Source organism: Hippopotamus amphibius, chromosome 1, assembly GCF_030028045.1.
Source record: "Hippopotamus amphibius kiboko isolate mHipAmp2 chromosome 1, mHipAmp2.hap2, whole genome shotgun sequence".
NCBI classification, from domain to species: domain Eukaryota; kingdom Metazoa; phylum Chordata; class Mammalia; order Artiodactyla; family Hippopotamidae; genus Hippopotamus; species Hippopotamus amphibius.
In genome coordinates this window covers 194,442,362-194,573,992 of record NC_080186.1, presented here as the reverse complement: position 1 = coordinate 194,573,992, position 131,631 = coordinate 194,442,362, and the positions used below count along the sequence as shown (strand labels likewise).

The following is a 131,631-nucleotide window of genomic DNA, read 5'->3' as shown; positions in this document are numbered from 1 at the left end:
ACTATCAAAATCAAAGCAGCATGATTTTCATGCACTTAAATCCATACTATCTAAGGAGAAATCTCCACTCTTGCAATGAGGAAGAGTAGAATTTTGTTGAAGGTTAGCAAAAGCACTATTGCTTTATCTTAAGTACTTCTTGCCCTTCATGAAAGTGTTCTCAACACCACTTTCCTGTTCCCTTACATCCTTTATGCTGCAATTTTAAAAGGAAGGTGGTTCAGGTTTGCAACAAAGATGAAACAAAACAATTTCATAGATTTTTTTCTCTGATAATTCTGTGGAAAATTATCATTTTAAAATTCTTTGGCCAATCTAAGGTAAATCTAGTGGGCATAGTCAAAATATCATCTTAAGTTTCAGGAAGTAATTAATAAATTGCCATTTTTTAGCAATTTTTTTTTTTTGCTATATTTTTAAACTGTGGATAGTAGGAGAAAGAACAGTATCCAGATTTTGAAGTAGAACTCCATCAGTGTACACAGGAGCAGATGTCCCTGCCTATGGGTTCCATTTTATGGTATGTGCAGTAGGTCTTCCCTATCAGGAAGTGGATGAACCTAGGTAAAGTGGCTTAATGACAGAAGCTTTCAAGATTATCCCACCAACTCCCCTTGCTCTGATTCCGCGCTTAAAAGCAAGCTAATGATTATATTTTTGCCTTCCATGTGGATATGCCTATAGGGTGAAAATGTACTTATATGCCTATCTTGAGCATTTATCATATTCCTTTCTGTTTGCTTTTAATACTTTATTAGTTTCCTTCCAATTTCAGACTGGACATGAAATCTTATAACACTATGAGGCTCATAGAATATTAAAATTGGAGGGATCTTGAGGAAGCGTCAATAGAAAGATGATCCAATGCAGATATTTTTGAGATAATTTAAAATCCCAGCATTCGTAAACACACTACTATGTATAAAATGGATAACTAATAAAGACCTACTGTGTAGCACAGGGAACTATTCTCAATAGTCTGTAATGACCTATATGGGAAAAGAGTGGATATATGTATATGTATAACTGATTCACTTTGCTGTACAGCAGAAATTAACACAACATTGTAAATCAACTATACTCCAATAAAAATTTTTTAAAAATAAAAACAAAACACACAAAAAAGAATGAAGCAACACCAGAAAAATTTTAAAAAATAAAAAATAAAATCCCAGCATTAAGGATAGATTAACACCACTAGATATTATATTAACTACATAAAAACAGAAAAGCAATGAAGTAATCTAAGTGATCCTCCTAGTATTCTTCACTTTAAATGCCCTACAAAATGTATAATTAAAAATAACAAATTATAGCTAAGAAGAAATTTAACCCTGACTAGTTTTTTAATACTGCTTTGAATTGCAGTTTCATCAAAAAATATATTTATATTAAGAAGAAATGCAGACTTAGCCTCGGTGAGATGGGAACCCTGAGTGCCATCTGACACGAGTCTATCCCTCTCTCTTCTCCTATAGCCCCTGGGGCCACGCGAGGCCACACCAAGGCCAGTCAGGCTCCGATGAAGCAGACCCGCAAGGCGAAGGAGCCCCAGGCCCAGAAACTGTGCAACTCGGCCAAGGGGAAGGTGCTAAAGTCAGCGCTGGGGGAAACGGGTTCTATCCCTGGTCTGGGAAGGTCCCACATGCTGAGGAACAGCTTAGCCCGTGTGCCACAACTACTGAGCCTGTGCTCTAAAGCCCGTGAGCCATAACTATTGAGCCACGTGCCACAACTACTGAAGCCCGAGCACCTAGAGCCTGTGCTCCGCAACAAGAGAAGCCACTATATTGAGAAGCCCAAGCACTACAATGAAGAGTAGCCCCCACTCACCACAACTAGAGAAAGCCCGCACAGCAACAAAGACCCAGTGCAGCCAGTAAATAAATAAGTAAATAAATTTATTTTAAAAATAAATTTTAAAAAAGTAAAAAAAAATAAAAAGAAGAAATGCGGCTATATTCTTCTTTTAGTAAATCATTTAGAGATATACCTATAAACATGACTGATCATAATTTTTAAAAAGAAAACATGTAAACGTTTAATACAATAATCCCATAAGAAAACTCAGTAGGAAGTGAAAAATGAACTACTAGTGTAAAATTTGCTATATAGTATCAAGTTAAGCTTTTCACTGATAAGTGATTGTTATTATAATTCACTCAAAACACTGTAAACTCTATAAAAGCATAGTTACAATCAAATATCACAACATTAGACATAGTGAAGAAAGCATAATTGGATTATATACCAAGAAATGCTTTAAAATAAAAAAAATTAATCTTTTCTACTCAAGGTCTGATTTTGATGCCTGGAAACAGTCTTCAACATGCTGTGATTCTATAGGATATATGCAATCACAATGTCATAATCATAACAAAATGCCATCTTTACTGAATAGAGAAATAGCCATCTTGATAATCCTATCACACCCACAATTTAACCACTACCCATTTCTTAACAAAGGAAAAGAGATAATGAAGGTTATTAAAATTTAGATTTATAAAACTATACAAGACATAGAGATTTCATTTGTTCCAGCAGACTGCTTCTAGCAATTAACATCAAATACACCCAAAAACTTAATGCAGTCAGAAACATAAAATAGGCCAATAACAGATAAAGCAATAGTGGTGAGTGAAGAATTTTTGTATATTCTTTCACAATAATCTTTTCACAATTTACTGGGAGTTGGGAGAAGTCTAGTGTGAGGTTGAGGGAGCTAGCAGGGCTACTATTAATTAGCAAAATAATTTACTTGTAAATAAAGTAAGAGCTTTAATGAACAAAGTTCAAGGCAGCAGATATAGGTAAAACAAAACAAAGCAAAACCTTTACATTTCTACTTTACAACTTGTGAAAGCTCTCAGAGCATGCTCCAATAGGACAAGAACAAAGATTTTGTGCTCTACAAAAGAGATATGAAAATAGAGAAACTGCTTAAGCGAGTATCAGAGAAAATTCACAGAATCAATGGTCTACTCTTTGAAGAGGAGGTACAAGGATCTCCATACTCCAGCTTATCAGCAGAGATGAAACTTTGCTAGACTAGAAAAAGAAAATAATACTGAAAAGCTATAAGAAGTAAAAACTTCTGAGGCAGTGGTGAAACAAAGACAATTTAAAAAAAAATGAAAAATGGAATACAAAAAACTGGTATTAAAAGAACAGTCAGTGAAGGGACTTTCAGTTCTAGGCAGGATGGAGTAACAGAGACTGGATTTAACCTCGACTTGAAACACCAAAATGAAAAAGAAAAAAATATATGAAGAAAAAAAATGTTTTCAAGACACTGGATATCAGATAATGAAGGACAATCATCTCAAAGAGATGGGAAACAAACTAGGTGAGCAGTTTAGCCCTTGAGAGAGTTTTCAAGTGATAATGTGGGTAGGGTGGGGCAGGATGTGAGATCCATAGAAAACCCATCAGACTCTCTTGAGTTGAGGAGACAAAGCTGAAAGTCCAAGACAGCTAGAATGTGCAAAACAGAGTACTCGAGAGGAGAAAGCTGGATACAGTTGATGTGCAGAGTGTCCTGTCTAGTATTCAGCAGAGTACAGAAAGCACACGTATGTGAAGAAACTATCCTACTCCAGGGAAAGAACCAGCTGAAGGGATTAGAGGGACAGTGGCCCGTAAGGCAACATGAAGGTGAAATAAAGAACTTTTCAGACATTTAAAAAAAAAAAAAACAGAAACAATTCATTACCCAGAGCACCTGCACACATGTTATGGAAGTCCTCCAGGCTAAAGGAAAATGATAACAAGTGAAAATAATGATTTATGCAAAGCAATAAAGAGCGCCAGAAATGAGGAGATGGAGCTCAGGACCCATGGAGAAATATGTGTGATTTTTTAAATTTTCTCAGTCTCTTTAAAAGATAATTCACTGTTTAAACAAAAATAAAGAAGTATTGTGGGATTTATAAGTTGTGTAGAGACAAAATGTATGCCAACAATAATGCAAAGACCAGGTAAAGAGAAATGGAAGTATGCTATTGTAAATGTCTTATATGTGAAGTAATATCATGTCGAAGGTAGAATATGATCATCACCTATACCATGAGCCCTAGAGCAGCCTCTAGAATAGCAACAACAATAAAAAAGCCAAGGGAAAAAAAAATAAAGTGGAATCATAAAAAATATTCAATTAATCTAAAAGAAGGCAGAAAAAAAGATCAAAGGGATAAGACAAAAGGAAAACAAGGCAATGATTTACATCTAACTATATGAATAATCACACTAAATATAAATAGGGTAAACATTACAATTAAAAGGAAAAGATGATCAGGTCTGATACAAAAAGCAAACACCAATTAAATAAAAAACACACTTTAAATATAAATGCTAATAGGCTAAAAGTAGAATGCGGAAAATGATATATTATGCCTATACTAATTAGAAGAAAACTGGAATGGATACATGAGGAATAGTAGTCCAAATAGACTTCACAGCAAAGAATATTATCTAAGATAAAGAAGGTTATTTCTTAGTGATAAAGAGGTAAATTCATCAACAGAACTTAAGAATTTCAAATTATTATGCACTTAAAAATAGAGTATCAAAATGCATGAAATAAAAACCGAAAGAATTACGAGGAAAAAATACACAAATCCACAACTATGCTCAGAATAATTAATATGCTCTCAATAATTAATAGAATAGATAGAAAATCAAGAGTATAGCATACACAACACTATCAACAATTTTGACCTAATTGACATTTATAGAACTTCTCGCCAATTATAGTAGGCTACACATTCTTTCAAAGTTCACATGGATCATTAATCAAAATAGACCAGATCCTGAGCCATGAAAGTCTCAATAATTTTTAAAAGATTCAAGTTATACAAAATATGTTCTCTGATCACAATAGAATTAAATCAGAAATCAGTAACAAAAGATACCTGGAAGATCTTCAAATGTGTGAAAACCAAATAACACAGCTCAAATAACCCATAGGTCAAAAACAAAACCAAAAGGAAAATTAGAAAAACTTTTGAACTGAATGAAAAACAAAACATTAGAATTTGTAGGATGCTACTAAATCAGTGCTTATAATGCGCCTGTATTAAAAAGAAGAAACGTCGCAAGTCAGTGACTTCAAATTCTACCGTAAGGAACTGAAAAATAAAGAACAAATTAAACGCAAAGCAAATCAATAAAGGAAATTATAAAGACCACAGAGAAAATTAATGAAATAGATAATAGGAAAACAATAGAGAAATTAATAAGACCAAAACTGATTTTTGTTTTGAAGATAAAGAAAATTGATGAATCTCTAGCCAGACTGACCAGAAGAAAGGCACAAATCACCAATATTTGGAACAAGAGCAGTGATATCATTACATATTCTACAGATATTAAAAGAATGTAGTTATAAATAACCTTATGCCTACAAATTTGACAGTTTGGATGAAATGAACAAAATCCCTATAAGAAAAAGTATAAAGGAACTCTTAAGAGAAAATAGATCATCTAAACAAGCCTAGGTCTATTAAAGAAATTGAATTTGTGGTTAAAAAATCTTCCCACAAAGAGAAACTCAGGCCCATTGACTTCCATAGTGAATTCTACTGAGCATTTAAGGGAGAACTAATACCAATTCTACATAAACCCTTTCAGAAAATCAAAGATAAGGGAATATATCCCAACTTATTTTATGATGCCAACATCACTCATCTAAATTTCACACTAGCATCTACCAAAAATTATCTTATATTCATGTTGATGTGATAGATAAGTGTGGGGTAAGTGACAATACAGTTAGTACTCTTGGTCTTGAGGTATTACAGTCCTTTTGATTGAATGACTATGGCAAAACAGTGATTGAATAACAGACTGATGTCAACCATAGAGAATTTTAATAGAAGCTGGGAATATATATTAGGATAGGCTATCAAACAAGTCCATGAGCTGAAAGCAATAGATAGCAGTTTCTTTCTGACTCACAAAAGGCTCAATGTGAATTTTCCTCTTTAGGAGGCTTCCTGGAACGTTCTCCTTCAAATGGTGAACTCAGGGGTCCAGGTTCCACCCACTTTCTAGTTCTCTCTGAGACGTTTTCTTACAGCATGTCAGTTGGAGAGAGAGTGCACCTTTGTACTGCATATTTCTGACCAGCACTGAAACAGATCACAGGGCACTTCTGCCTATACCCCACTGGCCAAAACTCAGTCCTGTGTCTAGATGCAAGGGAGGGGCTCAGGCTGTAGTTATGCTATACGCCCAGGAAGAAAATAAAACAATTTTGTGAACACAGCACATTGTATCTGCCATAAATATTATGAATACTTTGTATAACAGCATCAGGATCCACAAACTAAAACAATGATCCATAGCTAACAACATGACATAGGTTTAAAAAATTCTGTAAATCAACTTAAAACTGCAAAATAAAGATTTGATTAGGGAAGTACCAAAGTTTTTTTTTTTTCTCCACGACATGTGGGATTTTATTTCCCCGACCAGGGACCGAACCTGCCCCCTTGCATTGAGAGTGTGGAGTCTTAACTACTGGACCACCAGGGAAGTCCCAAGCAGAGACGTGGATGGACCTATAGACTGTCGTACAGAGTGAAGTAAGTCAGAAAGAGAAAAACAAATACCGTATATTAACACATATATGTGGAATCTAAAAAATATGATATAGATGATCTTATTTGCAAAGCAGAAATAGAGACACAGACAAGAACAAATGTATGGATACCAAGGGGGAAGGAGGGATGGGATGAATTGGGAGATGGGGATTGACATATATACACTATTGATACTATGTATAAAACAGATAACTAATGAGAACCTACAGTAAAGCACAGGGAACTCTACTCAGTGCTCTGTGGTAACCTAAATGGGAAGGAAATACAAAAAATAGGGTATATATGTATATGTATAGCTGATTCACTTTCCTCTACGGTGGAAACTAACACAACATTGTAATGCAACTATACTCCAATAAAAATTAAAAAAAAAAAGACTTGACTAAACATCAGCTAATTAAAATATGGATCAAATGTGTATTAATTTAAAACATTAATTGAAGTATGAAATCCAGGTTAAGATTTTCTCTCCACATCATTCAGACTATGCTGAAATATTGTATTCAACCCTAATTGATGCACCAAGAGAACAACTGACTAATGGGAGCAGGCCCAAGGATAATATAACCAAGATGGAAAGAAAAATTTAAAAATTTCACATGATAATTAGTTGAAAGAACTACGAAAGTTTATCCTGAAGGAAAGATACAGGAATAACAAGATAGCTGCCATAAAATACTTGAGTGAGGGCGTCATTTGAAACAGAGATCACACATTCTTTATGGTCCTTGAGATTAGTACAAGAACCTTTCAAGTATAAGGAAAACTATGAGTTCAAAATAAAGAAAACCCTTTATAAATAATCAGAGCAATTGTTCTCAAAATGTGATCCAGGAACCTCGGGACAATCTGAGACTTTTCCAGGGGGTCTGCAAGTTCAAAACTATATTTAAATAATACTAGGATGCTATCTGTCTTTTTAGATTCCCATTTTCTTACAAGAGAACAGTGAAGTTTTCCAGAGGCTACTTGACATGTAATATCACAAAAGAGAAGATATAAGAACCCCTTATGAAGCTAGACATTGAAGAGATTTGAAAAGAGATAAAACAATTTCATTCTTCTCACTATAATTTTTTAAATATTATTTTTTCAACTTTATTGAGGTATGATTGACAAATAAAAATGGGATGTATTTAAGGACAGCATACTTAATATATGTATACATTGTGAAATGATTACCGCAATCAAGCTAACATACCCATCACCTTATATAGTTACCTTAGTGTGTGTGTGTGTGTGTGTGTGTGTGTGTTGTGTGTGAGAACACTTTAAATCTATTCTCTTAGCAAATTTCAAGTATACAATGCATTATTATTAGCTGTAGTCACTATGCTATACATTAGGTTTCCAGAATTTATTCATCTTATTACTAAAAGTTTGTACTCTGCGGCCAACATCTCCTCTTTTCCCCCACCTCTTCCAATCTCCAGTCCCATTCTACTCTCTGTCTCCATGAATTCAGCTTTTTAAAAAGTTCCACATATAAGTAGATCATGCAGTAGTTGTCTTTCTGTGTCTAGCTCATAATTATTAAAATTTTAAAACATTTATGCTAATATTTAATGCACTTGCTCTTTTAAATGAACTAATTATTTAAATGCCTCATTTTAATTTCTAGTATGATAACTATCAATAGATATATCCCTTATAAACAAAAAGCTCTTGAGATCTTCAATAAGTTCTAACAAGTATAAATGGGTCCTGAGACAAAAAAGTTTACGACTCATTGAATTAGAGCTATATAAAATGGAATAGATTGCCTCAGTAGGTAATAAATTCTCTTTCACTGAAGGAGCTAGCTGGTCAGTTGTTAGGGATATTGTGGGAGGCATTCATACTCGAGAGATTTGCGTTAGACAACCACTGAACCCCTTTCCAAATCTGAAATTTAAAATTCAATAATCCAGTAATTTCATGAAATACTGATAAGAATATAAACTGAATCAAAATTTGTTTCATCTAACATCTATTTAGTGTCAGAGCCATAATTAGAATTCTATTGTCTTTCTGCTAGGCCACTTTTATTCCTTCCCCTGATCCTGTTCCCACAGCTAGCAACCTTATGTTTATTTCTAGACCTTGGCCAGGAAAATAAATGGACTGTGTTCTGTTCTAACTGGAACCATTCATGAGCTCACCAGCTAAGATATTTGTTGGTTGTGACCAGCTTCCTTTCTTAGCACTCCTTGACTGAATAGACAATAGATTTCTTGGACTTGTGGAGTACTGTTTACCATGACTCTTGTTTTCTATTTTTGTCTAAGGCATTCAAAGTACATGTTAGCAAGAAAGAAAGATTCAGTTCTGAGATGTGGGTGGGAAGAAAACAAGAAAGAAGCCAGATGAAATACTACCTGGTTTTGAGGTCATCCATGGAGTGGGATGAGTCATGAGACAGTAAAGCACATACAATTGTACACCAACAAATACTTTCCCAAATAATGAACCTGAACATAAAAGATATATTGAATGAATGCCATGCAACACTTTCTAAAGTAAGTGTAAAAATATCAGTATGTATGGCAGGCTATAAGCATGGAGATACTATAGGCACAAATGTTAATTAGGTACTGTCATGTATGTGTCATAATAGTCAAGCATTGTTGGTGCTGTCAAAGTTTTAGATCAATTACACATTCCTTTAAAATGTCCATGGTTCAGAAAATTGTACCTATATTTCCTTGCCAAAAAAGAAAAAATTGTGAAGAGTAAAGGCAAAAATCCTAAGGTGAAATTCTAGCAGTAAAATAAAATTGTCCACGGGATACTTGTAATGACACCAGACTGATCTGAAAAATAGTTTCCTACCAGTCAATAGGTGTCATTTTATGGCTGTCCCAAACTTAAACACTAGAGGTAATTTCAATATTCCCCAAACATTTTTGCATTTATTATTTGAATATTTAAAGAGAAAGTGACCTAATTATAATGATTCTTGGTCCTTGTACGGTAGGTATAGAAATGTTGTCTTTGAATTCTAGAAAAGTGAAGGCCATTTTAGATGTTTTGAAGACAATATATTCAATCAGAGAGAGCTGGCATTGTTATAATTTTCACCTCACATATACAGAACTTCGTTATACTATTCTTGCAAGTTTTCTATAATTTGTAGAAATATAAATTTAGACTAAAATCTTTTTAAAATAAGATCTTATCATTACCCTTCATAAAACACTCCAATCCTTTCCGTCATACTCAGAATAAAATAACACCCTTCCCACAGCCTACGGGGTCCTATACACTTTAGCCCCTGTCTACCTCACCAACATTATAACACTTTACCCCTTGCTCCATATACTTTAGTCATAAGGTTCTCCTATATCCTTCATGTGACAAACTCTTCTCTACTTCATTGTCCTTAAACTTGCTAATCTCTCTGCCTACAATATCACTTTCCAGAATGTTGTAAAGCTGATATTTTTTCAACATTCAATCTCAGCATAAGTATCATATCAGGTAGGCTCTCTCTGTCTTAATTGAAACAATCACACACACACACACACACACACACACACACACAATCATCTTGTCCTGATTGCTTTCCCTATATCATTCATCAAAATTCACAAATATTTCCTTTACCTGTTTATTATTATCTCTCCCCTAAACCAGAATAGTTTTGTATTTCCAGTTCTTGCATAAGGGCTCAATAAACATTTGTCAAATGAATCAACTTGAAAGAGAGACACAAAATAGTTATAATAATTATCATTATGATAGCTATCGTTTATTTTGACAGTAATATGCTAAGTCCTTTATGTGCATTATTGTATCCTTACCTTACCTATTATACCCTTACCTTACTTACCACTGTATCCTTACCTGACCTTTCTTTTTTATTATTATTTTTTAATTTTTATTTTATATTTGAGTATAGTTGCTTAACAATGATGTATTAGTAACAGGTGTACAGCAAAGTGATTCAGTTATACTCATACAAGTATCCATTCTTTTTCAAATTCTTTTACCATTTAAGTTATTACAGAATACTGAGCTGAGTTCCCTGTGCTATACGGTAGGTCCTTGTTTGTTATCTATTTTAAGTATAGTAGTGGATAGAGAAAAGATGGCGGCGAAGTAGAGAGATGTGGAGTGCATCCCTCTCCACAGATGCATTGGGAATGCACGGAAGGACGCAGTAATTCCCACAGAGAACCAGCTGAACACCAGCAGACGGCCTCGGACACCAGAAAGGGCTGCAGGGAGCCCGACATAGCTGGTAGGGAGGCATCTACGAGGGCTCAAAGAGGGTGAAGCGGCGGAGCTGTGGCAGACGGGAGGGAGTGAGAAACATACGGAGGGTCCGCCGCGCAGCTCAGCGTTCCCGGACCGAGACATCAATCCGCGGCTGAACGGAGGGTCCGGGAGCGGGAGCGTGGGAACCGGAGAGCTAGTTCAGGGTGAGAAACATTGTTGCCGGTAGGGTGACGGACCGAGAGGACAGGAGGGAGGAGGTCCGCGGAGAGGAGTGCCCGTCCCTGAGAGCTGCCCGGCCATGATGGCGGCTGGAGGCTGCAGGCTCACAGGCGGCAGGGAGGAGCTGCGCAAGTAGCCTCTCCCTCTCTTTCGGCACCTCTGCAACAGGCAGTGGAGAGACGCCCTGCGGGCCACCTAAGGCGCTCAGGGATAACAAGCACCCTCAGGCACTCAGGCGGGGCTAGATTAAAACCTCTTGCAACGCCAGCAGCAGGGAGGCTGCCGAGAGAAAAAAACAAACAAACAAACAAACAAACAACAGCATCAAAAAGAAAAAAAACCCTGAGAGAGGCCCAACTCTAAGACTTTCTGTTTACGCCTGAGCCACCAGCACCCTCTGCAACAGGCACCTCCAAGCCTGACTGAAACAACAGTGCGCCACTGCTCACTCACTCCCAGGAGAAGGAGCCACTATTGTACCCTCTCCCTCCCCACACACCGACGCTTACAAACGAACAATAAAGGAACCTCTGCTGGTCACAGAATAATGCAAAAAAAAAACCCAAGGCAAGGAGAAGGACAATTACAGCTGAGACACTAAGGAAACAGAAATAGTAGTATCAATACCTATTGAACTGGTCCATTCTGGGATCAGTTCTGGATTTTTTTTTTTTTCTTTCTCTCTCTCTCTCTTTTTTTTTTTTTTTTTTTTTTGATTTATTAAATACGATGTTAGCCCTAAGGGATCTACAAGTTTTATAACATAATTTTTTAATGATATTTTTTATTCTTTTTTTTTTTTTTGCCTTTTTATATACTTCTATATCTAGCTAAGTTTTTGGTAGTACAGACAAAATATCTCTCATACTTTCCTTTCATCCCTATCTTTTATACATTTCTATTCCTTTCTTTTTATTTGCATATTTCCAACCACATTATGCTCTTCTGTTCCCCTTTCTTCCAGCCTTTTTAAGTTTATTTTATCTTAACATACTTATAAGCAACACTAGCGGTCTGCTCAGACTCCTTGCTCTATTCTCCAGATGACACACTGTCTTGGTATTTAATATTAGGCTTTTGTCTTTATCTTAGTTCTTAGTACAGTTGTCTAATTACATTCTGAGAATCTCCATTCTCTCTGGTGGTACTCCAGCTCTTTTCTATATTTGATCCTAGCTTACAAAATCTCCCTGGATTGATGTTTGTATGTGTACGGTGTTATTTGTTGTTTGTTTGCTTTTGCTTTTGTCTCTGATTTGTTCTGTTTCAGTTGTCAATTTCTGCTGGGTTTCTCTTTGAATATCTGATAGCACACTAGGGATCTGTCAGGTCTTTCTAGAGCCTTATGTCCTAACAGATTCAGTAATTGTGTGTCTTATACATGTATGTGTTTCCTAGACTTAATATTCGTTTAATCCAATACTTGGACATTAGTCTGAGGCTTGGACAGTCTTCTATAAACACCTCTATCGTCAGGACAAGCAACCCCAAAAGTTTGGACAACCATGAGGAAACAAAGAAACACCATGCAGGCAAAGGAGCAGGAAAAAAACCCACAAGACCAAATAAATGAGGAGGAAATAGGAAAAATGCCTGAAAAAGAATTTAGAGTCATGATAGTAAAAATGATACAAAATCTCGATAACAAAATAGAGAAAGTACAAGAAACAGTTCATAAGAACTCAGAAAAACAAACAGCAATGGATAACAAAATAACTGAAATTAAAAATACTCTAGATGCTAGAACCAGCAGAATGACTGAGGCAGAAGAACGAATAAGTGAGTTGGAAGATCGAATGAGAGAAATAACTGCCACAGAGCAGGAAAAAGAAAAAAGAATAAAAAGATTAGAAGACAGTCTCAGAGACCTCAGTGATAACCTTAAACCTACCAACATTCGAATTATAGGCATCCCAGAAGAAGAAGAAAACAAGAAAGGGTCTGAGAAAATATTTGAAGAGGTTCTAGTGGAAAACTTCCCCAACATGGGAAAGGAAATAATTCACCAAGTTCAAGAAGCACAGAGAGTCCCATACAGAATAAACCCAAGGAGAAATATACCAACACACATATTAATCAAACTAACGACAATTAAACACAAAGAAAAAATATTAAAAGCAGCAAGAGAAAAGCAACAAACAACATACAAGGGAAAACCCATCAGGATAACAGCTGACCTTTCTACAGAAACTGTGCAGGCCAGAAGGGAATGGCAGGATATACTGAAAGTCCTGAAAGAGAGAAACCTACAGCCAAGAATACTTTACCCAGCAAGAATCTCATTCAGATTTGAGGGAGAAATCAAAAGCTTTCCAGACAAGCAAAAGTTCAGAGAATTCAGCACCACCAAACCAGCCTTACAACAAGTGCTAAAGGAACTTCTCTAAGTAGGAAACACAAGAAAAGGAAAACACCTACAAATACAAACCCAAAACAATTCAGAAAATGGTCATTGGAACACACATGTCAATAATCACTTGAAATGTAAATGGATTAAATGCTCCAACCAAAAGACACAGACTGGCTGAATGGATACAAAAACAAGACCCTTCTATATGCTGCCTACAAGAAACCCACTTCAGACCAAGGGATACATATAGACTGAAAGTAAAGGGATGGAAAAAGATATTCCATGCAAATGGAAGTCAAAAGAAAGCTGGAGTAGCAATACTCATATCAGACAAATTAGACTTGAAAGTAAAGACTATTACAAGAGACAAGGAAGGACACTACATAATGATCAAGGGATCCATTCAAGAAGAACATATCACAATGGTAAATATCTATGCCCCCAATATAGGAGCACCTCAATACATAAGGCAAATGCTAACAGCTATAAAAGGGGACATTGACAGTAACACAATAATAGTAGGAGACTTTAACACCCCACTTACATCAATGGACAGATCATCCAAACAGAAAATAAATAAAGACACACAAGCTTTAAATGACACATTAGACCATCTCGACCTCATTGATATTTATAGGACATTCCATCCAAAAACGACAGAATACACTTTCTTCTCAAGTGCACACGGAACATTTTCCAGGATAGATCACATCTTGGGTCACAAATCAAACCTCAGCAAATTCAAGAAAATTGAAATCATATCAAGCATCTTCTCAGACCACAACGCCATAAGACTAGATATCAATTACAGGAAAAAAAACTGCAAAAAATACAAACACATGGAGGCTAAACAATTCACTCTTAAACAACCAAGGAATCACTAAAGAAATCAAAGAGGAAATCAAAAAATATCTAGAAACAAATGACAACGAAGACACAACAACCCAAAACCTATGGGATGCAGCAAAAGCAGTTCTAAGAGGGAAGTTTATAGCAATACAGTCCTACCTTAAGAAACAAGAAAATGATCAAATAAACAACCTAACCTTACACCTAAAACAACTAGAGAAAGAAGAACAAAGAAACCCCAAAGGGAGCAGAAGGAAAGAAATCATAAAGATCAGAGCAGAAATAAATGAAAAAGAAAGGAAAGAAACCATAAGAAAAATAAATAAAACTAAAAGCTGGTTCTTTGAGAAGATTAACAAAATGGATAAACCATTAGCCAGCCTCATCAAGAAAAAAAGGGAGAAGATGCAAATCAACAGAATTAGAAATGAAAAAGGAGAAGTCACAATGGACACCTCAGAAATACAAAACATCATGAGAGACTACTACAAGCAACTATATGCCAATAAGTTGGATAACCTGGAAGAAATGGATACATTCTTAGAAAAATACAATCTTCCAAGACTGAACCAGGAAGAAATAGAAACCATGAACAGACCAATCACAAGTACGGAAATTGAGGCAGTGATTAAAAATCTCCCAACACACAAAAGCCCAGGACAAGATGGGTTCACGGGCGAATTCTATCAAATATTTCGAGAAGAGTTAACACCTATCCTTCTCAAACTCTTCCAAAATATTGCAGAAGGCGGAGCACTTCCAAACTCATTCTACGAGGGCCACCATCACCCTGATACCAAAACCAGGCAAAGATGCCACAAAAAAAGAAAACTACAGACCAATATCACTGATGAATATAGATGCAAAAATCCTCAACAAAATACTAGCTAACAGACTGCAACAGCACATTAAAAAAATCATACACCACGATCAAGTGGGGTTTATCCCTGGGATGCAAGGATTCTTCAATATACGCAAATCAATCAACGTGATACATCATATCAACAAATCGAAGGATAAAAACCATATGATCATCTCAATAGATGCAGAAAAAGCTTTTGACAAAGTTCAACATCCATTTATGATAAAAGCTCTCCAGAAAATGGGCATAGAAGGAAATTACCTCAACATAATAAAAGCCATATATGAAAAACCGAAAGCCAACATCGTTCTCAATGGGGAAAAACTGGAAGAATTCCCTCTAAGAACAGGAACAAGACAAGGGTGTCCATTCTCACCACTATTATTCAACATAGTTTTGGAAGTTTTAGCCACAGCAATCAGAGAAGAAAAAGAAATCAAAGGAATCCAAATTGGAAAAGAAGAAGTAAAATTGTCACTCTTTGCAGATGACATGATATTATATATAGAAAACCCTAAAGACTCTACCAGAAAACTGCTAGCACTCATTGATGAGTTTAGTAAAGTATCAGGATACAAAATTAATGCACAGAAATCTCTTGCATTTCTATACACTAACAACAGAAGAGCAGAAAGAGAAATTAAGGAAACTCTCCCATTCACCATTGCAACCAAAAGAATAAAATACCTAGGAATAAACCTGCCTAAGGAGGCAAAAGATCTGTATGCAGAAAACTTTAAGACATTGATGAAAGAAATCAAAGACGACATAAACAGATGGAGGGACACACCATGTTCCTGGATTGGAAGAATCAAGATCGTGAAAATGTCTGTACTACCCAAAGCGATTTACAGATTCAATGCAATCCCGATCAAATTACCAATAGCATTTTTCACAGCAAGAAATCTTACGATTTGTATGGAAACGCAAAAGACCCCGAATAGCCAAAGCAATCTTGAGAAGGAAAAATGGAGTTGGTGGAATCAGGCTTCCTGACTTCAAACTATACTACAAGGCCATAGTGATCAAGACAGTATGGTACTGGCACAAAAATAGAAAGGACGATCAATGGAATAGAATAGAGAACTCAGAAGTAAGCCCAAACACATGTGGGCACCTTATCTTTGACAAAGGAGGCACGAGTATACAATGGAAAAAAGACAGCCTCTTCAATAAGTGGTGCTGGGAAAATTGGACAGCAACATGTAAAAGAATGAAATTAGAACACTTCCTAACACCATACACAAAAAGAAACTCAAAATGGATGAAAGACCTACATGGAAGGCCAGACACTATAAAACTCCTAGAGGAAAACATAGGCAGAACACTCTATGACATACATCAAAGCAACATCCTTTTTGACCCACCTCCTAGAATCAGGGAAATAAAATCAAGAATAAATGAATGGGATCTCATGAAACTTAAAAGCTTTTGCACAGCAAAAGAAACCATAAACAAGACTATAAGGCAACCCTCAGAATGGGAAAAAATAATTGCCTATGAAACAACGGACAAAGGATTAACCTCCAAAATATACAAGCAGCTCATGAAGCTTAATACCAAAAAAGCAAATAACCCAATCCACAAATGGGCGGAAGACCTAAATAGACATTTCTCCAAAGAAGACATACAGATGGCCAACAAACACATGAAAAGATGCTCAACATCACTAATCATCAGAGAAATGCAAGTCAAAGCCACAATGAGGTATCACCTCACACCAATCAGAATGGCCATCATCACAAAGTCTGGAAACCACAAATGTTGGAGAGGGTGTGGAGAAAAGGGAACTCTCCTGCACTGTTGGTGGGACTGTAAGTTGGTACAGCCACTATGGAAAACAATTTGGAGGTTCCTTAAAAAACTACACATAGAACTACCATATGATCCAGTAATCCCACTGCTGGGCATATACCCAAAGAAAACCATAATCCCAAAAGAAACTTGTACCATAATGTTTATTGCAGCACTCTTTACAATAGCCAGGACATGGAAGCAACCTAAATGCCCATCAACAAATGAATGGATACAGAAGATGTGGCATATATATACAATGGAATATTACTCAGCTATAAAAAGGGATGAGATGGAGCTATATGTAATGAGGTGGATAGAACTACAATCTGTCATACATAGTGAAGTAAGTCAGAAAGAGAAGGACAAATATTGTATGCTAACTCACATATACGGAATCTGAAAATGGTACTGGTGAACTCAGTGACAAGAATAAGGATGCAGATACAGAGAATGGACTGGAGAACTCGAGGTATGGGAGGTGGCGGGGGGTGAAGGGGAAACTGAGGTGAAGCGAGAGAGTAGCACAGACATATATATACTACCAACTGTAAAATAGTCAGTGGGAAGTTGTATAACAAAGGGAGTCCAACTCGAGGATGGAAGATGCCTTAGAGGACTGGGGCAGAGAGGGTGGGAGGGACTCGAGGGGGGGGAGTCAAGGAAGGGAGGGAATACGGGGATATGTGTATAAAAACAGATGATTGAACCTGGTGTACCCCCAAAAAATAAAAAATAAAAAAAATAAAACAGATGATTGAACCTGGTGTACCCCCCAAAAAATAAAAAAATAAAAAAAAAAGAAAGAAAGAAATAGAATAAAAGCATAAAAATAAATAAATAAATAAATAAATAAATAAATAAATAAATAAATAAATAAATATAGTAGTGTATACATGTCAATGCCCAAATCCCAATCTATCCCTCCCCACCCTGCCACCCTTCCAGGTAGTAACCATAAGTTCCTTCTCTAAGTCTGTGTTTCTGTTTTGTAAATAAGTTCATTTGTATCATTTTTTTTTAGATTCTGCATATAAGTGATATCATGTGATATTTGTCTTTGTCTGACTTACCTCACTTAGTATGATAATCTCCAGGTCCATTCATGTTGCTGCAAATGGCATTATTTGATTCTTTTTAATGGCCGAGTAATATTCCACTCAATGGAAAGGGAAAATCCCTTTTGTGTTATCCTTCTAATAATGCAAAATCTCAACAAAATCATAAGAAAATATCAACAAATCCAAATTGAGGGGCAGTCCTACAAAATAACTAGAAGTGCTTAAATATATCAAGATCATGAAACACAAGAAAAGACTGGGGAATGATTACAGATCAAAGAGACTAAGGAGACATGACAATCCTGAACTTAATCCTGGTTGGAAAAATTGTTGAAATCTGAGTAAAGTTGTAGCTTATTTGTGTTTTTTTTTGTTTGTTTTAAAGTGATGAGCTGTCAATCCTGAGACTATGCTATGGAAGACTGTGACTTGCACCTGACTTGTACTTCCTCTCGGGTTCTTCTTGCTCGCTGATCTGATGAGGCAAGTTTCATGATATGAGCCACATGGAGAGACCCACATGGCAAAGAACTTCCTGCCAAAAGCCAGTGGAGTTGCTGAGGGCCTTGGTCCAGCATACCTTTAGAAGCTGAATCCTACCAACAACATATGATTACCATACGACTAAGCTTGGAAGACGATCCTTCTCTATGTAAAACTTGAGATGACTGCAGCCACAGCTGACACACTGATTCCAGCCCTGTGAGACCCTGAGCCACAGAACCCAGGAACTGCACCCAGATTCCTGACCTCAAGAAACTGGATGCTAAATGTTTTAAGCCACTAAATTTTAGATTAGTTTATTACACAGTAATAGGTAGCTAAGACTCATGGTTCTATACAATTATTATTCCTCTTTTTGCAATGAGAAAAGTTGCTTAAAGAAGTTAGGTAATTTGCCCAAATTTACATAATTATAAATGACAAAAGTGGAATTCAAACTCTGGTCTATCAGAGACAAAGACTGTGGTCTTAATCACTGCATTATAATGTGCTCACAATGTCCCTTACAGTAGCAGTTATATTTCTGTTAATGAAATTGGTCAAAAACAAAATAAAGTTTTAAAAAGCATCTGAACCTGTTGCCAAATAAATTTAAGAAAAAAATAGGCTCTAACATCTAGCAATGTCAAAGTAAAACCACAAGTTTTTGAGAGTGATGACTCACCATAATCCAAAAGGAGAATATTAAGTAATCCCACTTAACTAGTGAATTCTCACAGCTACTTGGAGGTATTTTTGGCAATTAACATTTAGTGGGCCCAGCAATGATAGACAAAATCAGACATCCTATAAGATTCTGTAGTGAGTTTGAGGGATTTCAGGGCTGAACAAGCGAAAAGATATGACCATGAGGTGGCAGTACATATGAGCCTTATTAGCAACACTTTGACAGGTTTGCATGTGGGGGAAGTCCCTCACAGCATGATAGTATTTGGAGCCTAAAGCACTAGGGAAGGGGTGAGAAGACTATCTAGAAGGGAAGTGGGGGGGGACAAGTGAACTCCCAGCGGAGAAGAGGCTTACATGGCTAGGTGATGTCACCCAGAAGCCCATCAGGGAGTCTGGGTCAGAGAGCTCCAAAGGGCAGCAGCAGCTCTGTTTTTGTAGCTATTGGGTTTATTTTATCCATGGCTAGCAGATGTTGGGCATAGCCTCGCAAGATATGCAAAGCAGTCAGACTCAAAATGATTAAATTCTGTTTATATGGGCTATGTTAAAAACAATGCATAAAAATTTTAGTTTGGCACCAGTGACCTTTTGAGCTAACAGGACCCACGTTGCCGTGAAGAAATAAACAACCTGGGGGACATCTTTGGTTCATTTATAAAACAGATTCACACTAAAGTTCTTCGGTAATTAACTGGGTCAAATGGCAAAAACTTGCTTTTAAAAACCTCTAGGCTAAGGTAAAACCATAACTTTAGTTCTTAGGTAACTCTGAACTGTCACAGAAGTATTATTCAGGCATATGAGAGGCTCAAAATTCTTTGAGAAAAATATCGTCTCCTCTCCAGGCATTACTGTAGACTCTGTCCCAGGTACCTCCATGATGAGGTGGGACTACCTCTGAACAAAAATAAAACAACCACTTTAATTTGTATAACTGCATCTTATTCTGCATTTGACCATCATCCCTAAAGAACATATGACTCTTTTCAATAAGGTACACAGTCTTCATTCCAGTCACTAGCCAGAGAGCACAATTTAGAATTGGAAACCTTGTGCGCTAAAAGTGTAGGTGAGATGTTACAGTCTAAGGCCAATGTTAGCCATGAAGTCTTCTAAATTCTGTAAGTGCTATCTTTAAGCTAGAACTCTAGCAATTAGAGAAACTTAGTTCCTGACAGGAATATTTTTACTAAGTTATATTTAGTATCTGTATTTTTTTTAGGATAAACTATGTCAAACAGCAGTAACAAATTACCACTCCAACTGTGGTGGCTTAACATAATAAAAAAATTTATTTCTAGCTCCAGTGCATGTTCAAAGAGGATTTGAGAGTGTTTTCTGTGCTATACATAGGCACTCAGAGGCTCTGGTTGACTGAAAAACTGCCATCTTATAGTTGTACCATCTAAACCATACAGACATGGCAGTAGACAAGAAGCTGATCTGAAAGTGATCCATTTCACTTCTGCTTACATTTCATTGGCCAGAACATCTAACTTCAAGGGGATTGGAAAATGTAAGTGAGGGGTGGGAATAGAATATTTGATGAATATTATCTCTGTGACAGTATCATTCCTATAAGTTTTTGAGGACTAACATGATAGATAGACTTGTTTGCTACTGCTGCTTTAACAAATTACCACAAACTAGTGACTTAAAACAACAAAAAGGTATTACCTTAGTCTTTGAAGGTCAGAAATCCAAAATGGGTCTCACTGGATTAAAAGCAAAGTGCTGGCATTCCTTAGCTCCTGGTCCCCTTCCTTCTTCTGTCTTCAAAGCAGGCAGTGGGCAATTGTGTTCTCACATCACATCATTCTGACACAGACTCTTCTGCTTCCCTCTTTCACATTTCAGGGTTCTCATGACTACATTTAACCTGAATAATCCAGGATAATCTCTCTATTTTAAGGTCAGCTGATTAGCACCTTAACTCTATCTGCAACCTTAACTCTCCTTTGCCACATACTGTAACATACTGCCAGGCCCAAGAGATAAGGACATGAACATTTTTGAGGGGCTATCATTCTGCTTATCAAAGTAGGATATGAAAAACATATGTGCTTTGGCATACCTGCTTATTATGCTAAGCAATGGCTTTTATATAAAATTTACATTTAAAAAACTATAAAAACTTCCTTTTTATCAATTCATAGGAATGGTAACACAGCATGCTTTCCTTTTATCTTAGAGACGAAAAATGAATTCAGTAAAACATTGCCATACGCATTTCAGTATCACTTTCTGAAGCAAGTAAATCCTGTTTTCCCTAGGTAGTCTTATAATTTATTTCTCCTTAAAATAAATGCTCCCTGTTGCTCCCAATGCTTTTAGAACAAAAAATATTAAGTACATTAATCAAAAAATAGAATAACAAAGTCAGCATTGCTGAATGAAAGAAAAATTATAGAATATTGGATGCAAAGTGAAAGGAAAATACATTTTGAACATTTTCTACAGAATAAAATTGTTCTTATATTTTATTTTCAACCATGTAGACAGCAAGGCATGCATGTACTCAGAAGAGATATTAAGAGTAATGAAGAAAAATCCCATCCCTCAAGGATCATAACATTTATCTGGAGTGATAAAATTGTACACATAAAGATATAACTAGCTACACCTAGCATGAAATAAGCAGAAAAATGTCTTATAGTTAAATGCTATGAGAGTTATATCAGAAGGAAAAGAAGGATGGTAATTATGTGAGAAAAAAAGTCTGATTGGACAAGAATAAGTTTTTTTTTTTTATAATAGACTTTATTTTTTAGAGCTGTGTTTTAGGTTTATAGCAAAAATAACAGGATGTACAGAGATTTCCCCTATAAACGCTGTCCTCAGTCCTACACATGCAGAGGCTCCTCTGTTATCAACAACCCCCACCAGAGTCGTAGATTGGTTACAATTGATGAAACTATCAAAACACTGATAAATTATTACCACTTAAAGTCCATAATTTACTTTAGGTTTAACTTTTGATGTTGCATATCCTATGGGTTTGGACCAACTTATAATGACATATATCCACCATTATGGTATCTCATACAGAGTAATTTCACTGTCCTAAGAATTATCCATGCTCTGCCTATGCATCCTCCCCTCCCCTGACAACTACTGATCTTTTTTTACTTTCTCCATAGTTTTGCCTTTTCCAAAATGTTATGTAGTTGGAAACATATAGTATGTAGCCTTTTCAGGTTTTCTTTCACTTAATAACAGGAATTTAAGTTTCCTCCAGTCTTTTCATGGCTCGATAGCTCATTTCTTTTTTGTCTGGATGTGCCACAGTTTGTTTATCCACTTGCCTACTGAGGGACATCTTATTTACTTCCAGGCTTTAGCAATTATGAATAAATCTGCTATAAATATCCATGTGCAGGTTTTTGTGTGGATATGTTTTCAACTCTGGGTAAATACCAAGAAGTGTGATTGCTGGATCTCATGGTAAGGATATGATTAGTTTTGTAAGAAACCGCCAAACTGTCTTCCAAAGTGGCTGTGCCATTCAGAATTCCCGTCAGCAATGAATGAGAGTTCCATTGTTCAACATTCTCTGCAGGACTTTGCATTGTCAATATTCTAGATTTTGGCCATTCTAATAGGGTGTAGTGGTATCTCACTGGTTTGTGTTATTGTTGTTGTTTTAGTTTATTTTGCTGAGTTAATTTCTGCAAAGTGGTTCAGTTATACATATATATTCTTTTTCATATTCTTTTCCATTATGGTTTATTACAGGATACTGAATGTACGAGGGTGAGCTAAAAATTATCCGCACTTTTTGCTGCAGAATTTATAGAAGTTTTAATATAACCAGAGTGCAGATAATTTTGACTCACCCTCATAGTTTCCTGTGCCATACAGTAGGACCTTGTTGTTTATCCATTCTCAATATAATAGATTGCATCTGCTAATCCCAGACTCCCAATCCATCCCTCCTCTACCACCTCCTTCCCCTGGCAACCTCAAAAGTCTGTTCTCTATATCTGTGAGTCTGTTTCATTGTTTTCATTTGCATTTTCTTGATGACGTATGATGTTGAACATCTTTTCATATGCTTATTCGTCAATTGTATATCTTCTTTGGTTAGATATAGGCTCATTTTTGGCTCATTTTTAAATCAGGTTGTTTTCTTATTGAGTTTTAAGAATTATATTTTGGATAGCAGTCGTTTATCAGATATGTCTTTTTCATATATGTTCTTCCAGTCTGTGGCTTGTCTTTTCATTGTCTTTTGCACAGCAGAAGTTTTTGATTTTAATAAATCCAGCTTATAAGCTTCATCTTTCATGGATCATGGCTTTGATGATTAATCTAAAGAGTCATCACCATACTTAATTATCTAGGTTTTCTTCTATGTTATCGTCTGTGAGTTTTGTAACCTTGTATTTTACATTTAGGTTTGTGATATTTTGAGTTAATTTTTGTGAAGGGTATAAAGTCTGTGTCTAGATTCATTTTTTTACATGTGGATGTCCAGCTGAAGAGATTATCTTTGCTCCATTGTATTGCATTTGCTCCTTTATAAAAGATCAGTTGAATATATACACATAAATCTATTTCTGGGCTCTCTATTCTGTTCTCTCATTGCTGAGAAAGCCCCAGAAAAGGGGCTCCTGCCATTTTGTGGATCCAGGGGTTTGGGGGGAGGGAGAAACAGCTGGAAGTGGGAAAGTACTGAATACTGAGTTAGAATGAAGAAAAATATCTTCAAGGCCTTCCAATAATGTGGTCTCAGCAAAGGCACCTGTGGGAGACCTTGGCTGAAGTCTCCTTATAAAGAGATCTCCAAATTGAGGTGTTTGGGCTAGGAATACAGATACGCATAAAAGCATGCTGGCCAAAGGAGGGACTGAATCCTTGAAAGTAACTCCCTCTAGACTGGTACCAAGTCTGGTGTGGAGAGGGCAGATTTGTCCCTGAGACCTTCCAGGTAAAGCCTTTGTAATTACAAACGGTTGGGCCTAAAACATCACATGTAGGATTTTGGCGTGGTGCTGGACTCCTTAATTACATATTATCGATATTTCCTTTGCCTTTTTTTTTTTTGACCTTTTCTTTATCCCTTAACATAAATAAGAAAAAATGAACTTGACCAATCCAATAATTATTAAAGATCATATGATGTATTTAAAAATCCAAATGTATTGAAGTGATTGAATAATGAGTTCCATTGTCAACTCCACTCTAGCCTTCTCTGTTCCTTCAATAAACCCAATTCATCTCCTTGTGTCCTTTGTGTAAATTGTCTAAGACACTCTGCTCAGATAGTCCTGCACCTCATATCTCACTTTATTTAGATCTCTGCTTAAATGCCACTTTATATCAATACGAATTTAATTTCAGTAAAATATGGAAACTTTATTTCAAAATAGTCCTGTTCCATCCCCCCTCATTTGTGCTTATAATATGTGTGTTATAAACCCAGCAACATAGTATTAAAATTGTTTTATAAAATCTTATATTATAGAAATTAGGAGAACAAAGGAGAAAAAAATTTAGGAAGTTTTTCTTTTTTCTTTTCTTTTTTTAAAATTAGTTCTTTTTTATATTAATCAATTTATTTATTGGCTGCATTGGGTCTTCGTTGCTGCACACGGGCTTTCTCTGGTTGGGGCAAGCGGGAACTACTCTTCTTTGCAGTGCACAGGCTTCTCATTGTAGTGGCTTCTCTTGTTGCAGAACACAGGCTCTAGGTGCATGGGCTTCAGCAGTTGTGGTACGTGGGCTCTGTAGTTGTGGCTCACAGGTTCTAGAGTGCAGGATCAGTAGTTGTGGCACATGGGCTTAGTTGCTCTGTGGTATGTGGGATCTTCACAGCCCAGGGCTTGAACCCATGTCCCCTGCATTGGCAGGTAGATTCTTAACCACTGCACCACCAGGGAAGTCCCAAAGTTTTTCTTTTTTATTAACCTACACATATACTGTTTCCTATATTCTTCATTTCTTCCAATGGATTCAAGCTACTGTCTGGTGTTATTTCTTTGTTCCAATATAGCTCCATTATCTGCCCCTTTTTTTGTGCTATATTGTCACATAGATTACATCCATATAGAACTCATTTTATTTGTTCTACTACATATTAGTTATTAAATATTTCCACAGACGACATTTCTAAATGAGAAAACGCTATTGTAATTAATTAAAAACATACATTTTGTAAATTCAGTGTAACAAGCAATATTGTGTAGTTTTAAATTTTGTTAAATATTTCCTTCTTCTCTATGGAACTCCTTCTCAGTTACTAAATAACCAACTTGTTAATTGTCTACTTGGTGCCTAGTTATGTAAGCAAGTTGTTTAATCTATAATTATAAAAAGAGTCAAAGCTTACTCATTCCTGTCACTATGTAGGTCATTTTTTTAAATTTATTTATTTATTTATTTATTTATTTATTTTATTGGCTGTGTTGGGTCTTTTTTGCTGTGCGCAGGGTTTCTTTTAGTTGCAGTGAGTAGGGGCTACTCTTCGTTGTGGTGCGCCGGCTCCTCATTGCCGTGGCTTCTCTTGTTGCGGAGCACCAGCTCTAGGTGCTCTGGGCTTCAGTAGTTGCAGCACATGGGCTCAATAGTTGTGGCTCACGGACTGTAAAGCACAAGCTCAATAGTTGTGGTGCACGGGCTTAGTTGCTCCGTGGCATGTGGGATCTTCCTGGAGCAGGGATCGAACCCATGTCCCTTGCGTTGGCAGGCGGATTCTCAACCACTGCGCCACCTAGGAAGCCCCAGGACATTTTTATGTTGTCATAAAGCCAACAGTATTCTTCAGTTCCACAACTCTCAGTATGCCACAGGATACAAGAAGTGTCTGTTGCTAGACCAAAAATAAATGGTCCAGGAATAGTACCTATGAAAAATATATTTATATGTTAATAGCCAGTTTGTTGTCTACAAATTGGGATAATATTTTGTTAATTCAATTTAAATTTAGTCATGTGTTTTCAGTTTCATTCCACTAAATGTGTCATTTTAAAACATCATGCACTAGAACATGAGCATGATAATGGCAGGGATTTTATCTATTTTGTTCACTGATATAATCCCACTATTTGGAACAATATTTGACATATATGATTAAATAAAATTTATATTTTAAGGCAGGATATGAAAACTTAAACATAAAATTCTCTCTGTGCCCATTTGGGCCTCCCCCTTCCCTAATGTGCAAAGTGCATCTGCATTACACATTAACCACACCTTCTCAAAGATGGACGTGCCTACTGAACCACTGATAGTGCACCCTGAGGGGAATTCAGGATGGAGAAAAAGTACAGAAATCATTCTGTGCTTTGGATATGCAGGCCCTAGACAGTTAAGTTACAAATCTAAGGAAAAATTTCAATGAACCCCAGATTCTTGTATCTTCTCATACGTAGAAAAGGACTAAAATCATTAACTTGAGATGTCTATTCTTTGTGATTAGTAGTAATAGTTTGATGTTTGCCAACATGTTCTTCCTAGCAAAAAATTCATATATATCCTGGATCCTCCCTTACCTCTTTGGAGCAGTTCCTCAGAGCTATCTGAGAGGCTGTTTCCCTGGCTATAGTCCTCAGTAAGGTCCCTGAATAAAACATAACTCACAATTTTTATATTGTGCTTTTTTTCCTTCAGTGGACAGATATGTCATATGGTAAAGTATGTCAACAAAATTTAGGCTAGTTCTATCATCCTTCTAATTTAAAAAAAAAAACCTCAACATAATACATTATACATGTAAATTATAAATCTGACATTTTTAGCTTGTGCTTTATAAGGTAGATAATAGTTCAAACTCTGAAGGGGTGACATATTTCCACAATATGAATCACCAATCAATGAGAATTAGAGGAAGATCTCAGGTATGCCCACAATAATTGATACAAACTAATCGCAAAATGTTCTAATGTAAATGTCAATGTTCATTGTAGTATCTGACTATAGCATCTCCAGACATTAACTCTGCTTTTTTAGCTCTGTTTTTGTTTTTGATACTGATGGCCACAAAAGAATAGGAATGAAAATCCAAAAATATTTCAGAAGAATAGATAAGAATATTTAATTAGTGGCCAAATTCTTAAGCTATATAATAAAAGTGTATTTACCCTTAGTCCATCTGAATTATAAGAAATAATAGGATTCATGTATGTAAGAAAAGGCACATTTATATATTTACAGGGTGGGGGGAAGGTAATTGTTTAGGGCAGTAGTGCCCCATCTTGGAATTTCATAAGCAATAATGGAGACACCAAAGCTATTTATGGTATTTTAGAAAAACTAATCTGGAGACATCACACTTCCTGATTTCAAACTACAATACAAAGCTATAGCAATCAAAACAGTATGATACTGGCATAAAAATTGTTACATAGATCAGTGGTACAGAATCAAGAGCCCCCAAATAAACCCATAAATATGTGGTAAACTAATATTTGACAGGGGAGCCAAGAATACTCAGTGGAGAAAAGACAGTCTCCTCAATAAATGGTGTAGGTAAAACTAGATAGTCACATACAAGAGAATGAAATGGAATCCCTATCTTACATTGCTCACAAAAATTAAATCAAAATGGATTACAGTCAAATATAAAACCAGAAACCATAACACTCCAGAAGAAAACGCAGGGAAAAATCTCCTTGACATTGAAATTGGCAATGATTTTATGGATATTACACCAATAGCACAAGGAATAAGAGCAAAAATAAGTACAGCTACATCAAACTAAAACGTTTGTATACAGCAGAAGAAGCAATCAACAAAATGAAAAGACAACCTACAAAATGAAAGAAAATGTATGCAAACCTTACATTTCTTAAGAGCTTAATATACAAAATATATAAGAAAGTCATACAACTCAAGGGAAATAACTCAAACACTCCAATTAAAAATAGGCAAAGACCAGAATAGACATTTTTCCAAGAAGATATTTAAATGGTCAACAGTTATATCAAAAGGTGCTCAACATCACTAATTATCAGGGAAATGCAAATGAAAACCACAATGAAACATCACCTCACACCTGTCAGAATGACTTTTATCAAAAAGACAAGAGATAGCAAGTGTCGATGAGGATGTGAAGAAAAGGAAACCCTTGTGCACTGCTGGTGGGAATATAAATTAGTGCAGCCACCATGAAAAACAGTATAGAGGTTCCTCAAAAAATTTAAAATAGAATTACCAAGTGATCAGCATTTCTGCTTCTGGGTATGTACCAAAGGAAATGAAATCACTATCTCCAAGAGATACCTGCGTCTCCATGTTCATAGCATCATCATTTACAACAGCCAAGACACGGAAACAACCCAAATGTGCATTAACAGATAAGTGGATAAAGAAATGTCACACACACACACATACATATATTTGATTTTATATGTATTTTATACATATTAATTTATATACATAACAGAATACTATTCAACTACAAAAAGAAGGAAATCCTGCCATTTGTGCATTTGTGACAACATGGATGAATCTTGAGGAGAGTATACTAAGTGAAAAAAGTCAAACACAGAAAGACAAACATTGTATAATCTCACTTATACAAAGTAGAATCTAAAATAGTCAAATTCATAAAAGCAGAGAGTAGACTGGTGGCTGCTAGGGGTGGGGATAGGAAGGAAGGGAAATGGATAAAAGTGATCAAAAGGTAGAAACTTATTCCAGATGAATAAGTTCTAGAGATGTAATTTACAACATGGTGATCATTAACATTACCTTATTGTATATTTGAAAGTTGCTAACAGAGTATATCTTAAAAGTTCTCACCATATATTCAATACATACACAGCTGTAACTATGTGAGGTGATGGATATGTTAACAAGTTACTGTGGTAACCGTTTTGCAATATATACATATATCAAGTCATTATGTGGTACACCTCAAACTTACACAATGTTGTATGTTAATTATATATCAATAAAGGTGGACAAAAAAGACTAGTGAAAACAGCATATTTACCCCCAAAAAACTGCATAAGATTTTTTAAGATAAATGCAGTCTGTTTGTTGGATAAGGGAAAGTCTTCCAAAATGACAGAACAGAAGGGCAGAAAAAGAAAAATGTAAAACAGGTTGCTGGTAAAATGGTTTGAAACTGCCATTCTGGGTTAGTACTTGAAGGTTCAAGAAAGAGGACTGTTGAAAGCCCTGCTCATATAAGAAGTTAAATAAGCACAGTCTCTCATCAAATATACTGCTGGTCCATACTTGTGCATTTATAGATTATTTTAGGATGGATTTTCATTACAATGTAGGAAAACTTTACATTATATCTTTTCTTCAAAGAGTGAAAACTCTTTTCTAAATTTTAAAAAGCTATTTCCTAAGCACACATATTTTTGAATTTACATCTTATTATTTCTTTCAAATATGTTTCTTAGTACATATAGAGTTACATCAAAATGTTAAAAAAAACAAACAACAACCAAAAAAACTAGTTGTCAAGCAATCATACTAATAATCAAATAAACAAAAATTTTATATCCAGGTCTAAAGAATGCTGTTTGTCAGCTACACATCAAGCAAAGAACAAGGATATAACCAGCACATTAGTAACAGGGAAACAGTCCTACCCATTGTCTTTCCTGATGGCAAATGACTGACAACTTGGACCACACATATTTAAGGGCATAACCCTGGTCTTTACTCTTCTGTCCTACCCATTACTTACCAATAAACAAAATTTCCTCTGGTTTATGCTGGGAGAGAAATACAAGCCAGAAATGGCTCCCACAGCCTCCTGCTTTTGTACAAGAAATGAACCACTAGCATTCACACCTAGCTCTTTATCTCCCTCCTTCTCCCTGAGCTAAAATAAATAAAAAATTTTTTTCCTAAATATACTAGCAATCCCTGGGTCTGGACTTGCCTACACAAAGCAGAATTACATATTAAAAATAGTACGCAACAATAACCACTTTAGATAATTCATCATCATGTAATAAGTCTGTCAAATAAAAAGAAATTAACTTGTAATATTTTATAAGTGAAAAACAGAAACTATATCTCATATTAATTTTTATTATCCTCAGTTGCCTCGGTTCATATTATATGACTAATTGTGTTATAATGATGACTAATTATGACTAAATGGTAGTTTCACCTGTCAACTCATGAAGCCGAAGTTCAATCTATATACACCCTTTTGAAACACTTTCGCATAAATTGAGATAAAACTACTCATTGCATTTAATTTAAAAATTATTATTTGTTTGCTCCAGAACCATCCTAAATGTTTACTACAAACAAAGGATCACATTTTTACTGACTTTGGTGAGAAATATGTTTAAAGAAATGCTAATTTACCTTATTATTGCCTCCAGGTTCAATAAAGAGTAAAAGAGATGTAACTTTGTATTTTGAAAATAAACTCCCAGGTAAGTTTATTTTTTGTTAATAAGCAAGGCAGTTTTCGAGTTGGAACATTTCAGAGTTTTCAGGGTGTTTATTTGTTTTGTGATCTTGAAATCATTTAGCATGGAGACTTTTCTCCTGTGACATTTCTTATGTGAAGTCAAATGACTGGTGGCAAAACTTTCCTACCACCTACTTAGTCATTGTTGTTGACTAAGTGTTATTCATAGCAACTTAAACAGATTAATGTCATTCCGAATTTTTCTTCTTAGACAACAGCATTGAGGTGAAAAAGAAAACAAAAAGTCATAAAGGAAGGAGGAAATAAAAAAGAAGACAAAGGCACTTTTCTCTTCCAAAGATAGTAAAGTTAGGGTAGGATTATTCTCTGAATTGTACATGGTTACCAGAAAAAGTAGCTTCCTGGTTGAGTGAGAGTGAAAAACTTTTATTAAAGAAATGAGAATATTTATCTACTTGGAAGTTTCATAAGATTCTCAAAATAAATCCAAGCAGGGAAAAAAATATATATCAATATACATAAAGAGAGAGAGAAAGAGTTCATTTTCTAGGGCTGGCATAACAAAGTACCACAAACTGGGGGGCTTAAAACAACATAAATATATTCTCTTAAAGTTTCTGGAAGCTAGAAGTCCAAAATCAGGATATCAGCAGGGCCATGCTTCCTCCAAAGTCTATAGGAAAGAACTCTTCCTTTCCTCTTCCCAGCTACAATCCTTGGCATACCTTGGTTTACAGATGAATCACTCCAGTCTCTGGCTTATTCTTCACATGGTGTTCTCCCCTGGTGTTTTGTGTTCAAATTTCCTCTTCTTATAAGGATGCCAGTCATCAGATTAAGGTCCACCCTAATCCAGTATGACCTCATGTTAACTTGATTCCATCTTCAAAGATCCTATTTCCAAATAATGTCACATTTACAGGGACTAGGAGTTAAGACTTTAGCATATCTTTTGGGGTGGGACAGACTTCAAAGCACAATTGAACAAACTTTGCTGAAATGGGGTTTTTAATAGGAGACATGCAAGTGAGGGGAGCTGGAGCAAGTTGGGAAGCTGCTTTGAAAAATATCCTTACAATCTTAATTATGAATTCTTGAAGTCCCACGGAAGATTTTATATTTGCATTTAGCAATCTGTCACCTGATAATCTCTGTTAAAAACAAAGACTTTGGTGCCAATGGCATTAAAGTCATTAGCTATTCATTTGTACAATTAATATTTTCTGAATGTTTATTACATAGAAAAGAGTGGGGACAGAGTAATGAACAACACAACATTTCCTTTCAAAGCTCATAATCTAAAAAAGAGCCAGGGAAGTAAACAATTACAACTCATTGTGTAACACAATCATATTTTAGAAAGATTCCTTCCAGAGCAGGGAGGAGAATGGGTTGGGAGAAAAAAAAAGCCAAGAGACCAGTTAGAGAGGTATCATGCTGATTATGTAACAGAACATACCTTGCAAAGATTAGGTCATGAAGACATGACTGTAAGAACAAAGAGATACATTCAGAAGATCATGTGATTTGAGGAATTATTTCAAGTTCCAGCCACCAAACCTACAAAATTACCTGAAGTTGCACCTGATAGGGATTGAGCAGGATAATCAGTCATCTTAGAAACTCCATTAGGGGATTGTAGATAGAGAGGGAACTTTAGGGGACTTTGGGAGACCACAGTAAGATTAATGACCACTCAAGAAAGTAATGGGAAAATCCTGAAACAACGCAGGCTTGCTTGACTCATAAAGCATAACAAGTTGCTTAGCATCAACGCCAGACTGGCTTGATTAACAACAAAATCAAACTAACCTGATTTACAACAAAATCATGCAACAGAAGCACGAGAAGCACGAGACATGCCCCAAAACAATAAAACAATGGTAGCATGAGACCTACCTCCTGCCCAGTGAGTTCAGTACGTTAATGGCCCCCAAAACATGCTCTTTGATCCCTAGGACATGCTCTTTGCACAATGCCCTAAAAACAATAAAACAATAGTAGAGAATAAGTCCTACAACCTGCCCAGTGGTGTCATCAAGTTAACGACTCCCAGCACATGCTCTGTGCGCACACACACACACACACACACACTAATCGTTTATGGACATGCGACGTCTACGCAGGAAAAGACCTACAAAGAAGGTCTCCTTCCCCTCCCCTGTCTTCGACTATAAAAACGTAACCCACTAAGCACTCGGGGCAGCATATTGCTTGCCTGCCTGCTTGTAAACCTCACAAGTGTCCTATTCTAATAAATCACTTCTTACCTATCACTTTGCCTCTCGCTGAATTCTTTCTGTGCTGAGACATAAAGGACCAGGCTCCTCAGGGCCCCAAAACCACATGTACTTGTTTCACACCCATCCGTTTCTTTGTGGCCTCTTTTGCAAAAGAAGTCTTTTCTTTTTTACCATAGCTAATCTTTCTTCCTTGTGTTTAGGAATTCATTCTAGCCCCTCCTGAGTAATCTAGTTCCATTACTTATATTCTTCCTCTTAGACCACATTTTCTTTCTACTCGTTCCTTCTCACCAGCCTTTGAACATACTCAAGCCACCATCACAACACTAACAGCAACAACTACATCTTCTATCACCCTTGACAAACCTCGTTACTGCAGCCAACAACTGGCTTATATCTTCCATTCACATCTATACTCATAGAAGTTGTTTCCATTTGATGTGTCCTATTACTCATCTCTAACACATTCATTAATCTATTGCCATTTTACTTCTGCTCCCACAATTCCTTTAAAATTTCTCTCATTTCGGTTTCCAACAAACTCTCTGTTGCTAAATCCAGCAGACATTTTCATTGCTTACTTCCTCTCAGCAACACGTGACAATTTGGACTGTTCTCATCATCTTCACCTATTCTCTTAACCTTGCATTTTATTGTGTTGACTTCAAGCCCTGGGTTTTCTTCTTCTCCTCAGTCTCTTGCTCTTGCCATTTCTTATGCAGTATGTTCTTCAAAATTCCTCAGTTTGTAGTAGGCTTTTTTTCCTCGGGCAAATTTATCTTTTTTACCCAAATCCAATAATCGTTCTTATACTGATGATCCCCAATTATGACTTCAACAGAGATCTATCTCCTTGGCTTCAGATCGGTATTTTCAACTGCCAAATGGCACTTAGCTGCCTCAGTGTTATCTCAAGGAACTCATCTCCTCTTCTAACGCCTCTATTCCTCCTATGTTTTACATACTAATAAATGGTAACACTCTGTATCAAAATACATAAGCCAGCTACAAGGGTACCAATCAATTTCTTTCTCATTTTCTCTTTCTCCCACCTCTCTCCCTCTCTCACCCCTCACTATTCACATTCTACCCTTAATCTCACTGTTCCTACTGTAGTCCTGGCCACTATATCACTTTAACTCCTACCAAAGTTCTTTTTCAGTAAAAAATTCCACTTTGTTCATGATATATGCCTCTCCCAACTGCCCACGGGACCTAGGGTAAACTAATCCCATCTTCAGCTCCAGGGTTAGGACCAGATTAAACCATCCAGTTATAGCAATTCTGTTCCCCTTGGCAGCGATTAATTTAGGAGCTCAAATTTAAGTCGATCTGGCTGTTATTACCTTTACAACTGTTATTATTCCAAGGCTGGGGAGTAACCAAAATTTGTCCAATCAGACTGAAACCTGGGAGTGTTTTCCCTTTTCAAATTCGAGGAGTTTATTTTTCCCCCAATGGGTGTAAGCAATGCAGTATGGTAGCTTCAATGCTACAACTGATGTTTTATCATTCCCTTAAACTTCTTTATAATTCTATTACAGATGTATACACCCATAAATAATGAAACACTGCATGTTATAAACATTTACATCTATAACTTGAAATTTGGCATTCTTGTTCCAAATTTTATTTTTAAGACATTCATTTTGACAGCTACATCTCAATTTCATTCACTTTAATAGTAGTTTGGTTTCCATTATAAAAATATCACATAATGCATTTGTTATCTTATTGATTACAATTTATATTGTTTCCCTTATTTCCTAATACAAACCATTGCTTCTACAAACATTTCTGAGCATGCCACTTTCTGAACATATATAAGAATTTTCTAAGATATATGTATTCCTAGGAATGGAATTTCTGGGTTACAGGTTACATAATTTCAACTTAGACAATAAAGCTAAATGGCTTGTACCATTTTACACTTCCACCAGCAGTCTAAGAGAGCTCTATTTGGCCAAATCCTCAACAAGAGATTTTGTCATGCCTTTTTAATTTTTGTAATTCTGATGAGTACCAAATGGCATTTTTATGGTATTTTTCAATTTGTGTTTTCATGATTACTTATTAGGTCAAACATATTCATATGATTATTGAGCAGTCATATTTCCTCTTCTATGAAATACCTAGGTTTTTTCCTATTAGAGGTTTGTCTTTTGCTTTTTGAATTTTAGAAGTTTTAATATTTATGTGCATAAATATATTCAGCATTGCCCTAAACGCAGGGAAGACTTTGTCTTGGGGTTTGTGCTTTATAAGGTCCTACCCACTCCGGCTCTACTCCAGCTTTTCCCTTTCCCACTGGGTGAGGAGTCCATGAGGGAAAGGGGATATGCCAGGAGCTCCAAGAACACAGCCAACTTCCTCAACCCACGCTGGCCTCTTCCTCATCCCTAAGTTCATCAGCTGGAGGTCATACCACTCACTAGTGTGCACATTCTTAGGCCCAAGGGGTGGCAAGGGTAACTCTTTGCAGGCAGGTGGGAGCTATCCTCAGAGCTTTGAGCACGATGACCAATGTGTTCATACACTATACACAGTGCTAGTAAAACCTCAGTCAATGTTTTGCTTTAAAATAAAAAAAGAACAGGGACTTCCTAGGTGGCACAGTGGTTAAGAATCTGCCTGCCAATGCAGGGGACACAGGTTCGATCCCTGCTCCAGAAAGATCCTATATGCCACAGAGCAACCAACCCTGTGAACTACAAGTACTGAGCCTGTGCTCTAGAGCCTGTGAGCCACAACTATTGAGCCCATGTGCCACAGCTACTGAAGCCCATGCACCTAGAGCCTGTGCTCCACAACAAGAGAAGCCACCACTATGAGGAGCCCGCACACCACAATGAAGAGTAGCCCCACTCACCGCCACTAGAGAAAGCCCATGTGCAGCAACAAAGACCCAATGCAGCCAATAAATTAATAACTAATTAATTAATTTTAAAAAAAGAACAGAAATTTAGGAAAAATAAAAACCAAAAGCAAGGTAGTAAAACATTAAAAATATATCAATAATTATGTTTATAGAATATATGACTTAAATTTGCCATTTACAATACAGATATTACCACATTGGATAGAAAAAATGCAATCAAAATATAAAGACATGAGAAAGATTAAAATTAAAATATGGGAAAAGTTACACCAGGCAAATTTTAAAAACTAGTAAAGCTGTATTATTAAAAGATATTATAAGACAATAAGATAATTTAAAGCAAAGAATACTATGTGTGATACAAAAAGGTATCTTGAATTTTTATTAAAATTATTTATTATTTATACTTTTATTAATATTACTACTACTACTACAAGTACTACTACTTTTTTAATCAGTCAAGTTTGCTCAGATTGAGCCAAGTTTTCCTTTGTTCACAATTCCTTCTTGCCTCTTATACTGTCCTTCTGGAATCATTCTGTAATGGAGGAGATATAAAATGTTTGGGTTCTCTATACTTTTATATTATAATAACATTTTAATACTTTTATATATCCAGTATAAAACACTTGGGTTCCTTAAGCATGGAGTTCTTATTTTGTAATATAACTCACTCCACAAGCAGGCATGAATGAAGTACATCAGTGCTATACTTTAAGAAACATATTTCAATTAAAAAGATTCAAAAAATTAAAAAAAAAAGACTAGGCATAAATATACAAGAAAAAGCAAAAGAGGGAAAGGGTAACAATCTTAATATTTGACAAAAGAAAATTCAGAGCAAAAGGCATCAAAAGAAGGACTACTGAGTTATTAATATTCACACGACCAAAACATAGTAATTGGTTCTGTAAAGCAGAAATTACAGGAGGTTGAAGAAGAAACAGACAAACACTAAAAATATAAGACTATCATACTTCTCTGAGGCTGTATGCTCCCTGAAACACAACCTGGGACAAGGATTTGAGTGCAAGTGGCTTATTTGGGAAATGATCACTAGGGGCACCAGAGGAGGAATGAGAAGTAAGAAAGGGAATGATGCAAAGAAGCCAATGGGTGGTGCATTCATGCACAGATTATTATGAAAGTATGAGGAACCCAATCATTCTGGGGCATTCTGGGAGGCCACATGGAACATGCCTCAGACTCGTCTCACACGAAAAGCAAGGAATATTTCATGTTTACTCCCTTACAGCTGAGGGCAAAGCCTAGAGGCCTTAATTCTTTGAAATTTCTGGCCTTTTCTTACTCACAGGCTAAAAGAAACCTCTAATGTGGGGAGTCACAGGAGGTGATGGTAGGATACCCTTGGCAATTACTAGAACAGTGAACACTGAGGAAATTCGGATAGTGCAAAGACGCATGTGGTGAAGTTAACCCCATGCACAGCTCAGATTCCCTGTACTCTATGTTAAGATCAATCATTCCACTTATCACCTGGCCTCCACGTATAGGTGGACAAACAATTGATTAGGGGTTCTGACACCAAGAAATTAGGGATTGTGTAAAAGGTTATTGAGTAGGCAATCAGCAGTATCTGGCACTGACTCACAGCAGTCACTCACAAACTTCTCCTTACATATACACCTTCAAAAGCCAAAATTACATTAAGAAAAAAACTTTATGTCCTGTACATATGGAGACAATCCCAAAGTCTCATCAAATTACTCCATCCAGCTCCCAGTCCAGAACTTCTGTGATGTGTTTTGTCACTACCATTACATATATACATACACACACACATATACCTATACATATACATATACACACAGTATATGGTTTGCTGTGTTGGCATGTTACTAGATAGAATATGAATAATCCCTACATAAATAATTCAGGAAACTTTAAAAAAATTCCATTTTGAAAAATTTATGGAATAGAAGTACAGATAAGATTTCCATATTCTCCTTCTCCTCCAAATACCAAAGGTCCATCCCCTTCACCCTGGTGAGGAGGTGGGCCAAGAGAGACTGATAATCTGAAACATAATTATGATGGTGACATAAGAGGCTCCTGAACTCATATCCTCCCATAGGACACACCAAATATATAGCTACACATGGAGTAATTCCCTGTGAACTAGGGAGGAATTTCTGAGAAACTTCTATACATCATGAGGGCAGGAAAAATACATCAAAGCTGGTTGTGGCACACCCTAATACTGGGAGCCATTAAAAACAAAAAAGGTAGCTTTGGACAATCACAAATATTTGAGAGAAAACCAAGAGACTGGACTGAGCTAAAAGTTACATTACCTACACAAGACCACTCTGTCAAGAATGAGAGGTAGTTGTTTGTCTAATGCACAGAAATCACACACACACAGAGAAAAGGAAAATGAAGAAAGAGATAAATATGTTCAAAAAAAAAAAAAAGATAAAACTCCAGAAATAGATCTTAATGAAATGGAGATGAGTGATTTACCTGATAAAAAGTTCAAAATAATGGTCAAAGAAATGCACACAGAAGTCAGGAGAACCATCCATGAAAAAAGCAAGGATTTCAAAACAGAGATAGAAAATATAAGAAAGTATCAAATAGAAATAAATCATAGAGCTGAAGAATACAACAACTGAACTGAAAAAATTCAATAAAAAGGTTCAACATCAGACTAGATTCCATTTAGAGTAGCATCAAAAATAATAAAATATTTATGAATAAAAACCAAAAAGGTAAAAGATCTCTACACAGAAAACCATAAGACACTGATTAAAAGAATCAAATAAGACATAAATAAATGGAAATGTTCGTGGATTGGAAGAATTCATATGGTTAAAATGTCCATAGTACCCAGGGACTTCCCTGGTGGTGCAGTGGTTAAGAATCTGCCTGCCAATGCAGGGGACATGGGTTCGATCACTGCTCCAGGAAGATCCCACATGCTGTGGAGCAACTAAGCCTGTGTGCCACAACTACTGAAGGCCGTGTGCCTAGAGCCCATGCTCTGCCACAAGAGAAGTTACTGCAACAAGACACCTGCACACCACAATGAAGAGCAGACCTCCTCACCACAACTAGCCCGTGCTCAGCAATGAACACCCAACACAGCCAATAAATAAATAAATTAATAATAATAATAATAATAATAAAAGTATACAACTTAATCGTTTAAAAAAATGTCCATAGCGCCCAAAACCACCTATAGATTCTATGGAATCCCTATAAATATTCCAATGATATGTTTTACAGAAGCAGAAAAACAATCCTAAAATTTATATGGAATCACAAAATATCCTGAATAGCCAAAGCAATCCTGAGAAAGAAGAACAAGGCAGGAGGCATCACACTTCCTGATTTCAAGCTGTATTATAAAGCTGTAGTAATCAAAAACAGGTGCAGGTTTAAAACATAGACTAAGGGAGCAAAATCAAGAGCTCAGAAATAGAAGTAATGTCAGCAACATGTGTGAGATGCTCCAATTGTCTCTCCCCTTCAGTCTACAACTAGTAAAACATCCACAACTCAACAACGGTTCCTCTTCCCAGCATACCAGGATGCCAGAGAGTTCCATACATATGTTTATCTAAAGAGACTCAGTTCAGAAATAGAGACACACATACAGACTTAAGATGAGAGGATGAAAAAAAATATTTCATATAAATGGAAATGACAAGAAAGCTAGGGTAGCAATGCTCATATCAGATAAAATAGACTTTAAAACAAAGCCTATAACAAAAGACAAAGAAGGACACTGCATAATATTAAAGGGATCAATACAAGAAGAGAAAATAATACTCATTAACATATATGCACCTAATACAGGAGCACTTAAATACATAAAGCAAATATTAACAGGTAGAAGGGAAGAAATTGATAATTACAGAGTAATAGTAGGGGACTTTAACATCCTACCTACATCAATGGACAGATTCTCAGACAGAAAATCAATAAGGAAACAGTGGTCTTAAATGACACATTAGACCAGTTAGACCTAATAGAAATGTACAGGGAATTCCATCCAAAAGCAGGAGAATACACATTCTTTTCAAGTGCTCATGGAACATTCTCCAAGATAGATTACATGCTAGGCTACAAAATAAGTCTCAGCAAATTTAAGAGAACAGAAATATATCAAGCATTTTTCCCAACCACAATGGTATAAAACTAGAAATAAGTTACAGGAAGAAAAATGGAAAAACACAAACATGTGGCGGCTAAACAGTATGCTACTAAAAAAAGAATAGGCCAATGAAGAAATCAAAGAGGAACTCAGAAAACACTTTGAGAAAAATAAAAATGGAAACACAACTTTGCAGCAAAAGCAGTTCTAAGAGCAAAGTTTATAACAATACAATCCTACCTCTAGAAACAAGAAAAATTTCAAATAAATAACCTAACCTATCATCTAAAGGAATTATAAAAAGAAGAGCAAACAAAGCCCAAAGTCAGCAAAAAGAAGGACTTAATAAAGATCAGAAAGGAAATAAGTAAAATTGAGAAAATACAATAGAAAAGATCAGTGAAACCAAGAGCTAGTTTTTTTGAAATGATAAACACAATGGATAGCCTTTTAGCTAGGCTCATCAAGAAAAAAAAGAAAGTGAGTCCAAATAAACCAAATAAGAAATGAAAGAGGGGAAGTAACAACCAATATCACAGAGATTCAAAAAATCATGAGAGAATACTACAAGAAGTTATATGCAAATATACTGGACAACCTAGAAGAAACTGAAAATTTTCTAGAAATATATGAACTTCCAAGACTGAATCAGGAAGAAATAGACAATCTGAACTGACCAAACATTAGTAGTGAAATTGAGTTTTTAATTAAAATAAAAACTCCCAGTAACAATACTCCAGGACTGGATGGCTTTACAGGGGCATTCTACCAGACATATAAAGAAGAGCTAATGCCCATCTTTGCCAAACTATTCAAAAAAACTGAAGAGCTGGGAATACTCCTGAATTCATTCTATAAGACCATCATTACCTTGATACCAAGGCCAGACAAAGACTCTGTGAAGAAGAAGAAGGAGGAGGAGGAGGGGGAGAGGGAGGGAGAGAGGGAAGGAGAGGAGGTGGAGGAGGAGGAAGAGGAGGAGGAGGAGAGGAAAAGAAGAGGAGGAAGAGGAAGGAGGAGGAGGAGGAGGAGGAGGGGAAGGGGAAGAGGAAGAGGAAGAAGAAGGAAATTAAAGGCCAATATCTCTGATGAATATAGATGCAAAAATCCTCAACAAAATATCAGCAAATTGAATTCAACAATATATAAAGAGGATCATACACCATGATCAAGTGTGATTCATTCCAGGGATGCTAGGATAGTTCAATATCTGCAAATCAAAATTTAAAAAAGGATGAAATCACATGATCATCTCTATAGACATAAGGTAAACATTTGAAAAACTTCAACATCCATTCATGACATAAACTTTCATAAAAGTTGGTATAAAGGAAACATATCTCAACATTATAAAGTCCATTTTCGACAAACCCACAGCTAACATCAGACTTACTGGAGAAAAGCAGAAAGTTTTCTTTTACAATCAGAAACAAGACAAGGAAGCTTACTTTCACTGCTTCTATTTAACATCATATTGGAAATCCTAGTCACAGCAATCAGATAAGAAAAAGAAATAAAAGGCATTCAAATTGGAAGTGAAAAAGTAAAACTGTCACTATTTATATATGGCATGATACTACACATAGAAAACCCTAAAGTCTGCATCAAGAAACTATTAGAACTAATCAATGCAATCAGTAAAGTTGCAGAATACAAGATTAATATACAGAAATCTGTTGCTTTTTTATACACTATTAATGAACTATCAAAAAGAGAAAGCGAGAAAACAATCCCATTTAAAATGGTATCAAAAGGACAAAAATGCCCAGGAATAAACTTAACCAAAGAGATGGAAGACCTATACTCTGAAAACTATAAAACACTGATTAGGTAAACTGAAGACGACACAAAGAAACAGAAAAATATCCTGTGTTCCTGGATTGGGGAAATTAATATTGTTAAAATGCCCATACTACCCAAAGCAATCTAGAAATTTAATGCAATCCCTATCAAAGTATGCATCACATTTTTCTTAAACCTAGAACAAATTATCCTAAAATTTATATGGAACCAAAATAGACCCAGAGTAGCCAAAACAATCTTGAAAACAAAATAACAAAGCTGGAGGTATCATGATCCCTGACTTCAGGCTATATCACAAAGATACAATAGCCAAACCCCCATGGTACTGACACAAAACAGACACATAAAACAATGGAACAGAATACAGAGTCCAGAAATAAGCCCAAACACTTATGATCAATTAATCTATGACAAAGGAGGCACATATATACAATGGATAAAAGATAATCTCTTCAATGGGTGGTGCTAGGAAAACTTGACAGCTACACATAAAACAATGAAATTAGAACATTCACACCATATATGAAAGTAAATTCACATGGATTAAAGACCATGGTTCTGTCTCCTGAGGCAAAAGAAACAGAAGTAAAAATAAGCTATTTGGACCTAATTAAACATAAAAGGTTTCACACAGCAAAGAAAACCATAAACAACCTACTGAATGGGAGAAAATATTTGCAAATGATATGGCCAATAAGGGGTTAATATCCAAAATACAACTCAATATTAAAAAACCAAACAACCCGATTAAAAAATGGACAGAAGAAGTGAATACACATTTTTTTCAAAAAAGACATACAGATGGCCAACAGGCACATGAAAAGATGCTCAATATCACTGATCACCAGAGAAATGCAAATCAAAACCACAATGAGATATCACCTTGCACCGGTCAGAATGGCTACCATCAAAAAGTCTACAAATAACAAATGTTGGTAAGGATGTGGATAAATAGGAACTCTAATACGCTGTTGGTGAGAATGTAAATTGGAGCAGCCCCTGGGAAAACAGTATGGAGGTTTCTCAAAAAACTAAAAATAGAACTATCATACAATCCAGTAATTCCACTTCTTAGTATATATCCGAAGAAAACAAAAACACTAATTCAAAAAGATACCTGCATCCATTGTTCACAGCAGTACTATTTACAATAGCCAAGATATGGAAGCAAACTAGGTTTGCATCAACAGATAAACGGATAAAGATGTGATTTTAAGACTTTGGAGAAAATGCAATTTGAAGGGCACAAATAAACTCTCATCAATTCTAAAACGTTAAGCATTTCTGCTGTAATACTAGGTATGCTTTGCTTTAAAATGTCCCTTCAGGCAAAATCAAGCACCAGAAATAACTAGCTGATAGAGAAAATATTGTAGAGGTGAACCATTCAAAAACCTATGCAACTCTGTAACCATAATGCTTATAAAAACAATCACAATCTTAATAAATCTTAGCACAGCTAAATCTCCATAGCATTTTCAACCAGCATCAGTCACTCAATCCTTTGTAGGTTTAAATGCTGGGGCTCACCTCCCTCTGAGATGTAGTTCCTTGAGGGCATGAATTCTCAATAGAGAGCAGTTTCATTAAAAATTTAAAATCTGATATTTAAAAATGTCTTTGCAGCTTTTTCATCTGCATTTGAAGCTTCACTGGATATATTAATGTTGTGGAAAGCATAGTGATCCTTGGTAGCTTCAAAACATTCAAAATTGACTCCAAAGGAATGTATTTCAATAGGGTTTTTAGGTTTTTTTTTCTTAAGATTTCTTCAAAAGCTGCTAAATTGGTGTTAACCAGTGACTTCTGGGTTATATTTTCTCTATTTATCAATCCTCTATGAACTATAATAGTTTGTGACATAGAAATACATGGTCTATTGTAGCAGAAAGTTATATAAAAATTTAAGTCTCAATGCTATTGTCCAAATTGCTATAATCTTTTTTATACCTTTGCTGGTTTTTTTTTCTCCAAAAAATATGTATATAGATATTTACACATACACACACAGACATACTATAAGAACCTTCAAAATGCATCTGAATATTATTGTCTTACCTTATTTCCTAGTTACATAAATTCTCAAATAACATTTTTAGACAATAGACTACTAAGAATATAAATAACCTAAAATTATTAATCTTTAATTCTAGAAAAATCTATATTGTACATTGATGTTTAAAATCCTACATACATTAAAAACATATGAGAAATGCTTTATAAGAATGTACTTTATTATGAAAATACAAATCACCACAGATACATTTCTACTACTTCAGTAAACATCACATGTGATTTTCCTTTTCTGAATGGAGGGTACAGCAACAGATCTTGTAGAATCTTTAAAGGAAAAACTCCATTTTCACACTCTGATCCTCAGATATTCTGCCATCCTGTTGGTTCAAACAGAGAAGAGTCAAACAGTCAAGCAGAGTTTCACTGGTTTACAGTTTTTCACAAATGCATGTTAAAGTTTGGTAAGAAAAACATAGAGTAAGATATGAATACTCCCTACTTCCACTTCCTTCTGCCAGCCAAGACTGTAAACAGGGCAATGTCTGCCCTTACACACAGGGTCATTGACTAATGCGAATAACAAAGGAGAAATTTTGTCAGTTGTTCATTCTCCCAACAGAACAAAAGATACACTGTAGAGAAGCTTTTGTTTCAGAACAATTTGATTTTTATTTCAATATTTGGAAAATTGCTATATAATTTGGATAGATGTAAAATCATGTATGAAATAATTATTCAAAATTTTTCCATAGAAACACATTTAAGCTTAAGAAAAATTCTACAAACGGTTGACACATTTTCTGCAATCAAATTTGAACATTTCTTTATGTGAAATAATTATAATTAATCATAAAATTAAATATAAAGACACAAAAATGGGTATCAACTTAGGTACCAGTAGTCTTTACCAACAAAATTCAAGTCAAGGTAAAACTAGAGAGGTATGTGATCATATTGAATTTTATGTCTATTAAAATTAAAGAAGCAGGAAAATATATATTGCAAACTGGCCAACTGACCAGAGAAATTTTCTGAAGAAACCTCTCCATTATCAAAGATAAATGTTAATTTTTAAATGGTTTAAAATGTCTTTGTTTGGAGAATAAATATGACCATCTAAATTTTTATTATATGAACTGGATTGGCACATCTAATATTATTTTGAAAAATTACTGACAAATAAATATCCACAGCCCAAATGAACAGTAATAAGAATAAACTATATGAAACCTATGTAAGCCTACATAAACAAAGACCAATAACTAATATATAAGATATCACTGCAGTCAGAATTAACTTATGTATATTTTCACACTTCCACTTCATCCTTTTCTTTCAAAGTATTACCTTTCTATTGAAAGTATTAAATATGTATCTTATAGTATCTTTTAAAAGTGCAAAACACAGAGACTAATTATATTTATACTCAAAATATAATAAAGCTTATAATATCACATGAATCACATTCACTTATTAAACATGTAGTTATATTAAATCATTTTAAATTTTATTAATGTTTCATAATATCCCACTGATAGCTTGACAATGTGTAATTCTTACATAATGATGATCCAGTATTTGCCTTTTTTTTAACTTTTAGATTCTTCACAACTGTAGGCAGGACATCACTGTTCTCCTGTGGCAAATATTTATATAGGCCAAATGCAATAGCAGTGAAGAAGATAGTAACTACTTTGCAAATAAAACCTGAATTTGAAAAACACATAGCCATCAGATGCGTCAATTTATTTAGAGCAAAAATGTTTGTGGAAAGAGCCATTTACCAAAGAAAAGGTAAGCATATTTCATCTCTAAAGGTACCAATTTCCAATTGTAGAATACAATTAATGTCATGTTACTTAAAGGAAATATTTTTTAAATGTTTATAAAATCTTTTAGATTTCTTAAACAAACAGCCCAAGAAAAATTCAGTGTATTACTATTTCACAGAATGTATTAATTTTAAAACATAAAAATACATTTCTACTTTCAAAACTTAATTATCAGTAGAAACTGGAACCTTTTAATGTCATTTCATGCAGCTTTATGCTTTTTGAAATATTCATCATTTTCCAGATACCAACAGAAATATTTTAGAAAAATTAATTGACTGTAAGTTTTTAAATTTATTTTCATTTTTCAAGTTTCAGAAAGTTAATATATTACAGGCATTATATAAAAGTATCTGAACTTTGGATGCAAATAACCCTGGTCATTAAAGTAAAAGATATTTTACAGCAACAATACCAATTATCTGACAATATCAATTATAGTGGTTTCAAAGATAAAATAGAAAACATTAATGAGTCTATGTTATTTGTAATTTTACAATACTTCAAACATTTATTTATAACAGCTGAACACTGCAAACAACCCAAATGTCCATTAATAAGAGCACGAATAAACTACAGCATATTCATAAAATGAAACAATACCCAGAAATTTTAAAAAGCCCAAGCTACTGCTATAGAATAACATGGATGAATCTTCCAAAAGTATAACATTAAGCAAGACTGGTGAAAAACTCCATTAGCATATGTTATATTCTATTTGTATAACTTCTAGAACAGGCAAACCAACATATTGTAATAGAAATATGAAAGGGGTTTATCTGTGGAGGAGAGAAATTGACTAGAAAGGGGCATAGGAGAAATTTCTATAGCTTGTTTTGAGTGCTGGTTCTACAGGTGCACTCAATTATCAAAAGCCAGCACACGGAACACCTAACACTGATGTTAATCATAGGTTAATCGCATCTCATTTTTTAAAAAAAAGTACTGCTTGATACATTTTTCACAAACTAAATACAGTGTGACCAGCATCTGGATGAAGAAGAAAACATTGTCAAAACCCTAGAAGCCATCCTCACATTTCTTCATATTCATTGACCATAAAAGTTTTTGTTTTTGAAGAATAATTATAGCAGGTCAAAATTATGTAAGTGGAATTGTACAGTGAACACTCATTTTTGTCTGTTTTCTTTCCTGCAATGTTATGTTTATGTGAGTCATCCATATTTTATGAAGTTGTGTACTTTTCATTTTCATTGTTGCATAGTATTCCACTGTTGATTTTATCACAATTTATTTATCCATTCCACTGATTTTTGTTGGCTATTTATCTACTTTTATGAAGAGTTTTTTCAAGTGTTTTGCCCACTTTTTTATTAAGTTACATATCCTTTACTTATTGTTGGTTTGTGGGAGGTTTTTTTTTAACATATATTTTGGACATTAGTTCTTTTTCACCTTTTTACCTTTTTCACTGTCTTCTAACACAATGCTTGTCTTTTCTGTCTCTCAATTTTTATTTCTTTGATAAAAATTTATTAATTTTAATGTAGTCTGATTTTTCTTTTATAGCTGGTGCTTTTTGTATCCTGTTTATGCAATCTTTTCCTACTTCAAGGTTGTGAAGATACTCTACTGTTTATCTTTCACATTCATAGCTGCAATACATCAGAATTGATATTTGTATATAATGTGAGGTAGAGATCAAGATACGTTTTTTAGATATACATATATAAAATAACCCTTTATTTAGAAGATGATCTTTTTTACCACTGCAGGGTCTCCTTTGTCATAAATCAATTGAGTGTGCATGTGTGGGCTTGTTTCCAGATTCTCTATTCTGTTCCATTGGTTAATGTGCTGACACTTGCACCAATATCCTTTTGTATTGATTATTACAACTTGATAATAGGTTTTGATAACTGGTAGCATATACCTTTCAATTTTGTTTCTTCAAGATTTTTTGGGTAATTCTTAGCCCTTTGGCTTTCCATATGAATTACAATTCCCTTGTCAATAAAAAAAAATACCTTCTGGGATTTTGTGACCACAATGATGCTATAAATTAATTTGGGAGAAGTGGTATTTTAAATCTTCCTGTCTATAAACATGATTTTTTTTTCATTTATTTAGGCTTTGGTTTCCCTCAAATAAATTTTGTAGTTATCAGTGTAGAGGTTTTATATAACTTTCAATACATTTTTTCTTGGTACTTGATTTTTTAATATTATTGTATTTATTAGATTATTTTTGTATTTGGTTGTGCCTGGTATATAGAAACACAATTTTTGTGTATTAATTGTATATTAAACAACTTTACTAAATTCACTTAATTCTAATATATTGTATTTCTTGATATAATAGCTAATTATAAGTGTGTTCACTTCATAAAAATATGTTGAGCTATACATTAATAATATGTGGCCTTTATTTATATTTTTATTTTGATTAAAATTCTACCAAGAAACTCAAACCTGATGAAGCAGTAAACATGGCAAGTTAAAATAAGAGATATGTGCAAGAGACATAAATTAAATCCCTATTGCAAATAAACTAGAGCTGATGGAATCCTCATTTGAGATAAAAGGCACTTAATGAGTAATCCCAATGAAAACCTAAGATTTGAGAAAGAAAGATTAGAACTTCCTTGCTACCAAAGGGAACTGATGGACTGATAAAACACTTTTTTTACTGACTTTTTTGAGTGATAAAATTTTTGAGAATCTGATGAATGCCACAGCCTTCCTTTATAGCAAACATATAATTGTACAAATAGAATTTTAGGATTTCAAAAATATACTAAAGGTTAATGTGGCCTCCTAGGGTTCATGGATCCCTCATGAATAAGCCTTACTCTAGAGTAGTGGTGTGCATGGAACTTTCTATGCACACCACAGAAAGTGTGTGCATAGAACACTAGTCAAACGTGACCATTAAGCCAGTGAAATTTGGCTATTGTTACTGAAGGACTGAATGTTTAATTGCATTAAATTAAATTAAATTAAAATAGTTATGGGTGGTTAATGTCTCCTATATTGGACAGTGCAGCTCCAGGATCTCTCACATAGCTGTCTTCAAAGTTTACTGTGATAAAAATCATCTGAGGTGCTTTATTAAAAATACACATTCCTACCACTAATTCCTGGTATTCTAAATAAAGACCTCAGAACTTATATTTTAGCAAGCATTCCAAGTGATTCTGATTCAAATGACTCATGGAATAAAATTTAAATACTGGTTTACACTAAATTGCTGCAAATGCATGTTCCTATTGCAGTTTCCTGTATTTGCCCTCTCTGACTGTAATTCCCTGTGTTCTGTATTATCATTATCTCCCTTTAGTAGCTCCTAGTAGGCTCTCTAATAGTTCATCAATTTTCTCAATTATATGCTGTTTGAAAACAGTTAAGCATATTACATTTATATTTAAAATAAAAACTAAAAGGTTCAACAGTATTTTAAGAGGACTTTCTTAAAAATAATGCCTAGTTTTGTTGAATTATCTCTGAGAAATTAATTTTGACTTCTTAAATGCCAATTTTGACTTTTTAAATTTTTTTTAAAAATTTATTTAGTGTTCAGTATTGACTAATAAGCTCACTGGACAATTGACTTCTGAATTAGAAGGCATTGCTAAATACTGTTTATCCAACAGATATTTGTTACTCTTAAATATTAGACTCTATCATTAGGTGGTTCTTTGAATTACTAAACCCACTTAGTAAAATCACAAAACATATAAACACTCAAATATTTAGCACACCAACAGTATCTATCCAATAAAATGTTAACGCTCATTAAGGCTTCAGAAATTATGTAGTCCAACATCTTCATTTTGCAGATGAATAATCTGAGAGCCAAGAACATCTAGTGAATTTCCCAAAGTAATAAAAGCATATCTAGACTTTCCCCAACACTTTGACCATATCACTATAGCATCCCAGTTTTCTATATCTTTTATTTATTCAACAAATACTGAATGTTTGCTATGTGTCTGGCCCTGTTTTATCACTGAGCAAAAGAGACGATGTGAAATCTATATTTAAGTGGGGTAAAAGTATTTTAATACTTTTCAGTGGTGTAAAATTTCTTTTTTAAATTATCAAATCTTTTACTGCAGAAATGGAAAGGACCATAAGGTCAAGCAACTTAGCTGTATATGTATACAGGCAAAACTGCTTCCCAAATTGAAACTCTGCTAATTATCACCCTTTATTCAGGAATAACATAAAACAACTGTGTAGGTAATGCAGTATCTCAAATATTTACATGAATTCTATAGTAATTTAGTTTCTAAAATATTTTGTATATAATAATATATGCTTCTTTAATAATCAAAGTATCCATTTGTTCTTCATTTATGACTATACCTTACTCTAAACAACCCTAAGTTTTTAAAACAATTTCACTTCTCGACATTCTTCAATAGATATCACTTACATACTCCTACCAATAGGTAGGCCATTTTTGTCTTGTTATAGATCCAACAACTTCCAATGCTTCCACAGCGCTCAGTATCCCGAAGGATGCAAGAAGTTTCTCCTACTATTTTAAAAATTACTGGTCCAGGTATAGTCCCTATGAAAAATGCAATGATTGTAAATTCTCCATGAAAACACTGTAGGTTGGGATCAGAATGATTTTTAAACTTAAACTTATATATTTATCCATAATCACTGTAAACATCATTTAAAATTATCTAAGAATTTGCTTATCAATAGGATTATTAAAAATTGGAAATTGTGTGCTTTCAAAAATGCTTATCCCTGTAGATACAAAAAAAAGCTAGCAGGTTTTCATCTTCTTAGAATGATATGCATGTTGTTATTTAGCTGAATCTCAATATTTTTGTTAATTTCTGAAAGAAAAATTTAGGAGAAATTTTTTAGAGATACTAAATACTGATTTTGTGAACTCGGTGTATCTCCAAAGATTTCAAATTGTGAAATTTTCAACGACTGAAAAATTAGTTTTGAAATGCAACGTATATCTGTTATGTATCAAGATACTGAAATAACTGAAAATGTAAATGCTTTGGTATGTTTGTAGCAGCCCTAGCTTCAGAAGACCTCATATCCAGAGGAAGAGTAGTGTGCTGCCTGAGGCAAATCTCTATATACTCACAGGGACATCTCCTCAGCAACAATGTCACTTTTCAGGTAAAAGTGAATGAAGTCTTAAAATTAAATAAAATAATACATATATACATACACACATAAATAAATGCTACTCGAAAGACATTAGAACTGGGTTCTCAGAACTAACATATCTAATGATTGACCATCTTCCTTAGGAAATTATGAGTGCTCATGCCTCATGACTTTCTGATTCCTGTCAAAGACCACTACCATCACCGGATTTCCCAGTCTCAGAGAGTGCTGGTACTCTATTTATAACTGCTCAAAGTGAAAAACCTAGGTCTGCTACTTATTTTTTTTTCCTTTGAGGGTGAGTCAAAAATTAGCCTCATTCCAGTTATATTAAAACTTCTATAAATTCTACAGCCTGAGTGCAGATAATTTTTGACTCACCCTCGTATTTCCCACCATATTTTTTTAATCCATGATAAATCTTTGCAACACTAACTCCAAATACATCTTGGATAAGTTGATTTCTCTTTTTTTATTACAACCCTCAGAATCCAATTTAATATAACTCTGACTTAGAGTTCAACAAAAGCCTCCTTTTTCTTCTCCTCCACGTTTACCTTTGATAAATATTTCTCCCTCCAGCAGCAGATTTATCTTTTAAATGTAAGCCAGATAATATCTATCCTCTGCTTAAATTCTTTGATGGCAAAACCCTGAAAGATCTAGAGACAGTCGTATCTAAAATATCATCACCTTATTCCACCCTCTCCCATTCAAAAATGCATCAGCCTCACTGAATTCCTTTCTGGGGGAGGAAACTGTGCACTTGCTATTTCTTATGCTCCCTCCTCCATTAAGAATCTATCCCTATCCACTGGATCACCGTCCACCGTAAAAACGCGCTCTAATTTTTCTCAATTAAAAAAGCTAATTTAAACCATGCATGGTGATCTAGCTGTAGAACAATTTCTCTGATCCCCATTAAAGTCACACAAATTTTTCTACATTCTTGATTCCATTTATTATGTCTTTCAGTCTTCAATCCAGTCTAATTTTGTTTCCTTACCCCACCAATATTTTTAGTCAACTTCTTGAATCAGAGGTCCTAATATAGTTATAATGTGGATTTGAAAGCTAGTTTTTGCATTTTAAGAAAGCCTGAAGTACAGAGTGCATCACCCTCAGCAAAACCAATTTGTTCTTTGCATATAAATCTTTTAAAACAACAGATTCTGTGTCTTTGGTAATGAAAAAATTTTAAAGCACTAGTCTAGGTTAATGACTTCTCAAGCATGCAAGCAATATAAAATATAGTTTCTGTGCTTATATGTGCTTTGTTTCAGCTTACCAAACTGCTTGTATAAGCTTAAAGAATATACTTCTGATCAAAAAGATTCTCTTCTAATTGAATATATTAATGCATATTTTATATGACAGGATGGGCTTTACATTAAGTATTATCTTTTTACACTAAGTATTATCTCCTAAATTCTGTAAAGCAGCTCCCCCATTCACTTCTTTTATGTCATTTATCATTATTATTCATTTGAAATTGTAAATATACGTTGACACATGTATAAATAAAAAAAAAACAATTAATTCAGTGTAATAATAGATTGCCAGAAGTCCATACCAAATATTCTCAAAATCACAAAGGTCACACCCATGGCCAGAAAACGTTGTTTGTCAGATATAATCCTGCAAGCAAATAGCAATATCAGCAAAACATCATTATTATTAACTGTAGAGAATGTTTGTAGGTTCAGAGGTAATTTTTTTTCCTATGCACCCATTAGACTAAGGATCTTTAGCAAGCTGACAGAGTTCAATCTGGTTGAATTAACTACAACTCTTCCCACTTCTCCATATTCTGCCCCTTGCCAACCAATTCCAAAGCTATGTGTGCTTTACAAGGAGGAAGAATTTATGGCCCAAACTCTCTGTCCCAGCCTTGGCTGAAAAAACTTACTACTTTTCATACTTCTCATTCTTCATTCTGTGGTGCACATCCATTGTTTCAGATTTCTTTCTTTTGTCCCTGTGAAATTTACTCTCTACCTTTCCCTACCTTGCTCTCTGCCTTGGGAGGCTGACCTAAATGGACTACATCAATAGGCTCTCTTGCCTCTGGCTACTGATTGTTCTGCCAATAGGGTGCTCCAGAGTAAGAAAGGAAATTGAAGTCAAGGTCTTCATTCCCAGCCTCCTTCCCTGCAGAGTTACCCAAGTTGACTGGGTCCCAAGGCAAAGCAGGCCCCTCTACAGGTCTCTCTTCTTCCTACCCTTGTTTCCCTTTGGGTGTGGGGTGGTAAAAGATCAGGTCTTGCACTATACTTTGGGATTCCCTACTCACACTTTAAATAGCCACTTTATTCAACCTTACTTGAATTGTTCTAATTTGAGGGTGCCATCTCTTTTTTGTTGGACCTCTGACTTTTATCCTCACCATTCAAAAGTTAAAATAAATTAAAAAATAACTTTCTCAAGTAAAAAGAATGTATATCTCTGTATTTTATATTGGTCAAACCAAGTACTTGTTTTAAAAAGAAAAATAATGCATAACATCACATAATAGTTTGGAAAATAAAATACAATAAAAAATGATAAACCCTTGAACATTTTAGAAAGTAAGGAAATAAAAGCTACATTTTAAATAAAGTCTATGCTTACCCTTTATTTCCTTGTTCTGGAACTTGAATAATAAATAAGTATGACCAATACTGTCATCCAAAAGGACTCAATTTATTAAAATGTAGCATATGTATAGTATTTTTTGACTATTTTGTAAAAAGTGAGATAATTCCACCTGTATCAACCTGGTAAAAATATATATTCTTTCCTCAAATATTTACTACTAGGAAAATGAAAACAAATTTATCAATTCTTAAAAGATGATGTTTATAAAGAAAAAATAATTTAACTTTTATTATGAACAGAGTCATTAAAGACACATAAGGGAAGTAAAGTGCCACATTTCAGAACCACACTTCAGGATAAAGATTTTGGTATAAAGTAGAAATGTGGGTCATATGCCTAACTACAATTGAGTATTCTGCTTCATTTAGCACAAGCAGTTTTCTTATATGTAATATGATAATGGTGTTCTCTGAAGTATATAAAGAGCTAACAATAACTCATAAGTATAATGATTAAGAAATATTTATGTATGTTCAGTTTGATTATAACCTTTCTAACTGATATACAAAAGAAGATGAAAAGATGAATGATTCTCATAATTTTCCAAAATCACTTAAATGAACAGCAAAACAATAAATAATAGATTTTCATAAAACACAAATTCTTAGTGAAAAACATTAGTATCTTTTAAGAATAAAGTGAATTTTTTTGGTATTTTGTCTGAGTAAGACTATGATGGGATGGTTTAAGAATCTCATGGAATAAACAAAATATTTGTTAGTACTCTTCCACAATGTAAAAGGCAGCTTCCAATATCTCCTATGACTTCTAAATTTACATTTTCAGTCCATATCTTTCTTGAGTTCTAGACTTAAGTTCCTATCTTGCACAAAAGTTGCTCTTCCCCAGTGTTCCCTGTCACAAGAATCATCATCCATGCAATTTTCAAGCCCAAAACCTAGTAAGAGGCAAGCCTAAGAGTATCCTTTTCCTCATTCACCACAGACAATCAATAATAAAATACTGTGACTTATAAAAATAACTTTTTTTCATATCTCTTTCTCTGATTTTCTTCATCTCTAATTCCACTGGCCTACTCCAAGTATGTATCTTTTGCCTAAAGAAAATAAAACAATTTCTTAACTTATCTGCCAACAACCACTTTTATCCTTTCAGTCCACTCTCCACATAGAGCCACAGTGATTTTTTAAGATAAAATTCTGATTATTTCACTGCCCCACTAGTATTCTTCAATGGCACATCAGTCTCATTGCATGCCACCTCACAACTTTTACCTTTATCACCCTCTTTGCTTACTACATTCTATCATACAACACTCTTATCTAAAGCTATTTCTTGCACTCAGAGGCAGGGTCTTTGCATATATTTTTCCCAGTGTGAAATTCTCAATCCCCATCTTTTAGGGTTTAGCTTAAATGTGATTTCTTTAAGGATACCCTCTCTGAATCCCTAGACTAATTTAGATTGTCCCATAATATTCTCTTGGCATTCTTCTACATTTTCTCCACAGTATTTTTTTTTAAGCTTTTTATTGGAATATAATTGCTTTACACTCTTGTACCAGATTTGAGGTACACCAAAGTGAATCAGCTGTATTTATACATATAACCCCATATTCCCTCCCTCCCATGACTCCCTCCCACCTTCCCTGTCCTGGCCCTCTAAGCCATCACCCATCGTCGAGTTGATCTCCCTTTGTTATACAGCAACTTCCCACTAGCTACCTATTTTATAGTTGGTAGTGTATCTATGTCTACGCTACTCTCTCACTTTGTCCCAGCTTCCCCTTCAACCCCCATCCCCCCAACCCCGTGTCCTCCAGTCCATTCTCTGCATCTGCATCCTTATTCTTGCCCTGTCACTGGGTTCATCAGTACCATATTTTTAGATTCTGTATATATGAGTTAGCATATAGTATTCGTTTTTCTCTTTCTGGCTTACTTCACTCTGTATGACAGTCTCTAGGTCTATCCACCTCATTACATATAGTTCAATTTCATTCTTTTTTATGGCTAATATTCCACTGTATATATGTGCCACATCTTCTCTATCCATTCATCTGTTGATGGGCATTTAGGCTGCTTCCATGTCCTGGCTATTGTAAATAGTGCTGCAATGAACATTATGGTACATGTTTCTTTTTCGATTATGGTTTTCTCTGGGTATATGCCCAGTAGTGGGATTACCAGATCATATGGTAGTTCTATTTTTAGTTTCTTAAGGACCCTCCAAACTGTTTTCCATAGTGGCTATACTAACTTACATTCCGACCAACAGTGCAGGAGGGTTCCCTTTTCTCCACACCCTCTCCAACATGTGTTGTTTCTAGATTTTTTTGATGGTGGCCATTCTGACCAGTGTGAGGTGATACCTCATGGTGGCTTTGCCTTGCATTTCTCTGATGATTAGTGATGCTGAACATCTTTTCATGTGTTTGTTGGCCGTCTCTATGTCTTCTTTGGAGAAATGTCTATTTAGGTTTTCCGCCCATTTGTGGATTGGGTTATTTGCTTTTTTGGTATTAAGCTGCATGAGCTGCTTATGTATTTTGGAGATTAATCCTTTGTCCCTTGCTTCATTGGCAACTATTTTCTCCCATTCTGAGGGTTGCCTTCTTGTCTTTTTTATGGTTTCTTTTGCTGTGCAAAAGCTTTTCAGTATCATTAGGTTCCATTTGTTTACTTTTGATTTTATTTCCATCATTCCAGGAGGTGGGTCAAAAAGGATCTTGCTTTGATTTATGTCAGAGTCTTCTTCCTATGTTTGCCTCTAGGAGTTTTATAGTGTCTGGCCCTGCATGTAGGTCTTTAATCCATTTTGAGATTCTTTTTGTATATGGTGTTAGGAAGTGTTCTAATTTCATTCTTTTACATGTCGCTGCCCAATTTTCCCAGCACCACTTATTGAAGAGGTTGTCTTTTTTCCATTGTATATTCTTGCCTCCTTTGTCAAAGAAAAGGTGCCCATATGTGCGTGGGTTTACCTCTGGGTTCTCTATTCTGTTCCATTGATCTACTTTTCTATTTTTGTGCCAGTACCATACTGTCTTGATCACTATGGCCTTGTAGTATAGTTTGAAGTCAGGAAGGCTAATTCCACCAACTCCGTCTTTCCTTCTCAAGATTGCTTTGGCTATTCGGGGTCTTTTGCGTTTCCATACAAATCGTAAAATTTCTTGTTCTAGTTCTGTGAAAAATGCCATTGGTAATTTGACAGGGATTGTGTTGAATCTGTAAATTGCTTTGGGTAGTATAGTCATTTTCACAGTGTTGATTCTTCCAATCTAAGAACATGGTATGTCCCTCCATCTGTTTGTATCGTCTTTGATTTCTTTCATTAGTGTCTTATAGTTTTCTGCATACAGATCTTTTGCCTCCTTAGGCAGGTGTATTCCTAGGTATGTTATTCCTTTTGTTGCGATGGTAAATGGCAGAGTTTCTTTAATTTCTCTTTCTGATCTTTTGTTGTTAGTGTATAGGAATGCAAGAGATTTCTGTGCATTAATTTTGTATCCTGCTACTTTACTAAATTCATTGATTAGTACTAGCAGTTTTCTGGGTTTATCGTTAGGGTTTTGTATGTATAATATTATGTCATCTGCAAAGAGTGACCATTTTACTTCTTTTTTTCCAATTTTGGATTCCTTTTATTTCATTTTCTTCTCTGATTGCTGTGGCTAAAACTTCCAAAACTATGTTGAATAATAATGATGAGAGTGGGCACCCTTGTCTTGTTCCTGTTGTTAGAGGGAGTTCTTTCAGTTTTTCCCCATTTAGAATGATGTTGGCCTTTGGTTTCCCATATATGGCTTTTATTATGTTGAGGTGATTTCCTTCTATGCTCATTTTCTGGAGAGCTTTTATCATAAATGGATGCTGAATTTTGTCAAAAGCTTTTTCTGCGTCTATTGAGATTATCATATGGTTTTTATCCTTCAATTTGTTGATATGATGTATCACATTGATTGATTTGCATATATTGAAGAATCCTTGCATTCCAGGGGTAAATCCCATTTGATCATGGTGTATGGTGTTTTTAATGTGCTGTTGGATTCTGTTAGTTAGTATTTTGTTGAGGATATTTGCATCTATATTCATCAGTGATACTGGCCTATAATTTTCTTTTTTTGTGACATCTTTGCCTGGTGTTGGTATTAGGATGATGGTGGCCTTGTAGAATGAGTTTGGGAGTGTTCCTCCTTCTTCTATATTTTGGAAGACTCCATAGTATGTTTTAATATTACAATTGAATATTTATTAGTGAAACTACTTTTTTTTTTTCACTATCTTGCCACCCTCCAAAATCCATCAGAGAAGCAGGAATGTGGTCACTTCTGTTCCTCTTGTATTTCACCTTTTCCCCTTAAAGTGCTCATCCACCTTCTTGTTTAAATCCATGGTGACTATCACAGGTGAGAATACACAGCCATGTTAAAATAATGAGGGATGGAAGGGAAAGAATTGACAACTAATTTTTCTTAATGAGCACCCTGATGGAGAGAGAACTGACAAATCACGATACTGATATTTTTCTGTTTAGACTTAAGCCTCACAGAGCTTCAGATATCATCAGATTTCTCCAGAGGAAAAAGAATGCTGTCATTCTTAGCCCCATTTGATCACCAGAAGCTCTGCCAGTTTGCCTGCCCCCTAGAGTGACACTCTACTCAGACCTAGTCCATGTTGTCAGCATCTGCCCCTCATCAAGAATTGGCAAGAATGTCAGGGATAACCCACCTCCTAGAGTAATGGAAATAAAAACAAAAATAAATAAGTGGGACCTAAGGAAACTTACAAGTTTTTGCACAGCAAAGGACACTATAAGCAAGACAAAAAGACACCCCTCAGAATGAGAGAAAAATATTTGCAAATGAATCAACAGACAAAGGATTAATCTCCAAAATATATAAACAGTTCATGCAGCTCAATATTAAAAAAAGAAACAACTCAACTAAAAAATGGGCAGAAGACCTAAACAGGCATTTCTCCAAAGAAGACATACAGATGGCCAAGAGGCACATGAAAAGCTGCTCAACATCACTAATTATTAGAGAAATGCAAATCAAAACGACAATGAGGTATTACTTCACACCAGTTAGAATGGGCATCATCAGAAAATCTACAAACAGTAAATGCTGGAGAGGGTATGGAGAAAAGGGAACCCTCTTGCACTGCTGGTGGGAATGTAAATTGATACAGCCACTATGGAGGTTCCTTGAAAAACTAAAAACAGAATTACCATATGACCCAGCAATCCCACTACTGGGCATATACCCAGAGAAAACCATAATTCAAAAAGACATATGCATCCCAGTGTTCATTGCAGGACTGTTTACAATAGCCTGGTCATGGAAGCAACCTAAATGTCCATCAACAGATGAATGGATATAGAAGATGTGGTACATATATACAATGGAATATTACTCAGCCATAAAAAGGAACAAAATTGGGACATTTGTAGAGACATGGATAGACCTAGAGACTGTCATACTGAGTGAAGTAAGTCAGAAAGAGAAAAACAAATATCGTATATTAATGCATATATGTGGAATATAGAAAAATTGTATAGATCAACTGGTTTGCAAGGCAGAAATAGAGATACAGATGTAGAGAACAAACATATGGACATCAAGTGGGGAAAGCCAGCGGGGGGGAGGGTTGGGGTGAGATGAATTGGGAGATTGGGATTGCCATATATACATTACTAATAAGAAAAAGAATATCAAATTGTACACTTTAAATATATGCAGTTTACTGTATGTTAATTACATCTCAAAAAAAGTTCTTGAAGAAAAAAAAAAAGAACGTCAGGGACAGCTTTAGATCCCTATTTCATCTCTAAAAGCTTCTGCTCTCTCTGGAATTTTAATCCCTCTAGTCCTCTGCCACTTTGTGCCTTTAAATATATGATTTTTTACATTTAACCCAGCCTTTCTAGTTATTCTCTGTAGAAACTGGCCTGCTGCAAACTATTCCATCTTACACGACATCCATGACATTAATTGATAATTTCACAATTTATGTATTTTGCTTTGACTTTTATTGTACTTTTTAAAAAATTAAACTTTGTTGAATGTGTAGTATAATTATATGCTTTGGAAAGCTATACATGCTGGAGAGACTTGCTTGCTTATACCCCTGCTCTCATCTACTCCCATTTCTACCCACCTCTTTTGGTTATCACTTTCATTACTTTCTGGTTTATACCTCCAGTGTTTCTTTATGAAAATACAAACGACTATAAATGCATACCTCTATACTCTCTTCTTTTGTCAGAGGAAGTAGCAAACTATATTGACTGCTCTTTACCTGATTTTTTTATGTTACAATATATTCTTGAGATTTCCTCCTATATGGACATAGAGCTCCTCCCTATTTTTTTTCACTTGCATTATGTTACATTGTGCAAAAATGCAATCATCTATTCAAACAGTCTGTTGCTCCTTCACAGTTTTTTCCAGTGTTTTCTGTTTGATGTATATATTACATACACGATATGTGGTTGTGTGTAATACAGATAGCCTTACAGATGTAAATATATCTTTTTGCAGGATATCTGCAATAAGGATTTCAAGAAGTACAAGTGCTGGCATAAAGGGTAAACATATCTGCAATTTTTTTAGGTATTAAAGATACCCTTTTCATCAGAGTTGCCTATTTTGTGCTCTTTCAAGCGATAGATGAGAGTACTTGTTTCTACACAGCCACATAAACAGATCTATTAATATTTTATTCCTGTAAATTAGGTACATAAGAACTAATATCACATAAAAGTTTTAAATTCTATGACCCTTACTATAGATACAGCTGTACATCCTTTCATATTTGTTATTTGTATTTTGTTTTCTTAGATCCTTTTCCACTTTTCCATTGGGCTGTTAATCTTCGGAGAGCTTTACTTATTAGAGGAATTAATTTATAGGATACGGGTTGCACAAATTCATTGTTGCTTGGCTTTTGACTTTGCTTATTATTTTTAATTTTATGGAGTAAAATTTATCAGTCTCTCCCTTATGACTTGTAGATTTTGAGTCATAGTTACAAATCCCTTGCTCTTTCAAAAATAATAATGAAATCAGCTGATTTTTTTAGTACTTGCATTATTTAATTTTTTTACATTTAAATATTTGTCCCATTTGAGTTTTTCCTCGTGTTTCATATGGGCTCTGGATATACTTTTTTCCCCAAAGTCTATCCCCATTATACCCAAACAGCTTTCTTAAAAGTCCATGTCTCATGCACTTATTTAGAACTTTACTTTCTCTGTATTAAATTCCTATATGAGTTGAGATCTATTTCTAGACTTTATTTCAGTCTATTCATAAATCAGTATACTGTATTGCTTCAGTGTTGAGACTTTGTGGTGCATTTTAGCTTACAGGGCTAAGCCTCTGTTATTCTGCTTCTTTGTTTCAGATTCCTAAGCTACTCTTATTTGTTATTTTTCCACAAAAACTTTAGAATTGGGTTTTATAATTCAATAATTCTATTGGTATTTTCATTATCACATTAAAATTATGAATTAAGGAGAACTGATTTATTGGTGGTGTTAGGTCTTCCTATTTAATGAGACATATCCCTCCAAATTGTTCAAGTGTGTTTCATTTTATTTTGAAATTATTTCTATTTTGAAAGTAGTATTTATTTTGAAACTCAATGTGGTTGTATGAACAGTATAAAACATACTGTGTATCTTCACTCAACATCCCTGAATGGTGAAATCTTATATAACTGTAAGATAATGTTAAAACCAGGAAGCTGACATTGGCTCATTGTTAACCATACTACAGTCCTTAATTTGTTTTCATTTTTCAGTTAATGTAGGTTAAAAATTTTTAACTGAATTTGTGTGTAAGTATGTGTGTATGTGTAGCTCAATGTATCTGTTATTTTTTTATATGCTGTTATCTTACCAAATACTTAGCTAAATGTACTGGCTATTATTTCTAATATAATGTAAAAAGAACTGGTAATATTGCTCTTGGAAATTTTATTGTGACTGGGTGGAGAAATACTGGAGTTCAAATCTCACCAAAAGGGGAGGATCCTATGTTTAATATATGTTCCTTTCAATCTTGAAAGACTATACTCTAGGATAAAAGGCAATCTGAAAACTGCTAAGGTCTTTTAAAAACTTAAACCTACCCTCAAATCAGCTAAATTCCTGTTTGGTTTACAGGGAACTCTTCCTATTCTACCTTCCTTAATAGAGCTATTGTAAAATATTTTTGGAGTTATTAATGTTCAGAGTCTCTATTATTTTTGGTACACAAAATCTCACATATGATTAAAAATAATTATAGGAGCTATAAGAGACAGAGTCAAGAAAAAAAAATGAAATTTAAATAGTCCTACAGAATATTCAGATATAGATATCTGACACACTTTTAAATTTAGGGGATTAATATGTCCAAGAAAACAGATGACAAGATAGAGAATACTATCAGTGAAACAGAATCTATTAAAAATAAATAAAATTCTATAACAGAAAAGTATAGTAATTCTAATGAACTCGTAGATGAATTTAATAGCTAATTAGACACAGAGGAAGGTAGAATTAGTAAAATAGGGTACAGGTAACTGGAAAAGCAGGTGGAAATATGATTAATACATTAGAGATCAGTGAAAAAACTTTAGTCTGAAGCACAGAGCACAAAAACAAATGAACACAGAAAGTAAAACAAAGTAAAAGTTACATGTATATAGTGAAAGGTTTACAATTATGCTCCGTTTAGTATTTGTCTTAGTTCTAGCATAAATTACTTACATTTAGTTAAATATATTAGCTAAGTATAAGTATTTAAATCTAAGTAGTTAAATCTAAGTAGTTTAACATAAGTAGTTTAACATACTTGATGCTTGCCACATTTCTTTCACTATAATTACTTGGTATGTAGGCAGAATATTTTCCTTTTCTACTTAATTATATTTGAATGAGATGCATTTTCTTAAACCAGAGACGCTTGCTTATACCCCTGCTCTCATCTACTCCCATTTCTACCCCACTCCTTTAGGTTATCATTTTCACTACTTTCTAGTTTATACCTCCAGTGTTTCTTTAGGAAAATACAAATGACTATAAATGCATACCTCTATACTCTTTTCTTTCTTCAGTGGAAGTAGCAAACATTAAAAAATGAATAGGGAGGAGCTCTATGCTCATATAGAAGGGGATCTTAAGAATATATTGTAACATGAAAAAATCAGGTAAAGAGCAGTCAATATAGTTTCCTGTTATTATTTGTAACATCTTTGTGAATCTACAAGCTGGTTCCCTGTTCTTCTTCAATTTTGGCAATATTTATATGCAATTACAACTCTGTCATTTTTTATTGATCTCATAATTGAACTGAAACAACAGTATTTGTGTGCGTGTGTACTCATGTGCGTGTGCATGCATGTGTGTTTTATTCTTCCTACTGCTCTGTATAGTTATCAGGAGAAGTGAGAAGATTCAGAACTAGATTTCTAGAAAATTACTATCATCTTTCTCATCTCACTGCTGAGAACAGTTGCTCGGAAATTTCACATGAACTCTAAATAAGGCATGTTCAACATTGTACTGATTATCTTCAGTCTGAGCTTTCTCTTCTTCTTGAGTTTCTTATATCAGTGACTGCATTATCATTCATTTATTTGCCAGACTGGATATCTGGACATAATCCTAGATTTTTCCATAATTTATACCAGGAACATCAAATTAATAACCTTCTCTTTTATCCAAACTAAATATTTCTCAATTATGTTCTATTCTCTCTATCTCTAAATAGAGATAAATTCTAAAAGTCTCCTAAGCACTTCCCTTTGTTTCCAGTTTTCCCCCATAAGCTTCATCATCCACACTATCCTCAAAGTAATCTATCTAAAACACATATTTGATAACTTTTACTTCTGAGGTTTACTCTTTTCAATGGCTTCCAGTTTTATACAGGATAACATCACTCATGTTAACATGGCAAAGAAAGCCTCCCATGACCAGGCCCTTACCGAGCTCAAATCTGCCTGTTCAATTTACAATCATGCTATTCTTGTCATAACAAACTCCTTGCCAAAACATTTCACACATTTTTGCCTCTACTTTTCCTACTCATTTTTCCTGTTAAGAACTTGTCCCCAGCTTGCTTGCATTATGAGAAATTATTGTACTTATCTTCATGACTCAATTCAAGTGCCATACTGTCTATAAGCATTTACAAATCATCCTAAATAAAAATGACCATTTTCTCCACTTTGTTCCCAGGTCAATCTGTACAAGCTTTGATCAAGGCATTTGTAAGTACTCACTGGACTCCTTTTTATGTGTTTTTCTCCCCGTATTAAACTCTAAGCAACTTGAAGGCAAGGTCCATACTTTACTGGTTTTTGTGGTTTCAGTGCCAGATACAGGTGAATAAATAAAAACCTGCTTCACTGTATTGATATGTTCAAGTTTTGTCTTCCATCTAAACTGCAAGTTCACTGAAGGAATATGTGCCCAATTCAGATTTTTTTTTTTTGCATATATTTATCCATGTTTTCTAGTCTCTTCTCCTAGGGGATAACAAGTTGCTCCTCATGACCTAAAGGTTTATGTTAGCCTTCTGAAAAAAAACAATTTGAAAATAACGACCAATTATTCTGCTGCTATGATAAAACAAATATTAAACATATTTCATATACTCAGGAAGAACAAATGAATAACAAATGTTGGTTTAATTTAGAATAGTAATAAACTTATGTACTGAAATTCCAAAATTCTAGAAGTTATTATGTTCCTTTGTTGATGACGTTGATGTTTTCTCATAGTCAATCTGGCTAACATAGAAGGAAATAGTCAATAAATATCTATAACTAATGAATCAACATTGTAATCACATGTGTTATAATTAAGATTTGTCCTATATTTATGAATTTTCTAGGTGTGTTAAATTAAGTAAACAAATTTAGTTTAAAGGTAAACTAAATGTTATCTACATACTTTATGCAAATAAATTAGTTAAAATAGAGAATTAAGCATATACATGAATTTTGAAAATACAAGTTTTCCCCTCTAGTAGTTGCTACCTTGAAACAAATGCATAAATCATTTACTATAATATTATAAAATCTTCCTAAAATTGTCTTTCATATTTATTAAATGAACAATGATTATGCATAACATATACACACCGAAGGATGGTCAGGATGCTTGGTACACCAGCAAAAGCAGAAAATACAATCGTAGAAAAGATAAAAGCAATGAACAAAGGTAATTTATAGCACTTCGAATCACATGTCCCACGTCTAGCGTCAATAAAATCACCTTGATTATCTGCAGTTGTTAATCCTTCTTTAATGCAAGAACAATTGTAATATGTCTATGAAAATGAAGATAAGAAACAACCTTTTAGAAATATAGTCATAAGGCAAAAATTCTTATAATTGTAAAATAAAAATTAAATCAATAACTGCAGGGATACCAGGCAGTTTTATTAGTAAATATCCTTACATTAAATATGCCATTCATAATTTACAAATGAAGCACTAATGATAAATAAGATCAAGGTATTTTACCTAACAAAGAACTGTGTGCATGTGTATATATAATTGTAGTTACTTAGGAAAATTCTATTAATTTAAGAAATTTCACTAAAAATATTTATACAAATATTTGTACAAATAATTGTTGGAGAGAGATATAGATTGAGGACAAAAAAAGGAAAATGTAATGAATAAATGGAATTTTAGCTGGGATTTGAAATATGGAGAGTTACCCAATTGTAGACAGTTTTAGAACTATGCTGAAAAGACAAGACTTTATTTTGTATGTGATGATGACAGGGCTGTTATCTATTAGACAGGGTAGGCACAGTGTGTCTAGGGCCCACAATACTTTCAGGACCAAAAAAAAAAAAACGGTTTTAATTTTAATCTTTTAAACTCAGAGAAAAAATAAATATGAGAATAATGAATATATTATAATGCATCCAGCCTGCACCGTATTTGTCTTTAAACCAATGCAGTTGTACATAAAATCAATCCCCATCCCGGCCTCCCTTTTTTTTTTTTAGTGAAGGAAGGGGTTTACAAAGGAGAAAGTACCTAAAGGTAATGTAAATCATAATGTAGTCCCTAATGGGAACCAACGAAAATTTGGGTTGTTATTTTTAATATTGATAATTCAAGAAAGATGAACAGGTGATATTTTCTAAGAAGAACTAAACAGAGTTGGAGATACAGAGACCAGTTAGAAATTTGTTAACCCATTGAAAACATTATAAATTAAATAATATAGTAATTTTTAAAATTCAGTAGAAATATTAAACTAAGTTACTAGTGAAGAGACAAGAGAAAATAAAGATGACTTGAACCTGAGTGATTCAGAAAATGATGGTACAAGAATCATGTCAGTTGTTTAGGGAAGCTGCTAACTGGTTGCTGGGTATGTTAAAAAAAAATAGAAATATCCAAACGGCAAATCATTCATTCCACCATATCTTTTTATGTACCAAATATCATTCTAGGTATTGTGAAAACATAGTAAACAACACAATAGAAATCCCTGCCCTTATGTAGAAATTTTTTTACTTGCGTTGAGATAGGCGATATTTTTTTTAAAAAAAGAACCTTTAATGGAGCACATGGTGATGAATACTATGGAGGAAAAAAAATAAATAAGGAAAAAAAACAGGGATTTTAGGGGTGAATTTAGCGTGATCAGGCCATGCCACAATGATACAGTGGTATTTGAGCAGAGATGTGAAGAAGGTAAGAGAATGGGCCATGTGGTTATCTGAAAGAAGTAAATTCCAGGTAGGAAAAATGAAAGAGAAATTGAGAAGGCTTGGGACTGGAGCTTGCTTGACAAGTTCAAGAAAAAGCAAGGAGAAAAATTTGGTTGAATCAGAGTGAAGATGAAGGAAACAAAGAGAAAATAAATCAGAGTAATAAGGGAAGGATCAATATATAGAAACTGGCAGGTAATTGCAAGAGCAATTTAAGAACTTTGGTTTTTATTCTTAGTAATATGAAACCATTACAGGAATACACGTATAAATGACATATTTTAAAAGATTACTCTAGCTGCTATACTGAGACTACGGAACTGTGAAAGCAAGGGTGAAAGCAGAGAAAACAAAAAGCTACTGAAGCAAGATGCAAGTCAGTGGTGACTGGGGCCCAGTTATCAGAGACAGTGAGGGAGATAATCAAATCCAGCATGTACTCTGAAAGCAGATTTGAAGGCTCCTGGGATAGGAGTGGTTACCAGAGGGAGAAAGTCACATGGGAAAGTCCTCCCTGAAAGAAACTAAGACTTGCAGGCAAAGGAGATAGTCAGTCCATTGCTCAGAGAGGGAACCAAGGAAATAAACATGACTTTACTTTTCCCTCCCTTTCCGACTTTCTACTAGGACTCCTTATTGTCATAATCCAGTCAGAAGCCAGAGGGCAAAGAAACCCTCATCCTAGAGTTCAGTCTCCTGGAACAATGAGCAGGGTAGAGAAAGTAAAAAGTGGATCTGGAGGTCAGACAAAAGATACCCAGTACAACGAATACCTGCAGGCCGTAGAACCTAAGCTGACTAAGAGTAAAAGTGAAAATATGAAGAAAGTTTAGTGAACGGAGAGTAAAATCACAAGATGTTAGGCTCTGGAAGAGCTGAACTGTAGAGTTATATCCAAAGAGATATAACTAAAATGGCAAAAGCTATATTAGAATGAAATAGTAAAATACATTCAACTCAAATAATAAAAGAGGAAGATAGATCTAAGTCTACCATATCAATAATTACAATAAATGTCAGTCATCTAAAATCTTCAACAGACATTAACAGAATTAAGGAAAAAGCAAAAGCATATTATATGTCTCCTCTGCTACAGGAGACACTTTAAACATAAAGACACAAAGAGTGGAGAATAAAATGATAGAAGACGCACCATGAAAACAGCAAGAACACCTAGAGTGACTGTTTAATATATAAAATAGACTTCAAGACAGAGTATTACCAGAGATGGAAAGGGACATTTTGTAAAGATAAAAGGAACAATTCCTCAAGAAACTGTGACAGTTATTAATGTGTATGCACACAATAAAAGTCTGAAAATACATGAAACCAAAATAGAGAAAAAGACAACTGTGTAATTATACTGATATATTTTTCATATGTAATGTTCAAGATTTCATATATCATTATGAGATATGCAAAATGACAAGAATAATTGACTTAAAATTAGGAGAACAAACATAAGTAGACGACAGATAGCAAACAACAGCAAGAACTTTAAAATAGTTATGATTAATATTTTTCAGAAAACAGAGAGTAAATGGATAAAATATCTTAAATGATGTAGAATTTCACCAGAGATTTGGATTCTACAAAAACATAAACGTTAGAACTGAAAAATACAATGAGTAAACTTACAACCTCAGTTAACGAGTTTAACAGCAAAGCAGACACAGCAGAATACAGAAATAGTAACTGGAAGACAGGTCAGTAGAAAACACCTCCATCTAAACAGATAAGAGGAGATGGAAAGTAGAGAAAAGAGCAAAAGAGAATGGGACACAGTAGAGAGGTCTATTTATATTCTGCTGTTAGGCAGAATTCTAAGATGGCACCTAAGATTCCCACCGCCCTCCCCCCATTTTGTAAACCTGCATAATCCCTAGATTGATGTGAGCTGATGGATTTTAATCCCCTTACTAAGCAATGTTATATGGCATACCTGACTTTAAGAAACAGAGGGTAAACTTCACCTAATTAGGTAATACATAAAAAGAACTGGGCTTTTCCTGAAGTCAGAGATTCAAAGCATGTGTCATAAGGGAGATTCTGTTGCTGGCTTTGAAGATGGAAGGAGTCATGTGGCAAAGAATGGGGGTGCCTCTAAGAGCTAAAATTGGCCCCCAGCTGAGAGCTAGCAAGGAAATAGGGGCTTCATTTTTTTTTTACAGCCCAAAAGAACTGAATTTGGCCCATAATCTGAATGAGCTTGGAAGTAGATTTTTTTTCCCAGAGCCTCCAGAAAGGAATGTATTTCAATCAACACCCTGATTTCCTGTAAGACTCTGAGCAGAGGAACCAGCAATGTCATACCTGGACTTTGACCTGTGAGCTGATGAATGAGTATTATTTAAAGACACTAAGGCTGTAACAATGTTTTATGCAGCAATATTAAGCTAATATATGGTTCCCACCCCCCAATAAAAGAGGAGAAAGTGAAAGACATAATAGCTGAGAATCTTCCAACAGATAGGCATAAATCCACGGATTAAAGATGTTCTGTGAAACCCTAGCAAAATAAATACAATGAAAACCACATCCAGGCACCATCACCTCAAAGTAAAATTGCTGAAAATCAAAAAAGAAGAGAAAATCTTAAAAGCAGCTAACCAGCCAGAGACATAAAGACAATATAATGGCATATTTCAAATGCCAGTGAAGGCTCAGGGGCAGGGGGTAGTTGGAATCACTGCCAATACAGAATTCCATACCAAGTAAAAACAGTTTTTCTTTTCAGAAATGAAGGTGAAATACAATTCTTCAGGAAGAAAGAAAATAATCTCATATGAAAACATGGAAATGAAAGGAAATGGGTAAATATAAGTGCATATTGACTGTACAAAACAACAACAGTATGTGTCCTTTAAAATATATGGAGAAATAAAATAGAAGACAAAAATAACACAAAGGTGGGAAATCAGTAAATGAAGTTAAAATATTCTAGGGATGTTTCAAATGGAAGAAACCCCGAAGCCTGGCTTCTTGTAATCCTTAATGCTTTGGATGAAACTGACTTGCTTCTCTGTAGATAATTAGAATGAGGCTCCTTTTGGACTACAGCAGTCTCTGGAAGAAGCCCCCAATACTGCTCTTTTATAATGAAAGCCTATCAGCTGCTGAAAAGAGCTAGTCCCAGTGAGAAGATCATGAAGAAAAGCACAAGGTTTCTTTCATATCTATATTAGGAAACTTGAAGATCTTTGATAGCATGTATAAGAATAATACATGTGGGTCTCAGTGATGCAAAATGCTCAGAATATTATCAACGTGAAGAGCAGATATCTATTTTCAGTTTTGGTAAACTGTGACTTTCTATAGAAACTTAGAAATCTTCAGAGGAGTAGTATCTACCACCACTCCTCTTGTAAATTTTTGCGTAAGTGTAACCGAAGAGCACTCAATTCTCATACATTTGACCCTGATCATACTTTGAATACGAACATTTAATCAGAGTTATTTCAAAGTTGACATATTTTCATTGAAAAAAAAATTTCCAGAGGGAGTGCCATTAACACAATTTAGACACAATAATTTTTTGTATATGGTATTTCTCTTAATTGTCATTCTGTTAAAATTATTTTTACTGTTATCAATACTTTCCCATTTGAAATTAATGTATATTATATCCATTAATTGGTTTCATCTATATCAAGTTGTACTAATCATAACTTCTGCTACTGTCAGTTTTCTTTCAGAGCCATTATTTCTTTCAAGGCTAATTGTCCTGGGTAACTCATAACAAATCTAATTTTTGTCAAAAATACTTTATTCTTTCAATTTTTATTCAGATTCAAATGTTATCACACAGCTTGAGTCCCTATTTTGTGAATTATCTCATTTTTCACTATGAATTAATTATTCCTTGGAGAAATGAAAGGAAATTATAAAGATTTTTGTGAAATAGAAACAAATCCCTAAAAGGGATTCCCCAGAAAAAGAAAGAGAGGTTGGAGCTATATAGTGGCTGGCCTTTGTAGCCCTTTAATATCCCATGGACAAAAACACCAAGGTCAAGCAGTTCTGCTTTATACTGTGGTGACAACATGAGCATTTAAAAAATCATTTACTTGTCAAAATAAAATGGAGGAGAGGAAGTAAGCAGGAGTATAAAATAAGATTTTCCATATGTTAATAAAATTGTTGAAGATGGGTAACTAACATATAGGAGTTCATTACGCTTTTCTATTACATTTAAAGCTTTCCATAGTAATATATTTTAAATATATTTTAAAATATATAAATCATTTAAAGTATCATTTCAAATATATAATACATTTAAAGTTTTTAAAATATATAATACATATAAGTAACTATTTTTTTTAATTTATTATTTTTTTGGGGGTACACCAGGTTCAATCATCTGAGTAACTATTTTAAATTTAAAAATTTTAAAGAATCATTTTAAACATTTAAGAAGAAAGATTTTTTAAAGGATATGTAATCTTTTTTATATTAATATTCAATAAAAAACTGAAGATATACTGTTAAATTGTAGGCCAGTGAAAACATGACAATGAGAAACTAAAGTTGGTCAAGTATGTTAATATCTTGTAACAAAATGATCTGTGTGTAACAGGAAAAAGAATATTGTTACATACGTACTAATAAATAAAGTACTAATAAAGTACTTTATTGCCTACTAAGAAAGATGGTATAGTGCCCATGAGTCAGGAAATACCCTCTTTTTTGCTCTCTTCCCCTCACAGAGATTAGACAAAGAGAGGGGAGAGAGAAACAGAATTTTTAAAACCTGGGTCGCTACTTCACTCCCAGTTCTCATAAGTCCTATGTATTGTTGACCACATGAAGCCACAATTTAAGAAAAGGGAAGATAAGAGGGGAAAAGGATTTTATAGAGAGCAGGAGTAAAGTATAAACATCATCTATAAGTTGCACTTCTTAATGGAGAGGAGGAAGCATAATAAAAAATAATTACCTTGTGATTCTTTAATGTTTTAGAATGTGCACAACCTGCAAAGCAAGGAGAAAAATATCCAATACCATTTCTTCCACATGTAGCAGAATAAAATGACGAAGAGCATTTACAGTGAGAATTGCAAGGAGCTGTCAGGTTTCCCAACTGCCCTGTTCTGTAAGAGATTGAATGTGATTATAATACCGCTGTATTATACATATTAATGTATACATCAAGATATCAATGAGATCAATAAAATATGATTAAATAATTTTAACAGATTTAGGTATAACTGATATACAATAAACTGTACATATTTAAAGCATACAATTTGCATACACTTGTGAAACCATCATTGCAATCATGTTAACAAACATAATCATCACCCCTTTGTAATTCCTTTGTAATTCCTCCACCCCCTGGCATCTGCTGATCTACTTTCTGACACTATTCATTAGTTTGAATTTCATAGCATTTTATGAAATGGAATCATACACTGTGTGCACTTTCTTTGTCTGGCTTCTTTCATGCAGCTGGTCTTTACATGACCTTGCTATGGTCATATGCTTCCATATCTCTTGGATAAATATTAAGGAGTAGAATGTTTGGATCATATGATAGGTTTTCATTTAACATTTTAAGAAACTGTCAAATGGTTTTCCAAAGTGATTGTGCTATTTTACACTCTCTCAAGTAGTGTATAAGATTCAATTGCTTTCTATATTCCTTGGCAACATGTGGAACAGTCAGTCTTTTTAATTTTAGAGATTCTAACAAGGAGCTTCATACTGTGGTTTTTAATATGTATTTCCTTAATGACTGATGCTGGACTTCTTTCCATGTGCTTATTTTCTATCTGTATTTATTATTTGGTCAAATATTTGTTCAAATCTTTTGCCCATTTTTCTGGATTTCTTATTACCAAGCATTGAGAATTTTTTATATGGTCTAGAAACCAAGTCCTTTGTTAGATACATGATCTTCTCACAGTCTATGGCTTGTTTCTGCATTAGTTTAATGGGATTTTTCAAAGAGCAGACATTTTTTATTTGAATGAAGTCCAATTTATTAATATATTTCTTTATAGATCACGTTTCGTGTCATATCTAAGAAATCTTTGCTGAACCCAAGTTCACATAAATTTTCCTCATATTCCTGGAATTTTATATTTCACAATTACAACTACAATCCATTTTGAATTAATTATTTATGTGGTATAAGATATGGATCAAAGTTTGTTTAAATATAGATATCTAATTGTTCTAGCATAATTTGTTAAAATGACTATATGTCCTCTGCTAAACTGTACCCTGTCAAAAATCAATTATCTACATACGTGTATGCTTACTTTTGGACTCTCTATTCTGTTCCACTGACTTGTCTATATTTACACCAATACTACTTTCTTGATTATTGTATCTTTATAACAAGTATTAAAATCAAATAAGTGTTAGTCCTCCACCTTTGTTCTTTAGAATTGTTTCTGGTTTTTCTAGGTCCTCTGCATAACTCCATGAATTTAAAAGTCATGTTTCCAATATCTTTTTTACAAAGCTTGTTGGGATTTTGATTGTGATTATATTGAATACATACATCAATTTGGGGAGGATTAACATCTTAAACATACCGAGTCTTATAACCCACAAACATGGCATATCTCTTCATTTAAAAAAAATAGGCTTTTAATTTCTCTCAGCAGTGTTTTACAGTAATCAGTGTATAGGGCTTTTACATCTTTTATCATATTTATCCTTAAGAATTTCTTTTTCTTGATACTACTGTTAATGGTATTGTTTAATATCAATTTCAAGTTGTTTGTAGGTAGTATATAAAATGCCATAGATTCTAGTATATTGTTCTTTTCTTCTACAGTATTTCTTTTTGTTTGATAGTATCGTTAACACTATTTTTTCCCACAATTTATAGAGATATAATTGACACAGCACTGTATAAGTTTAAGATGTACAACATAATTATTAGACTTACATACATCATTAAATGATTACCACAATTAAGTTTAGTGAACATCCATCATCTCATATCAATACAAAATTAAAGAAATAGAAAGAAAAAAATTTCCTTGTAATGAGAACTCTTAGAATTTACTCTCTTAACAACTTTCATATATAACTACAGCAGTATTAATTATATTTGTTATGTTGTACATTACATCCCTAGTACTTGTTTATTTTATAACTGGTAGCTTTTATATTTCAATAGCCTTCATTCAATTCCTGCTCCCTTAACATCCTGCCTTTGATAGCCATAAATCCGATCTCTTTTTCTATGAGTTAGTTAGTTTGTTTGTTTTTGAAGTATAATTGACCTACAACACAGTTAGTTCCTATTACACAGCATAGTGACTTAGTGTTTCTATACATTTCAAAATTATCACCACAGTAATCTAGGTACAATATAATCACCACACAAAGATACGACATAGTTACTGACTATATTGCCCACACCACACACTTCATATCCATGACTCACTTATTTTGCAACTGGAAGTTTGTACTTCTTAAACTCCCTCACCTATTTAATTCCTCTCCTCAACGCCCTCCTTTCCGGCAACCACTTGTTCGTTCTCTGTAACTATAACTCTGTTTCTGTTTTGTTATGTTTGTTTGTTTTTTAGGTTCCACATATAAGTGAAATCATACAGTATTGTCTTTCTCTGTCTGACGTATTTAACTATTATTAGCATAATACCCTCTAGTTCCATCCTTGTTGCAAATGCCAAGATGTTATTATTTGTGGTTAACATTCCATTGTATTTATATTACATCTTTTTTTATCCATTCATTTATTGATGGGCACTTGGGTTGCTGCTATATCTTGGCTATTATAAATAATGCTGCAATAATTGCAGGGGTGCATATATCTTTTCTAATTAGTGCTTTTCTTCTCTTCAGGTAAGTACCCAGGAATGGAATTTGTATGTATTCTTTGTATGTTTTGGATATTAACTCCTTATCAGATACATCCTTTGCAAATATCTTCTCCCATTCAGTAGGCAGCCTTTTTGTTTTGTTGATGTTTTCCTTTACTGAGCAAAAAGTTTTTAGTTTGATATAGTCCCATTTGTTTATTTTTGCTTTTGTTTCCCTTACCTGAGGAGACATCCAAAAATACTACTAAGACTGATGTCAAAGAGCATACTACCTATGTTTTCTTCCAGTAGTTTTATGGTTTCAGGTCTTACATTTAAGTCTTTAATCCGTTTTGAATTAATTTTTGTGTATAGTGTGAAAAAGTAGTCCAGTTTGATTCTTTTGCATGTAGCAGTCCAGTTTTCCCAGCACCATTTGTTGAAGAGGCTGTCTTTTCCCCATTGTATATACCTCCTTTCTTGTAGCTTAATTGCCCATATGAGTGGTTTCATTTCCATTGAGCTATGTGCCTGTACTATACTGTTTTGATGACTGTAGCTTTGTAGTATAGTTTGAAACCAAGGGAGCATGATTTCTTCTTTCATAAGATTGTTTTGGCTCTTTGGGGACTTTTGTATTTCCATTCAAATTTTAGCATTAGTTGTTCTAGTTCTGTGAAAAATGCCACATTTTTAGGGATTTTAGGGTATTTTTAGGGATTGCATTAAATCTGAAGGTTGCCTTGGGTAGTATGGTCATTTTAAAAATATTAATTCTTCCACCCATGAACACAGTCTATCTTTCCATCTGTGTGTGTTGTCTTCTATTTCTTTCATCAGTGTCTTATAGTCTTCTGAGTACAAGTCCTTTACCTTCTTAGTTAGATTTATTTCTAGGTATTTTGTTCTTTGTAATGCATTTGTAAATGGGATTGTTTTCTTAATTTCTCTTTCTGATAGTATGGTGTTAGTGTATAGAAATACAACAGATTTCTGCGTTATTAATTTTGCATCCTGCAATGTTACTAAATTCACTGCTGAGCTCTAGTAGTTTTTGTATCCTGTTTTTATATCCTTTCAGTCACTCTATGTCTCTTGGAGTATTCCGTACATTTACCTTTAAAGTAATTATTGATAGCTATGTACTTATTGCCATTTTATTAATTGTTTGGGGGTTGTTTTTGTAGGTCTTTTTTTGTTCCTTTCTCTTCTTTTCTTCTCTCCTTTGTGATTCGATGACTGTTTTTAGTGTTACGCCTGGATTCCTTTTTTTTTTTTCTGTGTTGTGTAACTAACAGATTTTTTATTTGTAATTATCATGAGGTAGGTACACACACATGCACATCATTATTTTAAGTTATTTATCTCTTAAGTTCAAGACCAATTTCACATCTTTTTGTGAATCCCTTAACTACTTATTGCAGATATAATTTTACTACTTTTGTCTTTTAGTCTTCCTACTAACTTTATATGTGGTTGATTTACAATTTTTCTTTCATATTGCTGTTACCAGTGAGCTTTTCCCTTTTGTAATTTTCATGTTTCTAGTAATGGCCTTTTCTTTTTCTGTTAGAGAAGTCCTTTTAATAATTCTTGTAAAGCTGGTTTGGTCACGCTAAACTCTTTCAGCTTTTGCTTATCTAACTTTTTAATCTCCCCATCAAATCTGAATAAAAGCCTTGCTTGGTAGAGTATTCTTGTTTGTAGGTTTTTCCCTTTCATCACTTTAAATATATCATGCCACTGCCTTCTGGCCTACAGAGTTTCTTCTGAAAACTCAGTTGATAGCCTTATGGGCGTTAACAATATTATTTTTAATATTGATTTCTGCATTTGTAGTTCGCATATAGAAATACCATAGATTCTTGTAGGTTGATTTGCATCTTATAAACTTGCTAAACTCATTTTATTAGTTATAGTGTTTTTTGGATTTTCTACATAGGCAATGGTGTTGACTTCAAATAAACACAGCTTTGTTTCTACTTTTGCTGTTGGAATGCTTTGTTTATTTTTCTTACATTATTGTAGTGTCTAGAACCTGTAGTACAATGGTAATATAGAATTATTAAAAACATATATCCTTGTTGTATTCCTGGTTATTTAATGTTTCATCATTGTCTTAGTCTGCTCAAGCTACTATAAGAAAATATCATAGATTGTGTGGCCTAAACAACAAATATTATTTCTCACAGTTCTGGAAGCTAAGTCCAGGTCAAGGTGCAGGCAGCTTTGGCGTCTTGGGTGGGCTGTCTTCCTGGGTTGTGGAACATCACCTTCTCATTGTATGCTCACATAGTTGATATAGGGGAAGCTTTGGTCTCTTCATCTTCTTAGAAGGACATCAACCCCACCATGGGGGAGTCCACCCTCATGATCTTACCTAACCCTAATTATCTTTTAAAGGCTCCACCTCATAATACTATCATACTGGGGATTAGGGCTTCAACAAACAAATCTGGAAGTAGGGGAAACACAAACATTCAGTCTATAATCATCAGTAAGTATGATATTAGCTGCATATTTTTGTAGATTCCCTTCCATTATTAGTTTTCTATTTTATCAGGAAAAGATGTTGAACTTTATCAAGGCTTTTTTGACATCTACTGAGATTATAAATTTTTTCATTTTTACTTTATAAATATGGTGGATTATATATGAATTGATTTTCAACTATCAAACTATCCTTGCATCTCTATATGAATCTTGTTTGATCATAATTTAGTTTCCTTTTAATATACTATTGGATTCAATTTACTAAAGTTCTGTTAAGAATTTCTGCAGCTATACTCATGAGAGATATAGGTCTATAGTTTTTCTTTCTTACAATGTCTTTGTCTGGTTTTGATATCAGGATAATGCAGGTCTCATAGAATGAGTTAGGAGTATTCCTTTCTTTTCAATTCTAGAAGAATTTGTGTAAGAACAGATATTTTTTAAATGTTTGGTAGAATTCCCCAGTGAAACCATTTGGGCCTGGAGTTTTCTTTGTGGGAAAGTGTTTAGTTACAAACACGATTTATTTGCTAGATATAAAAATTAGCTATTTCTTCTTAAGTTAATTTGTGTCTTTCAAAGGATTTACCCATTTTATGGTAGTTGTTAAATTTATGGGCGTAAAGTTTTTAATATTAACCTATTATCTTTTTATATTGGTAGAACCTATTCTAACATCAGATCTCTAAATCCTGACTTTGGGTTTTGTCTCTGTGGTGGTTTAGCAATTTTATCAATTTTCTCAAAAAACACCTGTGATTTTACTGATTTTCTCCATTGTTTTTCTCATTTCCACTCCACTGATTTCTGTTCTGATCTCAATTATATCCTTTGTTCTACTTAATTTACAATCAGTCTGCTTTGATGTTTCTAGCTTTTTAGGGTAGAAACAAATATCACGGGTTTGAGAATTTTTTCTTTTCTAATACAGACTTTTAATGTTATACATTTTCCCTAACATACTGCTTTAGCAGCATCCCACAAATTTTTAACGTGTATTTTTATTTTCATTCACTTCAAAATATTTTAAAATTTCCCTTTTGGAGAAATTATTTGACCTAAAGTTTATGTAGAAGTTTTTTGTTTTGTTTAGTTTTGTTTTGAGTTTCCAAATACCTGGAGCTTTTTCAGAAATCTTTTTTTATTAATTTATTTCTAATTTAATTCCATCATGGTCAAAAACTTTACTTCCATTGTGTTATTTGATTCTTTAAATTTACTGAGTCTTGTTTTGTAGAATATGATCTGCTTTGGTAAGTATTTCGTGTATTACTTGAAAAGAATGCATATTTTGCTTATTACATGAAATGTTCTACAAATGTCAATTAGGTGAAGTTGGTTGACAGTGTTATTCAAATCTTTTTTATCATCACTGTTTTTTTTTCCCTACCTCTATTGAGAGGAATACTAAAATAGCTGACTACACTTGTGAATTTCTACATTTCTCCTTGCAGTGTATGCTTTGCTCCACATATTTTAAAGCTCTTTCATTAGTTTCATAATCATTTGAGATTGTTTTTAATTTTTGATGAATTGGCTAATTTATAGTACATAACGTTATTTTTTTCCTGCTAATACTGTTTGCTCTCAAATCTACCTGGTCTCTGATATCATATTTCTGCTTTCTTTTGACTACTGTTAACATGTTACAACTTTTCTCATCCTTTTACATATAATCTACTTGTGTCTGTATTTGAAGTTCATTTCTTTCATGCAGCATATAGTTCAGTCTTGCTTTTTTAAAATCAGATTGTAGATTCTCTGTCTTTTAACTGAGATACTACAACCATTTGCATTTAATGTGATTACTAATGTGGTTAGGTTTGAATATATCCTCTTTCTACTTGTTTTCTATCTATTCTATCTCTTCCTTATTCTCTTTTTCCACTTTTCTGCCTACTTTGAGATTAAACAGTTTTGGAAAATTCTATTTTAACTTCTGTGTTGGCTTATTAGCTATGACTCATTGTTTTCCAGTGGTTGCTTCAGGGTTTATACTATACATTTTGACTTAATACAGTCTACCAATATATGACATGATAGCACTTCATGTAAACCTATATGACAAGTTAATCTGTTTTAAACAATTATTTTTAAAGAGATTTGAATAAGAAAAAATTATTTACCTATATAGTTATAATTTCCTTTGCTCTGTTTTGTGTAGTTCATATTTTCATTTGGTATTTTTTTAATGTCCTTTATTGTAAAATTATCCAGTTCGAATCATGCATTGCATTGCATTTATTTATTTATTTATGGCTGCACCGCATGGCATGCACAGTGCAGGGGAAAAGAGTAATTATTTTATAATATTTTATAATAAATTTTAAAGGGTTATAATCTATTAAAATATTGAATCACTATTTTGTAACTAATATAATTTTGTAAATCAACTATTTTTCAGTAAAAGAAAAGCAATTCTAAGAAGTTCATAGCAATAAAAAAGAATTAAGAGAAAAGAAAGATCTCAAAGAGACAATCTAACCTTATACCTCAAAGAACTAGGAAAAGAACAAAGTAAGTCCAAAATTAGTAGAAGGAAGGAAGTAAATATGAGAGCAGAAATGAATGAAGTAGAAACTAGTACAATAGAAAAGATCAATAAAACTAAGAGCTGTTTCTTAAAGATAAATAAAATAGACAAACTTTTAGCTAGACTTGCCAAGAAAAAAAAGAGAAGAGTCAAATAAATGAAATTGTAAGAAAGCAGAGACCTTACAACTGATACACTACAAATACAAAGCTTGTAAGAGACTACTGTGAAGAATTACACACCAAAAATTTTTTCTTGCTTGCTTGCTTTCATCTTTCCTGCTTTCTCTGGTTTTGAGTATTTTATGAGATTTCATTTTCTTTCATCTGTTAGCACAGCACTTATAATTCTTTTTAAAAATGTTTTAATGATTTTCCCTAGAATTCCCAATATACACTTACAAGTTATTTAAGTCTACTTCAAATAACATTATACCATTTCATTGGTAAAACAAGTAACAAAGTATTCCCAACTCCTCCCTCCCCTTTTATAAGACTGCTGACATTTATTTCACTATCCATAAACTATAATCAGTGAATACCTTAATGCCATAATTATTTTGAGGCGTTATCCATTACACTAATTAAAATAATAAAAAGAACATAGTCTACATTTATTCATTTCCAATGCTCTTTGTTTCTTTATGTGGATCTACATCTAATTCATATCACATTTCTTTTTTCTGAAAAACCTTTACAAACATTTCTTGCAAAGCAGGTTTACTGGTGACAATTCCCTCATATTTATCTGAGAATATCTTTATTTCTCCGATTTCTACTTCTAAGTTCTGATTCATTTCAATATGTTTTTTTCTTTAGACTACATGAATGCATAAGCAGTCATACCACAAGCTATCATTATGGTATTTCTGTCCTTAAGATGAAAGGTGAAACTATGCTTTATGTTTCTTTCACATGTTCAATAATGCCAAGAATGATATGAGCATAATAGGGTTACTGGATAAATAATTATTAACTGACTAAGAAATATGTTTTTGGGTTTGGATGTAAAAATCTTATATATATATATATATATATATATATATAAAATTATATTTACCCGCCATAATCTTCAGTGATCCCAGCAAATGGTATTGAATCACAGTACACAAAAATTACAAATGCAAGCAGTACAAGCGATACAGCAGATGTAACCATTACAAATCTCATAAGGCCTTTACAAGACATTTGTAACTTGGAAATAATGATACCTCCCAGAATCTGGCCAAGTGCACCTCCTGGAATTAAAATAAGTCCTAAAAGAAAGGAGGAAGAGAAAACACAGTTAAAAATAGTCAGCTAAAGATAGTACAGAAAATTCATACATTGATGCAATCCCCTCTGCTCTAAGCATATAGCAAACATAGATTTAACTAAGAGACCAAGAGAAAACTTAAAGGCATGAGATTAATAAATACCTCAACAAACCTGATCCTTAAGAGAAATACAAATCTGTGAGTGCAGCTGAAGCTATGAGCCTAAAGGACCTAGAATAAGAGGCTCCACAAAATGTTTCACAGCAGTTGTGAGAAATACAATAAAAGGCATATCAGAGAAAAAACATTTGAAAATTCGTAGCCAAGAATGAGAAATTTCAATAAAGAAATATTAGTCTTGGGAATAAAACTGCACTCCAGTTACTGAGAAAGAATAAAAATAAATTAATATTAAATCACATATGGTAATAAGGTAAGGAAACTTCAGAATATCAAGACTAAAGTGAAAATTATAAAAGCTGCCAGAGAGCCTATAACTTGCAAAAGAATTATAATTATAGGTAATTTTTAAAAAAGATAAAATTAATAACCTAGACCAAACACACACAATCCTGAGGAATGGGGTTAGTGAACTGCAAGTGAGTATTGAAAATTTCCTGAACCAACTGAGGTGGATAAAGTGAATAAAAAAGAGTCCACTGAGAGAAGACAGAATAGTGGGGGAAAAAAGAAGCAAGAGAGATGTGTAATAAACAACATATACAGTTAAAAAGTTAAAAATTACTTAAATATGTCAGAATTCACAATGATGATAAATGGACAAAACAACTATTAAAAAGATTATCAAATTTGATACATTTAAAAAAGGTAAGTTTGAAAATAAAGTAGTGAAAAAACATGTACCATAAAAATGTAGATCATGAACATGTATATGTCTAATGACATTTACATAAAATAAATTATGTAAATACTGCCTAGATTTCAAGAAAATTAAAAATCTAGAAACAAGGTGTTTTACCTCAACTTTCTTAGAGACAGAGACTTAGCTTACAACACTATTAAAGATATGTAAAGTATTAATTGATTTGAACAAGCAGTTATTTAAAAAGAGAAATAACAGCCTATGTCTACAAACTAAAAATCTCTTTTCAATAATGCATGGCTTAAGTAAAAATATGATGATAAGAATTAAAAAGGCTTAGAACTGAACAATACAAATTACATCTAAATGTATGAGATACTGCTAAAGAAAATCTACAAATAATGATATTTCCATCACAGCTTGTTAGGAGAACTAAATGAGTTAATATTTAAGTGCTTAGAACAGTGTACAGTCACATAGCAAACATTATATGAGTGTTTGTTAAAAAGGTATAATTTACAGACAAATTCTTTTATTAGAAAGCAAAAACATAAAAATAGTGTAGGGGCAATTTATTAAGAAAATTGCAGGAATCGGAAGTGAATCAGAGGGTGAACAATAAGGTTGCAGTTAAGAAGTCAAGAAGAAGCAAACACATTTTACCTCATAATTTCAGAAGTTAAAGGCAGTAGGTATGGCTGAAAGCATGAGTGAGATAGCGTTAAGAAACAAGAGGATTGGATGGCAGTCTATATAAAATGTTTGATCCCCAATTCCTATCCCTACCCACAATGTTAGAAGACCCTACGTTTATTCAGTTTGAACCCAACAACTATAGAGTTGAGAAAACCAAGTACATCTGTGAGCAGAAAACTGAGAACACAATTGAACTGAGAAAGTACTGGCTGTCAGGCTTATTACCCTTGGCAATAAGAAAATACTGGACACTGGGAGTTCGAAAATTAAATAGCTGGGTCCTTGAAAGACTACCTAAAAGGACATAAAACAATTAAAAATTCAACTCCAAAGCACAGAACTTCCTATCAACTTTTTACATAAATATTGTATTGGTGTACAGAAAAATACACAAATCAAAATTATACATTTGATGAATTTTAAAAGTGAACCTAACTATGTAACCACACCCAGGTAAAAAAAATCAAATATTATCAGAAGGCCAGAGGCTCTTTTGTGCACTTATAGGATTTTATAATATATGAATCATAAAGTATGTATACATTATGGTTTCTTTTATTGGACATGATGTTTGAAAAATCCATCCATGTTTTTGTATATAACTATAGTTCACGCCTTCCCATTGCTGAATAGTATTCTAGTATATGCATACAACACAAGTTATTTATCCACTGTGATGCTGCAAATTGTACTGCTACTTTAAAAATTCATGTACAAGGGTGAGTCAAAAATTATCCGCACTCCAGTTATATTAAAACTTCTATAAATTCCACAGCCAGAGTGAGAATAATTTTTGATTCATCCTTGTATATGTCCTTTTGTAAACATTTGCATTTCTGTTGGTATATTCTTAAGAGAGGAACTTATGTTGGGTATATAACTAGGAGTTGAATTCTTGGGTCAGAGGATATGTATAGGTTCAGATTTTTATGATACTGCCAAATAGATTTATAAAATGATAAATCAATTTACATTCTCACCAGTAGTGGATAAAATGTCAATTGTTCCACATCCATGCCAATATATATTTTTCTTTTTCATTTTAGCAACTCTGGTGAATGGGTAATAGTATTGCACTGTGATTTTAATATGCATTTCCCTGAAAAACCACTGAAGGTGAGCACATTTTCACATGAATACTGGCCAATTGATATCATCTTTTATGAAATGCCTGTTCAAGTCTTTTGTCCATTTTTATTGGATTATCTGCCTTTTTATTATTGTCAGACTTTTTTACATATTCTGGACACAAACACTTTGTAGAACTTATTTCTATTGAAAAGATTGTTTTGCATGCATTTTCACTCTTTACGCTAACATCTGATGAACAGAAGTTCTTAATTTTAATGTACTACCGCATCTTTTTTTCTTTATAGTCATGTAATTTGTGCCCTGTTTGATAAATCTTTGTCTTCTCCAAGCCGTGAAAATATTTTCCTATGCTTTATTCTAAAAAGCTTTATTGTTTCACCATACTCATTGAGATATGCAACCCATCTAGAATTGGTATCTATGTATACAGTGAGGTAGAGGTCAAGATTTGTCTTTATTTAAATATACTATAATTACTACTATATTTATTGAGCAACAATTCTCCACTACCCTCTGATGCTGTACATATCCTACAAGTAGAAGCACTGACTGTCTTTTTTTTTCTGTATTTTTTAGGATATTTCTATAGTGAATATGCTTGGACAAGCAAGACAGTGTCTCCTTTTAGAGCACTTTCGTTGTGGCTTCACTATACTAATTCTGTGGTTCCAATTTCAAAGTATAGAATAGGTAATTATATTTTTCACGGTTGTACTATATATGTTCTAAACTTCAAAATTTATACTGAGCACATAAATTATTACCTCTGCTCCTGAAGTATGGTCCAAGGGGAAAAACATAGAACCTCAAGAGGAAAAAGAAAAGTCCCAACTCTGATTATGGACTTGAAGCAGGAGTCTAAGAATTGCAGTATCTCAATTCTCAGACCTTATGTCCAGTGAAAAGACTTACTAGGGGCTTGAGGTTTATAGTGGATTTAACCACCAATTGAATTCCATTGTTCTTATAGCCCTGGATGTTCCATACATTGTGATGTAACTAAATTTTTGGCACAGACTGATGGCACTTGATACACTGTCTTGGACATTGCCAAAGTCTTCTTTTGCATCCCACTAGCACCCAATGCAAAAGAGTAATTTTCTTTCATGCTATTAGGTCACAAATATACATTTGTAGCACTCCCTCAGGAGTACTTAAATTCCTCTTCCCTTTACTACAAGGGAGCAGGTCAGGATTCATTGTGACTACCACTACCCTGTGATACCCAAAGCGTTCAATGATAGATGATATTCAGTTGGCTGTAGGGTCAGAAGCCTGACTCAATGGCTCTGACTGTGGTGTTAGCATACCATCATCAGCAAGGGCGACTGATCAAGCCTAACAAAACCCAGAAGACTGCTCACCAAGTTCTGGGGGGATGCCGCAGACAGAATCACAATGCTCCATCACTCTGGAAGTTAAGGAAAAACTGTCTCCCTTCTCCCCAACCAAAAGCCAACCTAACATCACTTTGGATTCTTGAGTATTGGAGACAATAGGCAACTCACTTGGGTATACTCTTCGGGCTTTTATATCAGCCAACCCACAGACCTACACAGGATGCTAGTCAGCAAGCTGTGGTATGCTCCCTACTTTGAGGTACCACAAACCTAATGACCTATTTGAGCTACAAGTCTCCATTACTGATGATTTTGTGTGCTAGAGCCTATGGAAAAGGTAGGAAGCCCCCACTCAGAAGTACTGTTGCTTGTATAGGACTTGCTAACTCCCTGAAACTGCAACATTTAAAAGCAACTCAGCTTACTATTGGCCCCTTGCCACAACCAAAGCTCTGACCCACAGAGACTTTGTGATTCTGTGGACTGATATTTTCATTTTGAGATGAACCAAAACAGACTCGCCACTAACCATCTGACAAGCCTTACTTGTCAACCAGAACTGGAGTACTCAAGCCATGGCAGTGGGTCATAAGAGATCTTCAAATGTTTAAAGAAACACCACCAGCAGATACATACATAGTCCTCAGAAGACTGTGGAAACTCTGGGAAGCTTTCCAGAGGGACTACTGATATGTTATTTCTATGCACCCCGAAGTCAGTTAGCTCTATTACTTTAAAAGTAATCCAACGAGAAAAGATGGTACAAAATTTGTCCCTAATTTTAGTTAAAATAATCAATGACATGTCATCCCTGGAAAGCACTCTGGTCAGCCTCAGTCACTGATCAGCATTGTTATGGATGACAGAATTGCCCAAAACTTCATCCTTGCAGGCCAGGGTAGAATATATGCAATTGCTAATGCATTCAATTATGTCTGGATTAACACCTCAGGCTAAGTGGAAAGGCACATGTAGAAACTTAAGGAGAACGCCGTCTTGCTTTCTAAGGTAGACCCTGAAGGCCAAGAAATTTGTTCACCTGGTTGGGTCCAAGACTTTGCCAGCATGATTGAGGACTATACTGGAAGTGGCCTTATACTGTTCTTTGGAGTCTTGTTGATATTAGACTTAATTATTGTATGAAACAAATTGAATAGATTGAGTCCTTATCTCTGTTAATTAGATTAATCAGAGTGTCAAACAATGTGGTATACCTGTGGAAAAATCTGTCATTATGGCCCCTGAGACTGTGTCATATATGGCTTCTGGACATGTATGGCAGTCTGACAACGGTGTGCCCTTTGCCACAAAATCCACTCAATAACAGACTGATAGTCAATGTTTCTGCACACCTTAACATTTGTTTTTTATTTGGCCCAACTGTTTTATGTTCCTTATTTTTTCCTTTCTTATTTTTTAAAATTATTAATAAAATTTTTCAAATTAATATACTCCTTTACTATTCTTTTTACTATTTTTTATTGGTTACCTGCAAGTTACAGTATACATCCCTGACTTTTTACAGCATAAAATAAATGGTCACATCTACCATCTTTCCATTAACGCTAGAACCTTAAAACATTTAATTCCATTTGCAACCTCTTTTGGCGAGCCAATTCTTAATATCTAGTAAAACTTATGTACACAATAGCAATGTCTCTTCAATATCTAAACATAGATCAACTTTTACAAATGTGCACAAGAAGATATGTACATGTCTATTTGTTATTCTATTGTTTGGAAAAGTGAAACAGTTGGCGGCAACTTCATGTCCATTTATGTGATATGGATAAATAAACAATATTCATAAAATAGAATCCCAGAGCACTGTTAAAATGCACTAAATAGATAAGAGATCAACACGGATCTGATGAACATAATTTCAGATGAAAGTAACAGAAGAGTACATACAAAATGATATATGAATTTTAGAAATAGATTGTATGTAGATAGGTACATAAGAGGTAAAAATACATAAATGTGTGAGAAGGATGAACTCTAACTTTAGAAGAGTTGTTACCTGTGGGTAGGAAGAAAGAGAAATGGGATAAGGGAGAATGCAGAAGTCTTACAAGGTTTTATGTGTTAAAAACTATTGATGCAATGATGGCAGAGTGCTCACATTTTAAAAATTTGAGCAAGCAGTACTTAGATATTTAAAATTTAAGCAAATGCTTAAATCCTTCTACTCTCTGCTTATCTGAAATATTCCATAAATACATGTAAGAAAACTTTACATAAAAATTTCATGAGTACAATGAGTGGAAATGCCTACCTGCAAGTGTAGTTGCCTTACTGGGAGTTAATATAAACTGATTCTCTATGTATATAGGCAAAAATTCAGATGCTCCAATCATAACTAAATATTCTGAAGCTCTGGACAGAGATAGGTATATAAACATTGGATTCTTGATCAGAATCTGAAATAGAAATAAGTTACATATGAATTATTTTGTTTTGTTAGGTAAAGAGGAATAGATATACCCACTCGTATGTTTATGACCAATCCACAAAAAGTTTAGCTTTCTCAATCTTAACTGAAAATACATACATGTATATAAAAATCAAAACAAATTTTAAATTCACCAATATACCCATACCGTAAAAGACATGTAGTATTTTAACCATTTTTATTTATTATTTGATCTCCATACCACCTATAATTTTTATTTGTGGATCTGGCAGTTTGCTAGAACTGTTAGAACTAAAATATTAATCTTCAAACTAATTTCTGTATTTCCTAGGTATGTATATATCTTTGAAAATATTTAGTGGTGTTTTATATTTGTATATTTTTAAACAAATAAATTTTCCTTTTATAGCCCTAAACACTATTTCTAAAATCTAATCATTTCCTGCATATTCATCAAATTCATCTTCTGAGTGCTATTTAACATTACATGATGTAATTCCACCATATTTACCCACTCCCATAGGATTAAATGCTTAGGCTGACTTTAACTCCCTACTGGCACAAGCAAGGCTACATTAAACATCCCTATGAAACCCTTAAGGAAATAGGATAGAGTGTCTTTGGAAGTACATATCATAGAAAGGGACTCCTAGGGCATTAGAATTTGCTATACTTCATTCCATTCTTTCTCCAAATTTTTTCTCCAGAATTATCAGTCTATTCCCACCATAATATAAGAGAGCTCCATTTTCTTCACGTAACAACTTATACTTTCTAAAATTAATCAGAGCAATATTTCTGACTTCACATCCTCTTCCAGAACTTTGCTATTCTCCAAGAATGAGGCATTGAACTTCAAAAGGCCTTTATGACTGCTTCAACAAAGCAAGTAATGCTGCATGACTTGGGTTATAAAATGATAATATGACTTCTGCTGGGAACTCTCACTCTTTCAGGACTCTGGCCTTGTTATGAGAAAGCCCAGGCCAGATGGAGAGGCCAGGTGTGGGCATTGCAGCAAACAGCCAGTATCAAAAGCTAATATCTGAGTGAACAAGCCTTCAGATGACTCCCTCCCCCAGACTTAATTCACTACAATTGACCACAAGTAGAGCTGAGAAGAGTAAGCCCTGCACAAATTACAGAATCACGAGCAAAATGGATGCTCTATTATTTTAAGCCACTAAGTTACAGGGAGGTTTGTCATGTACCAATAGAAAACTGGCACACCCCACACAATCACAAACACTTTAATATTAGCTGGCTTTCAAAATTTTGTCATGCTGATGAAGAATGTATATTATTCCAGTGCTATATTTTGTATTTCTCTAATTTCAAATATAACTGAACATTTCTTCATATAATTCTTAGATATATAGGATTCTTTTGTGTGTATGAACTGGCTATTTGTATGTCTATTCGGCTTCCTGAAATTCTTGTGCAGATTTTCCAAGAATTCCTTGTTTATTCTAAATATCATTGTTCACAAGGTATTTCATTTTAAACATTAATTTTATTGCTTTTCTAGTCACATTCTATTAACCTAGAAATCACCTTTTTACATGATGTTAAGTACAGAGCCAACTGTATTTTACCACATAGAACACCAAATTAGTCATCACACCTACTGAACAATTATCCTTGAAGTGCTTCTTCTGTCATATGACAAGTTCTTAGATATATTAATCTGTAGCTGGGTTCTCTACTCCATTTCACTGGCCTATTTATCTGTACTGAGGAAATGCTACCTTTTTTTTTTCACTACTAAGGCTTTGTAGCTTGTCTTGATGTGTACTACAATCGACACTGTTTTACCTGTGCATGCCCTTATTCTGCCACAATAATTTTAGAATCAATTTGTCATTTACTAAAATAGTAAAATTCTTGCCATAGTCTTGACTATATCACACTGAATTAATAGATTATTTGAGAAAGAAATCACATATATGAAAGCTGTCATTTTGTCCATTAAATTACATATCTCACAACTTATCCTGGTCTCCTCTAATACTGCTACATAGTTTTAAATTTTTTCATGAAGTTCTTGAGTAACTTTGTTAAAGTAGTTCCTGAATTATTTATAGTTTTCTGATTACTTTTTACTTTATTATCTAATTTTTTAAGTAGATAATTATTTATGAATAGTCATTTACTTGAATATTTTATTTTGTTTTATTTTTTAAATTTTATATTTCTCTTATGTTGCACACTCAGATAGTGCCCAATTAGTGGATTACACCTCTTTTATAGGTCCTTCTAGTTCACAAATTTGATTTATTCATAATTATTGAGAATTAAACATTAAGCATAGTCCTTATTTTAATGAAACTTACAGCAATATTCCATGATTGTGTATGAAATGGAAGTCTGTATTAGATACAACAAGCAAAACAAGAAACAGAAAATCTAGTTTTTGTCTTGGCTCTGCCACTGATTTTTGGAGCAACAATGAGCAAATCACGATCTCTACATATCTCATTTTCAGCAAGTATTATGTAACAGTAAACAGAGCAATGGCCTTAGAATCAAATACATGAGGTATTCTTATATTCTTAACCTCAATTCAGCCTCCTGTGTGTGTGTGTGCATCTGTTTGTGTTTGTGTAAGTGTACGTCCAAAGATATAACGTCTTTGAAAAAGTTACTCATTCTCTTTAAATTACTGGTTCATCATCTGTAAAACAGAAATAATATCTATACTTATGGTGATTATGAGAATTGAGTATATGTAATAATTTATATAATTTCTGGCACATAGTTGGTGCCCAGTAAAGAATATACATCATTTTCATAATTTGTAAAATAAGAGTAGTCACATGAGATTACTAAATTTGTTGTTCATAAACTTTAGTATGCCTTAAATCATTTGGAGGGTGATAAAACATATCTTGCCAAGTCTTACTTCCAGAGTTTCTCATTCAGTAGGTCTGGAATGGGACCTAAGAATTCACTTTTCTAACAAATTCCCAGATGATGATGATGATGTTATTCTGAGAAACAAATGCATGAGGTAATTTTTGTGTTTAGGCTGTTTAGGATTAAAATGAACAGATGCAGTGGCTAATTCAGTTGAGGCAACTTATCATAATGTTACACAGGAAAGTAAGAAAGCTCAAACACTCTTTCAGTAGCTAAACAATTCAGCACTCATAAAGAAACAGAATTATCACTCAGAGTAAGATGGCAGCCTATCATGTCTGCTCAGTAGTGGGAGTTCCATTGCTTTGTCTTGATTGCTTCGAAGTCCCAAATACTCAGCTTCTTTCTGTCAGCTTGCTGTGTGTCTGTCTACTTCTATTTTGGCTACTAACTATTCTTTCTCCATTTGCTTCTTTATCTCAGTGGCCTTTGCTCATTCATTTTCTTTATGTCAATTTACCAAAGCTGTGTTGCTTGAGCTTCCCTCTCTTTTTCCTATATATATACTCCCCAAGAGAGAAACTGACTAGATTAGTTTATAGCAAGGTGTCCCTGTTGGTCATTGTTCTCAAGGTACGATATTCAATAGGTTTTGAGGAAATCCAAGGATTACTGTCTTGGACTCAAGTGCTGATCTCAGGTCTACTTGTGGCATCTGGCATCTACTTTAGGGCATCTGGAATATATAGAATATATCATATAGAGCATGTTAACTAATACACAAGGTAACACTTCTGGGCACTTTATCCAAAAAGGAACTGTGAGCTTAGCAAATACTGAGAATACCATGGATTCTCTTCCAGGTTTTCCTACTTAAAAAAAAACCAACCCATTTCTTAGATATAAAATATGGGAGGCAAAGAAGAAGGCCAGATATACAAATTGGTATCTAAGTGGTTTCATGTAGCAAAATTAGGCTTAATTCTGGTAGTTATTGATACACAAAGGGAGAAACTGAATTAGTTCCACGCAGTAGGAGACAGTTTTATGCCACAGCCATATCTTGCAGTACTGTGGCTCTTAGTTAGCCCTAGTCCATCACAGGTTAGGTACTCCTATATGTGCTTATTTAGTTGGAGTCTGAAATAAGAGCAGGACCAACAAAATATAAAGTATTAGGTATAGGGGCCTCAGAAAAGCAGACTGAGGTTCAGGACAGGGATCAAGTAGCAGTGGGATACAACTGTTAATGAAGAAACTGATGTAGAGGAATGTTGCAGAGAGGAAACAGTTCCTAAAGATGGGTCATATAATGTCCCAATCAATTCTGGAGGTTTTTTCTTTCATGTGGTAGAAGCAGTAATCTACTTCCTACCCTAATCCAGGCTGCAAGATGGGGGATACTGATCCTGCCAGTAAAAAGGCCTTGGTGTCTATGGACAAATAGAAGGAAAACATAAGTTGAGGAGGACACCAATAAATTTTTAACTTCTCAAGTGTTTTACTTGATAATTTAACTTCCCACCTGCTTTTGTCTTAATTATTTATGGAAAATAGCTATAATCTGCCATAGGAAATAAGCAATGGTTATCTTCTTGCTTACAGCAAGTTTAAAAATGTTTCAACTTCCCATGCTGGAATCTTACCTACTCTGCTTCCATGAACACCAATTTAAGTCAAACCTAGTAGACAACTCAGAGATTAAAACCAGTATATGATGTCCTGACAGAAACATAAATGATATATTTGATAATGCTTTCTACAATAGTAATTTATTTGCTTTCAAAGGAAAGTCAATATTTTGACTACCAATATAAAAATATCTAAATAATTTGGACACTAGCTTCTTTGATATATTCTGTCATCCATCAGCAGTCACACAAGCAAGAATAATACCTCATATTCATTTGGTCCTTTATAGTCACAAAGTTCTTTCATATTATAATATTCATTGACACTTCTTTGTTCATTGGAGTCCTAGTATGTAAATGTCTTCCTGGCTAATAAGCCATGAGACAAGCAGGAGATGAAGAAAAGGAGGGTGAAAGTGTTGATCTCTCTGCTCCACACATTTAAAAGGAGATTTTCCCCTATGAAATCTTATTCCTTACATGCTTCCAGCCAGTTTTAATTTCATTGTTTTTTTCTTTTCCATGATTTATTTCCCTTACTTCCAAATATTATGTTTTTATTCCTTTAAAATGTGTTTCTAATCCACTATATTCTTATAGCCATAGCTAAATAGATATTAAATTTATTCACTGTTCTACTTTCTTTTCTTCAAGCTTAATCCCATCTACTTTTATAATTACAACTTTTCACCTCACGTACATTATAACTTTATAAAAATGTTAAATATTTTGTCTCTTTTCTAGCTTTTTATCTTTTGTTTTACTTATGCTCATTTTATCTATTTTAAAAGTACAAAAATTGGGGCAGAGATCAAGACAGCAGAGCAGGAGAATACTGGGTTCACATCCCCCCACAATCACATCAAAAAAATACACCCACATATGGAACAATTCTCACTGAAAACAACTGGAGACTGGCAGAAAGACTCTTCTACAACCAAGGCTGTAAAGAACTATCCAAACAGAATCAAGTAGGGAGGGAGGAGAAGTGATCAGGTTGGGACTTATACTCCTGGGTGGGGACACAGAAGAGAAGAGAAATATTATGGGCTCAGAGAGCCTCCCTGGGGAGTGAAAGAGTCAAACCAAATATTGAGCATCCCAGCCCTGGTATTTTGATAGTGGGAAGACAATTCCCCATAGCTGTTTAGAAAACTAGTGGAACTTCTAACAGGGCTGTAAGAAACTGAGACTCTACTCATAAAGAGCATGCACATGCTTGTTCACTCCCAAAAAAAGATGTTGGAAGCAGACTGAAACTGCCTGGGGCTCTGGCTGGTTTCCTGTCACCATGCCAGTGAGTACCCCACCCCCTTTAGCTCCAGTGCAGTTCCCCACTAGGGTAAAGGTTACCACTGTCTTGGACAGTGCATACTTGGTGAGGACGGAGCCAACTTGGACTCAGCACTGTATCTTAATGAGGAGAAGATGGCCATTACTGTACTCATGGAAGTTGTGGATCAGGAGCTGTCTGGAACACTGATTGATGTGCAGAGACCCTGGCTGAGAACAGAGCTGTCTGGAACAGAGACTCATGTACCCTGGCCCACGCTGGGCACCTGCCCTGGTCCCTCTTACTTCAACACTACTACCCTCTAGGGCGAAGGTACCATTGCAGGGAAGGGGCAGAGCAGGTTCTGTTCCTACAGGGAACAGAACCAGACCAGACCTGATTCTCAGGGCTTGTCCTCCAGCACCTCTGGACCCAACCTCACCCCAGACAGTCTTATGGCCACTGGCTCACACCTGACTAGCTCTAGCCATGCTATCTCCAGCTCTACCTCCCACCAGGGTGATAGCTGCCAGTGCACCCTGGGGGAATACATGACCCACGCACCTTTTAGATCCAGCTCTCCCACCAAAGGCACTGGGAACACACAGACTACACAGAGATGCTCCCACATAAGGACACCCTTTCAAGAGTGAGACAGTTTACTGTTTTACCTAATTTCATAGAGACATTCAAGAGAAAGTTAAACAAAATGATAAGACAAAGGAATTTGTTTCAAATGAAATAACAAGAAAAAACTCTGAAAAAATAATTAATGAAACAGAAATAAATAATTTACCAGATAAAGATTTCAAAGCATTAGTAATAAGAATGCTAACTGAACTTGAGAAAAGAATAGTGAGAATTTTAACAAGAAATTGAAAACATAAAAAGAAACCAGTCAGAGCTGAAGAATACAAGAAATGAGAAACACACTAGAAGGAATTAACAGCAGACTAGGGAATACAAAAGAACGCATAAGTGATCTGGAAGACAGAATGATGGAAATCACCCAATCAGAACAGCAAAAAGAAAAAAAAATTTTAAAAACGAGGACAGTGAGATTTCATCAAGCATACTATCATTGGCATTATAGGAGTCCTAGAAGGAGAAGAGAGAGAGAAAGGGGTTGAACATTTATTTGATGAAATTATGGCTGAAAACATCCTGATCTGAAGAAGGAAACAATGAGAGTCCTAAAAGAGATGAACCCAAAGATACCTACACCAAGACATATCATAATTAAAATGGCAAAAGTTAAAGAGAGAATTCTAAAGATCAGCAAGAGAAAAATAAAGAGTCACATACAAGGGAATCCCCATAGAGTTATCAGTGATTTTTCTGCAGAAACTTCACAGGCCAAAAGGGAGTGTCATGATATATTTAAACTGCTAAAAGGGAAAAACCTACAACCTAGGATACTCTACCCAGCAGAGTAATCATTCATATTTGAGGGAGAGATAAAGAATTTTTCAGACAAAAGAAAAAAAAAAAGAAAAAGAAATCATGAATACTAAACTGACCCTAAAGAAAGTGTTAAAGGGTCTTCTCTAAGTGGAAAAGAAAAGATTATAATAATAAGTAAGAATTTACGGGAAAGGAAAAATCCCACTAGAAAAGGCAAATATATAGTAAAGGCTATGGATTAATCACTTAAATAAGCTAGTATAAAAATTAAAAGACAAAAATTGGGACTTCCCTGGTGGTGCAGTGGTTAAGAATATACCCATGAATGCAGGGACAAGGGTTGGATCCCTGTCCTGGGAAGATCCCACATGCCATGGAGCCACTAAGCCCATGCGCCACAACTACTGAGCTTGCACTCTAGAGCCTATGTGCCACAAATACTGAGCCCATGTGCTGCAACTACTGAAGCCCACACACCTAGAGCCCATGCTCCACAACAAGAGAAGCCACCGCAATGAGAAGCCCATGCACCACAAAAAAGAGTAGCTCTCACTCACCATGACTAGAGAAAAGCCTGCATGCAGCAATGAAGATCCAAAAACGCAGCCAAAAATAATTTTTTTTTAAAAATGTAAATATGATGTCAACAACACAAAACATGGATGGGGGATTAAAAAATGTAGATCTTTTAGAATGTGTTTGAATGTAAATGGAGAACAGTTTAAAACAAGCAGAGTTATAGGTCGACGTCTATGAAGCCTGTGGTAACCACAAGTCAAAAACTTACAATAGATGCACAAAAACTATAGAGAAAGAAATACAAGTATACCACTAAAGAAAATCATAAAAGCACAAGGGAGAAAACTAAAATAGGAACAGAGAAGAACTATAAAAATAACCAGAACAAATAATGAAATGGTAATGAGTACATACCGATCAATAATCATTTTAAATGTCATTGGGAAAAGGCTCCAATCAAAAGATAAAGGTTGGCTAATTGGATAGAAAAAACAAGACCCATCCACATACTGCTTAGAAGAAACTCATTTCAGAGCTAATGACACACATAGACTAAAAGTGAGGTGATGGAAAAAGACAGTTCATGCAAATGGAAATGAAAATAAAGCTGAGGTTACAATACTCATATCAGACAAAATAGATGTTAAAACAAAGTCCATAATAAAAGACAAAGAAGGGCATTATATAATGACAAAGGGATCAATATAAGAAGAGGATATAACATTCATTAACATAAATGCACCTAATAGACAAGCACCTAAATATACAAAGCAAACACTAACAGACACAAAGGGAAAAATTAATAATAATACAATAATAGTAGGGGATGTTAATACCCCACTTACATCAATAGACACATCATCCAGACATAAAATCAATATGGAAATGGTGGTCTTACATGACACATCAGACCAGTTGGTTTAATAGAAATCTATGGGACATTCCATCCCCAAACAGCAGATACACATTCTTTTCAAGTGCACATGGAGTGTTCTCCAGGTCAGATCATATGTAGGCCACGAAACAAGTCTCAACAAATTTAAGAGGTCAGAAATTATAGCAAGCATTTTTTTCAAACCACAGTGGTATGAAACTAGAAAACAATTACATGAAAAAAAAAGGAAAAACACAAACATGTGGAGAGAAAAAAAAATGTTACTAAAAAACCAAAGCACCAATGAAGAAATCAAAGAAAAAATCAGAAAATACCTTGAGACAAATGAAAATAAAAAGACTCATTTCCAAAATCTGTGGGATGCAGAAAAAGCAGTTCTAAGAGGGAAATTTATAGCAATACAGTCCTACCTGAAGAAACAAGAAAAAATCTCGAAAACAAATAATTATTTAAAGAAATTAGAAAGAGAAGAGCAAACAAAGCCCAAAATCAGCAGGAGGAAGGAAATAATAATGATCAGAGAGGAAATAAAAACCAAAAAAATTATAGAAAAGATCAACCAAGAGCTGTTATTTTTTTAAAGGTAAACAAAATTGATAAGCCTTAAGCCAGGCTTATTAAGAGAAAAAGAGAGGATCTAAATAAACAAAATAAGATATGAAAGAGGAAAAATTACAACCAATATCAAAGAGATACAAAAGATCATAAGAGAATACAACAAATTGGACAGCCTAGAAGAAATGGATAAATTTCTAGAAACATATAATCTTCCAAAACTGAATCAAAAAGAAACAATCTGAATAGACCAATAACTAGCAGTGAAATTGAATTTGTAAGGAAAAAACTCCCAGCAAACCAGTCCAGGACCAGACAGCTTCACAGGAGAATTCTACCAAACATATAAAGAAGAGATAATACTTATCATTCTCAAAGTATTTCAAAAAATTTAAGAGGAGGGAACACGTCCAAATTCATTCTACAAGGCCACCATTACCCTCACACCAAAATCAGATAAAGACACACATACAAAAAGAAAATTACAGGCCAAATCTCTGATGAATATAGATGCAAAAATCCTCAACAAAATATTAGCAAGTTGAATTCAACACTATATAAGAAGGATCATACACCATGATCAAGTGAGATTTATTCTAGGGATGCAAGAATGGTTCAATATCCACTAATCAGTCAATGTGATATATTACATTAACAAAACAGCATAAAAATTATGTGATCATCTCAACAGATGCAGAAAAAGCTTTTAACATGATAAAGTTTCATCAAGGTGGGTATAGAGGGAATGTATCTCAACATAATAAAGGCCACTTATGACAAATGCACAGCTAACATCATACTCAATAATGAAATGGTAAAAGCTTTTCCTCTAAAATTAAGAAAAAGACAAGGATGCTCACTCTTTCCCCTTCTAATTATCACTGTATTGGAAATCCAAGCTACAGCAATAAAGACAAGAAAAAGAAATAAAAGGCATTCAAATTAAAAGGGAAGAAATAAAACTGTCTCTATTTGCAGATGACATGATACTACACATATAAAACCCTAAAGTATTCATCATAAAACTATTAGTTCTAATAAATGCATTCAGTAAAGTTGCAGGATACAAAATTAATTGATAAAAAATTAAAAATGATACAAAAAAATGGAAACATATCCCATGTTCATGGATTGGAAGAATTAATATTGTCAAGATGTCCATACTATCCAAAGCAATCTACAGAATTTAATGCAATCCCTACAAAAATACCCAGCACATTTTTCATAGAACTAGAACAAATAATCCTAAAATTTATATGAACGCACAAAAGATCCTGAATAGCTAAAACAATCATGAGAAAAAACACTTTCACATAAATCGCAGTTAATATTTTTTCCATCTGCCTCCTAAGGCAAAGGAAACAAAAGCAAAAATAAACAAATGAGATCTAATTAAATGTAAAAGCTTTTGCACAGAAAAGAAAACCACTGACAAAATGAAAAGACAACCTACTGAATGGGAGAAAATATTTGCAAATGATCTGGATGATAAGGGGTTAATATACAAAATATATAAATACTTCAGAAAACTCAATATTATAAAAAACCCAAATAACCTAATTAAAAACTGGGCAGAAGACCTGAATAATCATTTCTCCAAAGAAGACACACAAATGGCCAACTGGCACATGAAAAGATGCTCAACATTGCTAATCATCAGCGAAATGCAAATCAAAACCACACCTGTCAGAAAGGCTATCATCAAAAAGACCACAAATGACAAATGTTGGCGAGAATGGGGAGAAAAGGGAACCCTAGTACAACTGTTATGGGGAATGTAAATTAGTGCAGGCACTATGGAAAACAGTATGGAGTTTCCTCAAAAAACTAAAAATAGAACTACCATATGATCCAGAAATTCTGCTCCTGGTTATACATCCAAAAAAAAAAAAAAAACCCCGAAAACACTAATTCAAAACAATAACGCACCTCAATGTTCAGCACAGCATTATTTACAGTAGCCAAATATGCAGGCAACCTAAGTGTCCATCAACAGGTGAATGGATAAACAAGATGTGGTACATATATTTACTGAAATATTACTGAGTAATGAAATATTACTCAGTCATAAAAATGAACAAAGTTTTGCCTTCTGCAACAACATGGATGGGCCTGGGGGATATTATGCTTAGCAAAATAAGTCAGATAGAGAAGGACAAACACTGTATGGTATCACTTACATATGGAATATAAAACTGAAACAAATGAATACAACATAACAGAAACAGGCTTACAGATAGAACAAACTAGTGATTACCAGTGGAGAGGAGAAAGGGGTGCAGGCAAGAGAGGGGTAGCGAATGAAGATGTATAAACTACTATGTATATAATAAATAAGATACAAGAATGTATTGTATAGCACAGGGAATATAGCCAATATTTTATAACTTCAAATGGCATATAATCTATAAAAATATTAGATCACTATGTTGTACACTTGAAACCATATAATATTGTAAATCAACTATATTTCAATAAAAATAATAAGCTATGAAAATTATCTTTACTGACATTTTAATAAAACTTTTTTTTCCCTTACTTGTTGAATTTTCTAAAATACATCACACCAAGCAAGAAATACAGTAATAGTAGAGAGAATTCTTTAAAAATAGTCACTTCTCTGGCTCCCTTTATTAACAACTCATGACAAGTAAAGAAGACTTTAAAAAAAAAAAAACTATGTGTAGAAAACCAGGAAGTGTGTATCTCAACAAACTATTAGTAAGTCTTATGATGGTGATATATTTTACTGGCTGGAATGACTTGTTTGCTGTAACGATTTTCCATTAGTCCTTATATTAGGAGCTTCTAAACAGTCGTTGGACTTCAAGCAAACAATGCCAACTGTCATGAACCAGGAGGTACTGAACTACAGGATTAATAGAGGAGAAAGACAATAGGCCTTTAGTCAATCAAGTTCCTCACACTAGTCTTTTTAATTTTTTTATTTTATAGTTGATGACCCACACTTCTTACCAAGATAAAGGAAAACCTTGTCATGAAGTTTTCCCCTAATTTTTTTGTGCATTTTCATTCCTTAACCTAAAATCAGAAATATCTCATATCTCAATTCGTATTATTTATGCACTTATTGAGTTTTTACTATGGGCTATGCACTGATCTGTACACTTTACATTCCTATGAGGAAGGTATCACTATTGTACCAATTCCCTGGTGACAAAAGTGAGGCTCAAAAAGGTTGAAATACCATATGTCATTGAAACTAAAACGCCAATGGCCATCAATTGTAAGAGACACTATTATTTTACGTACTTCTAAAAAAAAACAATCACTACCACTCATATTATGGTACAACGTCTTAAGGAAAGTCCTATGTTACTCAAATTTCAGTCTCACTAGCTTTTCAAGTTCCTAAAACAAAATTTATATTACATTCATATTATTCCCATACTTAAAATAAATTAGTGATTTCCTATTGCATTAAAAATAAAATCGAAAGTTCTGACCCTGTCCCACAAGGACCTCCATGAGTTAGACCCTGAACGTCTTTCCAACCTATCATTCTATCACTCTCCCCACCAAGTAACTATGTTCCAACACATAGGTCTTCTCTAAACTGAACATACCCAAATCTTTGCTTCCTCAAGGTCTTTCCACATGTGTACCTTGTGCTTGGAATTTTCTTAATGATCATTCTTCCCATGGTTAACTCCTTCTCATGCTTTAGTTTCCTCCATTTAAATGCTCCCTATTCAGTGACGCCTTCTTTATCCCTCATCTAAAGCAGGTTTCACACAATTTTCTCTACTCAGTTGTCAATCAGTTGTTTTTAATCTGTGGTTTTTTTTTTTTTTCTTTTAAGTTTGAGACCCATAAATTCCATAAAGGCATGGGTATTAGTTACTAGTTTATCTTTAATACTGTTAGGCTGCACTGTGCAAGCCTACAAGGCCAGTGCCAGCCCAGCTTCAAGACTGAAGAAAGAGCCTGGAGTCAGTGACAGAGACATCAATGGTTTAATGGATGGGGGAGCTTACATGTCTGAAGCAAGGTTCTGGAGTGCCACATCCTGTGCAGCAGACCAGCAGACAAGACATGGTGGTAGGCTTTGCTGGGGATGCGGGGGTGGGGGAGGAAGGACAGGGACTGCCAGTTATAGGGGGAGTCAGTTTGGCTCACAATGTTACTAGGGAAACTAGCAGAGCGGCACATCCCTCACCACCCGTTTGATAAGAACAATCACTAGCTCGGCCTGTGGCAAGCATGTAGAAACGTCAGTCAGGTGAGTAGGGTTTAGGTGAAGCAGGCACGGTTGGAGCAGAGGCATGCACAGAGAGCAAGAGAACAGCCATCTTGAGTGGCCTGACCACACAAATACCAAGAACAGTGACACTATACAATTAAAAAGAGATGAGTAAGAAAAACTGAAATAACAATCCGTTATATTGCATTCCTATGCACCAGGCACTGTTCTAAGCACTTTACATCCATTTAATATGTTTAATTCTAAGTATGTATATAAGATATACACTAACTACTATTACCATTATTTTACAGAAGAGAAACTAAGGCACATAAATGTCCCTGAAACTATTTAAGAACCATTTTAAATGGTGAGCTTCAACAACTGTTAACCTGTACTCATTTAGAAATTAGTTGGGTATGGTTTTATCAGGTTGTAACAAAAAAAGCAGTCTAACTTTTTAAAACAATAACAAGTTATTCCACTTAAATTACACACCAATTAGTACTTGATAAATGAAAATGAGAATTTCTCAAATTATTGTTTATATAAAGTCCAGGTGGGCTCAAAGCAAGGAAACTTCATTTTGACTACTGTTTTGCTCTTGGCCACTTTGTAGCAGTGTGTTAGGAATATTACAAAGTGATTTATGGTTTTTGCAACCTTCCTTCTTCCTAGGACAGGCACCTATCAGAAACTAAGTTTACAAGCCAACAACATATGCAGAATTTGCTCTGTAACTGTGCTTCCAAAATTAGGGTAAGTAGAAAAATCTCTGATAAACTAGATCAGTGATTTTCAAAGTGTAGTCCTAATTTCCAGAGTTTTGAAGTGGTTGTTGACAATTTTGCCCGTTTCTATTACTGTTTTTTGGAGCTTAAGATTTTCTGAGTTCCTCACTCTGACATTCTGGAAGTCCCATCTAATAAAGTTTTAAAAAGATTAAGATATCTTCTAGTTAACCACCCAGACAGATGTCAGTAAGAAGTCTAAGATTGTTAACTAGACATTATATTATTTTGTATCCTAACACTAACAATCAAGGCACTCTATTTCCAAGAAAGAAATATTGGAATTAGCTTGTTTTTGTTTCTTGCCTAACAATAACCTTTAAAAAAAATCATGTTTAAATTTTCTGAAGACCGTGTTTTAACAATTGTATTTTAATTTTTAACAATGTGAAAAAGTTATACCTAATTTATTTTTGTACTGTTAAAATATAAACATGGAATATTTTGTGAAAGTTAAATAGAAATCTGAATGAAATATAATCTGTTACCAGGAAGACTTCATGATTTGATAAAAAAAATAAACACTTCTGTGTTTGAATGAAAACAAGTAAACAAAATTTCTGATTTTATACAAATCTATTCATTTTAAGAAAAATTAAACCAATATAATAAAAGGTTCTATCTATACACATCCAAAACATACATGTATATGATATGATATTTTGAACAAACAACTATGAAAGCATTAAGGAGGGATAAACTCATTTTGCTTAGGATTTGACAAAGAGGTTTTTTCAAATGGAGAAGAGAGAGAAGAACATTTGAAATAGAGATATTCACACCTACAAAAGTAGGGAATTACAGAAGTACCCAATGTGTCCAGGAAAGAGCAAGTGCCTACAGTGTGGGGGAGATAGGGATAAAATTCTGAGATGAGATAGGAAAATTCAGTTGATTCTATTGTGAAGACTCTTCAAAGTCCCACTGAAGGAGTGTGAAATTCACCTCCCAAGTACTGTGGAAAATAACTTATAAAACCTACATGTGAGAAACACAGCTCTTCAGACAACATAAAGGATGAAGTTATGAATAGGAGAAGAGAAAACAAATTGAATATAGAATCACTACTGAGAAGTTGGGTTTTTTTAAGCCCACCACATCTGTACTGTAGGCCATGTTTCTCACCCAGAAAACAGAGTTCTTCTCCATTTGACATTGTGATAAGATTATTTCCCATAAAATAAGATGTTTGTTAGTTTTGCTGCTTTGACTAGTGGGTTCATAGAAGCAAAACTCAGTCATAACCTGTGAGAAGGGCTGACAGGACCTTTATGTGGGTAAGGTCCTATAGGTCATTTGGATATAAAGATAAACATTTCTAAATGAAAAAAAAAGTTTGTGAGAATATTTGTTAACTTCTAGAGTTCTTTTCTAAATTATTTAAATATAATAAAAAAGATAATGTTAATACCTCTGTCATCTTATTAAATGGCTTATTTATTTATACAAGGAAAAATTATTTCAATATAATACGAAAGTCAAATTAAAAGCAATAGAAGAAGGAAAAATACTTGATACCAGTCTTTGACACTAATCAAGTTCTTGGTGATGCCACTTAGGTGAAATGGGTCCTATTTTCCATTATCTATAAAATGAGTACATTAATTATGACTTCAAAAATTCCACCCAGATTTAAATTGAACACTTTATAGTTATTTTCTTAAATCCACTACAAAAAAATTGTACATGTCAATTTAATTTGCTTGTTCATGTAAAATATTTTACTTTACCCCAAAATTAGTAAATAAATCCTTGATACTAGGTCCAAATTCCTGATCTTTTGTTTGATCTTTGTCCAACAAATGAGGCTGTTTACGTCTCCCAGCTTTTATCCTCGCTGTGCCTATACGTTAACAAGTAAAAGAATCTTATGACACGTTCAAATAACTAAAACACATATTATAAACATACATACACATCCCAATACACCCAGTTTGTCTTGAAAAGCTTTTTTAAAAAAGCTAAAGTCAATCTAACTAAAAGGCACATTCTTCTAAAACAGTGCTGTCCTAAAGAACATTCTGTGATAAGAAAAATTTCCCATATCTGTACTCTCCAACACTGTAGCCATTATCCATTAGGAGAATATTTGATTTTTTTTTAATTTATTATTTTTTTTAAATTTATTTATTTATTATTTTTTGGGGGGTACACCAAGTTCAATCATCTGTTTTTATACACATATCCCCGTATTCCCTCCCTTCCTTGACTCCCCCTCCTCGAGTCCCCCCCACCCTGCCTGCCCCAGTCCTCTAAGGCATCTTTCATCCTCGAGTTGGACTCCCTTTGTTATACAACAACTTCCCACTGACTATCTATTTTGCAGTTGATCCAGTAATCCCACTCCTGGGCATATACCCAAAGAAAACCATAATCCCAAAAGAAACTTGTACCATAATGTTTATTGCAGCACTATTTACAATATCCAGGACATGGAAGCAACCGAAATGCCCATCAACAAATGAATGGATAAAGAAGATGTGGCATATATATATACAATGGAATATTACTCAGCTATAAAAAGGGATGAGATGGAGCTATATGTAATGATTTCTTTAATGTTACATGTATATTTTAGTGTTTCCAAAAGAATTTTAACAGTTATTACTTTATCTTACAATTCTATGGGGCAGTACATGCCTTAAATCATGATAGGTAAATAGGTTTAAATATGCTTCTTTCTTTAAGAAAATATCTGAATTTTAAATAGAAAGAATTTTTAAAGAGGAATGACAAGAAGCCAAAATATGTACTAGTGAAAGTCTGGTACATAAATAAAATAAAACTTGGCTGCATGTGGATGTATTTGTTCAAATAATACTAGCACATAACACTGTATGTCCATGGCAGAAAGACATGTACACAGAAAGAAATGCAGTTCAGCCACATTCTGAGAACTGGGATCAGGGTAGGGGTGAGGAATACATTGTCCTTTAACTTAATGAATTATATTTTTATAGTCACCTCGTATACTGTGTGGAAAGCATGAAAATGGTATTAATGTAGACCACGCAATAACTGCAATAATAGCAAAACGAATCCACCAACTCCACTGCCAGCGTTCACCACCATCACTGTCTTCAACACTTTAACAGAGGAAATGAAAATTTTCAACTTTGTATATTTTATTACAAACAGAGCCATTATTAAACAGAGAGAGAAAGCATTTTCTGTTAATTTGCTACTGTTTGTTTGGCTGAGATTGAGTGGTTGTGAGTTCTCCAATTATGTGGTTCTCTTTTGTCCTGTAGGATCCTAAATTTTTTTCCTTTCTCCACTTTTCCCCTGTCCACTCGGGTGGCAAAGAGTAATTCTTTGTTCCCTTTCAACTTTTTCTCCAACAAAGAAGCCATACATTTAAAAGACTATCACTCTAAATCTCATCTCTTCTTTGAAATCATTCCTGCCCCTTTAAATCATGTGCCCAATTCTTTAGGCCAAGACTGGCCCTCTAAGTTGCACAACTAACACTTTATCTGGGTATCTGACCCTTTAAATCACATATACTTGGTAATCTTTTTCTTATAATCCCTTCTCTGAACTCACAGATTGAGCATGTATTACCCTGCTAGTGATCATACCTAATCACACTTTGACAGAACTTTGTCTTCTATCTTCCCTGTGATTTTTCTTGGTCAGCCTTTGCAAATCACAAAGCCTTGCAGTGGGCAGGATGAGATGGAAATGTGAAGGACCTGCTGTTGGGATTTGTTGATTTTTCCCTTTGCAGTTTCAACATTCTTTCTCTTCAGTAATGCTTAGGCCATGATTTTGTGAAGGATTTTCATAGTTGTGACATTATTTTGTATCAATGTAATGGTATTAGGAAGTGGGGCCATTGGAAGGTGATTAGGTCATGAGGGTAGAGTCTGCATGAATGTGATTAATGATCCCAAATAGACTTTTTGCCCCTTCATCCATGTAAGGACACAGGGAGAAGATGGCTGTGTCTATGAACCAGGAAGCAGGATCTCACCAGACACTGAATTTGCCAGCACCTTGATCTTGGACTTCCCAGCATACAGAACTGCAAGAAGTAAATTTCTGTCTTTGTAAGCCCAGTGTATGATATTTCTGTAACAGCTACCCAAGTGGACTAAGGTAGTACAAAAGAAAAATTCCTGCCTAGGATATGTATCTTTTCCCTATAAAGACAAATCTCTGTGTTAAAAGAGGGTCAACCTGATGACAAAGTAATCAACCTGATGACAGTTTGTCTTCCAATGAATGTGTCATATCAGGAACTCAGGGTTTACCTCTACTACTGATGAACTGGATACTCAGAAATAGTAATACTCATATCCTAGTAAATATTCTTGTTGAAATATTGTGTGAACAAATCCTTAGTGTGAAGAAATCCATGTTACTGCACTCATGCAAAGTTACCATTACTGCCACCATAGCCACTTTTCACATGAGCTTACTGAGGAAGAATTAGGGTGGTTAGAAAAAAAGAGGGCGGGGATAACATTAACAGGATGGGTCATCTTGTCCAACTGATTAAAGAGCCTCTCCCAAAGTACATACGCTTTTCATGTGCCAGTTCCAAGAGGTTCATCCACATATTCTCCTGGTTCCCTATTTTTTGATCTTGTTCTAAGTCTTTGGCTACCCAACCATAAATTAGTATAAATTTACACCTCAGGCCATCCCTCCTTCTATGCTAAGTGGACAACCAGCCTGAAGTTCTATTCACTAGAATGATTTCCTGTATTTCAAGGCCACTGTTGAGTGGAACTCTAATATAGTGGCCATCCCCTTTCTCATCTCAATGAGAGAACTTAAAATTTACACAATTAAATGTTTCCTTTTCCCTGGGAATATTTTCTAGTATTGTTAAAAAGAAGCCATATAACCCAGAAGCCTTAAAATAACTTTTGTGCCTCCAGTGATTAAATGCTACAACTATTTAATTTCCCAGTCGTGCCCTCCCTGGACTCAATCCCATGCTACAACCCATAATCATTCTAGTAACGATCTTCAATTTACTCCCAGCAAGGAGGTTATCTGTACTACAAATATGCAACCTAGTTCTGGAATCCTAAAGCTACTTCTGATACTGTTTTTACGAGGGTGAGTCAAAAATTATCTGAATTCTGGCTGTAGAATGTATAGAAGTTTTAATATAGTACTTAGTATCAGTCAAGATACTGATAGGAAAGAAATGGTATACTCATCTGAAATAATTTGAAGAGAGGGGGACAAGAAGACTATTTACAGTGACGTGGGCAGAGTTTAAGGAAATGAACAAGGCATAGCACAAAATTATGGGGCTAGCAGTACAGTAGCAAGCCGTTACGATGGGCCCGAATGTCAAGTGGAACAGTGCTTGATAAATGGAAAAGGAAGACTAAAAGGAGCCGTAGTCTTCAGAATAGGGATACAGCCAATTTGGGTACAACCCCTGCAAAAACTGGGAGGATAAATACCCTAGCCTTAATTTGCTCCTGCCCTCTCATTTGCCAGGGCCTCTCATTGGCCAAATCCAACTGAAATCCAGAGTTCAAGGGATTATGTTGAGGCTCTCAATATAGCCCCCTGGGGAAGAAAAGGGAATAGAGAAGGTTTTAGAAAAATAGAAGTGAATTTAGAGAGCTAAAAAAAAGAAAAAATACATCCAACACATATTCTCTGGTACCCTATCTGCAAACTTCACTATGGCCAGGTAAGAACCCAGATGAGCTGGCAGGGAAGCTAGGAGGAGAGCTTCCGATAAGAGGAGCTAGTTGGTTTTTGCACCTCAGTTTTAATTAGTTCTACATTTATATAAAACCAGAGTTTCGGAAACGGAGGGTGGACCTCTCTGTTTTCTTATAGTGGTAGATTTTATCTCCTTCATTAACTCCATCATCTTAATGAGAGAACTAAAAAAGGTAATAAGTCACTTACAGTACCACTTCCCAATACATAATTAAATATAACTTTAAAAATACATATTTAACCCAGAAAAATACATATTTATATAGGAGAAAGAAGGAAATAATAAAGACTAGCGAAGAAATAAATGAAATATAGAATAGAAAAACAATAGGGAAAATCAAATGAAATTACGAGATTTTTTTTAAATCAACAAAATTGACAAACCTTTAGCTAGACTAAGAAAAACAGACTCAAATAACAAAAATCAGAAATGAAAGAGAAGATATCACAACTGATACCACAGAAATAAAAAAGATAAGAAACTACTATGAACAATTTTATGCCAATACGTTGGAAAACCTAGAATAAGCAGATAAATTTCTAGAGACATATAACCTATGAAGACTGAATCACGAAAAAAATAAAATATCTGAACAAACATAGAGTCAATAAGGAGATTAAATCAGTAATCAAAAACCTCCCAACAAAGAAAATCCCCGGACCAAATAGCTTCACTGGAGAGTACCACCAAACACTTAAAGAAGAATTAATACCATTCCTTCTCAAACTTTTCCAAAGAAATTAAGAGGAAAGAATACTTCCAAACTCACTCCATGAGATCAGCATTACCCTGAAAACAAAATCAGACAAAGATACTACAAGAAAACTATACACTAATATCCCTGAATGAATAATGATGCCAAATTCATCAACAAAATACTAATAAACCAAATTCAACACGTTAAGAGAAATCATACATCACGACCAAGTGAGATTTATTCTGGAATACAAGAATGGTTCAACATATGAAAATCAGTTAATGTGATATACCACACTAACAGAATGAAGGACAAAAGCACATGATCATCTCAATTGATGCAGAAAAAGCATTCAACAAAATTTAACACCCTTTCATTATAGAAACACTCAACAAACTGGGACTAGAAGGAAATTACCCCAACTTAATAAAAGCCATATATGAAAAGCTGATGGCTAACACTGCACTCAATGGTGAAAAACTGAAAGCTCTCCCTCTAAGATCTGGACCAAGGCAAAGATGCCTACCTATTTTTACCACTTCTACTCAACATAGTACTAGAAATTCCAGCCAGAACAATCAGGCAAGAGAAAGAAATAAAAGGCATATCTATATTGGAAAGGGAGAGGTAAAATTATTTCTGTTTGCAGATGACTGATCTTCTATTTAGAAAATGCTAAAGACTCCAAAGGAAAAAACTGTTAAAACTAACAAATGAATTCAGCAAAGTTGCAGGATACAAAGTCAATACAAAAATCAAGTGTTTCTAAACACTAACAATGAGCAGCATGCAAGGCAAAGACTTGTACACTAAAAACTCCAAAACAATGAAGGAATTAAAGAAGATACAAATAAATGGAAAGACATGTATGCTCATGGATTTGCATATTCAGTATTGTTAAAATGCCTTCTTACCCAAAGCAATTTACAGATTCAATGCAATCCCTATCAATACCTCAACCAAATTTTTTGCAGAAATAGAAAAAGAAATCCTAAAATTTCATATGGAATCTCAAAAGACCCCAAATAGTCAAAACAATCCTGAGAAAGAAAAAGCCAGAGGCTTCACACCTCCTGATTTCAAAATATATTACAAAGCTGTAGTAATCAAAACAGTATGGTACTGGTATATAGACAGATATATAGAATAATGGAAGAGAATAATGATTCCAGAAATATATTCTCATAAATATGGACAATCTTTTACCAGAATGGTAAGAATACACAACTGTGAAAAGATAATCTTGTCAATAAATGGTGCTATAAAAAATGGATATTCATGTACAAAAGAATGAGGTTGGACCCTTTCCTTAAAATATATATAAAAATAACTAAAAATGGATTAAAGACCTAGACATAAAACCTGCAACAATAAAGCTCCCAGAAGACAACATACGAGGAAAGCTTCATGACATTGGATTCGGCAATTTATTTTTTGATATGATACCAAAAGCACAGGCAACAAAAATAAAATTAGAGAAATGGGACTACACTGAACTTAAAAATTGCACAGCAAAGGAAATAATCAACACGGTAAACAGGAAAGTTACAGAATGGGAGAAAATATTGGCAAATCAGGTACCCGGAGTAAGGCTAATACCCAGAATAGAGAAAGAACGGCCTCAACTCAATAAAAACAAAAATCTGATTTTAAAAATGTGCAAAGGACTTGAACAGATATTTCTCCAAAAAAAGATAATACAAATGGCCAACCAGTATATGATAGGATCCTCAACATCACTAATCATCAGGGAAATGAAAATCAAAACCACAATGAGATATCACCTCATACATACCTATTAGGGTAGCCATTACTGAAAACAAAACAAAACAAAACAAACAAACAAAACAAAAAGACAGAAAATAATTGTTGGCAAAGATATTGAAAAATTGGAAACCTTATGCGCTATTGGTGGGAATGTAAAATGGTACAGCCACTGTGGAAAACAATATGGAAGTTCTGCAAAAAAAATTAAAAATAGGAATACCATACAATCTAACAATTCTGGGTATATATCCCCAAAATATTGAAAACAGAGTCTCGAAGAGGTATTTGCACACCCATGTTAATTACAGTATTATTCACAATAGCCAAGAGGTTGAAGTAACCTATGGGTCAACTGACAGATGAATAGATAAAGAAAATGTGGTTTATACATACAACAAAATATTATTTAGCCTTAAAACAGAAGGAAATATTGTTATATGTTAAAATGTGGCTGAGCCTTGAAGACATTATGCTAAGTGAAATAAACCAGTCATAAAAGACAATTATTTCATGATTCCACTTATATGAGGTAGTCATATAAGTAGTCAAACTCTTAGAAGGTGGAACAGTCATTGCCAGGGGCTGGGGTGGTGGGGGAGGGGTGAGGCAGAAATGGCAAGTTGTTGTATAATGGATATAGAGTTTCAGTATTGCAAGACAAAAAAAATCTATAGATATGTTGTACAACAGTATGCATATAGTTACCATTACTGTATTATACACTTAAAAGTGGTTAGGATGGTAAATTTTATACTACATGTTTTTTACCACAAATAACAAAAAAACTATATGTGGAATTAGTAGTAAGGTTGTCATTATAAGCCGTTTTTTAAATTATATTTCAAACAGCAAAGATAAAATGTGTATTTTAAATGTATTTATATGTACATATATGTGCATATCGGTCACATTTACATATTTTTAAATATGGTTATTACAAATTAAATATGTATTTATAAGCTACAGTATCTATCCAATAAATATTTATTCAATGTAAACCAGAAAAATTAGAGGAAAAAAAATCAGCTTACCTTTTCTCGAAAGTACTATTCACAGAGCCCTTAATTAGGGGTGCTCCTATTGTATAACCCAAAGCATATCCGAGTATTCCTGCAGCTTCCACAAGGCCTATAAAACAAACAGTAAACATCAAACAACTACATAAACCAGCTTTGTTGTAAAAGGATAAAAATTATCTCACTGAAATGGATTACTTCTGAAAGCTTCATAGTATATTCTTTTAGTCTCCAAAGAAACAGAACCAATAAGATATTGAGAAAGAGAGAAAGAGACAGATACAGAGAGAGAGAGAGAATGAGAGAGACGGAGAGACAGAGGCAGAGATTTTAAGGAAGTGGCTCATGAAATTGTAGGGCTGGCAAGTCCAAATTTGTAGGGTAGGCTGGAAATCCAGATAAAAGTTAATATTACAGTCTTGAGTCCATAATTGAGTCTTAAATCTACAGAGCAGGCCAGCAGGATGGGAAAACTCAGGCAGACTTTCTACGCTATCGTCTGGAGACAGAATTGCTTCTTCTTTGGGAAACCTCAGTCTGTTCTGAAAGGCTTCAACTGATTGGATGAGGCTCACCCATATTATGAAGGGTAATCCGCTTGACTCAAAGTCTACTGATTGTAAATATTAATCACATCTAAAACAAAAATCACAGAAACATCTAGACTGGTGTTTGACCAAACAACTGGTTGCCATAACCTAGCCGACACATAAAATTTATCATCATACATCTTATTCAACGCACGTATTAGAAAAACTCAGATATTTTATAATTCACTGTACCTTATTTAATCTACATATTAATGTAATGTAAATAAATATACATATATTTAATACAAACTCAACAGACTTTATTTCACTTTCATTTGTGGTACTAAAGCAAGATGATACTTTAACATAAACATCACTTTTGCATCCTTCACTTTAGCTGCCAGGGTAGCAGGAGGTAGCAATAAAGTAAACTACTCTCTGTAGTGTGTACATGTGTTTTAATTGCTATTCAGTAGAACCAAAAGTAAAACAGATTTGTTGCCACCATTCGCCAACACCAATAAATGGCTGCAATTTTTTTTCTAAAAGCAAACATAAATATGAATGTTATCTATTTTATTGACATGGCTTTCCTTACCTCTGGTGGAAAAACTATTATTTTGGTGCAAAATGTTATTTTCTGTTACGTCACCTTCACAATAAGTATGTAAAGACAACCTTAAAATTTTTTTCAAAAATGACAGTTAGATAACCATGTATAAGTAGATGCTCCAACAGGACCAGAAGCTATTACAATATAAAGAGATACAGATTATTGTGAGATATGCCCCAGGGTTACTTATTATAAAATACACTAGCATGAACTACTATAAATAAAGAATACAACATTGTAGTTAATTAAATAGCTCACTATTCCTCTCCTTGATAGGATAGACATTATATTTTCATTAAAATATAATGAAATTTCATTTAAAATATATTTCATTTAAAATATCAAAGCTCCCCCAAAATACTGAGTTAATATATGTAAAGAGCTTAGTACAATAATAATTATTTCAGCACCACACTGAATCTAGCTCTGAGGAAGCATAAACAACGTTTCTATTCCATTATGGACATGATGGCAGCAACATCCCACTATATCCTTAAAGTTTAAAGATACAACTACTCGAGCAATTTAATCTGGTAATTTGAGATTTCTTTTTCCCTAGAGAAATGAACTGCAGCCTAAATAGTTTGATCGGATGAAAATATGTAAAAGTCACAGTAGAAGGGGAAAAAACTTGCCTAGATAAATAGCAGCTGAGTGTGTGGCAACGCTGTTATAAATAAAGGTTGTTCCAAGGACATAAATAGGTATAGCTGCTATTCCTTGCACACTCTGCCCAAGGATGAAGAAAGTCATATATTTTGATTGGAATGATAATGAAGCTGTCTTGCAAGCCTTGAACATCTTCATTTCTTGGCAAATATCTTTTGAAAAGATAATTATATTTTTGTTAAATGAGTTAAAATTTAAATATACAACAAACATGCAGTATCTTCTATGAAATGTTTTACCCTTTATAAGCTATTTCCACCATTTTGCTTTTATTTTAGTGAACATTTCATTTATAGTGAATGTAGTAGTTTTACAATCATCATGTTCTCAGAAAAAAAGCAATGATAAAAGAAAATTTGTAGGAATACTAGATAAGATGGAGATATTAAAGACCAAATATAAATGTGTATGCATGATTATATGTATATACATACTTCTGTGTGCATAAGTACATACACATAAACACATACATAACACACATACACACGTATTCCTCTTAAATTTGGCCTCTGGTACGCCTGAGTTTTGACCCCAGGGTAAAAGTATTTCTAATATCCTAAATTATCTGAATTACTAAAGATTACCTTCTGAGTTTAGTTCTAGATCCACTTCTTCAGCAGTCTTCACATTAACTTCATGTCACTAAATAGTTTCCCATTTTAGACCCCCTAACTTCTAGAATACAGGTGCATAACGGACAAAGCATTACACAGAAAAAAATTTCTCTCTGTTAGAGTTAGTCATTATCTGGTAATGTACTACATTTTAAATTCCTTTAGGTGACAGTCTATTTCTTAGGCTTTTTCAAATTCACATAGCTGTAGATCAATAGTAAATAAATGTTTCTTGGAATTACATTTATTATTAGATTGGTAGGTCCAGGCAATGCTATTAGATCATTCTGATTGTGTCTATTTTGATTGGAATTTAACAAATGCTCTTAAAAGTGGAAAACTGGTAAAAGTATAGATTGCAAAATAGTACACAAATGGAAATTTTCAGCTGGTTCAGCATCCACAGCGAATGCTACTTGATCCCATGTCCAATGGGAGAAGGTCTCTAGAATTGTGATCCAAAATGCTGATGATTCAATTTTACACAGACATATTAACTTGTGGTAATATCAGTATCAATCTGATATTTCCAACACCCTAGCCTCTTAGTTCCTTGAACTCCTCTCCATCCATGTATTTGTACTTCACTTACATTTGCTTCTCATTTCAAACTTTCAGAAACAATAACTACATACCTTCCCCAACTGCAATTTCAAGCATCTTACACCCAAACGCTATCTTTCCAGATCATTCCTTCTAGTAACCCAGTTGCTACACTCCTTAAAACCTACCAGGACCTATAATAAATCCATTTATCCTGCTCCTTTTCACTATCTCAATGTCCCCTTCATCTCCTTACTTCTCTCATTGCCATCTTCACACTTTTAAATCTCTTGTTCTCTTTCATATCATGCAATCCCTTGGAAAATTGCAGCCCTGGTCAAATTAAACTCTTCTCCGTACCCTACACTTATGCTTTTAGAGTTGAATGTGGCTGGAGGGAAACACACAATGATGCAAATCTCACTTTGAATGCATGATTATTAACCTCAAGTAGGTCCCTCACCCTCCTGATAATCAAATATGTCCATAATCTACTACTCATCTAGAAAATTCAACTTGCTTCCCTTCTCCTAAGGATCATGGTCCTGAGATTCCTATTCCCAATATCTGAAAATAAATGTTTTCCACCAGTAGGATAAAACTTATCTTTTAGTGCCCTTCTTCACTTTAAAAAATCCCTTGTTTGGACTATAATTCAAGAAGAAGGGTGACAGTTCAAGAAATATAATGAGTAAAACATTTTAATTATATTAAATAACAAATTATGCTGATGGCTTGGTGAAAATAATGCTGTTGCAGTGTTTATGGTGGAGGCCATGTTAAAGTGGACTGAGTAAAGAATATGAGATAAAGCAAGAAAGCATTTTGGCTTTCCAAAAATTTGTCAATGAAAATGAGGAGGTTGTGCAAAGTGATACAAAGAAGACTGCTGGTTATGTCTGCTGTTGTTTCTGTTGTTGGGAAAAAATTTGAGCATATTTAAGTGCCAATAAGTGAGAACCAAAAGAGAAGGAGAATTTGCAGAAAGAGGAGAGAGTAGATAAATCAATGGAATAAAATCCCCACAGAGGTAAAAGAGGACATGATGATTAGCAGGAGGATAGCTCTTCCATTTTAACAGAAAGGAAGAAGTAAAGAATGCCAATATGAAATTATAGGTGGAAATTATAATTTCCAAGGTAAAAAATTAAGGCAATTTTCTATTATAGCATGTATTTTCCACCCAACACAGAAGATAAGAATTAAGTGAAATGCTATAGACTGAATGTCTAGGGTTTCATATGTTGAAATCCTAATCCCCAATGTGATGGTATTTGGAGATGGGGCTTTTGGACAGTAATTAAGTCTTGAAGATAGAACCCTCATGAATGGGATTAGTACCCTTAGAAGAGACAGAGGGTTTGCTCTCCCTCTCCCTTTCTCTCAGCTATTTGAGAGCATAATCAGGAAGTGAATCAGCAGGCACCTGGATCTTGGATCAGCCTCAGAACTGCGAGGAAATAAATTTCTGTTTTTTAAACCACCCAGTCTATGATATTTTTGTTATAACAGCCCAAACTAACTAAGACATGAGGAAAATCGAAAATCTTTGTTGTGAATTATAGAAGGGAACTGAAAAAAAAGTCAGGGGAATGGATCCATTTGAGAGTATAAATGAGGTTGAAAGTAACAAATTCATTGTGGGACTAAGCTATTCTCTTGTGTGATTTTTCTCTAAAACACTCATCAACAGCCCAGGTATACAAAAGAAAGGCACATGGTTGGATCAAAAGCTTTCCAGACCACAAACGAGAAAGGACAATGGGACAGAGAGCTTAGTATAGTGATTAGAGTATGTTTGAAATATTCTACGTGTCATATTAAGGAACATAAAATAAGCTACAAATGAAAGAAAGTAACAAGGAGAATCTGATAAAGGGAGAAAGTAGATGTCAATATACCAAAGGTTCCAATGAAAGGAAAGAACTGGTGTCTCTGTTATATGAATGAATTAGAAGAATTAGTGGATATAATCAGAGAGTGAGATACTAGATACTCAGGAAGTTCTTAGTAAAGTGACAGTGCACAGCAACCATGGATTTGTTGGGTGTTCAATTATATGTAGAGATCTAGAAACTAAAGATCAGAGTGTGATACAACTGTTTGCATGAACTAGAGGAGAAAATCAGTTTTAACTTCTCAAGGATTTGGTTGAATATGATTTCTACATGTTAGTTGACACATTGGAGCTGAAGACCAATTTGTCATGAGTACAGAAAACTGAGATTCGGGTAGAGGGGGGAGAGAAAGGGAGTGTAAAGTTGTGGTAAATGGACTGCTCCAAGGTTCAGGCCAGTCATACAGGAATATGAGTATGGCAGGTTAACTGGGGAAAATAGAGAATAGAATAGGAGAGATATTCAGAAAAGAATAAGAGAAGGACTCCCCACCCCCAAAAGAAGATGAAAGAATAAAATACAGAAATTAAAAATATATACATATATAAACTGAAGTGTGGACACAGAGTAGAAAATTAGTTATGTAAGAAGTAAACTTTTAAACAAAATGAGTAAAATATCTGCATAGATAGGTATATGAAATGAGCACTTTTACTTGCAAAGACCATTCATTTACTTTATTTCTGCTTCTCTAACACCAAGCAGACCCAATAAATACATTGAATGGTTGTTGTTAGATAAATTGCGTGTTCCTAATCACAAACAGAAAATAAAATATGTAAAATCTAGATAACATAAAGAAGACGCAAAGAAAGACTATACTACTTCTACTCTCATTACTCCTGAGTACTCATCAAGCAGCATTTTTAATGTCTCAAGCAGTGCTTCCTAACTTTACACCCTTTCTGACCAGGGCAGTGTTAAGGGAAGAATAGGAGTAAAGTGTCCTCCATTCTCTTCTTTCCATAAGTCATCTTCTAATTCAATTCTACAAATACACTAAATATATTACAAATATATTCTACAAATTAATAAATGTATTTTTCTACATATAGTCTATAAATATAATAAACAGATTATAAATATATGTGAATATTATATACTTCATAAATTAAAATGATATATATCATATGATATATATCAATATATTATTTATAATATGAATTACATAGTATATATTGATATCTTAAATATCTTAATATATTATATAAATTATATTTAATAGGAAGTATTATTATTTATATTGTAAACACACATCACAAACATACTTTTAAACATTATGAACATTTATATACAAATATATAGAGACATCCTCATGCCTTTTCCATCATTTCTTGCTAAAGCCCAGTTTAAAGTTCCCAAAATTGGTAAACGCATTCCAATACTTTTATAAGCCTATACACAACAAGAAAGTACCTGACACAAAAGTGTCAGAAATAGTGTTATGAAATTTCAAATAGTCTTTTTAACTACTAGGAGTAGCAAAAAATTGTGGAATAAATCAAAAAATGAATAAAGCAAAGAAGCTACCAATCTTTTCAGATTTGAAGTCCTACGTCAAAGAGCAGCCATTTTGAAATGGTAGAAGTAGCTAGAAAAATTCTGATTTTTTGGGTATGTCTGTGTTAGTTTGTTTACCTTTGTCTCTATACTTGTGTATATATATGTTGAGGTCAAAATAAAGGGATCAATTAAAGTATATTGAGGAAGACATAAGGAATTACTGAAGTTCTCAAAAGATTTATAAAATATATTAAAATTGATAACAGAAAACCAATTTCATCCAAATATCATCCAAAATATTCTTTCATTTTCCTAGGCCCATCTCTTAGATGAAAGGCTATATGATTATGAGAAGATGGGGGAATAATATATATGTTACTAGGGAGCTACATTAATTAGTTAATAAACCTAGTCATATAAATAGATACAGATGAATGAATGTACAGACAGATAAATATCACAGTCTATTTTAAGTTCCTAGAGCCAACGGTTTAAATGAATAATGATTTGATGTATGATAGTATCATTTAGAATCTTACCTTCAATTTCTACATTCATTTTATAATTTCCACCATGAAAGTATGGAAAAGCAAATAAAAGTGATCCAGATCCTACTAAAAAGGAGGAAACTGTAATCCATCTTGGTATGTTTCCTTTCCCTCCGTAGTATGCTATAAACACTACTGCCAGGCAAGATGAAATATCATAAGTCAATGACAACACTAAATTCTCAGCGGTTTTCAGATGATTCTCCTTCTGAAAACTGTCAGTGCTCAAATCTACTAGACCAAACACAATACCTAAAATGTAAAAAGAAAAAAAGAAAGCAACAATATGCATTAAATTATCTTTATAAAGACAAAATAGATCATCATTATAATCATTAAAAAACAAAACAATTTGCAATGACAAGTTTGTTTTACATTACTCTGAATGTTTAAGATCTATAAGTACCTAATAATTCCTTTTCTAAAACACTAATAGGTCTTAACCTCTATGAAATATTTGCTAATTAAATTTTTGTAACTTTTTAAACTATAGTTATGAGTAATTTACTGAAGAATATGCTCTTTTGAATCATCTCAGTACCGCTCTTTAATGTATTATGTTTCAATTATTTAAAAATGAATAAATAACAATCTAATGAATATTTGCTTATCTCCTATCCAGAACAGGAAATAAAACATTATCAAAGTAGTTGAAACCCAACATGCACTCCCTAAACACATTCTTCTCTACCACTCCATAACCCATATTCTATATTTCAAGTTTACCATTTCTGAGCCGTTTTAACGCTTTTTTGACAATTTATATATATGTTCTCAAACAATATAGAATATCATTTGTCATGTTCTTGAACATTAAGTAAATGGTATCATATATGTGTGTTTCTATAACTCAGCATCAACTGGGAAACATAAACATACTAAATAACTGAAAGAGAAAGAAATTGATATACAGATTGGTTACAAAAATAATACATTTGTTGGTGTGAAAAGAAAAAAATAGCTACTAATCAAAACTCATATAGGCCACTAAAGTTGCTGGAGCAGTGACAGCTACTGCTGCTGCTACTGCTGTTGGAACTGCGATCACTACCTCTTTGTAGGAAGCTAGGATCCACACACCTCTTAATGCTATGGAAGCTAGCTACCGCACAGTCACCTGCTGTTTCTGCTGCTCTTGTAGTTGCTTGAGCCAGTGCCCATGAGCACTGTACTGCTGCATCAGCCACTGTTGTTGCTGATAGAGCTTTATTTATTCCTGACTATAAATCCAGGAGCCTTCACTTACCCAGTATTGCTGCTGCTGCCAAAATCATCACCAGAATACACAGAGAAAAAAGAGAGAGGCTTCCCCTGCCCCTTTTTCAACGTAATGCCCTAGCCTCTTACCAGCAACACCTAAGTGGAAGCCAGCTGGCAAGGAAGTCTGGTATATGTAGTTTATAGGCTGCCAGTCCCCTTGGAAATAGGAGTGAGTCCAGAAGGGCAACAATGGAGTGTATGGCCAACAAGAAACTTGAAGAGTTCACCCTCTGGACTTCGCAGGACACATTTTTACCCTTCTTCCCATATTTAAACTTCCATACCAAATTAATAGCAACATAATCATGCATCTGCCAAACATATTGCAATTATCATTCTTACAAAGATGTTCTCACTTTTTCCTCAAAAAGGGAGACACATAGTTCAGTCACCATATCCATTTCAAGGTAATTTTAACCCTTCTCTGTTCAATCACAAACCTGAATGTGTTTTTAACATAAAAACTAACTTGCAAGATATAAAAGGTATAGAAAGGTATTAATGGTATAAGTAAATAAATAATTAAGCAAAGATGTAGGCCTAACTAAATCTGTGAAGGAACTGTACCACAAAAGAAACCATAATCAGACTCAGAACCACAGCAGTTTAACAGGCCAAGATCAGCAAAAAACAAGATATAAAAACTCCGCTGCACCTAAGAGAATTTTCTTCAACTCTCATTTTAAATGTGGCCAAGGAGGATACTAGCCAAGGCAAGGAATGTTCTGTCAGTAACTGTGTCCGTCTCTGGGGCTGAGGTACTAATTCCTTTCCCAATTCAGGAATATTTTGTAACTTAGAGACAAATTCGTAAAGTTATCTTCCACAATACTCTTCTATAAAGCAGTAAGAAAAAGAGGAAGAGAAAAAGCTAAAAATTGAAATACACATACACACACAAATGTATATATGTTTGTGTGTTTGTACACATAAAACAAATAAGAAAAATGCATAGTTGCTACAGTTTTTATTTCTCTAAATGGTTATGAGACCACAGTTGATATTTATAACTTCTTTCTTCCATTATTCACCTTATCTTCTTCCTCTTGATCTCAGATAACATATATAGGTTGCTTTCGTAAAGCACATGCCTCACTCTATAGGACAGTACCCAAACTTTTGATTGCTGTCTCCTAGCTGAAGCCTCATCTGAGTCTTCAATAGGACATGATAATTATCTATAAGGCCAAGAGTTTCTGGTTATTGAGCTATGTAGTAAGACCAGTGAATTCCATGAACATGAACTTCCTGATGTACTTCTTCTGCTGTAAAACAAGTTCCTTCATTAAAAGTAATGTGATAATACATAAGAAGATTATGATGGTATATGAGGCATTCACTAAGTCCAATTATAGTTGTTCTGGCAGAATTGTGGTGATAGAAGAATCCAGATCTAAAATAAATATCTATTTCAGTGAGGAGAAATTATTGCCCACTCTATAATAGAAGCAGATAACACAATCAACCTGGCTCCAGGTAGTTGATTGGTTTCACTAGGGAATGGAGTTATTTCCTGGATTATACTGAATTTTCCTAGTGGCAATTCAGGCACTCAAAAATGGAACAGCCAGATCAGCTCTGGTGAAGATAAATCCTTGCATTCAACTCTCACATAAACTCTATCTTTGATGCAACTGTCACTATAAATATGAGCCCATTGAACAATTCCAGTAAGCTTTTTACAGAATTCAACAAACTAATTCTAAAATTAATGTGCAAAATCAAAGTGTCTAGGATAGCCAAAACAACTTTTAAAAAGAACAAAGTCAGAGAAATACGTGATTTCAAAACATATAATAAAACCAGAGTAACCAATGCAATACAATATTTGCATAAGTTAGACATAGCTCATACTTCAATAAAACAGAATAGAGAGGCTAGAAAAAGACTCAGGGAAGGATCAGAATTTCAACAAAAGTATCCAGTTAATGCAATGGGTCAAAACACAGTATATTCAATAAATCATGCTGGAATAAAGTTTGCATATGGAAAAAATGATTCCTGACCCTTTCCATACGCATACAAAAAATTCATTCCAAATGGATCAGAGATCTAAACATAAGAGCTAAACCATAAAAATTCTAGAAGACAACAAAGCAGAAAACCTTCATGACATTGAGTTAGGCAATACTTTCTTAGATAGAAACCAAAAATAATGAACCATAAAAAATTAGTAAACTGGACTTCAACAAAAGTGAACGCTTTTTTCATCGAAAAGACACAAGTAAGAAAATGAAAAGACAAACCACAGATTTGGGGGAGAGAGAGGGAGAGGGAGGCAGGCAGACAGGCATGGCCTGAGTCTGGCAATAAGGAATGACCCAAAAAACCCATGTCAAAGTTCAACACACAGAATGAAAGACTCATATACTTTAAGACTGGCATGGATATAAGAAACAGGGAAAGAATAAGGAACTGTTGCCGACTAAAGAAGAAGTCTAAAATATGACAACTAAATGCAACACATGTTCCTGGATAGAATTTGGGACCAAAAAGGAAGAAGAGACAGTACTGAGACAGTTGACAACATGTGAGTGGGGCTACCAATTCACAACATGATGGTAGTGTCACACTGATATTCCTGACTGGGAGGAGTGTAAGGTGGTTAAACAGGAGAATATCCTCACTTTGAGAAGATGCACACTGGAGTATTCAGCAGTGATGGGGCACCATATCTGAAGAAGTCTATATGTATAGGGAAGAAAAGGTGAAGGAACAAATGTGATAAAATGCAAACAACTGGAGAATCTGGGTGAAGGGGAGGCAGGCATTCTTTGTATTGCCTTTGCACCCTTTCTGTATGTTTGAAATTGTTTAAAATGTAGCAATAAATAGATGAATTCATAAATGGAAAATGAAGATATGAATTTATGCATTCATAAATTCATTTATGAATGACTCAGTATTTATACCCAAACTGTGCTAATGATCTGTATGAAGTCAGTTAACAAGTAGCAGAGCTAAAAAACATTCACTGCAACCACTCATTAAAAACCTTCACTGGCTCCACATTACCCATCTAATAAGGAGATTACATTAAATGAGATGATGCCTGTAAAGCACCTGACTTCTTAACTCAGTACATCAATGGGAAGTAAACACCTTTTAATATCCTTTCAGAATTCTCAGCATGGTATTTAAAGACCTTCAAAATGTGGCCACAATTTGTCTTTTTCTTCTTTTATAATTCATTTATGTATTCAATACATATTTATTGTCTTTTCTGCCTCAGTCACTATATTAGACCCTGGGGAGACACGATGAATAAAATAAATATAATTACCGTTTTTGGTGGTTAAGTGAAACCATCATCCAGCCAAACTTGTCACTCACCATTCTGAAACAAGGCTTTCCTGTATCTGAGAGTTTATTTACCAAAACACTTTCATTCATTTCCTTATTCAATAAATATTCTACATCCCTGGCTATCACTGTACCTATTTGTTAAGGCATAATTCAAATGCTTCTTTCTCAAAGAAACTTCTTTGATGATTTCTCAAAAGAAACAAATTGTTGACTATTTATTCCTCTCATATGGTGCTTATCACATATAGCCTTTTTATTGAAGTTATTTAGACACAGTAATTTAGGGCAAAAAGAGATCATGTTTGGCAAACTCCAATATCATCAGTGTAAACAGGCTGGTAAAGAATCTAGGTGTAACAGGAGTGGTGAGGACTGTGGCCAAGTAGAAAACATATGCCTCCTCTAAAGGCATTCAAATTCACATTGTTCTTCAAACTGTATGGGCAAAGATAAACACCTTTGAGTTTGGATTTTCTGATGCAGTCTGAGGTCCCACCCCACCTCTTCAATTCACACATAAGGAAACAAGATCCAGGAGGGACGTGGCTCGGCCAGTGTGTCTCAAAATTGTGGGTAGAAGCAGAAACAACCTGGTGATCACAGACACTGTTTTCGACTTTACTTCAATCCCCCAAGTGATTCAGCCCTGAACGACCAAGCTTCTCAGGGCTGGTGACCGAACAACGGTTAAATGACTCAGCCTCCCTCCCTCCATCAGGCCACCTGGAGGCCAGGCCCCTTTCCCCCACACTGCGGGAGGATTATGTCAGTCAGGTGCCTGATGACGGGAAGTACACCAGGCAGTGGCCCGCTGGACCCGCTTTGATTCCAGACGTACCTGGAGAACGTTGGAGAGCCCAGCCAGTTGAAGCGGGGCCGCCACACCAGGCAGGGTTCTCCCCACACACCTGGTCCCTCTTCCGCCTCCCCAGCGCAGGCAACCCTCTGGCGCCCCGCGTCGGCCGGCACCAGAACGACCTCTCCTCTACCCAGCCCCCACCTCAGGCTTACATTGAGAGGTGACCAGGATGCAGAAGAAAATCAGGAAGCAACGGATGTTGTTAAAACGCTGACAGCAGGGGAAAACCATACAGCCCACGCCGCAGGGCCCCTCCAAACTCTCTTCCTGTTTTTCTCGTACCTTCTTGATACTGGGGGGCGTGGCCCCGGCCTGGTCTCTTTCCCTTTTTTTGAAACTCCTGAACTTGATCAGGCCAGCTGGAAAGATCCTGAAAAGCGGGTTTTTTTTCCTGGCTCTCCCGGCCTCGGCCTCCGAGGGCATGGCGTTCTCGGCAGGCTGGGCCTGCGCAGCCTGGGGCTCCACTTCCACTAGGGCTTCGTGCATGGCTCCGCCGCGGCCCGCTGAGGCAGGCGTCGTGGCTGACGTTGGCGTCGTGGCTGAGGTTGGGCGGCGCAGGGCGGCGGCGCGGGGGGGGCCGGCCCTAGGCTGCGGTCCCCACAGGCGCGGTGCGGCCTGCTTTCCTTGCTTCAAAGGAGAAAGCCTGCCGGCGCGGACGTCTAGAAACTGGTGGCCCCCGGGGCGCCTGCAACCCAAACCTCCAGAGGGAACGTTTCTCCTTGGGCGGGAGGCAAACGTCCCGCGAGGAGGTTGACAGTTGCCCTGGGAGAATCTCCAGGGCTGTTTCCTTCTTTGCTTCCACGTGGGGAACTACTTAGACAGGGGCCGCCAGAGTGTCTCTAATGGAAAGGATCCATTAGATCCTTTGATCCGCTAGTATCAAAGGATGCTACTACTTATTTAATACTTTCTCGTTAGGAAGCAAGGAAAGTGAAATGTTCAGTGATGGCAGAGTGGAACTGTCTCCTAGTTTACCCAGACTTACTTTATCGTGGTGTTTTTTGAACTGGATGATGTCACTAGAAACAACCTGAAAATTTTTAAATGACCAGGAGAAATCAGAAGACATGAAAAAGAAACTTCCTTTCAGTTAGAAAGGTTGTTTTCGTACCTGGGAAAGTAAATCACATGCTAGGTCCCATTCCCCTATTTAGGGAGGAAAATAATAATCCTTTCTGTTCTTAACTAGGGATAAAGTTTCTAGGACAATAGTTTCTATGTGTAAAACACTTCACGTAGGAGCAAATGAATGAAAACCAGCAAAGATGAAAAAAAAGTGTACTTTCTCTGATACAAAAATCTTTCTGAAAAGAAAGAATGGAAGACAATATTACCAGGATATGAAACGTGTGTTTTTATGTGAAAATGCAATTTCTTATTGGTTTTCTTTTCTTAGGCAGAAATACAAGTTATTCAGGACAAACATATGAGGAGGTTGACTTTCCAGGAGAAATGAAACTGTCTTTCCTTCCATGGATTAGACATTGTGTTACCAAAACAATCCAGCTCTTCAAAAAGTTTTTGTGTTGCTAAGATGGTACTGGAGCTGGTATACCGGGGGAAAAATCGCTGAGAAGAGTTGGGGAGGAAGGTACCACAGACACCACCACTGACCTGAGGCCGGGCTTTCCTCAACAGAGCTATATGTCCATTGGTGAATGGAATGCCCATTGCCTATAAAAAGAAACTTAATTTGTCAAATATGTGTAACTACATACAGAGGAACAATGTCCTAGTTATCCCATGTTCATAATACCCACCTAGGAGTCTCCCTTTATATTTTCATGACATTAATAAGCATAAAGGAAACAGAAAGCCTAGGAGGTAGGAAAGTGATTGGACTCATTCTTGTGCTTTGGTACCAGACTGGACACTGCCTGAGAGCAGAATGCAAAAGCTCTGATCAAAATAAATGGTACTAGTACTTTTGCTTCTACTCAAAATAAAGAGAACCAAACTGAATGTTACCCCCACTCTAACAACAACAATAACCAAAGGAAAACAGCAAAAAGAAAGCTAGATAATATAAAAAATTATCACTTTTTTGAGTCCATTAGAGCTATTTGCAAAGCAACCAGGTGAAATGATTCCAAGGATAACACTTTGGAGGAAGGATGAGACTCACAAACTGTTTCATCTTTGGCAGAGCACAGAAGGGAGTAATACCAACTATAAAAGAAGATAGGAAGAAAACATCTGAAATTTTAATGAATAGGTAAAGGCTAAGTAAGGGCTGGCACAACAGTTTAGAAACCTTAGGAACCTCAGACACAGGGGGAATCTACACCCACTTACCAGATCTTTGTTATTCAAAAGGGTAAGAGAGTTCTCCTCAATGAAGAAAGCATTTAATGGTGATAGGCTGCCATTAAGGGAGAAGCAGGAATACTGGCTTATCCTTGTACCCTCCAGCTCTGTATTCCTGATGCTTCTGGAATGCAAAGCAAAAGAAGTTCTGCCTCTGAGATTCCTGCCCCCTAACCCCTGGTAAAGTTTAGATGTTAAGGGAGAGGGACAGAACAAAAGCCATTTGTCATTGAGGAAGGGGCTGGAAACCATCCTGTCCTGTGGTCCACCCAAAAGTTGGCTACCACCAGAGGGAAGGGTAGAAATAAAAACTATCTTCCAAAGAAGGAGGGATAAGAGCATCATTACTTCCCAAGGACTGCCACCAAAACAAGGCAAAGTCCAACCTTCGAGGCTTGGGCACCCAGGACCTAAGATAGAGGCTGGACCAGGGGAGCTTATTCCCTGTTTCCATTATGAGTTTTGTGTGAGTAAAAAGCAATAGCATATTCCACCAGTATAAGTGGGTCATGAGAGGAAAGGGAGACCCAATCTTTGGTGCCTGAAAGCTGAGGATGGAGTAGTAACCAAAACCCTCAAGTACTCCAGGTTCCACATGATACTTAAGGTAGCTGCAGTCCCCATTAGAAGAATTTTAACCCTGTGGTGCATTGAAGATAAATATAGGAAAAACAAAACCCAAATCCAGTTCTACTTCTGTCAACACTGACAAACCTACAGTAATAGCCAAACAAAAGAAGAATCATCATTTCTAGATATAAATACATCAGTCTCCAATATTCTTTTATATACAATTTCTAGAAATTAGTATTAAACTGTCTAACATATGTATAACTGATGTACCAGAGAGAAAAATAAGGTAGAAGAATTATTTGAAGATATAATGGTTACAAACTTTTACAAAACTAATGAAAGGCATAGAACCATATACTCTCAGAAAACTCCAAGCAAGATAAATACAAAGAAAAAAACACCTAAACATACCATAGTCAAGCTGGTAAAAATTCATCCTGATTAGGGAAGTTTAAAGAAAGTCAGAAAAAGATAGGAACATAACTTATGGAGCTATTAATTTTTTAAAAAATTATAACATCAGAAACCTTGCAGGCCCGAATACAATGAAACTATATCTCTAAAATATAAAAGAAAAAAGATCCAACCAAGAATCGTTTATTCAGCAAAATATCTTTCAAAAATGTGTATGTAATGTAATACACCGTATAGTTGAAAGACGAGCTCTTTCTACATGATCATTTTAACAGATACAGAAAAAGCATTTGATAATATCCATTACCCTTTCATGATAAAAAACACTCAAGAAACTAAGCATGGAAGGGAACTTCTTCAAACTGATAAATGGTATCTGTGGAAAACTTCCAAATCATATTTAAAATGGTAAAAGACTGAATGTGTCGCTCCCTGAGGTCAGGAACAAAACAAGAATGTCTTATCCTGCCATTTCTATTCAACATTGTACTGAGAATTTGCTATAAGCTGAATGTTTGTGTCTCCCTAAATTCACATTGAGATTCTAACTCCCAATGTGATGGTGTTTAAAGGTAGAGCCTTTGGGAGGTGTTAGGTTATGAATGCAGATCCCTCATAAATGTAGAGTGTAGAGCCCTCATGAATAGGATTGGTGTGTTTATAAAAGAGAGCCCAGAGAATTCTCTCTGGTGAGGGAGTAAATCTTCAAAGTTCTCAAGAAAAAATTTGTAACTATGTAAGGTGATTGATATTGACAACTTGTCATGATAGTCATTTTCTAATATACACATATAGCAAATCATTATGGTGTATACCTAAAACTAATACAATGTTATATATGTCAATTATATCTCATTATAACTGGGGGAAAAAAAGAAATAATATGAAGTCTGTACAAAGTCTTCCAGAAAACAGAAGAGGGAACAACAGTATAGTAACTGCAAGAAAGAGAGAGAATAATAAAAACAAGACATTACTGTTTCTATATGTGTTCATAATATTTCTTAAGACAATAAATCCAAGCACTCTCACAGTTATATTACTAATATTTCCAAACTATAGGGATAATTAAGTACAGAATGAATTTGTTTATATGCTGATTCCACTATCATAACGCAATAGAATTCTGTTTTTGCAGAAAACTGTGGAACTAGAACAGCATCTGATTTTTGCTTGTCCCGTATACTAAATTTTTTAAAGCACAACCTACATAAAAAATATATTTTACACTGCAACTCAGTACACACATATACACACCCATAATGTGTATATGAGTGTATATGTGTATGTATGCATATGTGTATGTTACTGAAGTACAAACACATGCATGACTGAAAAACTCACTCATAAACAATACATTGTAAATTAATTTCTAATATTGGTAGCAACTTTCTAAATGAAAAACACAGGCCTAGAATATCTTTCTTTCTCCTAAAGTTTTCTTAATCAAAAGTTTCAACAAACTGAGTTTCTGCAGACTTAAAACTACTCTGACACAGTATGTGCTCTAGACAGAATTCCCTCTTAGGATTCAGGTTGAGACAACTAAATTAGCTATGTTTAGACAGCATACCCTTTTAAAAAATTTACCAGTGTTTTGTTTTGTTTTGTTTTGTTTTGTTTTGTTTTGTTTTGTTTTTAGGCTGCACCATGTGGCATGTGGGATCTTAGTTCCCCGACCAGGGATTGAACACTTGCCTCCTAGATTGGGAGCTCGGAGTCTTAACCACTGGACTGCCAGGGAAGTCCTAAAAATTTACCAGTGTTTTATTTTCATAAATATTTTAATAAATATTTTATGCATAATGTTTATGCAAATATTTTGCATAAAATATTTGCATGAATGTTTATTAAAATATTATTATTCACTTTTTACTTCCCTGCCCCTCAAAGTTTTGTCAATGTTGTTCATGACAGATAAACAGACTTTAATTAAACATCTTGTGGGAAAAAAATGGTTAACTTCAAGGTTTCTCACACCTGTGGTGGAAGGAAATTTAATGTGTTGGGGATAACATTTCAAGTATCTGTTAATATATTAGTACAAAATGTAGCTATGAAGACAAAAGTAGGTCCTAAAATTTTATGGAAATAATGTAGGTTCCATGATGGCAAGAAAGACTTCTAGCATGGTGTAGTTGCATGATAGATGTTTAATAAAACATAACTTTTGTTATGAGGTCATCAAATGCATTTTAATATTTAACCTTTTGAGCATTTAAAAGTTAATTCCTGGGCTTCCTAGGTGGTGCAGTGGTTAAGAATCCGCCTGACAATGCAGAGGTCACGGGTTCGATCCCAGCTCCAGGAAGATCCCACATGCCACGGAGCAACTAAGCCCGTGTGCCAAAATAAAAAAAAAATAAAAAAAAAAAGTTAATTCCTTTCTTCAAAATCCTTCGGTACTATGTTCACTTCTTTCTTTCACCTCTTTCCTCTGAAAGTAATAATAACATGCTAATGTTAGTTTAGAATTGGTTGGTACTTGAAAAAAATGTGTACAAAGCAAATCCTAAATGGGAGCTCACTGACAAACATTACCGGTAAAACACTGGCTATTAAATTGGTTCTTGATTCCATCCTTGATCTATCACATGTAATCGAAGAGATAATTCTTAATAGGTTTTAATAACACTCAGTATTTGTTGGTTTATAATTAGTTAGAGTCTCGTGCCTCAGCAAATTTCCATCAATTCTACAGTTTATATCAGATCACCAGCTAACCCATAAATACATAACCGTGACTTCACATTAGAAATACTGAGGAAGCTTATAAAAATCTCAATACTCAGGTCACACTCAGGCCAGTTAATTCAGAATCTCTGGTTGTGAGACCCAGTAATCATTATTTTTAAAAATTCTCCAGTGATTCCAATGTGCTGCCAAGTGTGAGAACCACTGATGCAAGAATGTGGCACCTCTACACATCACTTTGAAATGTGGTGTAGACTGCAGATATTCCAATTAAAAAAAAAGAGGGTGAAGAGCCTCAAGGATAACATTTACATATGACATGTACCATACTACAAACTTGCTTCCCTCTCCTGTGGTCTTGATTCCTGTGCTTTGAATGGTAAATATGAACCCTATAACCTGGAATACCAAAGTCCTAAAAGAACCCCATAAGAACTATTCAATAGAAACTTGGTCCATATTTCTTACTGATTCGATATTCTGATCACAGATTAGTTGAGAGTAAGTGAGAATGAAGTGGAAAGGGAGGGATAAAGTAATGAAATATACATAAAGACAGCTCCTGAATGGGCAGTATCAGCTTTCAGAATTATGTGAAATATCAGTTTTCAGAATGTTAGTTGTTGTCCTTACATTTAATACTAAGAATGAGGTTGGTAGTTGCACTATCTCATAAAGACATGTCATCAAAACACTCTTAGTGTACAGAAAACACTCAGTGAATATATCCTTCAAAACTAAACTGATCAGCTGCCCTCACCCAGACCCTCAATTATTTCTTTTTCCCTCCTCTCCTCCCTCCTTCCTTCCCTTTGTCCTTTTCTCTACCTTTTCTGGATCACTTTTCATTTGATAGCAGTAATCTTTAGAGACAGTTCCAGGCATTCAGCTCCAGAAACTGCAAGATGAGTCCCTTTACTATGCAGATTACAAGAGTTGTCAAATTTATCTTTATTGTAATGAAATTCCAAGGTAGTATTGATTAAGGAGTTTTCTCCTTTCCCTCTCTAATAAAAGTAGTATAACTCCCAAGCTAGTCACAAAGGGAATTCTAAAATTCTTTAGTTAAACTAAAATTAAAACACAATAATCTTTTTCTTGTGTCAGTGAGTTTTGAGGTTAACTAATTAGACCTTTCTCATCAGTCCTTATATACCATTTTCTTCTCCATCCTTCATAAATTTTTTCAAAGTTATAGGAATGCAATTTTGATTTAAGATATTTTTTGAACATCTACTTTTTCCCCACATAATATCTTAGTGTTCTGTTTCCTAATATTTCTCATTTGATTCCAGAAACCTATTCTATGATTTTCAAGTGTGTCACAATGGTAATTTATAAAACTAATGCCAAAGTTAGGGCTGTTCAAATAGAACATTAAAAGTTGTTACTATGCAAGTGACTGACTGCTTTCTCTTGAGAAAGGAGCATTTTAAACTAATGATTTGGAAGTTCTTTCCTAATGATTAAGAGCAAGTTTTTATTGTAGAGTCTTGGCTTACAAACATAGGTTTCAAAAAAAAAGGAAACCTGTCTATGAGTTTGTACAGAGAATTGTACATTTAGACAAAGTCCACTTCACATCTCTGTGTGATTCTTTTCCATAACATTTATTACATGGTAAATTAAGTACAACCTGTGTAAATTTAAAAACAACTAAAAAGAAACATTAAAAAAAAAGTCTGCTCTTCATCTCCCTCAAGTTTTGAACTGTATTACATGATAAGTAAATATCAAAATCTTTAAATAAAGATAATATGTGCTGCAACTAAATATGCAGCATTATATTCAAATATACATTTAATCTAGTAGAAGGTAATTATTACAAATGAAAAATGTACTACATTTGGAATCAAAGATCTAGGTCAAAAAAAAAAAAAAAGATCTAGGTCAAAATCCATCTTCTTTACTTATTAACCTTATGTCTTTAACAAGTCATTTAAACTCTCTTAACCCAAGAATCTTTACTTATAAAATGGGGATTCTCCCTACCCTACTTATTTCACATGGTTGTTGTGAAAATCAAAGGTGACAATACAAATGAAAATGAATTAAAACTACAAAATATATAAATTTTAAATTTAAAAATAAAGTAAATATTAAAATAAATTTTTTAATGGTTTAAATTTAAAAAAATAAAAAGAAAATGTTAACAAATTTACCACAGTTCTTTTCTCTAATGTTTACTGCCAGGATTTACTTCTAGTTTAAAATAAAATCTCATTATTTACCACACTAAGGGTAAACTGCTTTGTTAGGATATGTTTCCATGTCTAGAATCTAGGATAACGCTGGATTTTCAAAGTTGAAAAGAAGGAGGGAGCAAAGAGAACTGTAATCTGTTGTGTGCCTACTCTCTGTCAATCACTGTGCTAGGTATTTAGCATTTCACTCAGTATTTCAGATATACTGGCTCAGGAAAGTTAAGCCCTTTGCTGAAAATATCACATGGATCAGGAGGGAGCTAGGGATTCTATATTTGATCTAATTCAAGGGTTCTTGACAAGGGGTGATTTTGCCACCAGGGGGTCATTTGGCAATGTCTAGATATATTTTTGTTTGATGCAACTCAGGGTGAGGGGTAGGATACTGCTAAACATCCTACAATGCATAGGAGTAGCTCCCACAACAAAGAATTATCTAGCACTAAATGTCAACAGTGCCAAGGTTGAAACATCCTGGTCACATTTCAAAGCTCATGCTCATTCTACCATGTAGTATTGAAAATAAAAGCTGTTTCTAAGTTTAAATATTCTACAATATCCAGCTGTCACACATGTACCAACTTCAATCTAAGGTGTATTTTCTCTGTGTTCTGAGTGTGTCTGGGAAGCTCCATTTTAAGATCCCACTAAGTTAACTTTTCATTCAAGCAATAAAGAAGGTTCCTGGAAAAATGTCTTGCTAATCAGTCCAAGGATAATGACTCAAGGTCAGAGAGCAGGGATGATTCTGAGAAAAGTTTTAGGTCTATTACTCAGATCACACCCCGACCTCTTCTCCCTCACCCCCACGAAATAGCACGGTGTCCTAGTGAGAAAGAAATGCAAGCAAACACTAAAGGAGTTTTTCATGAAACTCTAAGGCACTAGGAAGCTCTATAGTATTATAACACCAAAGAGAGGAGAATACACTTCCTATTTGGAGTTGCCTCGTGAAAAATGATGCGGATACGTGAATAAGATCAGTATTATGCAACTTAAGTTTGGGCCAGAAGGACTTCATATTTGGAAGCAGATCACACTGGAGCTTAATAGCGTTCAAGAATTTGTAGCTTCAAAATACTTTTATGGTGGCTCAGCAGCCAACAATAACTCTAGAGCTAGAAAAGAGAAGACTATAAACCCAGTATTTTTGTATTCCTTGACTCTGTGAATGGCGCCAACAACCACTCAGTTTGAAGTCTTGGTATTCATCTGCAATTTCTTCTTCTTCCCAATTCTGGGAACTCTTCAGACCTAGTGTTAGAAAAGGATTTCCAGGATTGCAATCTATTTACTTGTTTCACCCTCAGAGACTCTATGTAATATTTTATTTGAATAAAGGATTCCATAGTTCAAAAGCTATTTGGAATCTTGTGATTTTTCAGGATGAAATCTGCAAGGGTCTTCAGGCTCTGACTACTGCCTCCTGACGGACTTTATTATGACTTTGATCTTCATGTTCCAGCTCTACTCAGTTCATTGTGACTTCCCAAAGACGTCATGCTATCATTTCACTTTGACCATATAAATCTTCATTAAAACAAGCATCTCA

General features: G+C 34.6%; 1 protein-coding gene across 1 annotated transcript; it reads right to left on the bottom strand.

Annotated features, from left to right (window-relative positions):
• Nucleotides 1–43,821: 43,821 nt before the first annotated feature.
• On the bottom strand, nt 43,822–122,373 carry SLCO6A1 (solute carrier organic anion transporter family member 6A1). Its single transcript, XM_057720160.1, has 14 exons — nt 122,040–122,373; nt 116,454–116,714; nt 111,323–111,508; nt 109,560–109,656; nt 103,328–103,449; nt 102,094–102,206; nt 86,095–86,239; nt 79,673–79,868; nt 70,740–70,893; nt 64,209–64,396; nt 52,037–52,101; nt 49,754–49,891; nt 45,084–45,230; nt 43,822–43,900 (listed from the first exon to the last, which is right to left on the bottom strand). Coding segments are annotated over exons 1-14 (2,148 nt in total). The 3' UTR covers nt 43,822–43,898.
• Between the last annotated feature and the right edge of the window lie 9,258 nt (nt 122,374–131,631).

Coding starts and splice junctions, on each gene's coding strand:
- SLCO6A1 (XM_057720160.1), bottom strand. CDS start 122,373: ATGCACGAAGCCCTAGTGGAAGTGGAGCCCCAGGCTGCGCAGGCCCAG. Junction 102,207..103,327: donor CTTTCCACACAGTATACGAG/GTGACTATAAAA, acceptor GTTAACGTATAG/GCACAGCGAGGATAAAAGCT. Junction 45,231..49,753: donor CTACCTATTGGTAGGAGTAT/GTAAGTGATATC, acceptor TTTCAAATTCAG/GTTTTATTTGCAAAGTAGTT.